Source organism: Danio rerio, chromosome 6 (genome assembly GCF_049306965.1).
Source record: "Danio rerio strain Tuebingen ecotype United States chromosome 6, GRCz12tu, whole genome shotgun sequence".
Lineage (NCBI taxonomy): Eukaryota > Metazoa > Chordata > Actinopteri > Cypriniformes > Danionidae > Danio > Danio rerio.
In genome coordinates, this window is record NC_133181.1 from 20,176,466 (window position 1) to 20,320,644 (window position 144,179).

The 144,179-nt window shown below is 36.6% G+C and overlaps 3 protein-coding genes across 15 annotated transcripts in view; 1 reads left to right on the plus strand and 2 right to left on the minus strand.

Moving 5' to 3' along the window:
- The first annotated feature begins 6,139 nt into the window (after positions 1-6,139).
- lhfpl4a (LHFPL tetraspan subfamily member 4a) lies at positions 6,140-61,279 on the plus strand. Of its 4 annotated transcripts, XM_021477084.3 has the most exons (5): positions 6,140-7,274; positions 20,635-20,871; positions 39,917-39,933; positions 40,490-40,528; positions 55,477-61,279. In XM_021477084.3, the coding sequence occupies exons 1-5, from the start codon at positions 6,869-6,871 to the stop codon at positions 55,528-55,530; spliced, it is 753 nt and encodes a 250-aa protein (XP_021332759.1). In that variant the 5' UTR covers positions 6,140-6,868; the 3' UTR covers positions 55,531-61,279. The 4 variants fall into 4 exon arrangements, with proteins under 4 accessions (XP_021332759.1, XP_005166296.1, XP_073810126.1 ...); XM_005166239.6 differs by lacking the exon at positions 40,490-40,528; XM_073954025.1 differs by lacking the exon at positions 39,917-39,933 and having other exon boundaries at positions 40,477-40,528.
- Positions 61,280-75,395: 14,116 nt separating this feature from the next.
- On the minus strand, positions 75,396-136,240 carry setd5 (SET domain containing 5). 8 transcript variants are annotated; one of them, XM_073954027.1, is made up of 25 exons: positions 135,868-136,240; positions 110,575-110,806; positions 103,301-103,403; positions 102,521-102,774; positions 101,718-101,776; positions 99,537-99,724; positions 99,389-99,427; positions 98,488-98,733; positions 96,921-97,069; positions 96,659-96,776; positions 94,949-95,058; positions 94,609-94,855; positions 94,407-94,487; positions 92,900-93,109; positions 92,474-92,815; positions 90,855-91,100; positions 89,561-89,684; positions 89,206-89,468; positions 89,045-89,101; positions 86,598-87,080; positions 83,854-83,946; positions 83,069-83,304; positions 81,365-81,510; positions 81,174-81,244; positions 75,396-77,756 (listed from the first exon to the last, which is right to left on the minus strand). In XM_073954027.1, exons 2-25 carry the CDS (start codon positions 110,643-110,645, stop codon positions 77,217-77,219), a joined length of 4,476 nt encoding a protein of 1,491 aa, XP_073810128.1. In that variant the 5' UTR covers positions 110,646-110,806; positions 135,868-136,240; the 3' UTR covers positions 75,396-77,216. The 8 variants fall into 8 exon arrangements, with proteins under 8 accessions (XP_073810128.1, XP_021332762.2, XP_021332761.2 ...); XM_021477087.3 differs by having other exon boundaries at positions 75,396-77,759; XM_021477086.3 differs by having other exon boundaries at positions 102,521-102,804.
- Positions 136,241-142,235: 5,995 nt separating this feature from the next.
- The window catches only part of si:dkey-19e4.5, an 11,928-nt gene continuing 9,984 nt past the window's right edge, over positions 142,236-144,179 (minus strand). For all 3 annotated transcript variants that reach the window (NM_001326568.1, NM_001326571.1, NM_001326569.1), the window contains 1 exon segment: positions 142,236-143,856. In NM_001326568.1, coding sequence (NP_001313497.1) covers positions 143,770-143,856 — 87 coding nt within the window. In that variant the 3' untranslated portion in view covers positions 142,236-143,769.

The following is a 144,179-nucleotide window of genomic DNA, read 5'->3' on the forward strand; positions in this document are numbered from 1 at the left end:
CAGCAATTTCAAGTTTTGTTGCACAAGTTATAATTTTGTTTCCACAATTACTTTAATTTAAATGTTTGGCTAAATCATTAAAAATTTTAATGACTTGACCCATAGAAAACACACTATTTTCTCTCTATATGCGCCACACACTTTCTTACAAACACTCCAGAAATCTATTGTGCAATTCTGAGTGTGCTTCACACAGGTGAGTAGGGTAAACAAACCCCTTGTAGAGAAACACTTTTCTCCATATTTACCAGACAATTTCTTTAACTCCATGTTACAAGGACTCAATAAAAAAATGTTTACCTCATAGCGCACCACAAATCTCATTGCAATACTTTAATCCTAAATAGTAATTTTGCACTCATACAATGCACAATATTATGTAAAGTACTTGTATAGCCTGTCTTAGGTTATATGCATAGTCAACTATTTATATTATACATGTAGATTACCACTCCAGTAATTCATTCTGTTTTTTAATTCCTCTTTTAACAAATCTGCATATTGTGTTGTGTAGTGTTGTGTTCATATTTATGTTTATTTTTGTAGCACCATGGTTCTGTGAGACAAGACATTTCCATCCATTGTATGTCCACACATATAACAAAAGGAATGAAAACAAAAAACATGTAGCAAAGTTTGTCAAAAAATTGACAAGGCACCTACATTTACATTACATTTACATTACATTTACATTTAGTCATTTAGCATACGCTTTTATCCAAAGCGACTTACAAATAAGGACAAGGAAGCAATTTACACAACTATAAGAGCAACAATGAATAAGTGCTGTTGGCAAGTTTCAGGTATGTAAAGTGTAAGAGGCAAAACATTCTGTTCTGATGCAGTTAGGGAGTTCATTCCACCAACTGGGCAGATTGAATGCGAGAGTTCAGGAAAGTGATTTCTTCCCTCTTTGGGATGGAACCACCAGACGACGTTCATTCACAGAACGCAAGTTTCTGGAGGGCACATGAATCTGCAGAAGTGAGAGCAGATAAGAAGGAACAAAGTTAGAAGTCGCTTTGTAAGCAAACATCAGAGCTTTGAATTTGATGCAAGCAGCAACTGGCAGCCAGTACAAACAGATGAGTAGCGGAGTGACATGTGCTTTTTTAGGTCCATTAAAGACAACTTGTGCTGCTGCATTCTGAAGCATCTGAAGAGGTTTGATAGAGTTAGCTGGAAGCCCGGCTAGTAGAGAGTTGCGATAGTCCAGTCTGGAGAGAACAAAAGCTTGAACAAGGAGTTGAGCTGCATGTTCAGATAGGAAGGGTCGGACCTTTCTCATGTTATAGAGTGTGAATCTGCAAGATCCAACAGTTCTAGAAATGTGGTCAGAGAAGTTTAGTTGGTTATCAATCATTACTCCACGGCTTTTCACCGTTTTGGATGCAGTAATGGTTGCCCCATCCATCTGGATTGAAAAGTTATGATGTAGAGTCGGGTTGGCAGAAACTTCAAGCATTTCCGTTTTTGTGAGGTTAAGCTGAAGATGATGATCTTTCATCCAGTGTGAAATGTCTGAAAGACAGGCTGAGATGCAAGCTGAAACCGAGGGATCATCAGGGTGAAAAGAGAGGTATAGCTGGGTATCATCAGCATAGCAGTGGTAGGAAAATCCATGTTTCTGGATGGCTGATCCTAAAGATGTTGTGTAGAATGGAGAAGAGAAGTGGCCCAAGAAAAGAGCCCTGTGGTACCCCAGTGTTTAGATGCTGTAGGTCGGACACCTCTCCCCTCCAAGACACCCTGAATGACCTGTCAAAGAGGTAAGATCTGAACCACTGAATAACAGTGCCTGCAAAGCCCAGTGACTCAAGCGTAGATGGCAGGATCTGGTGGTTTACAGTTTCAAAAGCAGCTGACAAATCCAGCAAGATGAGGACTGATGATTTAGAGTCTGCTTTAGCCAGTCTGAGATCCTCCACGACCGAGAGCAGGGCAGTCTCAGTTGCTTGTTGTCCATGAAGTTGTTTTGAGTAAGAAAGTCCAGGACTTGATTGAACACAACTTTCTCCAGAATCTTGGCCATGAATGAATAACGGGATAACAGTCTGTAGTTTTCAAGTAGCGTTTGATCCAGGTTGGGTTTCTTTAGCAGTGGGGTTACCCTAGCCCAGTCAAGAGATGTGTTAATTATGTGAGTCAGTGTTGGTATGACTGCAGGAGAAATGGCTTGCAAGAGATGAGAGGGAATGGGATCAAGCGGACAGGTAGTTACATGGCTAGAGAGCTGAGAAAAAGAGGTGAGTGTGTGTGGTGTTGGTGGTGTATCTTGCATGTTTGTTGTAGGTGCAACAAATTGAGTACTGCTTTTTGCAGTTTTGGTGCAAAAGAATGTAGCAAAGTCATCAGTAAGTGTGGAGGATGAGGGTGGAGGAGAAGGATAAAGGAGGAAGGAAAATGTTTTAAAGAGTAAGCGAGGATTGGTGATGTGTGTAGTGGAGTAACTAGTGTTTGATCAGCGAAGCAATGTCGAGTGTAAATAAGGTCTAGCTGATTACCTGATTTGTGAGTAGCAGAAGTAGGTGCTCTTTTGAGGTCAAAAGAGACAAGCAGAGTCTGGAAGTCAGTAGCTTGAGGTCTTTCAATGTGGATTCACCTGTGAAGTCACCTAGCACCAACAAGGGAGTTTCATAATCAGAAAAAGATGAGAGAAGAACATTCAGTTCATCTAATAAGTGACCTAATGTACCTGGTGGGCTGTAGATGACAACCACATTTACGTAGAAGTGGTGGATAATGGTGGCTGCATGGAATTCAAAGGAGCTGATCTTTGCCAGGGATGGTCTCTGAGTAAATTTCCATTCTTTGGAAATCAGTAGTCCTGTCCCACCCCCTCTCCCTGTTTGACGAGGAGTGTGGGAAAAAGAGAAATTAGCAGAAAAAGCTGCATGTGTAGCAGTGTCCTGTCTCAACCAGGTCTCAGTTAGAGCCATGAGATTATAGTCAGAATGTGTAGCTATTAAGGTAATAAAATCTGCCTTGTTAACAGCAGATTGACAATTCCAGAGGCCCACGGAGAGAGAGAGTTGTGAAATAGCAGATACATGTATTGAACGAAGGTTGTGAGGATTACGCCTGCAGCGTACCTCCCGTGATTTTCGAGTGTTAGTAACAACAGGAATTAGTAAACATAATAAAAGTGCAATGAAAACAATAATAAGTGCAAAGATAAAGTAAAATAAATAAGTAAAGTACTCAAGTGCTTTGTTGGTGTCTTTGCTCGGTGGAGTCGCGGAGGTAGAGTCGATAGTCTTTACACTCGTCAGTCGCGCAGGTAGAGTGGATGGTCTTTACACTCGTCAGTTGCGCAGGTATAGTCGATGGTCTTTACACTCGTCTGTCTTCACACAAGGCGGCCTTCACACGAGGCTGCCGTGACCGATGCTGCGGTGAGACTAGCTGCTTATATACACCTCTGAGCGCTTGCTGATTGAATTCAGCTGGACATGCCTCGAGAGTACCCACAATAAAACAACAGAAACTGAGGTGGGGGTCCGCGATACACACACAAGTTCTTACAGTAACCATTTCTTTGGTTACTGTAAGACCTTGTGTGTGTATCGTGGACGGTTTCGCGCCCCCACAGTGAGTAAACTTTTTAGCACCACAAACAAACAACTGAAAACAAGTCTAAATGTCCTAGAACCATACACAAACAACTGAAAAGAAGTCTAAATGTACTTACACGCTGCTGGTTTCAATGCTAAAGTACTTCTCCTACTAACTAAACCTAGTGCACTGAATATATACCCTTTACCTGGTGCTTGGACTTGCTCGAGAGTACCCTCAATAGAACAACAGAAACTGAGGCGGGGGGCGCAAAATCGTCCGCGATACACACACAAGCTCTTACAGTAACCAAGGAAACAGTGAGTAAACTTTCTAGCACCACACACAAACAACTGAAAAGAAGTCTACAGTGATTGTCCAAGAACCACACACAAACAACTGAAAACAAGTCTAAATGTCCTAGAACCATACACAAACAACTGAAAACAAGTCTAAATGTACTTACATGCTGCTGGTCTCGTTGCTAAAGTGCTTCTCCGGACTTTTGTAATGAGTAAGTTATTTAAGAGACTATATTTTAGCATTTTTAGGCAATTAAAGTGTCAGATAAACAAAAATAAAAGATTCTTAAAATTTGACATCTGGTTTAAAAGGACTACTAAATAAAGATTATCACATTTTTGGGCTTGATTAGGCTGCATTAATGTACAAAAATTATGTATAAATTACATATTTTGCAAGAGTGTAATTAATCAGGATTAAGTAAACAATTCCTTGCAGTTCAACCACTCATAAAAAACAATTCAGCAGTCCCACCAGGGACAGCACCTTGCAACGTTGCACACAAGAAGATATACCGTACCTCAAGCAGCCTTTTTAAGTCAAGACCAAGAAGATCGTTGATTCGAGCCTCGGTTGGGTCAGTTGGCATTTCATTGTGTGGAGTTTGCATGTTCTGCATATTATTATTATTAATATTATTATTATTATTATTCATTCATTTTCTTTTTGGCTTAGTCCCTTTATTAATCCGGGGTTGCCACAGCGGAATGAACCGCCAACTTATCCAGCACATGTTTTACGCAGCAGATGCTTTGATTCCCATCTCTGGGAAACATCCATACACACTCACTCACACTTATACACTACAGACAATTAAGCCTACCCCAATTCACCTGTACCGCATGTCTTTGGGCTGTGGGGGAAACCGTGGAGGATACCCACGCGAACGCAGGGAGAACATGCAAACTCCGCACAGAAACGCTTTATTATTATTACCTACTGCTTATTATTATTATTATTATTATTATTATTATTATTATTATTATTATTATTATTGGTGGTTCATTCCTCTGTGGTGACCCTGGATAAATAAAGGGACTAAGCCGAAAAGAAAATGAATGACTGAATGAAATATTATTATTAATATTATTATTATTGTTATAAGAAGAATCTTAGTATGAGTCATGTTTTGCCATTAGAGTTAGCAGTGCAAAATGCAAGGGTCTTATTGCCCATAGTAAATGTGCACCTCAATCTGTATGATATGTGGGCTTCAAACAACAGATTGCAATAAAATTAGCCAAAGCACTTCACTGACAACAAGGACTTAACAGATCATCCATCTAGTTAGGGATTATTCCACTTTTTTCAGAATTGAAATGAGGTCCGATAAGTAAAACTACAGCTTTTCTTGTATTTAGAAGCAAGATGTTACCAGATATTTAATTTTATTATTTTGAATAACAATATATTCTGTAAACTGTAATGTTTCATTGGGCCAAGGGGAAGTGTACAGTTTGATATGACCAGTGTTGCAGTGAAAACTAACTCTAACTTTGTTAATGATATATCCAGTATGCACAATTTAAATATACTGTAGAACCCTACGGTCACTTTTATCAAATGAAATGAGTGTAGTTATCTCAAAATTTACTGAAAGTTAATTCTACTCATTTGAAAAGAGTTTTGAACTCAATGTTGAAGGTAATGAGTTAATTAAATACCTCATTACTTCAACTTAAATTAAGTTCACAGTACTCATTTAGATTTTATTTTTTTATAACTCAAATGATTCGTTGTGATCGGTGTCCTCAAACGGTTTGAGTTGAACTTATTGAGTTTTACAGTATTGGTTTGAGTTCTCTTCATTTATTGAGTTTTACTGTGCTCAAATTGCTTCATTTGCTCAAATGAATTAAGTTTACAGTACTCATTATTAGCTTTTGAACTTAAATGGTTTGTTGCAACCGATTTCCTCAAATTGTTTGAGTTACCTTAACTTCATGGGTTTTACAGTGTAGCACCAGTCGGAGCACTAAGCCTTGTGTGACATTTCAGTGCTGAAAAACTGTTTAAATTCTCTAATTATTGAGATTTAAAGTCTAAAATTCCTCGTATAGCCTATATCATTTCCACGAATGAGCAGATTAGGCTTCCACATTCTCTAGTATTGATGAAAAAGATAAACGTGCCATCTCTTACGTTATACTAAAATAAAATCTGCACAGTGATCTGTAATGTAATGCGTTTCAAAAACAATTACATCTACTAATATGTATTGACGCATGTTAAAGGGGCGTGCACTTATCGAAATTTCTGCAATATCCCAAATCGTGTACGCGCATTCATCGGCAGCTCTGAACATCACCATAAGCGCGTGCGCGCAGAGAAGAAATAGCCTAACGGGACGTCGGAGACGCTTGCAACGAAAGACAAAAGCCACAAACCGCAAAACGAAGTGCCCTCCTGAATGAAATTCAGATGTTTATGGCGACGGACACATGCAGGTTATCATTACGACTACGTGCGACGCGTCTCGCCGATGTTCCAGATTTCGTTAAACCTGCTCTCGCTCGCCTGCGGAAGATCCATCATTGACATCTTGACAGCTTCGCCGCCGATGAGAGGAACACCGGATATACTATTTATGCCCAAACACACCGAGCAGCAATAATGCGTATTCTCGATTTTATCAGACACATTTATTTTGCCATGTAATCTCAGTTTCTGCACGGAGAACGGAGGAGGAAAGGAACAGAGCGTGATTTCTTGTTTCACCGAATGCATTATCATAACGTTTCCATCAATTATTTATTTGTTTCATGTTGATCAATTCTGATGTGACGAAAAGACTGATCGGTTCTGGTAGATAGCATCAAGGACGGACACCTCTCTCACATCTTCATTAGCCCACTTCAAATTAGACAGATCTTTATTCATCTCCATTTGAGGACTCGCGGCAGAGGCGCATTTCTGAGGGTGCCGGTGGGGTAGATAGGGGGAGATAGAGACGCCGGAAATAGCAGAAACAAATCACGGGAGGGTAGACGGTTGGGTGCAAGCGAGGAAAATGCTACCTTCACAAGAAGCCTCAAAGATTTACCATGACAACTATATGCGTAACTCTCGAGCCATTGGTGTCTTGTGGGCCATCTTCACCATCTGCTTCGCCACCATCAACGTGGTGGTCTTCATCCAGCCTTATTGGATCGGGGACAGCGTGAGTACACCACATGCCGGTTACTTCGGGCTGTTCCATTACTGTGTGGGCGACGGCAACTCGAACCGGGAGCTGATTTGCCAGGGAACATTTTCGGACTTCAGCTCCATCCCGTCCGGCGCGTTTAAGGCGGCCTCATTCTTCGTGCTGCTGTCCATGGTGCTCATTTTGAGCTGCATCGCCTGTATGGCGCTCTTCTTTTTCTGCAACACCGCCACCGTCTACAAAACCTGCGCTTGGATGCAGCTGCTTTGTGGTGAGTATATATATTAGATGTGGAATGATTACGCTTTTGTTTGCCATACTCCAGATTGATCTCTTACCCACCAAACCCTGGTAAACGGTGGATACAAGGACTGATGCTTGTTTACTTGTATGGATCTCGTTGTTGGTGCGTGTGTTTTCAAGGGGTTCAGTGAAGCTGTCAGTGATCATGCCTTTATTTGGCCTTGCGACTTGAAGTGTTATTGTAGATATTTATATAAGAAATTCGTTTATTTGAATGTACACACAGACACATGCAATATACACTGTTTTCTAAGTGCAGATTTTAAAAATGCATTTCTATTGCCTGTTTTTTTTTAACATAAAAACTGAATATGAATGGCTAAAAAATCTAAATATGTTTATTTAAATCTCTTTTTTTATATTTGCAGAATTCTATTTAATGCTTTCAATTGGAATTTCCATAGGACAGTTCCCTGTTTTTCACCATTACTATTATTACTATTCCCTGGAATTGGGAAATTTGTCTTCCTGAAAAAACATAAATGCTTGCCTGTGCAAAAAAAGACTGATTGTAGGTGGTTGCCTGGTTTTGCTGTGTGGTAGCTAAGGTGTAATGATGAAAAGACCCATTTCATGTGATGTTTAGAGGAAGAAAACACAATAAACTAGGTGAACCCGTCATCTTCTGGAAAGCACAAATAAAATATATAGGCTATCCATGCCAAATATTAGGCCATTTAATGACTCAATACTTGTCAAGTATTTATTAGTACATTTATTGTTACTGATTGTGATTTACATATTTGGTTAAAGTGTCATTTTCAATTATTCAATAATTTAATAATTTATTTAATAATGAATTAATAATATAAATTAATTGATTATTAATAATTATTAAAACTTGCTGAACATTTTGAGAAGAAATTATAGTTTTAGCATAAATAATTGAAGCATTAATTACATAAGTAATGCTGCATATCAGGTTAACAGAAAGGGTTTTGAGTTGGCTGTTTGGTTTATTGTAAACATTGTTCTTTGTATGTATATATATATATATATATATATATATATATATATATATATATATATATATATATATATATATATATATATATCTAGATATATATATAATAAAGTAATATGGAAAAAATATTTATAATATAGTATAATAAAGTATAAATACAAATATATTACATCATATATCAAAAAAGTTGCCTGTTGTCATTTATCAAACAAATAACAAACTGGCCAGGACATTCAGCTTTCCTCTATCAGAATTTGTCAGTTTGAATAAAAACAATTAAAACATAATAATAATAATAATAATAATAATAGAGCGTCATGATTTTATTTTGGCCTCTTCAGATAATTCATGGATAACAACAACAGCCTAATTAGTATCGAAATTAACTTCATATGGGGTGTTTTTGGTGCTTTAGACCTTTTCAATGGTCAATTTTTATTTAAAGAATAAGGTTTAAGATTTAGTATAAAAATTACTTGTAAAATGTTTTTGTCTATTTAACAACAGTAAGTCAACAGCAAAAGTTGACTTCCCCTGTCAAATTCTGCATGGTCTTAAAACCTTTGATGGGTTATTTCCACAATTTATGATGGAATAGCAGTAAAAACAGGACAAATGAGAAAATAGTGGCAAAATTCTGCACCAATGGCAAATTCTGGACCTTTGTCAGTGGGGCGTAGGTCTTTCGAACCACCCGAATTCCCCCCAATCACCCCCACCCCCCACCCCTGGCTACGGGCCTGAAGAGTCTGCTTCTATCCATGTTTTGTCTCCTTGTATTTTGTTCTTTTGAAGATCATAGTGCAATGCTGATTTGCATGGTGGATTTGACAGCTAATTTGTAACAACAAATACAGCTGTGCAGCCATATGCACATTTACACAGAGTTAAAAACACACAACAACTAAATCATTTCCCTAATTCCCACATTTAGGCTATAACCTTGTGCAGGGTTATGTACAATGTGTTTTCTGTTTGTCGTCATTTTTCTAGTGAGCCTAACAGTAGAAAACAGGCCTACATGGAGCTATAGTTTCTTGAGCTTACGGTACAGTGAAAACTTTGACCCCAGTTTCTGAACAAATCATAAGCATTGGGAATTGTGGTAGGGTGAGTTTGTTGGTTAAACAGGCACAGATATTTGGTTGATAGTTATCCAGAAAAACTCTCTAGAACCACATCTAAAGATTTGTCAAGAGTATTATGCTTGGCTCTACACAGAGCTAAAATGGGATTAAAACGTTGCTCAGAAAAAAAGATTCCCTTACATTGGCTAAGTAGCAATTTCACAGTCCTCAAGAATTGTGAAATAATATTGGCAAATAAATGGGGATTACCACTTTTTGTTTAACATTGATTGCCCCTGTTGCTGTATGTTTGATTTTGTTGTGGTTGATACTTAAATATAAACCTTGCCACTATTGAATGATCTTTCTGCTAAATCTGCATTGCGTTCTCCAAATTTTCCAAATTCTTAAAGTCAACATGAAGCAGAAGCTGCGATCGTTTTTATTTTTCCGTATTGTGACATTTATTAAGTATTTCATTCAATAAGATTGGAAAATGGGTTTTAAAAGAGTTATTACAACCTAATGGTTGGAAGGGCGTGGCTAAGTCAACACAAACACATCCTGAAAACATAGCCCTACAAACATTTCTGGAGATTTCGAATTATGTAGCCAGGAGTACGTATGATGCCATTCATTTTCATGCTTACCAGCTGACCGCTTACCTCCATATGGACAGCTTTCCCGGTGTTACCAGATTGTCCAGTTAGCTCACCATGTATGTCGGCAGAGAGGAGTTGACCACAACGACAGTATATCTGAGTCTGGCAAATAACGGTTCCACTGGGTAAGACAAAAATAGAAGCCAAGAGATAAAAATAAACAAGTAAATAACAGGGTGAGACTGTGGTAAAATCTGAAAACGTGGTAAAAATCAGGCAAGGGCTGTTTTTTTTTTGGATTGTTTTTTAAAACTGTCAGTTGGGTTTAGGAAAGTGGGTGAGTGGGTGGGTCAATCAGTGTTTTAAAAAACACTATTGCTTGGGTTTAGGGAAGGAGGAAGGAGGGTCAGTTGATTGGTCAGTCAGTCAGAGCGGCCTCTGGTAGATTTATGCAAGAACAGCAGACACGAATGGCACTCACGAGAGAAATTTGAGATCTCAAAAAGTTTGCACAGCGGCCTCTGGTGGATTCGAGAAAACAAAAACTGCAAAAAAACGTATGTATTTGGTGCAATGTATATAACGATACACTTTCAGAATGAAGCTTGTGTTAGGTGGAGTATGTTAACTACGCCCAATACCTCAAAATGTAATCTGAGAATTTAACTGAAAAAACACAGGAAGGCATTTTCACATTTTAATTTTAGACCACAAGGGTAAACATTTTGTTTTCTTAATGACATGAGAGATGAATTGTTCACCACAAAACTGCAATGTGAGCTAACAAAATGTTTAGTTTGGATTTAATATGTACTTTCCCTCATCTGTGATAAATTAAAGCAAGAGCAGAGTTATGTCAGTTTACAGCTGCATCCAAGCGTCTGTTTTGTACATTCAAAGGTTTTGGCTAAAAATCTTATTACATTTAAGTTCAGGAAATCAAAAACACTGTGAATGCAACTATAATCATAGATCTTAAAGTATACTATTTTATAACAAATTATTATAAATACACTGAGCCTTTTTTGAATAGCATTAAACTACTATTTACACTTAGTGCATAGATCATTTAATGATTGCATAGTTTAAAAAGCATCTCTACCTTAAAATAAAGCAGAAAATCATAACAAATACAAGGTGCCATATACTGCCTTGATTAAGATCAATTGTTCTCTGATATCTACATTGTAGGTATGTGGGTTAGGTAAGTTCAAAAATTCTCCAAAAATGGTTTTATATGCTCATTTATTATCCAATAAATACCCCTAGAATCAGATAGTCCTTATTGACCATATTTTGAGTGGTTATAAATATTAACAAGCTCCACTCTGATGTAGCTCTCTGTGCTCTCTCCACATACACATACACATATACATGCTCACTCACAAACACAGCATATTGTACCTTAAAATAAACATGCAAAATAATCATACAAACAAAAATTTTTAATGCCCTGTTAAATCTTTTTAACTTAAGTGGTGGAGAGGTTTATTTTAGCATGTGGTGAGTGAGTTATCTAACATAAACCACCAGACAGAGTAACCTAAAATAAAATATAGGCTAAAGTATAATTAAACTCAAGAAAAGAGAGGGACATAGATGTAATGGGTTTTATTTTGCTATAATGTAAATGTAAACACAGCCAGGATATGATATCAGTCTCTGCATAAATAGATAATTAAGTGTTTTATAAATTTAATAAAGTGTTTAATAAAGTGTTTTGCTATTCTTTCACTCCATAAAGAAAAATACAGTAAAAGCTGAGTGATAACACTCAATGCTTAAACGAGCATTAAACACAAGTCTCAGCAGTCTACATGTGTTTGTTTTCTTAAATAACAAACATGTCTGGCAAATTTCACAACAAACATAATGGGCCCTATCATACACTTGGCGCAATTTGGCGAAAGGCGCGGCGCAATAGTCTTTTGCTAGTTTCAGCTTGGCGCAAGAGTCGTTTTAAGGCGTTGCGCTACGCTGTTTAAATAGCAAATGCATTAGCGCTCATATGTGCACCCATAGGCGTTCTGGTCTAAAAAGAAAGGCATTCTGAGGCACACTGCTGGCGCGTTGCTAATTTGAGAAACTAAAATAGATTTTTCATTAGACCAAAACAAACCCGGTCTAAACTCCGGCGCAGAGTTGCGCCTCGCTTACACACTGCTTAATACACACAAGAGAGCAATAGGCAAATATCTTAACAAATGAAAAAAAAATAATATTAAGGATATATATATATAGGATATAATAAGAATAGATATAGGATTTAAGTATAAAGGATTAAAATATTAAAAAACATATTATTTTCTAGCCTACATAAATATGAAAAATCACTGCTTTTATGTCTTTATCTCTGGAGGCTTTTTCAGTTCATTCATAACAATTTTCTTTTGTATAATGTTATTATTATTAGCAGAATTATTTATTATATCCATATTTATATTTGTTTTATTAAAAACAAGCTTAGATTTGCCCACATGTCAGGTTTTAGACTATATTGGGCACAGCATGTGTTTTAAGATATAACTCAGGTTTATGAGCACACTTCGTTATTATTGTTCAGTTATTCGTTTGCTGGAAATTAGAACTGAATTTAGAAATAGTTTTGAAATGAATATTTGCGCTTAACAAACGCAATTAATTATTTATAGACTAATTGATGTCTGTGCGTAAAGTTTTCCCTATCCAAGAGCGAAGGTGAAAGTATTGTCTCTCATTCTCACGCAGTAGATGCTCTGTTTAACTGTTTTCTGTTAAAAAAAACTGTTAATTGTTAACTGTTTGCTAGTGAAATGTTCAGTTTTTTCACTTAGACTTACTTTGCTTGTAAATAGCGAATGCGATTATGGTGCAACGCAGCTGGCTCTTAAAGGGAATAGAAGATGAGACTCTAATTGGTTTATTCTCAAAACACACCTACAGTATAACTCATTAAGAAAATAAACTCAACCCTTTTAGACCATGCGCCACGGCGCAAAGCGGATTTTTCCGTCCTTAAATTAACAAAAATGCATTCTGACATGCCCTGAAAGCGTTTGCGCCCTGCGTTTTGCGCTCTGCGCATGGACCGTCAAAATAGAGCCCAATAAATTTACAAAAATACTATTACCTTATGCTCCTTTGGGGTGGCTCTGAATAAGTTTTGTAGTCTGTATATCCTGCAGTTTGCTCTCTGACGAGCTTTAAAGCCGTGACTGTGGGAGCCATTGCTTGGTAACACATATAAAACAAACTGGTGCATCTGGCTTCGACTTTTTGTGTGTCTTATTTTCAAAATAAAAGTCCCACATACATGCTTAGTTTTATGTAAACATTTTGATAAACATAAAAAATATGACTCCTTATGACGCAGCTGCTTGTCAGTTTTGGATGATCTAGAAGATGAGTACATTAAGTACTTGCAAATCATTTTTATTTAATTAATTTTAAGTTTAAATGTTAGAATGTTTTAATCGAATAGGGCATAGGGGATAACTGGTAATAGAAAACAACCAGGAACTATGTTTCTAACTACAGCTCCGGAGGTGTAATTGCAAGTGTACAAGTTTTCAATGCAGTTTGTGAATGTTCATTGGAGCGAGGGATTTTGAAAACGCCAAATAAACGAACTATGTTTGTAACGACCTAACTTGCGACATTAGTTGGCTAACAATGGTTTTCGGAAACGTACTTTTTAAATTTTTCATTAATCTTCAACTACAAATTAAAAGTGCCATGAAATAAAAATCTACGTAAATTATAAGAGTTCAGTGGCCATGAGCCTCAGGCACCGTTATTTCCTCATTCTTATAAGTGTGAAATCCCAGTCAAAGAGAGAGAGAGAGAGAGAGAGAGAGACACTCACATTTTTTATTCAATAAAACTTTTCTATAAATAAATTTAATTAAAAACAAACTATTTGTCTAAACAATATGTACTTTAACTACAAATGTGTGTTGAATAAAAAATACAGGCCACAACTGAACATGGAGGATGATCTGTGATTGACGTTCTCCAAAATTAAGCAAAGAATAGATTATAAGGATATTGGGGGTCACAAGTCATTGTTTTGGGTTGGGGTTCGCTGGCTGAAAAGTTTGGGAACCCCTGGCCTAAATTCCATGATCGGCTCACAAACACAAATTCATTTAGGACAAATTTTACTCTGTATTTCTTTGCAAAACACAAAAATAAATAAAGTTGAATAAATTATTTTTAAACAACTCAAGTACAAATACCACACTTTAATTACTCAATAAAAAATATAGGCTACTAAATTAATGTAGTGAAATGATAAAGAATGAATTACTTTGTTTTGAAAATACATGTGAATATGTTGTTGCATTTTAAGTAATGTTTTGTAGCATATTTAGTAATATTGTTGCACCTTTTGTCATTTCTAAGTTATTTTGCAGTGTTTGTAAGCTGTTTGCTCAGTTCTATCTAATAGCTGTAAAGACCAGTTATATTTACAAAATGAATGAATCATGTTTGTGTTGAACACTTGAGGCCAATAGCAAAACTTAGCTGCACAGAAACTCAAACTCAAGACAAAAAATCAAGTTATAAAATTCAAATGAAGAAATTCAAATTCAATTTAAGAAATTCAAATTCAAAACTAAATTAATAAAATTTAATTAATTAATTTAAGGGCAAAGCAGTGGCACAGTAGGTAGTGCTGTCGCCTTATAGCTAGAAGGTTGCTGGGTCGCTGGTTCGAGCCTCGGCTTAGTTGGTGTTTTTGTGTATAGTTTGCATGTTCTCCCTGCGTTAATGTGGGTTTCCTCCGGATGCTCCGGTTTCCCCCACAGTCCAAAGACATGCGGTACAGGTGAATTGGGTTGGCTAAATTGTCCGTAGTGTATGAGTGTTTGTGTGAATGTGTGTGTGGATGTTTCCCAGAGATGGGTTGCGGCTGGAAGGGCATCTGCTGCGTAAAAACTTCCTGGATAAGTTGGCGGTTCATTCCGCTGTGGAGACCACGAATTAATAAAAGGACTAAGCCGACAAGAAAATGAATGAATGAATAAATTAATTTAGTTATTAATTAAAATAGTCAATAATTAAATTGAACACAATTCAAATTCAGATTGTTTTGGCATATTATTAGCTACATAATGACATGTAATCTTCAACATAAAATATCTATCAAAAAAGCAGTGCATGTAGTCATGTCTTTAAAAACTCCCAGGCTTCACCCAGGACCATGCTTTCTATTCTTCTGGCTCCACCAGTGTGCTCTTTTATTTCATTTGTTAGGCTTAGCCTGGACTTTTTAGTTTCTCGCGATCATTCTCGTTTCTAAATTTTATTGGCTCCACCTAAATTTACAGTCCCTCTAGCTCCCAATGGAGCATTTCTGCCATGAAACAGGAATCCATCTCTCTTCTACAGCTCCTACTAATAGTCTCTGCCCACCTGCACTACTTATTTCTCTGTGGTTTTGCTAGGATAATTTGCATAGACAGGCAACATCTGCTTGGGCTCTGTATACTTTATGAATTGTGCATCAGAAATCCGGCCCCTTCAGAAAAAAAAAATGCTGGTGTCAGCTGGAATGATATTGACAAGTAAGCTCAACCATTCATTGATGTGTGGACCAACCCCAGAAGGTATTTCACTAAACAAAAAACATATGAAAAAAAATTGGACATTAAAAATATTTCTGTAAGTCAATAAGTTTTCCCTGAGATGGGTTGCAGCTGGAAGGGCATCCACTGCTTAAAACATGTGCTGGCAAAGTTGGCGGTTCATTCCGCTGTGGTGACCCCAGATTAATAAAGGGACTAAGCCGAAAAGAAAATGAATGAACGAATGAAGTCGATAAGTCAAAGCGTGTTTGTCTACACAGCAAGTGTAAAGGTCGGTATAAATGATTGTGTCAGTGTTAAAAAAAAAAAAAACTAAGCCCATCATGCACTGCATTATTTTCAGTGAAGTCTGACAGCTCTATGCTAAGATTTGAAGACTGGTGGCCACTCACACAATGACTTGCTTAGGCTGTGAATTAAAGCTAAAATCAAGACTAAAATTAGCCTAAAAGCATGCTGTGACATCTGAGAGGAACTATTATTACTAAGAAAGTAATAAAGAAACTTCAAGCAACCAAAAACTGGCAATGTGCCAAGCAAGAAAATGATGTAGGCCAGTGTAGCCAAATTTTAGAGAATTTGAAGAACACATTTCCCATCTTTAATAATACATTTTTGAAGTTAATGTATAATCTTGGCAACACAACCTACTTCTTGCTGTGAGGTGACAGTGCTACCCACTGCACCACCACTTACACTTTATATGCATAATAAATCTGGAACTATGTTTGGACAGTTTTGATGAATGAATGTTAATGTAATTTAATAACACGACAAGTGCCTTAAAAAAATTTTTCTGTAAAAGTAAGTACATACAGTAACTGAGTTGTCCTCTCTGGAGGAAAAATGTGTATAGCCATATTTAACAAAAGCTAGCTACTAGTATGTTTAATTTTAGAGAAATAACTAGTTGTTGGTATTTTACATAATATGTAATCCTAATACATCAGCTTGGAGAAATGATCATTTTAGGTCAACAAATTAATTAATGAATTCAATCAATCACCACCGTCTAAAGACATGCGCAGTAGGTGAATTAAATAAACTAAACTGGCCATAGTGTATGTGTGTGAATGAGTGTATATGGATGTTTCTTAGTGCTGGGGTGCAGCTGCACGGCATCTACTGTGTAAAACATATGCTGGATAAATTGGCGGTTCATTTTACTGTGGCAACCCCTGATAAATAAAAGGAGTCTATTTGGTTTAATTATATAATCTATTGTCAGTACTTTCATGTGATATTTTGTAAATTATAAATAATTTCAGTATTAACAAAGCAGAATAAAGGCTACAAATAAGCTGGTGTAAATATGCTCATATTATTAATGAATAAGGGGCTTGGGAATGTGAACAGTGATGTTTTGTGAGTTCAGGGTTTGAATATTAGTAGAATATTGCAGACATGAAATCTGACACTATTTTCCTCTTGCAGAGCAGGCTATGGATTGATGGCACCACTCTGTCTGGTGTTGAAGTGCGCATGCACACCATCAGTTATTTATAACTTGGTGCTTTCATAAAAATATGTGAATGTCAATAAAATGTATATTAAACATACAATTACAATATAAAGAAATAAACTGGACTGATCAGTTGCTTGAATTTATCCATTTATTTTCATTTTTGGCTTAGTCCCTTTATTCATCAGGGGTCGCCACAGCGGAATGAATCGCCAAATTATCAAGCATATGTTTTACGCAGCGGATTCTCTTCCATTCATAACCCATCACTGGAAAACACCCATACACTCTTGCATTTACACATACACCACAGCCAATTTAGCTTATTCAATTCACCTGTACCACATGTCTTTGGACTGCAGGAGAATTCGGAGCACCTGGAGGAAACCCACGTGAACACAGGGAGAACATGCAAACTCCACACAGAAATGCTAACTGACCCAGCAGAGGCTCGAACCAACAATCTTTTTGCTGTGAGGCGACAGCGATATCCACTACGCCACTGTGCCACCCCATAGTTGCTTGAATGTTTTTGGTTATTTTTTTTACAAATACATTTGAATTTACATTGACAGTATGATATTGTAGGTTTGCTTTGCCATGGATCAGTTTTATCATCACAGTTATGATGGCATTCTCAAATGCAATGTTTGGTTATTACTAGACAACCTATTTGTAACGATGATCAAGTGAAGTTCAAAAGTACTGTTGGTCCTGTCCTTTGTTGGACAAAGTTGTCTGTGATTCTTCCTGTTTTTTTAAGTCATGCAGTGTAAAAAACCCCTGTCGCTGATCCATCTCGCAGTCAGAGATGTATAAAGTACTAGAGACCCAGACTTGAGTAAAAGTACAAGTGCAAGTGGAGATGCTCTTGAAGCACCATACAAGTACTAAAGTATTCAACATTTTTTGTACTTAAGTCTTGCAAGTTGTTTATTTGAAAATGTACTACTTAAGTACTGAAAGTAAAAGTATTGATTAATGTATTTAATAAAGAAAGCAGTCAAAAGACATCATATTGTTTTCTTTATTTTTAATATAATTTGATTTGTGATTAAGCAGAACGCAAAAGAAACATGGCTTACGATACTGGTTTTCTCTTGCGCTTGAACCACAGATCTGAAAGATTATAACAGCTTTAACACACACCTTTCAAAGTTGTGTGTCACAAAAACACTCCGTAATCCACTCAAAACGCTATTGGAACCCATTTTCAGATCGCAAATTACCGGTTGTAAACAATGTAAACGGAAGTTCTAAACATTCTACCAAAAGACGCTGGTTGCTATGGCGCCCTCCATGCAGCAACCAAGAGAAAGGTCTATAATTGTAAGGAGAAGGGGTGTGAATGTACACTGGTCTCAAGGTTTGGTTCGGTTACAATTATCATGCCATCAATTCGGTTCAATTTGATTTCTCGGTGCATCTGGGTGCACTGACGATGCTTTCCATACATAGTTAGATTTTTTCTTTACAATATTTTTTTCATTAAAATCTATTAATATATATATATATATATATATTAAGTAATAAAATTTTGTTCTTTAATACAGCAGTAAGATATATGAACCTAAATTAAGATATATGTACCCTAATTTGACCTGCTCAAAGAAAACACTGTTTTTGATTGTATCAAACAAAACTCCAACACATGCACAGAAGACGGCATGAGCATTTATAGCAAATAAACTAATGTAAATATTATCCCGCTTGCTTTTTGAGCCCTGACAGGCGGTCTTACACCCCTATGATTGGTTATTGTCTTCATCTGCTCAATAGAAAGTGCTGCGATCAGCTTTAGAAATGCTGTTCACCGATGAGTGATGCGGGAAGAACTGTCGCGATAACAGTCTATATGTGGATAATACGCTGTTATCACAGATAATTTATAATAGACACAGTGGAGAAAACTTGCACCTCAGGCACGCTCGTGTCTGGATCCACAAGTATCGCTTTAACAGCCAAGAGGAGAGGAAATGTGTCCTTACAAACACGCCATTGGGTCAAATGTCCAAAGTGAGAGAGTGTGTTCTGTGCCGCCTTCATTGTAGTAAGAGCGTTATTTCTTCGCCCTCATCTCCTTCGCCATAGTATTCTACTGCAACATCGCGCGTAGAAGATAAATGACGTCAGTATGTAATAACCAGTTATGATCTATTTCTGAATCGATACCAATAATTTTGACACCCCTAGTAACGATGCAGCACATAAAAAATCTATCGGAGTAAAAGTATTAAACTAAAAATATGTACTGGAGTAAAGTGGAAGTCGGAGAAAAAACAAAACTCCAGTAGAGTACAGATACAGCCTTTTAGTACTTAAGTACAGTAGTGAAGTATTTCTACTTCATTACTATACATCTCTGCTCGCAGTATAAACACAGCACCAACAGAACGCAACCCCAGATTTCACACAGCCATGCAGTGTGAAAACATCCGTGACATGACTACTTTGAAAATCATGCAGTCTGAACTCGGCATAAGAGGATCTATGTCGTTTAAGCATTGTCTTACTTTTAATCTTTCTAAATTGTATCATGTTTATAATTACAACCTGTGTTGTAACAAAGATTTTTTATTCACTCTTTCCTAATGTTGGAATCAGAAGGAAGACAAAGCAATGATGTTTATGCTAAAAGAGTGTAAAACCTCTGTGAACAACAGGCCAATCAGAGCACAATACAGACTGTTGCGTTGCTCTTGAGGCACACCCTTAAGATTTGCTAATACGTCACATTCTACGTCATCCGGACCTGACGATTAGCCGAAGCCAAATTCATCAGAAACCAAAACACAGACTGATATGTTGCACATGGGATCATTAATATGTGCACCTCAGTCTGCTTTAACTTAATATGAACATGGGATTTTTATTTTGAAAATGGGGTTGCATAGGTTTCCTCCAGGTGCTCAGGGTTCCCCCAAAGACATGCAGTATAGGTGAATTGGTTAAACTAAAGTTAAACTAAATTGGCTGAAGTGAATGAATGTACTTGTGAAGGAGAGTGTATGGCTGTTTTCCAGCATTGGACTGTGGCTTGAAGGTCATTTGCCGCATAAAACATATGCCAGAGTAATTGGTGGTTTATTTTGCTGTGGCGGTCCTTGATAAATCAGGGACTAAGCCGAAGCATAGAGTGAATACATTAGCAGGTGTTTGTTGTATTTGTTATTTCAGATTAATTAAGCTTGCTATTACAGTATTAATTATTACCAGTCATTTAAAAGAAATATCAGTTTTTCAAATGTTTATACACAGACCTATACAAAAAAATTACATTTGTTGATTTAGTGATGGTTTAATGTCCATGTATATATTTATTTCTAATTCTCACTTCTGCACTCTCAGAAATAAAGGTACAGGAGCTGTCACTGGGGCAGTACCTTTTCAAAAGATACATATTTGGACCCACAGAGTCCACAATGGTATCGACAAGGTGCATTTTAGTACCCAAATGTACCTAAAAAGAACCTTTGATGTACCATTATGGACCCTTAAGGTACAAATATGTACCTTTTGAAAAGGTGCCTCCCCAGTGACAGCTCCTGTACCTTTATTTCTGAGAGTGTGCAGTTCTCTTTTTCTAAAGTATTTTGTTTTCTTACTTCATTTTTGTACTACTATCCTTGGTCTCAGTTTTCCTACCTTTCTTTCTTTTGTCAGCTGTGTGCCTGGTGCTGGGCTGTTTGATTTTCCCAGATGGCTGGGATGCAGAGGTCATCCGGGATATGTGTGGAGAGGAGACAGGAAAGTACACGCTGGGAAACTGTTCTGTTCGCTGGGCTTACATACTGGCCATCATCGGCATCCTAGATGCTCTCATCCTGTCCTTTCTTGCTTTTGTCCTCGGAAACCGCCAGAACGACTTTATGCACGATGAAATCAAGGCTGAAAATAAAGGTAAGAGGAAAATCAGCAGCCTTATAAATGAAGCTAACATCATTCATAATAATCCACAATATGTAGTATTTAAAGGTGCTGTGTGTTTTTGACTCTTCTAAAGCATACAAATACTATAATATGTTTACAAATATTTAAGAATTATGCCAAATGAAAATTCTTGTTTATCTGAAAAACAGTACTGATGTCAGATATTCTGCTTTAAAAATGTGTTTTCCGTGCCAGAATGCTGTGTTTCTTTTGGTTATTTTAACCCGCCCAATGGCAGTTTAGCCAATTATATTTTAGCACCATTGATGGAAAACCTTGTGTGGTTTATTCAGTCAGAAAGGCTCTCAGAGCATGTGTGTTCATGACTGAAATGCGACCTCTGGTGGACAGTGGTAGACTCCGAAATGAGACGCAGAATCCGAGTTTCACATGAGGTTATTAATTAGCAAATAATATAAATATTGCGAGTGTAAACATTAGATGGGCAGGTACATTGTAACCCTTTGTTACATTCTAACAACACGCTGACGAGATTTTTTGTGATAATCAGCCAAGTTTACACCAGACGAAACACGATAGAAATTTAAATACAGCCATTCAGAGTCACAGAATATTGCACTTACTCATAAAAATGGTACAGTTTATAATCTAATTAATACATATTAAACCTCTTTACCATTATTAAATGTAGATGCTGAATCACTGATGTGTTGGCTTGCACTGAGTCATAGTTAAGAAGTTCAATTTTAAACAGTTTATTTTATTTTCAAGATCTGAGGTGAACTATCTGCTGCTGCTTTCAGTAGTTTGGCAATAAATGTCATGTAAAATGGCATTCAAGCTCACATTATTAGCATTCAACACTGAATAAAGCACATGAGGTGTATCTGAGGTGATTTTGTTTTTCAGCTGCAATAAATAGATGCCTTTCTAAAATATTAATTCCAGGTGTTGGTTAGAACAAAAACTTCTTTTAATATGAAAATAATCCTTCCGTGTGCCGTTGCTTTTATCTAGAACACAATTTAAATTAGCCTTAAATCAGATGGCAAGCTAGATGGCACGCTCCTGAACCAGCTCAATCTGGCAACCTGCACATGCGTTTGTTTTGATCCAGGAATGCAATACCTAGTTCAACCACTGGGTGTTAAACTTACACACTGCACAATGCTGTGGATTATTAGGGGCCAAGCACCGTAGGTGCGTAGGCACCTATTGCTTTCGTTAGTGTTCTTATTATTAGGGGCCAAGCACCGTAGGTGCGTAGGCACCTATTGCTTTCGTTAGTGTTCTTATTATTAGGGGCCAAGCACCGTAGGTGCGTAGGCACCTATTGCTTTCGTTAGTGTTCTTATTATTATTATTATTATTATTCTTCTTCCGTTTCTTCCGCCGGATTTGAATGGCAGCCCATATAGGCGTATGCGGGAAAGTTGTATAATTTGGCACAATGATAGAGGCCAGTATTAACATTAATCAGACCAAATATGAAGTCTCAAAATCAAACTCTTTAGCGCCACCACTTGTCCAAACTTTCACAGATGTTTATCATCATAACTTTTGAACCGAATGGGCTACAATCAAAATTCTTTTTTCCTCTGATTCCTTGGCTCAGTCCGATTCAAACCCACCCTATGACGTCATTTTCCGTCATGAATTTTTTCGCGCTATTTTAAATTTTTCGAAAAACCTATTTGATCGAACTCGTCCTAGGCCGTGTCTCTGATTTTCACCAAAATTGAATCACATGATCTACAGACCATGCCAACCAAAAGTTATGGAATTCAAGTTGATTAGACCAACCGTTTTCGTTTAACTTGCGAACTAATTTAACGTAGAACTTGCGAAAATGGACTTGAGGCGATATCTCCCTAACGCATTCACCGATTCACACCAAACTTGGTATATGTTATGACAACTAGGGTCTAAGGTTAATTGCGGAGTTTCGGCGCACTGCCCCCTAGTGGTCCGGAGATACTAAAAACTTGCTTTTTGGCTTATAACGTCTCAACCTTTCGTCCGAGACTCATGAAACTGGTCTCATTACATCCGGCAGAGCATGCCGAGTCGAATGATGTCTGATTTTCACAGGTCAGCCATTTTGGGCGTCGCCCATTTCGATTTTTGGCCAAAAATGCTATATTTTACCAACACATTCACATATCATTACAAAACATGGTATGCATCTCTAACCCCATGCCCTGAAAGTACTCAAAAACGTCTGAAGCAGCGCCACCTTATGGCCAATAGTGCTTGGCCCCTTAATTGCTGCTTGCAGCTATATTTATTATTATTATTAGGGGCCAAGCACCGTAGGTGCGTAGGCACCTATTGCTTTCGTTAGTGTTCTTATTATTAGGGGCCAAGCACCGTAGGTGCGTAGGCACCTATTGCTTTCGTTAGTGTTCTTATTATTATTATTATTATTATTATTATTCTTCTTCTTCTTCTTCTTCTTCCGTTTCTTCCGCCGGATTTGAATGGCAGCCCATATAGGCGTATGCGGGAAAGTTGTATAATTTGGCACAATGATAGAGGCCAGTATTAACATTAATCAGGCCAAATATGAAGTCTCAAAATCAAACTCTCTAGCGCCACCACTTGTTTAAACTTTCACGTATGTTTATCATCATAACTTTTGAACCGAATGGGCTACAATCAAAATTCTTTTTTCCTCTGATTTCTTGGCTCAGTCCGATTCAAACGCACCCTATGACGTCATTTTCCGTCATGAAATTTTTCGCGCTATTTTAAATTTTTCGATAAACCTATTTGATCGAACTCGTCCTAGGCCGTGTCTCCGATTTTTACCAAAATTGAATCACATGATCTACAGACCATGCCAACCAAAAGTTATGGAATTCAAGTTGATTAGACCAACCGTTTTCGTTTAACTTGCGAACTAATTTAACGTAGAACTTGCGAAAATGGACTTGAGGCGATATCTCTTTAACGCATTCACCGATTCACACCAAACTTGGTGTGTGTTATGACAACTAGGGTCTAAGGTTAATTGCGGAGTTTCGGCGCACTGCCCCCTAGTGGTCCGGAGATACTAAAAACTTGCTTTTTGGCTTATAACGTCTCAACCTTTCGTCCGAAACTCATGAAACTGGTCTCATTACATCCGGCAGAGCATGCCGAGTCGAATGATGTCTGATTTTCACAGGTCAGCCATTTTGGGCGTCGCCCATTTCGTTTTTTGGCCAAAAATGCTATATTTTACCAACACATTCACATATCATTACAAAACATGGTATGCATCTTCAACCCCATGCCCTGAAAGTACTCAAAAACGTCTGGAGCAGCGCCACCTTATGGCCAATAGTGCTTGGCCCCTTAATTGCTGCTTGCAGCTATATTTATTATTATTATTATTCTTCTTCCGTTTCTTCCGCCGGATTTGAATGGCAGCCCATATAGGCGTATGCGGGAAAGTTGTATAATTTGGCACAATGATAGAGGCCAGTATTAACATTAATCAGGCCAAATATGAAGTCTCAAAATCAAACTCTCTAGCGCCACCACTTGTCCAAACTTTCACATACGTTTATCATCATAACTTTTGAACCGAATGGGCTACAATCAAAATTCTTTTTTCCTCTGATTCCTTGGCTCAGTCCAATTCAAACCCACCCTATGACGTCATTTTCCGTCATGAATTTTTTCGCGCTATTTTAAATTTTTCGAAAAACCTATTTGATCGAACTCGTCCTAGGCCGTGTCTCCGATTTTCACCCAAATTGAATCACATGATCTACAGACCATGCCAACCAAAAGTTATGGAATTCAAGTTAATTAGACCAACCGTTTTCGTTTAACTTGCGAACTAATTTAACGTAGAACTTGCGAAAATGGACTCGAGGCGATATCTCTGTAACGCATTCACCGATTCACACCAAACTTGGTGGGTGTTATGACAACTAGGGTCTAAGGTTAATTGCGGAGTTTCGGCGCACTGCCCCCTAGTGGTCCGGAGATACTAAAAACTTGCTTTTTGGCTTATAACGTCTCAACCTTTCGTCCGAAACTCATGAAACTGGTCTCATTACATCCGGCAGAGCATGCCGAGTCGAATGATGTCTGATTTTCACAGGTCAGCCATTTTGGGCGTCGCCCATTTTGATTTTTGGCCAAAAATGCTATATTTTACCAACACATTCACATATCATTGCAAAACATGGTATGCATCTTCAACCCCATGCCCTGAAAGTACTCAAAAACGTCTGGAGCAGCGCCACCTTATGGCCAATAGTGCTTGGCCCCTTAATTGCTGCTTGCAGCTATTTATTATTATTATTCTTCTTCCGTTTCTTCCGCCGGATTTGAATGGCAGCCCATATAGGCGTATGCGGGAAAGTTGTATAATTTGGCACAATGATAGAGGCCAGTATTAACATTAATCAGGCCAATTATGAAGTCTCAAAATCAAACTCTCTAGCGCCACCACTTGTCCAAACTTTCACGTATGTTTATCATCATAACTTTTGAACCGAATGGGCTACAATCAAAATTCTTTTTTCCTCTGATTCCTTGGCTCAGTCCGATTCAAACCCACCCTATGACGTCATTTTCCGTCATGAATTTTTTCGCGCTATTTTAAATTTTTCGAAAAACCTATTTGATCGAACTCGTCCTAGGCCGTGTCTCCGATTTTCACCCAAATTGAATCACATGATCTACAGACCATGCCAACCAAAAGTTATGGAATTCAAGTTGATTAGACCAACCGTTTTCGTTTAACTTGCGAACTAATTTAACAAAGAACTTGCGAAAATGGACTCGAGGCGATATCTCTGTAACGCATTCACCGATTCACACCAAACTTGGTGGGTGTTATGACAACTAGGGTCTAAGGTTAATTGCGGAGTTTCGGCGCACTGCCCCCTAGTGGTCCGGAGATACTAAAAACTTGCTTTTTGGCTTATAACGTCTCAACCTTTCGTCCGAAACTCATGAAACTGGTCTCATTACATCCGGCAGAGCATGCCGAGTCGAATGATGTCTGATTTTCACAGGTCAGCCATTTTGGGCGTCGCCCATTTTGATTTTTGGCCAAAAATGCTATATTTTACCAACACATTCACATATCATTACAAAACATGGTATGCATCTTCAACCCCATGCCCTGAAAGTACTCAAAAACGTCTGGAGAAGCGCCACCTTATGGCCAATAGTGCTTGGCCCCTTAATTGCTGCTTGCAGCTATATTTATTATTATTATTCTTCTTCTTCCGTTTCTTCCGCCGGATTTGAATGGCAGCCCATATAGGCGTATGCGGGAAAGTTGTATAATTTGGCACAATGATAGAGGCCAGTATTAACATTAATCAGGCCAATTATGAAGTCTCAAAATCAAACTCTCTAGCGCCACCACTTGTCCAAACTTTCACGTATGTTTATCATCATAACTTTTGAACCGAATGGGCTACAATCAAAATTCTTTTTTCCTCTGATTCCTTGGCTCAGTCCGATTCAAACGCACCCTATGACGTCATTTTCCGTCATGACTTTTTTCGCGCTATTTTAAATTTTTCGAAAAACCTATTTGATCGAACTCGTCCTAGGCCGTGTCTCCGATTTTCACCAAAATTGAATCACATGATCTACCGACCATGCCAACCAAAAGTTATGGAATTCACGTTGATTAGACCAACCGTTTTCGTTTAACTTGCGAACTAATTTAACGTAGAACTTGCGAAAATGGACTTGAGGCGATATCTCCCTAACGCATTCACCGATTCACACCAAACTTGGTGTGTGTTATGACAACTAGGGTCTAAGGTTAATTTCGGAGTTTCGGCGCACTGCCCCCTAGTGGTCCGGAGATACTAAAAACTTGCTTTTTGGATTATAACGTCTCAACCTTTCGTCCGAAACTCATGAAACTGGTCTCATTACATCCGGCAGAGCATGCCGAGTCGAATGATGTCTGATTTTCAAAGGTCAGCCATTTTGGGCGTCGCACATTTCGATTTTTGGCCAAAAATGCTATATTTTACCAACACATTCACATATCATTACAAAACATGGTATGCATCTTCAACCCCATGCCCTGAAAGTACTCAAAAACGTCTGAAGCAGCGCCACCTTATGGCCAAAAGTGCTTGGCCCCTTAATTGCTGCTTGCAGCTATATTTATTATTATTATTCTTCTTCTTCCGTTTCTTCCGCCGGATTTGAATGGCAGCCCATATAGGCGTATGCGGGAAAGTTGTATAATTTGGCACAATGATAGAGGCCAGTATTAACATTAATCAGGCCAATTATGAAGTCTCAAAATCAAACTCTCTAGCGCCACCACTTGTCCAAACTTTCACGTATGTTTATCATCATAACTTTTGAACCGAATGGGCTACAATCAAAATTCTTTTTTCCTCTGATTCCTTGGCTCAGTCCGATTCAAACCCACCCTATGACGTCATTTTCCGTCATGAATTTTTTCGCGCTATTTTAAATTTTTTGAAAAACCTATTTGATCGAACTCGTCCTAGGCCGTGTCTCCGATTTTCACTAAAATTGAATCACATGATCTACAGACCATGCCAACCAAAAGTTATGGAATTCAAGTTGATTAGACCAATCGTTTTCGTTTAACTTGCGAACTAATTTAACGTAGAACTTGCAAAAATGGACTTGAGGCGATATCTCTGTAACGCATTCACTGATTCACACCAAACTTGGTGTGTGTTATGACAACTAGGGTCTAAGGTTAATTGCGGAGTTTCGGCGCACTGCCCCCTAGTGGTCCGGAGATACTAAAAACTTGCTTTTTGGCTTATAACGTCTCAACCTTTCGTCCGAAACTCATGAAACTGGTCTCATTACATTCGGCAGAGCATGCCGAGTCGAATGATGTCTGATTTTCACAGGTCAGCCATTTTGGGCGTCGCCCATTTCGATTTTTGGCCAAAAATGCTATATTTTACCAACACATTCACATATCATTACAAAACATGGTATGCATCTTCAACCCCATGCCCTGAAAGTACTCAAAAACGTCTGGAGCAGCGCCACCTTATGGCCAATAGTGCTTGGCCCCTTAATTGCTGCTTGCAGCTATATTTATTATTATTATTATTATTATTATTCTTCTTCTTCTTCTTCTTCTTCTTCCGTTTCTTCCGCCGGATTTGAATGGCAGCCCATATAGGCGTATGCGGGAAAGTTGTATAATTTGGCACAATGATAGAGGCCAGTATTAACATTAATCAGGCCAAATATGAAGTCTCAAAGTCAAACTCTCTAGCGCCACCACTTGTCCAAACTTTCACGTATGTTTATCATGATAACTTTTGAACCGAATGGGCTACAATCAAAATTCTTTTTTCCTCTGATTCCTTGGCTCAGTCCGATTCAAACCCACCCTATGACGTCATTTTCCGTCATGAATTTTTTCGCGCTATTGTAAATTTTTCGAAAAACCTATTTGATCGAACTCGTCCTAGGCCGTGTCTCCGATTTTCACCAAAATTGAATCACATGATCTACAGACCATGCCAACCAAAAGTTATGGAATCCAAGTTGTTTAGACCAACCGTTTTCGTTTAACTTACGAACTAATTTAACATAGAACTTGCAAAAATGGACTTGAGGCGATATCTCCGTAACGCATTCACCGATTCACACCAAACTTGGTGTGTGTTATGACAACTATGGTCTAAGAATAATTGCGGAGTTTCGGCGCACTGCCCCCTACTGGTCCGGAGATACTAAAAACTTGCTTTTTGGCTTATAACGTCTCAACCTTTCATCCGAAACTCATGAAACTGGTCTCATTATATCCGGCAGAGCATGCCGAGTCGAATGATGTCTGATTTTCACAGGTCAGCCATTTTGGGCGTCGCCCATTTCGATTTTTGGCCAAAAATGCTATATTTTACCAACACATTCACATATCATTACAAAACATGGTATGCATCTTCAACCCCATGCCCTGAAAGTACTCAAAAACGTCTGGAGCAGCGCCACCTTATGGCCAATAGTGCTTGGCCCCTTAATTGCTGCTTGCAGCTATATTTATTATTATTATTATTATTATTCTTCTTCTTCTTCTTCTTCTTCTTCCGTTTCTTCCGCCGGATTTGAATGGCAGCCCATATAGGCGTATGCGGGAAAGTTGTATAATTTGGCACAATGATAGAGGCCAGTATTAACATTAATCAGGCCAATTATGAAGTCTCAAAATCAAACTCTCTAGCGCCACCACTTGTCCAAACTTTCACGTATGTTTATCATCATAACTTTTGAACCGAGTGGGCTACAATCAAAATTCTTTTTTCCTCTGATTCCTTGGCTCAGTCCGATTCAAACCCACCCTATGACGTCATTTTCCGTCATGACTTTTTTCGCGTTATTTTACATTTTTCGAAAAACCTATTTGATCGAACTCGTCCTAGGCCGTGTCTCCGATTTTCACCAAAATTGCATCACATGATCTACAGACGATGCCAACCAAAAGTTATGGAATTCAAGTTGATTACACCAACCGTTTTCGTTTAACTTGCGAACTAATTTAACGTAGAACTTGCAAAAATGGACTTGAGGCGATATCTCTGTAACGCATTCACCGATTCACACCAAACTTGGTGTGTGTTATGACAACTAGGGTCTAAGGTGAATTGCGGAGTTTCGGCGCACTGCCCCCTAGTGGTCCGGAGATACATAAAACTTGCTTTTTGGCTTATAACGTCTCAACCTTTCGTCCGAAACTCATGAAACTGGTCTCATTACATCCGGCAGAGCATGCCGAGTCGAATGATGTCTGATTTTCACAGGTCAGCCATTTTGGGCGTCGCCCATTTCAATTTTTGGCCAAAAATGCTATATTTTACCAACACATTCACATATCATTACAAAACTTGGTATGCATCTTCAACCCCATGCCCTGAAAGTACTCAAAAACGTCTGGAGCAGCGCCACCTTATGGCCAATAGTGCTTGGCCCCTTAATTGCTGCTTGCAGCTATATTTATTATTATTATTATTATTATTCTTCTTCTTCTTCTTCTTCTTCCGTTTCTTCCGCCGGATTTGAATGGCAGCCCATATAGGCGTATGCGGGAAAGTTGTATAATTTGGCACAATGATAGAGGCCAGTATTAACATTAATCAGGCCAATTATGAAGTCTCAAAATCAAACTCTCTAGCGCCACCACTTGTCCAAACTTTCACGTATGTTTATCATCATAACTTTTGAACCGAATGGGCTACAATCAAAATTCTTTTTTCCTCTGATTCCTTGGCTCAGTCCGATTCAAACCCACCCTATGACGTCATTTTCCGTCATGAATTTTTTCGCGCTATTTTAAATTTTTCGAAAAACCTATTTGATCGAACTCGTCCTAGGCCGTGTCTCCGATTTTCACCAAAATTGAATCACATGATGTACAGACCATGCCAACCAAAAGTTATGGAATTCAAGTTGATTAGACCAACTGTTTTCGTTTAATTTACGAACTAATTTAACGTAGAACTTGTGAAAATGGACTCGAGGCGATATCTCTGTAACGCATTCACCGATTCACACCAAACTTGGTGTGTGTTATGACAACTAGGGTCTAAGGTTAAATGCAGAGTTTCGGCGCACTGCCCCCTAGTGGTCCGGAGATACTTAAAACTTGCTTTTTGGCTTATAACGTCTCAACCTTTCGTCCGAAACTCATGAAACTGGTCTCATTACATCCGGCAGAGCATGCCGAGTCGAATGATGTCTGATTTTCACAGGTCAGCCATTTTGGGCGTCGCCCATTTCGATTTTTGCCCAAAAATGCTATATTTTACCAACATATTCACATATCATTACAAAACATGGTAAGCATCTGGCACAATGATAGAGGACAGTATTAACAATAATCAAACCAAATATGAAGTCTCAAAATCAAACTCTCTAGCGCCACCACTTGTACAAACGTTCATGTATGTTTATCATGATAACTTTTGAACCGAATGGGCTACATTCAAAATTCTTTTTTCCTCTGATTCCTTAGCTCAGTCCGATTCAAACCCACCCTATGACGTCATTTTCCGTCATGAAATTTTTCGCACTATATTAAATTTTTCGAAAAACCTATTTGATCGAACTCGTCCTAGGCCGTGTCTCCGATTTTCACCAAAATTGAATCACATGATCTACAGACCATGCCAACCAAAAGTTATGGAATTCAAGTTGATTAGACCAACCGTTTTTGTTTAACTTGCGAACTAATTTAACGTAGAACTTGCAAAAATGGACTTGAGGCGATATCTCTGTAATGCATTCACCGATTCACACCAAAGTTGGTGTGTGTCATGAGAACTAGGGTCTAAGGTTAATTGCTGAGTTTCGGCGCACTGCCCCCTAGTGGTCCGGAGATACAAAAAACTTGCTTTTTGGCTTATAACGTCTCAACCTTTCGTCCGAAACTCATGAAACTGGTCTCATTACATCCGGCAGAGCATGCAGAGTCGAATGATGTCTGATTTTCACAGGTCAGCCATTTTGGGCGTCGCCCATTTCGATTTTTGGCCAAAAATGCTATATTTTACCAACACATTCACATATCATTACAAAACATGGTATGCATCTTCAACCCCATGCCCTGAAAGTACTCAAAAACGTCTGGAGCAGCGCCACCTTATGGCCAATAGTGCTTGGCCCCTTAATTGCTGCTTGCAGCTATATTTATTATTATTATTATTATTATTATTCTTCTTCTTCTTCTTCTTCTTCCGTTTCTTCCGCCGGATTTGAATGGCAGCCCATATAGGCGTATGCGGGAAAGTTGTATAATTTGGCACAATGATAGAGGCCAGTATTAACATTAATCAGGCCAAATATGAAGTCTCAAAATCAAACTCTCTAGCGCCACCACTTGTCCAAACTTTCACATACATTTATCATCATAACTTTTGAACCGAATGGGCTACAATCAAAATTCTTTTTTCCTCTGATTCCTTGGCTCAGTCCGATTCAAACCCACCCTATGACGTCATTTTCCGTCATGAATTTTTTCGCGCTATTTTAAATTTTTTGAAAAACCTATTTGATCGAACTCGTCCTAGGCCGTGTCTCCGATTTTTACCAAAATTGAATCACTTGATCTACAGACCATGCCAACCAAAAGTTATGGAATTCAAGTTGATTAGACCAACCGTTTTCGTTTAACTTGCGAACTAATTTAACGTAGAACTTGCGAAAATGGACTTGAGGCGATATCTCCGTAACGCATTCACCGATTCACACCAAACTTGGTGTGTGTTATGACAACTAGGGTCTAAGGTTAATTGCATGGTTTCGGCGCACTGCCCCCTAGTGGTCCGGAGATACTAAAAACTTGCTTTTTGGCTTATAACGTCTTAACATTTCGTCCGAAACTCATGAAACTGGTCTCATTACATCCGGCAGAGCATGCCGAGTCGAATGATGTCTGATTTTCACAGGTCAGCCATTTTGGGCGTCGCCCATTTTGATTTTTGGCCAAAAATGCTATATTTTACCAACACATTCACATATCATTACAAAACATGGTATGCATCTTCAACCCCATGCCCTGAAAGTACTCAAAAACGTCTGGAGCAGCGCCACCTTATGGCCAATAGTGCTTGGCCCCTTAATTGCTGCTTGCAGCTATATTTAGGGGCCAAGCACCGTAGGTGCGTAGGCACCTATTGCTTTCGTTAGTGTTCTTATTAGGGGCCAAGCACCGTAGGTGCGTAGGCACCTATTGCTTTCGTTAGTGTTCTTATTATTATTATTATTATTATTATTATTATTCTTCTTCTTCTTCTTCTTCTTCTTCCGTTTCTTCCGCCAGATTTGAATGGCAGCCCATATAGGCGTATGCGGGAAAGTTGTATAATTTGGCACAATTATAGAGGCCAGCATTAACATTAATCAGGCCAATTATGAAGTCTCAAAACCAAACTCTCTAGCGCCACCACTTGTCCAAACTTTCACATACATTTATCATCATAACTTTTGAACCGAATGGGCTACAATCAAAATTCTTTTTTCCTTTGATTCCTTGGCTCAGTCCGATTCAAACGCACCCTATGACGTCATTTTCCGTCATTAAATTTTTCGCGCTATTTTAAATTTTTCGAAAAACCTATTTGATCGAACTCGTCCTAGGCCGTGTCTCCGATTTTTACCAAAATTGAATCACATGATCTACAGACCATGCCAACCAAAAGTTATGGAATTCAAGTTGATTAGACCAACCGTTTTCGTTTAACTTGCGAACTAATTTAACGTAGAACTTGCGAAAATGGACTTGAGGCGATATCTCTTTAACGCATTCACCGATTCACACCAAACTTGGTGTGTGTTATGACAACTAGGGTCTAAGGTTAATTGCGGAGTTTCGGCGCACTGCCCCCTAGTGGTCCGGAGATACTAAAAACTTGCTTTTTGGCTTATAACGTCTCAACCTTTCGTCCGAAACTCATGAAACTGGTCTCATTACATCCGGCAGAGCATGCCGAGTCGAATGATGTCTGATTTTCACAGGTCAGCCATTTTGGGCGTCGCCCATTTCGTTTTTTGGCCAAAAATGCTATATTTTACCAACACATTCACATATCATTACAAAACATGGTATGCATCTTCAACCCCATGCCCTGAAAGTACTCAAAAACGTCTGGAGCAGCGCCACCTTATGGCCAATAGTGCTTGGCCCCTTAATTGCTGCTTGCAGCTATATTTATTATTATTATTATTATTATTATTCTTCTTCTTCTTCTTCTTCTTCTTCCGTTTCTTCCGCCAGATTTGAATGGCAGCCCATATAGGCGTATGCGGGAAAGTTGTATAATTTGGCACAATTATAGAGGCCAGCATTAACATTAATCAGGCCAATTATGAAGTCTCAAAACCAAACTCTCTAGCGCCACCACTTGTCCAAACTTTCACATACATTTATCATCATAACTTTTGAACCGAATGGGCTACAATCAAAATTCTTTTTTCCTCTGATTCCTTGGCTCAGTCCGATTCAAACGCACCCTATGACGTCATTTTCCGTCATTAAATTTTTCGCGCTATTTTAAATTTTTCGAAAAACCTATTTGATCGAACTCGTCCTAGGCCGTGTCTCCGATTTTTACCAAAATTGAATCACATGATCTACAGACCATGCCAACCAAAAGTTATGGAATTCAAGTTGATTAGACCAACCGTTTTCGTTTAACTTGCGAACTAATTTAACGTAGAACTTGCGAAAATGGACTTGAGGCGATATCTCTTTAACGCATTCACCGATTCACACCAAACTTGGTGTGTGTTATGACAACTAGGGTCTAAGGTTAATTGCGGAGTTTCGGCGCACTGCCCCCTAGTGGTCCGGAGATACTAAAAACTTGCTTTTTGGCTTATAACGTCTCAACCTTTCGTCCGAAACTCATGAAACTGGTCTCATTACATCCGGCAGAGCATGCCGAGTCGAATGATGTCTGATTTTCACAGGTCAGCCATTTTGGGCGTCGCCCATTTCGTTTTTTGGCCAAAAATGCTATATTTTACCAACACATTCACATATCATTACAAAACATGGTATGCATCTTCAACCCCATGCCCTGAAAGTACTCAAAAACGTCTGGAGCAGCGCCACCTTATGGCCAATAGTGCTTGGCCCCTTAATTGCTGCTTGCAGCTATATTTAGGGGCCAAGCACCGTAGGTGCGTAGGCACCTATTGCTTTCGTTAGTGTTCTTATTAGGGGCCAAGCACCGTAGGTGCGTAGGCACCTATTGCTTTCGTTAGTGTTCTTATTAGGGGCCAAGCACCGTAGGTGCGTAGGCACCTATTGCTTTCGTTAGTGTTCTTATTATTATTATTATTATTATTCTTCTTCTTCCGTTTCTTCCGCCGGATTTGAATGGCAGCCCATATAGGCGTATGCGGGAAAGTTGTATAATTTGGCACAATGATAGAGGCCAGTATTAACATTAATCAGGCCAATTATGAAGTCTCAAAATCAAACTCTCTAGCGCCACCACTTGTCCAAACTTTCACGTATGTTTATCATGATAACTTTCGAACCGAATGGGCTACAATCAAAATTCTTTTTTCCTCTGATTCCTTGGCTCAGTCCGATTCAAACCCACCCTATGACGTCATTTTCCGTCATGAAATTTTTCGCGCTATTTTAAATTTTTCGAAAAACATATTTGATCGAACTCGTCCTAGGCCGTGTCTCCGATTTTCACCAAAATTGAATCACATGATCTACAGACCATGCCAACCAAAAGTTATGGAATTCAAGTTGATTACACCAACCGTTTTCGTTTAACTTGCGAACTAATTTAACGTAGAACTTGCAAAAATGGACTTGAGGCGATATCTCTGTAACGCATTCACCGATTCACACCAAACTTGGTGTGTGTTATGACAACTAGGGTCGAAGGTTAATTGCGGAGTTTCGGCGCACTGCCCCCTAGTGGTCCGGAGATACATAAAACTTGCTTTTTGGCTTATAACGTCTCAACCTTTCGTCCGAAACTCATGAAACTGGTCTCATTACATCAGGCAGAGCATGCCGAGTCGAATGATGTCTGATTTTCACAGGTCAGCCATTTTGGGCGTCGCCCATATCGATTTTTGGCCAAAAATGCTATATTTAACCAACACATTCACATATCATTACAAAACTTGGTATGCATCTTCAACCCCATGCCCTGAAAGTACTCAAAAACGTCTGGAGCAGCGCCACCTTATGGCCAATAGTGCTTGGCCCCTTAATTGCTGCTTGCAGCTATATTTATTATTATTATTATTATTATTTTTATATATGGGATAGCTTCAATGTGCCATCATCTAGTTTTGTTTGGTTGTCTTTGGGAAATGATATACGTCAGTAAGCTGGAGTGACTGCTGGTGATATTGACACTTGAACATCATAAGTATACAGACTTCAAAAGGCCAAATGTAAATGCTCTCCTGTCAAGTCTTGAGTCATTTAATTCAACTCTACATATGAAAAAGCATTCGCTTATTCATGCTACATATGCAGTTTTTACACCTTCTAAATAAGATTATGAAGACATACATGCTGGAAACCCCAAAACCCAACGTGAGTGAGCAATGGATGAGAGAAATGGAGCAACTGTGAAACTGAAACGCAAACTCAATCAAACTCAGGGAAGAGGGAAGGTACTGACTTCATATTTACACATACTGTAGTGCAGGAAGGGTAGAATAGATTTTCTGTATGACGGTTTTGCCGACACATATTTATGGAGATGCACCTAAATGAAACCTTCTCAACTGGACAGCAATTCTTCAAAGTCTTCAAAACTCTGCAAAGCTATACAGTAGGTTAATGAATATTTGATATCCTCAGGGACAGGGGACTTCATATTGTGTATTCCTAATCCTGCACAAGCTTTTACAACAATCAATAATTGGCAAGAAAATCAGAAATTCTGAGGAAAAAACATGCACAATTTCTTTTATAGCATTCCAAGTCAACTGGGGAAGTTGTCATGGTTACATGTCAGATTCCAGCAAGATAAGAGGATGCACTGCTCTCTCCCCAGCAACTTCGTACTCCACAGCTGTCATGGCACACACATGTTCTCCATCACCCTTGTTCTCTGCTAATTAACTAGGAATGTGGGTATATGAGCAATGACGACAGAAAGAAGAAAAGGATGTATGCACAGCGTCTGTCATATCTGGGCCATAGGTGCTGGAAATCAATAATAACCCAGAGGGAGGTTACCGAACCTCCCCCACCATTATCTTTAGTTTCCTCTGCCTTAAATTCAATCTTGCCTGCTCTACCATCTTATTTGAACCCCCCAAAAAATAAAAAATAATGATTCATTCTTGGACATGTTGCGGTGCACATATTTTGTTGGACAGGATTAATGTATACATGCTTTTAATATCATAGTAGTTAGAGCAAGATGTCTTATGCCCAGTGCAGGATACAAAACTTTCCCATTAACCATAAGGCTAGTATAAATGAGATTGACATCAAATGTCTGATTGGTTACTATGAACATTCAGTGCAAGTGGCATACATATGTCGGTTGAAGTAGGATGTATACAGGAACAAAAGCGATCTATTTGGTTTAATTCTGTGCTTTTACAGTGGAGTGCAGACCATGGATGAAGGACGGAAATGTAGAAAAGGCACATAGGAGCTGTGTCGCCTGAATGCTATGAGGAGGATATGAGAGTTATTCTTAAATGGGTCTCAAAGGCCATATTATGTTGTATGTATAATCCACTAAAATAGAGTTGGGTAGGAATGGCTTATATGTAATCTAAATTGTACACAGTAATAAATGCTGCGTTCCACACAATTAATTTGTGTTCACATAAAATAATTAAGTCAACTTATTCATTTTTGCAAATTTAAGTAACATAAAGCAATTCACTTGTCGCAAAAACATTCAAGGGTTGTGTTGTTTCAGCTAATTTTAAATAAGTAGTTTGAACAAACAGCAAACGTTACTTTATCAGCGTTTGACATTAACACCTTCAAATGCACTTCTAGTGTTTTTTTAGATGAAATATTTAAAGTAGCTGTGATATTGCTGTGAATGTCATGTTTTTTGTATTGGTATTAAACTTGCTGTTTTCTGAATGTACTTAATTTTAAGTAAATGATTTAAATCAAAAAGTGATTTGGTTTTAATCATCAGGGATACTATCAGCAAACACTATCAGCAAGGTGTATTAATGTTAGTATTTTGAAATAATAACTGTTCATACATTGCACTTTGATTAACAAAGCTTTTGAGGCTCTTTTTGTTTTAAGCTTTTTTTTACTCTTGTTATTTTTTTCAAAGCGTAACTGCTAATAAGAGCTATGCAATACTACAGCTACATTTTCAAAACAATAGGGAGCATTACAGAAATTAACAATGTTTATTGTGGAGGTTTGAATAAATTGTCTGGCACATCATGTATATCAGTGTGCAATTTTACTTGCATTGTCTGGATTGTGGTAAAGAATGTGTGCAATTTGTTTAAAAAAAGTTGTACTTTACAGTACATGTGAAAATGTTTTTCTCAATCGCTTCATTAAATATTTCAAATTGTTCAGTAAGCTGCAAGTTTGAGAGGCACACTTTGGATAGTACAACAAACCCTTTACAGCCATGTATTGTAATCTAATTCAAATTGTTCCCAGCAGGCACAGGACATAAACATGACATCAGATTAACGTTCTACCCAAACGTCATAGGACGTTGCATAAAATCGGGGCGACGCAGTGGCGCAGTAGGTAGTGCTGTCGCCTCACAGCAAGAAGGTCGCTGGGTCGCTGGTTCGATCCTCGGCTTAGTTGGTGTTTCTGTGTGGAGTTTGCATGTTCTCCCTGCATTCGCGTGGGTTTCCTCCGGGTGCTCCGGTTTCCCCCACAGTCTAAAGACATGCGGCACAGGTGAATTGGGTAAGCTAAATTGTCTGTAGTGTATAAGTGTGTGTGAATGTGTGTGTGGAAGTTTCCCAGAGATGGGTTGCGGCTGGAAGGGCATCCGCTGCGTAAAAATGTGCTGGATAAGTCTGCGGTTCATTCCGCTGTGGCGGATTAATAAAGGGACTAAGCCGACAAGAAAATTAATGAATGAATGAAAATCGGGTTGTCGTCAGAACACAATGTCAGGCCGAAGTCAATGTCTAATGTTGGACAGACGTTGCATTTTGGTTACTTTTCAACACAACCTAAAATCAACCAAATATCAACGTCCAATGATGTTACAGCTGTACGTTGTGTGGACATTACCAATATTATGTCGATCTGGCGTTGGATTTTGATTGCTATATAAATATATATATATATATATATATATATATATATATATATATATATATATATATATATATATATATATATATATATATATATATATATATACCTACCTGACGAATAAAGTATGATGTCAATATGACGTTGGTTTAAGATGTTGGTTGGACATTGGATTTTGGTCACTTTTCAAAGCAAACTAGAATCAACAAAATATTTCAAATCGTTATGGGACGTCAACATAACATTGTCCTTAGATGCTGGCGACGTAAATCCTAACTAATATTAACTTTTAATGACGTTGTGTGTCTGCTGGGTTGGTACATGTGAAAATATAGACATATCACTCTTCTTTGCCTACCAACCTGTATTCTCTGATTCAGATTTCAAAATCAGTTTCAAACTATCCTTTTTACAAAAAAATAGTAAGGAGAAAGCTTAAATTTCAGTCGAAATTGTGACTTTTCTGGTAAGATTTTCTATATTTAAATATAAATACAGTATAAATTGATTAGAATGTAGCAGCAGTGTTTTTGTAAACTGTTGTTAACAGTTTTGAAATGAGTTTGTTAGCATGTAAAAAATGTGCCAAAAATGAATGAAAGAAATGTTTGGGAATTTAAAATGTATTCAATGCATACACTTTGTGTGAAAGAAAGAAAAAAGGATTAGTAGTATGCTTTGCATAGACTTCTGTTTGGCATTTTGTGTCAGACTTGTGGCTTTGGTACTGCACAATAATAGTAGTAAAACTGTAAACTCTTGATAAATATTTTAACGAATGTATAGCATTAAGTGTAACTACATTTTCCTTTGGATCAACCATCAAATACACACAATTTTATTTTAAAGTGCACAAAAATCACACAATATATACAAATGTACATATGTGAAATAATATCTCCATCAGACATCAAAACAGGGCTTACTGAAATGGACAATAATTGTCTTTACTTTGTGCCTTGTAACTTTCTGATCTTTTTTCATGATCAAACTGCAACATTATGAATAAAGGGAAGCTAAAAGGGCTAAAACCTTTTAATGTACAACCCTCATTTATCCTAGTCACATTCTTATTCAGAGCATACTTTTTTTCTAACTGCTGTCAATTTAAACATATTACAAACAGCACAAAATGTGGTTTTAAATGCACCTAAAGTTTGACAGCTATAAACAGGCAAGCTTTTTAAGCTTGGAATGCTATATTAAACCACACACACACATACACACACACACACACACACACACACACACACACACACACACACACACACACACACATCTTACTAAACAATCACTTCTATTCTGTCTTCACAGATTTGGCAGTATCCAGGGTAAGTTGTTCCGCTGCTGTGAGTTTTGTGCTTGTGTGGTTCTGTGCAGTTGTTGTGGTACAAATTAGTATTGTATTCTTTCCCGGCTTTCTGTGATTTACTCTTGTGGTTGTCATGGTTAGCTTCTATTAGCATATTAGCTTCCTTTATGTAATCCCCATTTGCAGACATGCCCTTATTTACTAATAAAATCCATTAAACATAACAGGACTTTAATTGTTCAAAGCAAGTCAAAATCTGCATGAAAAAGTGCATGTGTCAAATATCTGTCCTGCTATCTGTACAAAATGAATATGATGACTTTTAAGACGACCATGTGCAAGACATTTTATATTACATTACAAAACCTTATAAATGCAAATTGAAGTGTAAATGAGTAAACTTTTATTCATGGTAGTTAAGACAGTATTTCTGTACAATAAATTTGGACAAAGAGGCATTCAGCACACTGACATATTCACACACAATAATTACACTGTTTTATTCCATGTATACCATGAAATGTTAGCAATCGCTGTGTTATCAAAATATGATTAACTGCAGTTTTCCTTTCCAGCATACTCTACGTGTAGGGTCTTCTCTGCGAGTTGATGGAGTAAGCTTAACTTTAGTACAGCTTAATTTGTTCCTGACCGATTGATCCACTCCCTAAAAAACTTTGCATGCAATCATAGCATGGGGATTTAATCCAATATTGCCAAGAAGCTTCACGTTTGGAATCATTTCTGATCTTGCTCAATCCAATGATGAAGAAATAGCGTTTTACACTTCCTTGTTTTTTCCTTTTGTGTGTACTGTAATTTCCTTGGCAGTGGCGTAACTATTGGCAATGATGACTAGGCCCTTTCCCATTGCATTATGTTCACATGCATTATTCAAAGACCTGGAAAAGGTTCCAGTTGTAAGTGCTAGTGTAGTCCTAAAAAAATGCAATTGACTACTACTCTTGCCAGCATTACCTACTAGGGCTGTCATGATTTCGTTCACAATTTGACTAAATTCCTAAAGCTGGGATAACCAACTTGATAATCTACTGTATATTGCAATCTGTGCTAAATCTGTTGTCAAACATTGTAGCATGAACTAATGACAATAAACCTTATAACATAAATAATTAGTGTAATTGTCAATCAAAAATACACTTTCTGACAAAAGTCTTGTCGTCAATCCCAGTTGTAAGAGCAACAAATAATAACTTGACTTCTGGTTGATCATTTGAAAAAGTGGCAGAAGGTAGATTTTTCAGATGAGTCATCTGTTGGACTGCATCTCAATCATCACAGCTACTGCAGAAGACCTATTGGAACCCACAAAGATGCAAGATTCTCACTGAAATCAGTCAAGTTTGGTAAAGAAAAATCATGGTTTGGTGGTACATTCAGTATGGGGGTAGGCGAGAGATCTGCAGAGTGGATGACAACATCAACAGCCTGAGATATCAAGACATTTGTGCTGCCCATTACCTTACAAACCACAGGAAAGGGAAAGTTCTTCAGCAGGATAGCGCTCCTTCTCTTACTTCAGCCTCCACATCAAATTCCTGAAAGCAAAGAAGGTCAAGGTTCTCCAGGATTGGCCAGCCCAATCACCAGACATAACCATTATTGAGCATGTCTAGGGTAAGATGACGGAGGAGGCATTGAAGATCTAAAGAATCCTGATAAACTCTGGGAGTCCTTCAAGATCGCTTTCTTTGCCATTCGACATGACTTTATTAATAAGTTATTTGAGTCATTGCAGAGATGTATGGACGCAGTCGTCCAAGCTCATGGGAGCCACACACAATATTAATTCTTTTTCCACTGCACCCTGACCTTATATTCTATTCTATACAAACTTATTTCTGTTAAGTGACAAGACTTTTGCCAAAGTAAAGTCAGACCTTACTGTCCTAATTAAATCTTTAAAAATCAGGGCATGATCATATTTTACTTTGGTAAAATAAGCATAATCTAAAGGCCTTTTCATTTCATATAAGCTACTTCTGATACCAAATGATTCACTAGAAGTCACGTTATTATTTGTTGTTCCTAAAACTTGGATAAGGCAACAAGACTTTTGTCAGGTAGTGTATGCCATTATTTACTTACTCTACTTATTTACTTACAAAATGAAATTGCCAAAATGACCCAAGTCTGCCCGTCTAGGCAAATCAATATAAATAAATATAATGACACAAGTTTGTATCTGTGCAATTTCGTGCTCCTGCAGAGTTTGGCTGCTTAAGAATTTCTGAACCAAAATTTGTGACTTAGTTAATAAAATGTTTAATTTTGCTGCTTTAACCTTTTAAAATGTTTAATTTTAGACTATGGGCATTAGGTTATGAGGCATTCCACCTCTAAGACGGAATGATGCAGCGTATTAAAACGTCTTTAAACAATATATTCAATTATATATAACAAAAGTGAGTTACTCAATCACATAATGTCTGTTTTGAGCTAAGGCCTATGCAATCCTAGTTACGCCACTGATTCCTACAATGCTTTCCTATTCTCCACTTTCTAAGCCTCATACTTCCAGCCGAAAGAATTATTGTTTTATAACTCAGATTACAAACTGAGGTGACACATGGTATGTTGTTAATAATAAAGGTATCAGAAAGAGTCTGTGTACTTCTAGCTTAACATATAACTATACTGATTAGAAACTCATCTTGATCAACATTTAACTGTAAGAAAAGATAACTCTCCTACATTTAAGTGCCAAGCCTAGTTACAATATAAAGGCTATAATTATGACTGTAAGTTTGACTCATTACTATTAAGTGTCATATGCAGATTATTAGTGGTTTTATCAAACATTATTACTTGTGTTGACAATTTATGTTTTTGTATTCCATCCTTCAATTACTGTAAATTGCATTCATTCCCAAACCCACAATGATTTTTAATGACTAATTTCATTTTTGTTAAATTGGCTGATGCTTCAACATGAGTCATCAAAAAGGGGTATTATTAAAACAGCAAGGAAGATGGTGAACCTCTTTAGAGACCCAGTGCAATAAATGTCTGTGGAATGCTTTGATGAAGTCATAGTGTATTTTTAATTTACTAAATGAAAAAGAACAATGAGTTGACATTTTACAATATAAAAAACAGGGTGTTAGTGTTAATTAGCGTAGTGGTTCTTAATCTCAGTCATGCAGAGCAGTGGGTCCCAGCACCAGAGTTGACACCCACAGTTTTAGAGTGGTTTTAATGATTGTGGTCATGAGGGATTATTGTTTTTTTAACATGGACAACTAATTTTGTGGGCAATTGGTCATCTCTATTGGATCTCTAGTGGTTTGTATTTCACTGCTTTCTGTATTTTTCCCCTGAATTTTGACAATGAGTTTTCCAACAGGTTTCCAGATCTTTGTTTTTTGTCTGCTTTGTTGTTTGGCACATACTGTATCCATTACCAGCTGTTTAACTGCTAGTGTTGTCCTGTTTGCTTTTTTTTTTGGATCATTTTTTTGCATAATTTTTCTGGATCATTTTCAGCCTGTAAAATGACCATCTGCTAGTGATTCCCCAGTCAACCATGTAATTACAATCTAGACAAAAGAATCAGAGGATGGCTGTCAGCGTAGTGTATACTTCCAATTGATACAGTTATTGTCAGTCAGTACCCCAAATTCAGTTACTTATACTTAACCACTGTAACTCTATTGTAGGCTCTGTTTTTTTAATCAGTTTTTTGTTAAATTTTCAATGTTGATAAATCTGTATCAGGGTATGGCAGGAAGCAATTCTTCTCAATTTACCAGAGGACTTTAATTTTAGACTTTAGCATTGAGTCTGCTTGGGAAGTCACAAATCTGTGTTCAGTGCCGTTGCCAGCGGCACAACACCACTGCTTTGAGGCATGTCAAATTTAGGGCAGAGCACACCTGTTTTTTTATAGCACTTTTCAAATGAACCAAGTGAAAGACCATTCGTTCAAACATTTATCAGATATCTATTGTTTAATGTGCAGTTTCTCAATCACGTTCCTGGAGGACCACCAGCTCTGCACACTCTCCAATGTCTCCCTAACCAAACACATCTGATTCAGATCATCAGGGGCCTTATGTATCAATGCTTTGCGTACGCCAGATTTCACGCTCATGTTTGGATTTACTAATGATGAAATGAACGTGAGAATGTGCGTTGGTCCACGCCAACTTCATGTCTGACGTACATGTATTTCTTGTGTGTGTTTGTTTTATTTAAATTGGCGACTCTTAAAGGCAATTGTGTTCATTTGCACACTACGAAGTATCTTTGAGCCGCATGTCATCATCCACATGTCTTGCAGGTATATAAGGTTTTCATACCATGCAGTTGACGAGTCAAACATTAAAGCGCAACTTGCAGCGATCGCCAGTTTTCCCAATATAATCAGAGCGATCGACTGCATACACATTGCTATAAAGGTGCCATCTGAAGACGAATTTGCATACGTGAATCGTAAACATTTCCATTCAATAAACGTGCAAATAATATGTGATGCTCAAATGTGCCTAACATATTACACACACTTATTAATGATTCCTACTCGTCTTCCTCGTGATGAAGAGTAGGCAAAATCTGATATGTAGTGGGGGAAAGAAGAATGAGTTCATCAGACGCTGGATTCGAACTGAGTTAATGATCGAATGTGTCAAAACATGGTGCCGTGCGCTTAACGAGTTACGCCACTCATGCTGCTGTGTGCCACTCTCTTCTTTGTCAATAAAACAGTGCTATTTGCACTTAGCCTAAATAGACACTACAAAATTTTACACCTTTACATCAGACCATTTCTTTTTAATTCACCCAAAGTGTGATGTTCAGACCCCACTGTTAACCGCGTCAGCTAAACTCTCCCATTTTATTTATTTTTTTATTTTGTTATTAATTCCGGAGGACAAACTTGCAAATAACATCATTTTTCTCTGGTCTACCTCCGAAAGGATCACCTCCAATTCACATTCTGTTCAAAGTTTCTCTTTTTGCTTGCTTTTTTCATTGCCTTTTCATTCAGTTTTGCCAAAGTAGAGTCATTACCATATTTAATAGAGGGAGGAGGCAGGGAGGGGTTTGTTGCACGTGCACGTGCGCTCAGTTTCACATTAAGTCGGATGTACAAAGAGAATATGCGTCGGATTCCGCGTACCCAGTGTTTCATACATCTGACTTTTTACTGCGTATACACACATTTACAGCTTTGTGCGTACGTAATATTTTAGTATGAATTCAACGCAAGTCTTCGTACATGAGGCCCCAGCTCATTAGCAGAGACTGAAATATCTATAATGCAGGGGTGTCCACACTTGGTCCTGGAGGGCCAGTGTCCTGGAGAGTTTAGGTCCAACTCTAATCAAACACATCTGAACCAGTTAATCAAGCTCTTACTAGATATAGTTGAAACTTCCAGGCAGGTGTGCTGTAGCAAGTTGAAGCTAAACTCGGTAGAACACCGGCCCTCCAGGACCGAGTTTGAACACCCTTGCTGTAATGTGTGAGACAGACAAAGAAGACCTCCAAACATGCACACTGATGTAATGGCTGCTTTGGTGAAAATATTAATCAATGCACACAGACACATAGATGTTTTGCTGATCACACTTTATTTTGATGGTCCGTTTGTTGAATTTAAGTTACATTGCATCTACATGCCAACTAATTCTCATTAGATTATAAGTAGACTGTTAGGTTGGGGTTGGGGTTAGTATAAGTTAACATGTACTTGCAAAGTTTCTTATAGTCAGTTAAATGTTTGTTAAATGTCTGTTTTAAGAGATATTAAGCAGACAGTCTACTAATACCTAATACTCAAATGGACAATCAAAATAAATTGTCAATGTTTTGTTCGTAGTAGACTCCATGAGTGATTTCAGTAAATTAATCCTGACTCAGAAACATACATCCACACTTGGAATTTTTCACTTCACATTTGTGACCTGACCTTAGACCAGTAATAAGTGTACATTTTTAATTAAGATGTATACTTTAGAATAAATAAGCTTTTCGCTGATGTATATCTTCTTAGAATTAGACAATATTTGGTCAAGTTACAACTATTTCAACACCTGGAATTTGAGGGATATATATATATATATATATATATATATATATATACACACACACACATACATACTGAGGAAAATGCTGCTAAATTGGTCCGAACTAAGTGATTAGCAATTTATATTACTAATCGAAAATTAAGTTTTAATATAACTCATTTAATAATTAATAATTGATTGATTTTGACCCATGCACTGTATTTTTGCCTGTTGCCAGAAACATGCCATTTTAACAAGACAAACCAAAAAATACCAAAGAAATAGCAACATTTTTGATGCTCTCGGCAACACTTTCTCCATGCTGCTTTCAAACCTATAATCCACTGCGTGAGCGTTGAAGCTAATCTTCCATATGAATGAATTGAAAACGCTCTCTCCACTGCGCTCGCAATGTGCCAGTTGAAATCCATTGTAAGGGATGAGATTTTCTTCCGTGGCAGACAAATAAGGGCTATCTGTTACTGAGTAAAGTTCCCCTCTGTTTGCCAGTACTCCTAATGACTGTGTCGCTTTAATCTCCTTGGGAACCACTACAGGGAGTGTTCTGCTTTTTTCCTAAAATCATGTTCAATTGCTGCACATCTTTGCCTTACTCAGCTCATGGAGAGCTCCAGGAGTTTAGTTCCAGCACACATACTTTAGTTTTTAAATAAAGCTGCAGTCACACTGGACTTTTCTCCCCATAGACTTTTATTCATACTCATGTGAATGCGTCAGACCGGAAATGCAAGGTCGTGCGGCAAGTTTCACAGTTTACTGTGTTGGAAAGTTCAAGCGTGGTGAACTCTGACCTGCGAAATCGCATCACATGATTGCATGAGACCAATCCAAGATCAAAACATGACCTCTCCGGACAGGAATTTAAAACATGGACAAATCACTTGCTTTTTTATGTCTAATCATCTTGTTTAATCCCCCTTATTTTCGCAGAGCCGTATAGCAGAATTTCGCACACACACAAATGGTAGTGTGACCGCAGCTTTCTTTTCTCCCCATAGACTTTCATTCATACGCACACGAATGCATCAGACCAGAAAAGTATGGTCATGCGTCAAGTTTTGCTTAAACGCTAGTGTGACCACAGCTTACACCTAAAGGACTTGATTAGCGAGTTCAGGTGGATATAATTAAGATTGAAGCTAATTTCTGCACACCTTTGGCCCTCGAGGAATTTTTTTCTATATAAGTGCTTCCTGAGTCAGGTGAAGTTGTTAGCTACTGATGCAAACAATTGCCTTAATCAGTATAAATGTGTACAATTAACACAGTAGCCCCCTGCACAATATTTTGTTGAATTATTCTTAAACACAGAAACATAAACACACACACTGATTCATTTACATGAGTTGTACAAAAAGAAAAAAAAATAGGAAAAAACATTTTAAAAGAGTGAAAGAATGAAACCCAAGATTCCGTGAAGTACATCATTTTTGAAAGCTGAATTAAACCCATTTAGAAATCTGATACATGGAAATATAGAGTTACTATATACCTATATACACTTGCCAGAAACTTTTTTAGGTACACCTTACTAGTAACCGGTTGGACTCTTTTGCCTTCACAACTGTCTTAATCCTTTGTGGCATAGATTTAACAAACTACTGGAAATATTCCTCAGAGATTTTGGTCTTAATTGACATAATAGCATCACGCAGTTGCTGAATATTTGTCATTTGCACATTCATGATACAAATCTTTCATTCAACCACATCCCAAAGGTGCTCTGTTGGATTGAGAACTGGTGACTGTAGAGGCCATTTAAGTACATGAACAGTCTGAGATGATTTGCACTTTATGGCATGGGGCATTATCCTGCTGGAAGTAGCCATCAGAAGATGGGTACACCATAGTAATAAAGGAATGGACATGATCAACAACAATACTCAGGTAGGCTGTGGCGTTGACACAATGCTCAATTGGTACTAATAGGTCCAATGTGTGCTAAGAAAAAATATCCCCCACACCATTACACCACCACCACCAGGCCGAACCATTTATGCAGAGCAGGATGGATCCTTTTAAGTTGTTGACCCTACCATCTAAATGTTGCAGCAGAAATCGAGACTCATCAGACCAGGCAACATTTTGGTGAGTCTGTGCTAATTGTAGCCTCAGTTTCCTGTTCTTTGCTGACAGGAGTGGCAACCGGTGTGGTGTTCTGCCGCTGTAGCCCACCCGCCTCAAGGTTGGATGTGTTGTGCTTTCAGAGATGCTCTTCTGCATACCTCAGTTGTAACGAGTGGTTATTTGACATACTGTTGCCTTTTTATCAGCTCAAATCAGTCTGGCCATTCTCCCCTGACCTCTGGCATCAACATGGCATTTGCACCCACTGAACTGCCGATCAATGAATATTTTTTCTTTTTCGGCCCATTCTCTGTAAACCCCAGAGATGGATGTGCATGAAAATTCCAGTTAATCAGCAGTTTCTTAAATACTCAGACCAGCCCGTCTGGCACCATGCCATCAACCTTGCCATGTTCAAAGTCACTTAAGTCATTCTTCATTCTGATGCTCAGTTTGAACAGCAGCAGATCATCTTGACCATGTCTACATGCTGCCATGTGATTGGCTGATTAGAAATTTACATTAACGAGCAGTTGGACAAGTGTACCTAATAAAGTGACCTGTGAGTGTACATATGACATGCAAAAAATGTAATATCATTTATGCAACATAGTTTGTTTTCCAGAGATGGGTTGCGGCTGGAAGGGCATCCACTGCGTAAAAACGTGCTGGATAAGTTGGCTGTTGATTCCGCTGTGGCGACCCCGGATTAATAAAGGGAGTAAGCCGACAAGAAAATGATTGAACATAGTTTGTACAGTAGAACTTTGGTATCCATAATCTTTGTTTTGAAATAGTTTGGATCATCACTGCCAGATTTCTGTAAAGGCCCTACATCATCTTGCCTAATTTCTCAGGTTTGACAACTTCTTATCAAGGTTTGTCCAGATGTGCAGTCAGATGCTTGAAGCCTTTAGTTGTCTAGTGTAGTTCTTCTCAGAGTGCCTTTAGCATGTTTGACATTCTAGGAGTGTATTACAGAAAGATCCTAATGTTAAAGTCATATCCTATGCGTTTGGTAACCATGGTCATTTCAGTTTTGACCACATTTAAAACAAAAGCTATTAAAAAACACCAAGTGTGATTGTAACAAGTCTGGGAACAACAGAGTTGAGGATCCAAGTGCAGTTTATCAAGAGACTCATCAAGCAGGCAAAAGGCAAAACAGGGACAGACAGAAGCATGCAGATAATCCAAAAGCATGGTCAAAGTACAGGGGAATGGTTAGGACAGGTGACAAAACAACATTCATTCATTCATTTTCTTTTCGGCTTAGTTCATTTATTAGTGGAATGAACTGGCAACTTATCCGGCACGTTTTTACGCAGTGGATGCCTTTCCAGCCGAAACCCATCTCTGGGAAACATCCACAGACACTCATTCACACACACACACTCATACACTACAGACAATTTAGCCTACCCAACTCACCTGTACCGCATGTCTTTGGACTGTGGGGGAAACAGGAGCATCTGGAAGAAAACCCACGCGAACGCAGCGAGACAAAACAACATAAACAGTCAAACAAAGCAAAGGTCAAACCACAACAAGACAAATCTCTTTGTAATGCTCACAGTTTACAAGACTCAGCAAAGATGTGTGTGCTGTGTTTTTAGTCTGGGTAATTAGTCCTCACAAGCTTTTTTGTTTGCAATCAAATGAGATCTGGGCCAGGTGTTTGAGTGCAGGGACTGATGGGATTTATAGTTCATTTCACTGGCAGAATTGTACTCTGGGTGCATGATTTCCAGCGATCTGCAAGGTCTAGATTGCTGTCGATTAGGACAGCTGTAGGTATAGTTCATCCAAAAATGAAAATGACCTCATCATTTACTCTCTCTCAAGAGGTTTTAAACCAATTAGCTTCTATAGTAGGAAAAAAAATTGCTCTGGAAGTCAAGGATACCAATTACAAACATTTTTAAAATATCTTCTTTTGTGTTCCACTGAACAAAGAATCAGATAAATAGGTTTAGAATGTAAAGGATAGGTAAATGATGGCAGATTTAATTTTTTTTGATGGACTACGCCTTAAACTTAAGATAGAAAGGTGATATTAGAAAAACATCCTAACTTGGCATATATCCTAAAAACTGTATTCACTATGGGCCAAACCAACAATTGTCCAACCTCCAAATTATTAGAGAGCTAACAGGAGAAAACACTTATAGGCATTACATTTATTGATGGTTGAAAATGAAGAACAAAGATGTTTTATGGTAGAAAGACTCTTGGAAGACTCTGAACTCTTCATTTCAATGACAAAACGCTTATATGTAATTACAGTTATTGAGCATTAGCATTTATAGCACTTAATGGTTTTGTTTATCCATTTTTTTTACTCATTAGCATCTGACAAAGTTTTGGTTGCTTGGTAACAGACTTAAGAGTGGATTGTCGAACTTGACACAATGTAAGATGTCCTCCTAGCTACAAGACGATTTTGTAAAATTCTACAAAAAATCAAGTTAGGATTTGCTTTTGTTACAGAGGCCAGCTAGTGAAGTGCTGTGTAGGTAAACCTCACTCCTCGGACCTCTAAATTGTGCTCTAGCGACTGACGCTAGAGGCCATCGTCTTTAGCCCCCTTGATAAAGCAACCAACTCTCATGTGGAAGGTTGGCGGTTCGAACCCAGCTCTGAGCAGGTTGGCTGGTGTAGGACTCAAGGGTTTTAACTTCTACAACACAAATTTGTATTAAGGATGACTTGTAACACAAATTTGTCACAAAAAAACCCAAATTTAACATAGCATACCTTAAGATATGGCATAAGATAAGAAAGTTTCTGTAATACACTCACCGTTTGTTGGGGAAGTGGACCTGACTGAGACTGAATTGGGGGAGTTTTCTCTTGAACACTAATACTTATGAATATACTTATTCCTCAGGTGAGGAACTACAATACTGGAAACTAGGAACTGCTAGCTGTTGCTTTTGGAAAAATACAAAAAAAATAAATAAATACTGGATGGAGCACTCAAAGGTTTTTTTTATGTGAACAAACAAAAAAATGCCATACATCCATTTAATCTCGCATTAGACCATTTACCTTTCCGTTAGTCATTTAGCAGATGCACCTTACAAGTGAGGATAAAAGAAGCACTTTAACTCATCAGAGAGTTGCATTGTATAAATGCTATTCCTAGTCTGTCACATTGTTTCCCTTCCGAGTTTGTGAAGAGAAGACTGTCCTATAAGTAGTTTGTCAAGCCCACTCACCCGTAAAGCACACTAAGAACTGTTGAACACTAAGTAGTGTTGATAAGAAAGTATCTGGTGCATACAGAGATGAGAGAATGTATCCTACAGGTGGTTTGTCAAGTCTACTCACCTGCAGAGTCGTTGTTTTTTTTAAGTATTGGCATCAGTCGATAAAACTTTCCCTGTGACTAATGTTTTCAATTTTCTGCAATAATGCTTCCTCTTAAAGATAAAAGCTGCGTCCCAAATGGCACACTATACACTATGCACTCATGCACTATGTACTTATGCACTTACACACTCAACAGGGTAGTATATGTATGTAGTGTTGTCCCAAATGGCGCACTAATGTTTTTTTTACTAAGCGGAAATTCAAACCGTTTCCCTGATGCCAAATCATTGAAGTAAACGGCCGAATTATCAAATAATACCTGCCTTGAGTGTTGCCGCAATCACTATCGGGAGGCGCTATAATCACTCTCGTAAAAGAATTTTGCTTTCACCATCCAAATTAAATAAAGTTATTCAACATGTGCGTCCGATAGCTCCGCCCCTTCCGCTACGTAAGCAAACCTGTGGTCGTTGAGTGCGTGAAGTGTCCATCATTACACACTTCATTTTAGCGGCTGAATGAGTGCATCATCCGGGTAATTAAAGTGCACTTATTATTTTTAGAGTTTTCAGTGTGAACGCACTACTTACACTATTTATAATACAAAATGGCGTAGAATAGTGCATAAGTATGCGATTTGGGACGCAGCTAGAGTTTGCTTTCACTTTTCCTATTCGTACTTCCTGAGACTTATTACTTCCTGTATTTGGTTTGGTCATATGGTTTTGTGTGACATCAAGATCTCGGTTTAGAGAGCTCTCAAGGCACTAGCAAATATGTCGATAACAGTAATTTTTCCTTGATGTGTACATCGTCATTTTTTGTTATTAAAGATTGAGTTCTGACTAGGGCTTGTGAAACTCAAACGCGATCATTTTTTTTCCAAATTGAACAATAAAGATAAGTTTAGATATAGGTGGTTCTTGCTTCCAGCTTTAAAAGTTATTATCCGTACAATAACTCTTGCTGCAAAAAAATAGAAAAAAATAAAAAAAACTACAAAACTTTTTTACAAAGATGTAAAAATATTGTCTATTAGCAAAAGCAGATTACACATTTGGCCTTAAATTAAAACAAACAGTAAAATAGATTTAATAAAGATTAATCTGGCAAAATGAGGTAAATGAAATGTGCAAGATATAAACAATAAAAATATACAGTACAACTGTCAACAAGTCCACACAAATTGTAAAATTTTCAGGGTTTTTTTGGGGGTGATTTTTTTAGGTGATTGAATATGTTGATTGTGTTGCCAGACTTGTTTTTCACAAACCATTGACATACTTTGCAGATCATTTTATTCTGCTCTTGTCACACTTCAGATAGAAAAACCACTTCCATATAATAGAATTCGTGCTGCCGTTTTTGTGAATAATTTCCAAAACCTCAAGGTTAATTTACTTTCGTCACTGTTTCCACTCATTATTTCTTTATTTTTGTCGTCTTGTCAAGTTTGTTAGCTAAATGTTTTTTTTTACTTCATGCTGATTGGTTGATCTTGTTGCAAATTGCTGCTATGTGATTGGCTCTTAGATTAATATCGAGTAAAATGTCCATCGTTATCGAAATACATTTTATCGCAATTCGATATGATATTGTTTATTGGCCCAGCCCTAGTTCTGAGCATTCTTTTTTTAAACAACTCATTAAATTTAAGAGGACCAGCCCTGCACTTGTATGGATGTTCGGGTGGCAGCAGTAATAATAGAACTGGAGTATTTGCATGCCTGGAGGAAAATAAAGTCAAAAGCCTGTTGTTTGCATTACCTTCACTGAGCAGAAACTGGCATTGAAATGAAGAAACATCTGCAAAGCAAAGCATCAGGCTGTATTTTGTACAAAGTCTACATTATAATCTAAGAGTTATAAGACTTAATGAAAGGAACACCACAACAGCGTAGGGTGCTATTTATTGCTCTCCCTCTAATCTTTATTTGTCTTAACAGAAGTAAATGTCATCCCACTATTACTGGCCACTAGTGGTCACTTTAGATCTATCTGCATTGACACAGTGACATATATCTTTGCAAAAAAAAGTACAACAACATATCCAAGGTAGCCCAGATTTGGCATAAATCTGGCACAGCAGGCACTCATCCGGCACTGGCATACAGCATGTGGGCCAAACATGGCCCTGGTTTGGCAGATGAGGCACCATTTTTAAGGTGGCACAGAATACTTGGGCTAGATGTAAAATGTATTATTTGGCCCAGATGTTAAAAATGATATGTGGGCCACATATGTTTGGCCTATCTTGACCCACATTTAAAATACATTTGTATTATTTTCAAATAAAGAAAAAAAATTGACTAATCAGGTCTCTCTGAGAAAAAGCATGGCCATAGCACGCCTAAAGTGCAATGATTCATAGGTTTTTGAATTTCACTGCAGCCCTGACACTACTATATCTGGCCTAGTTCAGGCTCAGTTATGGGCTATTAACTTGGCTGAGACTTGGCCCAGATATAGTCCATGTTTGGCCTTTGTCCAGAAGCTAGACTTTGTCCAATCATGTACTGTAATTCACTGCGGCATGTGGGCCAAAGCTGGGCCAGAGATATTTTGCTATGTGGTATGAATTCAAATACTTATAAGACCAAAGAGGATACAATATTCGTAAGCAGTAAAAAATGCTTAGAATGTTTAAGAATTTGAAAAATCCCAAAAGAAAAAGATCCATGATTTTTGAGAAACGGTATACATTAGATTAGACGACTATAATTTTTCCACGTTCACAGACATATTAGATGCATTTATTCAAATGAATTAAGTCTCACTTTGTTTGTGGTTTAGTAGTTACATTGCATCCGAAATATATTCATAGTGCTCCACTTTTTCAACATTTTTTATGTTTCAACCTTATTCCAAATGGATTAAATTCATTTATTTCCTCAACATTCTACACACCATACCCCATAATGACAATGTGAAAAAAAGATTTTTGAAATGGTTGCAAATTTATTAAAAATAAAACACCTGAAAAATCACATGTGCATACGTATTCACAGCCTTTGCTCAATACTTTGCTGATGCACCTACAGCTTTTACAGCAATTACAGCCTAAAGTCTTTTTGAATATTGCTGTACATCTCAAGCTCTACAGCCATTTTCAGATCTCTCCAGGGATGTTCAATAGGATTTAGGTCTGTGCTCTAGTTGGGCCACTCAAGGACATTCAGAGAGTTGTTGTGAAGCCACTCCATTGATGTTTTGGAAGGGTGCTTTGCGTCATTGTCGTGCTGGAAGATGAACCGTCGCCTCAGTCTGAGGTCAAGAGCACTCTGAAGCAGCTAGGTTTTCATTCAGGATGTCTCTGTACATTGCTGCATTCATCTTTCCCTCTATCATGACTAATCTTACACTTCATGCTGCTGAAAAAGATCCCCACCGCATCAAATTCCTTTGTTTTCATGGTTGATTTGTGCTTTGACATGCACTGTCAACCCTGGGACCTTATATAGACAGCTGTATGCTTTTTCAAATCATGTCCAATCTATTGAATTTACCACAGGATAACTCCAATTAAGCTGCTGAAACATCTAAAGAATGATCAGTGGAAACATCATGTAGCTGAGCTCAATTTAGAGCTTCATGGCAAAGGCTGTGAATACTTCTGTACATGTGATTTTTCAGGTTTTTTATTTATAATAAATTTGCAACAATTTCAACAAATCTTTTTTCACATTGTCATTATGGGGTATTGTGTGTAGAATTTTGAGGAAATAAATTATTTTAATCTATTTTGGAAATCTAGATCAAAGTCTAGATGCAAAATGAAAATCAAATTTGGTTAGGAGGTAAGAGGATGTGTTACCTATCTGAATCAAACCTTTCCTTTTCACTGTGAAGCTGTGCCAACCCAGAATATCCCAAACTATTCCTGTGTCATCAGTCCTTCCAAATGTTCTCCTTTGTTTGAATGTTTCCAGTGCATCAATATAGCGAACCTGTAATATAGTTTAAATGATGTATTTGGTATGAGCTGACTGATTGGCGCTGCTGAGGTTAGCACGTTTATCCTGTTGTGATTCCAGAGACTTTAATAATTGTGTGATGCAGATGTTGGATTAGTTTTGACTTTATTTTTGTTCTTGTTTGTTTCTCTCCTTCTTTCTTTTTTGTTTTAGATTGAGATCCGAGATACCAAGGACCCTCGATTCGGCGTCCAGCGGTTTCCGTGAGGAGACAGCATCCCCTTCTCTCCTTTTTTTTCTCTCTCCTTGTCCTCAGGCCTGTGTCTCTAAACTCAGTCAGGATGCTGCTAGTTCAGCTCTTTGTAATATAGAAAAAAAGACTGGAATAAACTTCAAGAAGAGAACATATTCAGCATACACCTATTTAAATACCATGAGAATTGAAAACCAATAAAAAGAAGAAAAGATCAGCTTTACATAAACCAACAACTCTGGGAAAGTAACAAGTTACGTATAATACTACTGTTATTTAATAATGCTTTGACGACAATTATGATGATAGTCACGATTATGCTTGCGGCAGCGATATTATGTTCAGACTTTCATATTTGATCTAAAACGGGGAACATATTTCTAGCTTTAAGGGAATATAATGAATCGATGCATATGTACAAGAGATTGGGTGCTACTCTGGACACGCAGATGACAAGGACAAACATCAAGCCAAAAATTTAAATAAACAGAAAAAAAAGAAACATTTTGTACAGCACAAGATGTAATTTTGAAGATCGTCTTTTTCTGACAAAATTTTGAATTCCCCTCTTTGTACATGTGGTCAGCAATCAGAGTTAATCGATTAGTTAATTTGTAAAAATCTATATTTCTATGGATACAGGGTACAGCCATTAAGCATTTATTCAACCGCATCGCAATCCTTCTGCAAACTGATTTATTATTTTATCACCCGAAGGTTCCGATGGTCATGCTGTGACTGTGCAGATTGACAGCAGGTATCTAATTTGGCATGTAAACCGCTTCTTACTTTGCTTATTTACAGAAACGTTCTCTCTTGATATTTCCTTTTTCGTTGAAGAGTGAAAGATTCATGATTAGTGAATAGTACATGTTTGCGCTCATTTTCTGCAGCTGTTTGTGGTCATGAGACCAAGGTGATTTTCATTCTCATTAGTCATTTGTCTGGAGGAAAAGCCCTGCATGCTGCATTTTACTCAGGCCCAACATGTTCTGATCTGCCATCTCCCATATCAAGTAGAGCACAGTGGAACAGCACAAAGTTAACCGGAACACATCTACTAAGTGACTACTGAGACTTGGTGTACAGTCATAAACATGACTACTTCTTTGTTTCCAAGGCAAGATGTGTAGCACAATAATTCACACACTTTCTCAGCATACACTCATCCTTACAAACAATGGACTGATGTGACTTAATTCCTCACGTATGCAAAGCGCAACAACCGAATCTTCAAACGATATCAACAGTACCACTTGCAAATGAGAAAAATCCTAATATTTTCTTATATACATCCAAACAAAATAGGAATCTTTGCACAGAACAAACACTTACACACATGAAACATTGGTCAAAGGAAAACATTTGTTGGTTTGGTTCATTTTAGCTGCATCTCTGTTCAATGGCATCATTTAGGGTCTGGAACTGATACAGACCTTCGAAGTGTGCTGGACAAGAACCTTTCACCGCCATTTAGGATCACTTCAAGAGGACAGTACATCAGGGGTATAAGTCTGACCCCTGCAGCCCTTTGAGCGGGAGTTTTTTGGAGGTGAAATGGAAAGGACTGAAAATGAAATGTGACGTACTCCACGGTGCTTAAACCCTCCTCGCCCTTAGATAAAGACTGATTGCTGATCCCCATCTACCTCAGTCTTGAACCCCTCCTACTCTGTTTACTTGATGTGCTCCGCTGGGAGATGACTACTGAGATCAGATGGAGAGCGGGGTGGTAGGAGCAGGAAGATCACACTGCATTGGACTTTTAGATTAACGGCTTTCTTTTAAAATGCATCTCCTTGCATCCCATCATTCATCCAGTCCTTTACATTACATTTGAAGTTCGAAAAAAGCAGAGACATTTTGTGTCCAATGTCGCATGTCATGATTTTGCCAAGTACGTTGTGATCCTGGACTAATGTCTATGTTCATCCGAAAACATAATTTTTGTTTGAAAATGTAATCCATACCTGTTCCCTACCCCTAAACCCAACCATAACTGTAAATTGGTCCAAAATCAGAGGAGAATAATAGTTGGATAACAATCATGCACAAGTGGAAAAACAGTAAGCCTAAACTGAACATAAATGGTAAACGTATCCCTTAGTTCTGATTGGCTGATTGAAATGTCATTCAACATAGATGTTAATCCAGGAACATGTCCTACTTGGTGAAATCATGTTGGCAGTTAAATGTCTGTTTACCCCAAAATCTGCCTTTTATAAAGAGGTCAATAAAAAAATCCAAATGAATTAGATGATTTAATCCAAATCTTTTGAAGGAACTTGATGTGTTATGTTCACACACAACTATTGATTAGTGAACAATGTTTACAGAGCTCAAGTTGGTTGATTCTTGTTGTGAGAACCAGTGAGCTCTCCTGTTTAATTTTTTTTTATGTATAAAGTGATCATGTCTTCTTAGAAGATGTGGATTAAACTGCTTGATTCATAGGGACGATTATTATAATTTATATAGTTTTTTTCAGACTTTTATTTTGTGGACTTGCAATGACTAGACATTTCATTAAAATTGAACAATTCAATAAATAGGGTGACACAGTTTAGCCTCAAAGTAAGAGGGTCACTGGTTCAAGTCCCGTCTGAGTCAGTTGGCATTTCTATATGGATTTTGCATGTTCTCCCAGTGTTTGTGCGGGTTTCCTACTGGTGCTCCGGTTTCCCGCACAGTCCAAAGGTATGCAGTATAGGTGAATTGAATAAACTAAATTGGCCGTGGTGTATGTGTGCGAATTATTGTGTTTGGGTGTTTACCAGTACTGGGTTGCAGCTGGATAGGCATCTGCTGTGTAAAATATATGCTGGATTAGGGTTGGGTCGATAAACGATGCCTTTGTCTATCGCCGATGGCCAATAGACATCACGATACTGAGCCGGCGTCGCAATCCTTCACCCCACCCCTGTCGCAGTAGCAACCCACTCAAAAAAAAATACACACAGCCCTGTTTACACTAATACGTCTTAAGGCCCCTGCACACCAGAACGCTTTTTGCTCTCGTTTTCCGTTTATGTTTACCGCCTCGTGACTAAATAAAGGGCGCCAATGTGATCATGCACACCAACATTGATAATTAACATGATATTTAATTAACCTTGTCTATCTAATGACTTCTGTCTTTTGAATCTATCAGGTACCATGTCACAGTGTCAGTACACTGCTTTAATCTTTCACTTTCATGCTTGTACTAATTTAGCGAAACCTCAGATACTGTTGGTTGTGCACGTTTTTTACCAAGTTTCTCAACACTATTATAATGACACAGATCACTTTGCCTGTTCATGCCAGAGTCCCGTGGAAAAAGTGATTGACGGGTGGTAATTTGTGTGTAACTTTTTAAAAATTTATTTATGATTTGATTATGGTTAAAACAGACCATGCTGGTCAGGTAGTTGAAACGGTAGGCTACAACTAATAAATTTGTTCTAACTTAATTAATTATTTTTAAATAATTTATTCACCGTCGCCTACAACGACAAAGCCATCATCCATCACGATGTTTCATATTAGACATCGTACAATGGCAAATTGGTCGACATCAATCAACCCTATGCTGGATAAGTTGGCGGTTCATTCTGCTGTGGCAACCCCTGATAAATAAAGTGACTAAGCCGAAGGAAAATAAAGTTAAATTCAATGAATAGACTTTTGGATAAACAGACATTCATTTTTGTTTTAACTGTGAGCAAATGTCTTATGCCTGTGAAACAGGAGTAAATGATAGCAATTTAGTGTATTTGGGGGGAACTTTCAGTTTAACTATTTACAATAATTTAACGTTTAACTGTTTTATTGTATTTTGACTTTAATTATGTGCTACATTGGTGACAAGAAAGATGAATATTTAGAAATATGCCATAGACAGGGTTTTACCTGGCTCAAAATGAGGTGGAGGTGGTATCCCGGTCATGGAATTTTTGCTACTTGAAACAAATTTTGTATTATTCTTGTAATCAGGTAAAAACTGATCTTATTTAAAAAAGGCTAACATGAAATGTAAATGCACATGACCAGTTCTTGGGCACCGCTTAGAGTCTTCCTGTCTTTTGTCAAGAGGCGAAAGTGATACAAAATTTGAAGGACTTGGCTGCCTAATTCTCAATGCAGGAAAAACCCTGTTAGAAATGTCTTTGCTTTCTTTCATTCATCATTCACGTTACTATTCAGCATCATGCACATACTGTATAGAAATTCCCAACCCAGTTAAACTTCAAACAAAAACACATTTAATAGTAATTTAGACCTGAGTGCACTGTGCTGGTCAGTCTACCCTCAATGACAACTATTTCTTTCAGAGAATTTGGCCACCTCAGGGGCAGTGTATTTCTGCACTATTGAATATAAATTCTTCTCAAAGCCATTCTTATTCAGTTTGTCTCAGTGCCTGTAGCCTGCACCGACAATGTTTACGGCTCGGTACCTAGACGTTATTCAAGAGGATATACTATTTTGTGATTTGAGGCAATCCACCTGGCTGGTTGCAAAAAAGTATCATTACCATTATCATTTCCGCCGTGTTTAAGATTTATGTAGTATTTTAATCTTGAGACATGCCAGCAGACACAGGACATCAACATGATGTCAGATTGACGTTGTACCCCAGCGTCGTGGGATTTTGCATTTTGTTTTAAAATAAATATCAGGTTGATGTCAATGTCTAACATGAAGCAGATGTTGCATTTTGGTTACTGTCCAACGCAACGTAAAAACAACAAAATATGATTGTCTTATGATGTTACAGCTTGACGTTGTGTGGACGTTACGAATATGGTAATCATACAAATATGTTGGATTTTGGTTGTTGTACCTGATGATTAAATCTGACGTCAATATGATGTTGGTTTAAAAGAATCAACAAAATATCAATGTCTAACGATGTTACAGCTTGATATTGGATTTTGGATTGGATTTTAGACATTGGATTTTGGTTGCCATTCCTGACGCTTAAATGTCAGTATCTGACGTCAATACGACGTTGATTTAAGATGTTGGCAATAGGACGTTGGATTTTGGTCATTTTCCAACACTATCTAAAATCAACAAAATATACAAGTCATTTCACGTCGTTATTGGACGTCAACTTAACATCGTCCTTTAATCTTACTTAATATTAACGTCTTATGAAGTTGTGTGTCTGCTGGGACATGAAGATGTAGAAAAAAGCATTTAAGTGAAATGTTCTGGACTGATCATATAGTGTAAATCTAATTTGCTAGTTTTGTTATTTTCCACGCAATGTTCATTTAGTTAATCACATGTGAACAGCATTGTCATCCAGTGTCCTGTCATCAACATTTACATATCAAATTCAAGCTTTGATAGGCTCATGTTGCTGAAGACTAGTGGTGTTTGTTTCATTGGGTTTTAACTTTTACTTTCTCTTTTTGTCTTACCGCATCGTTTTCTTGATCCACCTTGAAACAAAAAAAAAAGACTTAAGCGTGCCAAAACGAAAGAAAAAGAGTACTGTGGAAAGATATGACAAGTTTGATTTCTGAAGTTCACATTGTCTTTTCTTGTGCTTCACGTGTTTAATGCCTCTCTTTTGGAGATTATGCTTTTTGCTCTAGTTGTAATGTTTTCCCCCCTCTGACCTTTCTGGAATGCTGTATTCTCTAAATTAAACTAAAATGTATCAAATATTTCTGCAAGTCATAGGGGAGTGCGACATAACTGACATCGTCACCATCACTGAAACATTGTTGGTGTTGTTGTTTAAAATATTAAAAAACGAAAAACATCGAGTACTATGTTATGGGTTTATTTTGGGGAAAGGTACGTGTTTTATGTATCACATATGGCAAACAATCCTTTTAACATCTTGTAAACTACATTTCAATTTGTTTGATTCAGTGTGAGTTTGACTGAGTGTATGTATGTGTGTGTGTGTGTGTGTGTGTGTGTGTGTGTGTGTGTGTGTGTGTGTGTGTGTTTGCAAGTTATATTTAGCTGTATCCGAGCTAGAAAATATGCTGGAAGCCTGTTTGCACATTATATAACGATTATGAAAAAAATGCTGTCTGTGTGTCCAGTCTGGTGAATGTCGGCAGAAAGCCACTTCCTGTAGCGCTTATTAACAGCGCCATGCAGGAGAATGAAGGGTGAGATCAAAAGAGCGAGGGATGATGAAAGAGAAAGGCTGGGCCCTGGCCAACACAGACAGGATGGCCCTTGTCCAGAGGGGATGCCAGCATATCAGCAGGCATTAAACGGCATCTTTGGTATGGCCAGGTGCTGCAAGCTGTGTTATAGAGACAAACCCCTCCACCCTGAGAGTAATTACAAGTTGGCTTCACCGGAAATCCACAAATGCCGCACTGGGTCACAAAATTACACAATTTGTATTCTAATACACAGGACAACATTTTCATGTGTTATTGTTTAATAATTCGATTTTTGTACATAAAACTATGTGAACATGCAAATCATATACACTACCCGACAAAAGTCATGTCGCCTATACAAGTTTTAGGAACAAAAAATAGTAACTTGACTTCTAGTCGATTATTTGGTATCAGAAGTGGCTTATATGAAAGGCAAAGGCCTCTACATTACGCTTTTTTTACCAAAATAAAATTTGATCATGCCCTAATTTTTAATTATTTAATTAGAACAGAAAGGTTTGACTTTACATAGACAAAAGTCTTGTCACTTAACCGAAATAATGTACTGTATAAAATATAAAATCATGCTGCAGTGGAAAAAGAATTAATATTGTGTGTGACTCCCATGAGCTTGGAGGACTGCGTCCATACATCTCTGCAATGACTCAAATAACTTATTAATAAAGTCATCTGGAATGGCAAAGACAGCGTTCTTGCAGGACTCCCAGAGTTCATCAAGACTTTTTAAATTCATCCTCAACTTCCTTTATCTTACATATGCTTAATAATGTTAAACTGGTTACTGGGCTGGCCAATCCTGAAGCAATCTTTTCTTTTTCATTCTTTTATGGAATTCTTTTATTTCAATTCAATTCGTAATTATTTATATAGCACTTTTACGATGTAGATTGTGTAAAAGCAGCCTAACATGAAGGTTCTAGTAAAGCCCAGATTTCAGAGTTGATGTTTAGTTCAGTTCAGTGTGGTTTAAATTTAACTGGTAAAAATTCAGACAATGAAGAGCAAATCCATCGATACGCAGCTCCACAAGTCCCAATCTGAGCAAGCCAGTGGTGACTGGAGAGGAAAAAAACTTCATTAATTGACGAAGTAAAGGGAAAAGGCCTAGAGAGAAACCAGGCTCTGTTGGGCAAGATCATTTCTCTTCTGGTCAAACCTTCTGTGTGGAGCTGTGTAGGTGCTGGAGGCTGGAGAAGCTGGACGTCCACCATACAGGTGTGAGTAGGTCACCAGCGAGGGAACAGGCTGTCCCACAGGATTAATGCAGGGACTCGTTTGTCACTGTGGTCTTTCAGGGATCCGTCTCATGCACTCCATTCCTCCATCAGCTCAGGATATGGCCTGGTCCTATGGCATCAATGGCACTACATAATCTCTAGGGGCCTCAGGATGAGTATCTCAAGTGGAAAAAGAGAATAAAGAAAATAATTAGCGTAGCTGCTGTTCATTGTATATTTAAACGAGATACAAAAATGAAGTGTTATAAATGAAAATAATAGTTATTTAAACAAACCATCTGTTTTAATCTGTTTTCAAGGACTTTTATCATTTGTTTTTTACTTGACACTTTTATTCTTGTTTAAGTTAGCACTTTGAATTGCCACTGTGTATGACATGTGCTATATAAATAAACTTGCTTGCCACCTTGACCTTCTTTTCTTTTAGGAACACTAATGTGGAGGCTATGAGAAGGAGCGCTATACTGCTGAAGAATTTGCCCTCTCCTGTGGTTTGTAATGTAATGATCAACACAAATGTCTTGCTATCTCAGGCTATTGACATTACCATCCTCTCTGCAGATCTCTCATGTGCCCCCATACTGTAATGTAACCCTAAAACAGGATTTCCTATACCAAACTTGATGGATTTCTGTGAGAGTCTTGGGTCCATGCAGGTTTTAATACGTCTTCTGCAGTATTTGTTTGGATTGGGAGCAGTTCAACTAATGATTAATTGGAAAAATCTACCTTCTGCCACTTTTCCAAATGATCTACTAGAAGTCGACAAGACTTTTTTCTAGTATTGTTTAGTAAAAACAAATATTTTATCTACAGTACTCTACATTTGAAGTGAATCAGAAGTGTTTTATTGTCCTAGAACAACACCCATTATGTTTTTCACAGCGTAATACCAAAACAATTTTGATATTATATTTTTCATAAAAAAATGCAAAAATTCTAAATTTAACAAGAACCAATACATATAGGCTAATAGGCTAGTTTCACCTAGTGAGCTACTGGCAATACAAATTAAGTGTATAGTTTAAAAGGAGAGTTCATTCAAAAATCGACATTTATTTAGTATGCAAGTGGTTCCAAACCTTTATGAGTTTATGAGAGAGAAAAATTTAGGAAAAGCTAAAACATGCAACCATTAACTTCAGTTGTAGGAAAAACATTGTCCAGTGTATTATTATTGTGTTTAACAGAAGAAAGAAAAAAACAGGTTTGGATCGAGTGGGGAGAAGGTGAGTAAATGATGAGTTTTTATTTTTGTGTGAACTATCCCTTTAAGGTCATGCTTAGGGTTTGGTACCTACTTATGACTTAATTATCGTGACTACCATGTTAAGTATTGAAGGAATTTTTGATGGCTTTAAATTTGTCCTTTGCATTAATAGACTAATCCTTGCATTAATAATTTAATTCTGTTTTTATTTAACTACTACTCATGCTGGTGTGTTTATCCTCATATAACCTTATGTGCTTAAACTCATATAACCTAGCTCTGTAACAGCTGTGTCTTCTTGTGACTGATAACCGAGAACTTAACTCCTCTGTACTTATCACCATTGTTACAACCAACAATGTGTTAGTACATACCACAAATGATACAACTACTTTCAAAGGACAATAACAGACGGGAGAGGTGAAGGCTCAATCTCTTGCAGGCTCTGTTATGTGTATGTGTAACTTTTTCTGTGTAGATTAGCTTGTTCTGCCTAACAACTGATGATTGAACTGATCTGGATGGAGGATCTTTCTTACTGAAGCAACCCTGGGTGGGGCTGAAGAGACACACAACGATAAATATGGGGGGGAAGAGGGTGTGGTTGTGTGCTTAGCTGACACAGACTGCCTGTGATGCTGTTCTCTGACACCCGGAACTCTGTGATGCATTATTCATCTAATGAATTGAATTGATTAAACTTATTTAAAGCCTCTGACTGATGTTTTAACCGCGGAGAACAAGGAATAGTCCAACAGTATTTTAATGTACAAGTGGACTGTTCAATAAAGTAATAAACCTTTGAATGAAAAGGATGTTGATACTGTTTACACTATATTGTGATCTCAGTGTATCTTGCTGAAATAATCACCACAATATGAGTGCACTGAATGGACATGGTTAGCTACAGTATTGAGGTTTCCAGTTCTTGGTTAAAAATGGTGGCACCTTGTCTGTTCCTCTGCTGGTTCAACGACTTGATGTAATGTGAGAGATGCTCTTCTACAGACAGGTATCTTAGCTGTAACAAGTGTTTATTGAGTTACCATTGTGCTTTTCTGAGAGCTTGAATCGAGCTGGCCAAATGCCCAAAGAACTTGATCACTGGATATTTTCTCTTTCTCAGACCATTCTCTGTAAACCCTAGAGACGGATGTGCATGGAAATTCAATTAAACTTGTTGGGATGAATTTCAATCAGAATTAAAATGTGCCCTGTAAAACAAAAACAACTCTGGAATCTGGAGAAAAAGGCCCAGGATAGACTTTCACACTTTTGCCCTCTTTCCTGAACTCTCCTTCCCCTCCGGTATTAATAAATTTTTAGGTGTGACTGGTACGAGCTAAATATTTAAGTGTGACGAGGTTTTGATCACTATCTTTGATCAATTTTGATTAAATCCCAACAGATGGGTAAATCTGTAAGTCAGTGGTTAACTTTGACAAAATAACCATTCAGGGCGAGGCTGTGTCGCAGTAGGTAGGGTTTTCGCCTCACAGCAAGAAGGTTGCTGGTTCGAGCCTCGGCTCAGTTGGCTTTTCTGTGTGGGGTTTGCATGTTCTCCCTGCCTTCGTGTGGGTTTCCTCCGGGTGCTTCGGTTTTCCCCACAGTCCAAGGACATGCGGTACAGGTGAATTGGGTAGGCTAAATTGTCCATAGTGTATGAGTGTGTGTGTGTGTGTGGATAGAGATGGGTTGTGGCTGGAAGGGCATCTGCTGCGTAAAAACTTGCTAGATAAATTGGCGGTTCATTCTGCTGTGGGGACCTCTGATTAATAAAGGGACAAGAATATGAATGAAAATAACCATTCATTGTTTTTATAGGGTATTTAAAGAGAAGGGCTAAATGTGTCGGTGTCGCAAGTCTGTATCCAGACCAGCATGTAGTGAAGAGCTCAAAAGCTCAACACTATGTATACTTTGGACCTCCATCTATACTCTTAGTTTTATCTTTGAGTCATTGCTGTTGTGCATTTAATTCCGAATTGACTTTCATTGTATGATTCTGACTGGCATGATACACTTTTATCTGGAAAATAAATGTTAACCTTTTTAATTAATTCTGGAGTCTCCCAAATTCATTGTATCCAGTAAATAAAGTGGAGTCTGCGATTCCTTAGTTAGATTTGATTAAGAGACGTATTTGACTGTACAAAGCCGTTTTGGCACGACAGCATGAAGATCTTCATCTAATCACTGAAAGTAGCAAATTGCATGGAATTGGCTAAATCAACTATTCTTTTAGGATGAGTGAGCAGTTGGCAACCAGACTATTTGAGTTTCGTGCATCCTCTGACTAGCTTCAGGGTGTCAACATACTGTGCGTGAGAGGACATGCAAACCCGGGGTGTGAAACTCTGAGCGGCGTCTGGTCCCTAATGAACGTACAATTAAGAATATCGGACCCAAGAAAATATCAAAATATACATTGCATCACAACTAAAAATGTGATCAGCTAAAAACATAAATGGCAAAATTAGAATAATCAAAATTGGAGTCAGATTAAATTAGGATAAAGTCAGAAGCAAAATTGGTCAATAAAATTTAATAAAGTAAACTAACTGTTTCCAGAAGCGCCCGAAAAAGCATACACAGAGAATTCCTTTGATCACGGCACTGGATTCCATTCTTGGGTCTGTGGGTGGAATCTTACCAACTAATCTTTATTTCTATAGAACTGTTTACAATGGCAAGCAGAATCAAAAATAAAAATATAAAAAATATTTCAGATTGTGGAATATTCCAGCAAGTAAGGCAGGATTAAAGGCAATTCAGTTCAGTTTAATACAAACGTGACTGTTGAAGTTTAGTTCAGCTTCATACAGTTTAGTTTAATACTCAATAGATACTCAATGACCCATATCCCATTTGATCAGCAGATTCTGAAACCAGCCCTCCTTCTGCTAGCAACAAACACGCCACTTTCACATTCAACTTTCTTCCTCCTTTTTATGCTCTATTTGACATTCAGCAGATGATTTGCATAGCTGAATGCACGAGTTACCATGTGATTAATCCGCTGATTACCCAGCAAGCATGTTTTGTTTAAAAGGCATGTCCAAACTAACACAGATGTCTTGACTAAATTTGGGGTGTCAATGAAAATCTAATAGATGTCTAGATATTGTCCACAAGTAGAGTACAGTCGTCAAATAGACAGGAATGAAGGACTACACATGTGCAGTCTGTCTAATTTAACTAACAGTAGTATATTTGTGGACTAGTGTTAGACCTCCGGGTGCTCCGGTTTCCCCCACAGTCCAAAGACATGCACTATAGGGTAAGCTAAGCTAAATTGGCCATAGCGTATGTGTGTGAAAGAGAGTGTATGGCTATTTCCCAGTGTTGGGTTGCAGCTGGAAGGTCATTCGCTGTGTAAAACATATGGATAAGTTGGCATTCCGCTGTGGTGACCGCCGATTAATAAAGGGACTAAGCCGAAAAGAAAATGAATGAATCAATGTTTTTTATTTTCACACTTGATAAAAACAACCTGCAGAAACTCTTTTGACATTCTCCCTTTGTACATGTCATTAGGGGAAGAAAGCCCTGCCGATTAGTGATGATCTCTCCCTCATTAGCATAAACAGCCCTGAGTGAGAAGCACATTTTCGTTTTCTTTTTGTTTTTTTTTTACAAACATTAGTGCTGCTTTGAATCTGCTTCTGGTGATGCACAGGCATTTGTAGCCCCAACCCCTTTTGAAAAGAGCACAGTCTCATTTTAATTTAAAGCGATAAAAGGGCACGATTTAGATCAAAGCCGAAAAGAGGCAGTTTCAAAGAGTTTTGATTAATTATTTGTGTGGTATTTTGAGCTTAAACTTCACATACACACTCTAGGGCAGGGGTCACCAACATGATGCCCGCGAGGATCAGATGTGTTGCTCGCAGGCCTGTTCTAAAAATAGCTCACCATAGTGCCACTTACCAGTAAGCTTCATCTAATATAGAAGAAATCATTTAAAAATGTAATATTTGCAGAAATATATAAAAATAAAGTGTTGCACATTAATACATTAAATACAGGGTATTTCCTACACTGTTAAATCATTGTTGATAACTTTTGTGAGAATAATTAACATGATCAGTGTCTTCACATGGATAGTTATCATTAATTATTACCAAAAATATAAAGTATAATTAAAAGTTAATTGAGCAAATTTGTTATTTGAGAAGTGTTTATCAAACTGGTAGCCCTCCTCATTAATCGGTACCCAAGAAGTAGCTCTCAGTTTCATAAAGGTTGGTGACCCCTGCTCTAGGGACATCAGAGACCTAAAAGGGACAATAAATGTTGTCAGGAAAGCTTGTGTGCATGTGTGCATGTCTATTGTGCATGTAGTTGAAACCAGAAGTTTACACACACTCTAAAAAAAAAGGAACATAACCATTTTTTTTTAAATGTCTTATAGTAAATCATTCTAAAAGTTTACTATTTTAGGTCCGTTAGGATTACCTAAATGATTTACATTTGCTAAATGGCAGTATAATGAAACCATTTTTTAAATTTTTTTTTATTAATTTCTAGATAGTCAAACGTTTACATACGTTTCCTCTGTTTTGTTTTTTTTTTAGCTTTGCTTTTAAAATTGTATAACTTTGGTTGAAGCACATTTGAACTAATTTGGCAGTATGCTTAGGGTCATGGTCTGTTTGGAAGACCCATTTGTGGCCAAGTTTTAATTTCCTGGCTGATGTCTTGAGATGTTGCTTTAGTATTTCTACATAATGTTCTTTCTTCATGATGCCATCTCTGCTGTGAAGTGGCAAATGTAGGCAATTAGCCAATCAAAAACTTCCAGAACCTTGACATCATCATCCGAGCTTTTTCAGAGGCATAATAATCTTATTGTATGTAAATTTGATTTTCAAAAGTTATAACAATTTCTCAAAAAATATCTCTCTTATTATTCTGCTATTAAGCATAACAGCAACACATTTGATCATATTAACATATTAAAAGTTTAGTCACATTAACATCTGACTTTTTTTAAATGGTTATTTATTATAAAGACAAATTTTCAGGTAGAAAGAGTAAAAACATGAGTGATGTTTACAGTATAAATAGGTTTCCTATAGAAACATTGATGCCATGTAGTATATTCAGCCCACGGTTCTTTATAGAACATGTATTTATAGAAAAAAAAGTCTTCTGACTAAGCAGGAAATCTCATTTGAAAACAGATTTGAGTTCATTATATAGATAGCACAGGGTTACATGTACATAGTTCATTTTTTGACAACTGGATTTTCAATTTTATTTAAAAAGTTTATTTTACTTTAAGTATTATTTTGTAAATATAACGCATTTCCAAAAACCCAATCTCACATATGTGATGCAAAAATGTCCTGTTGTTATTTTTCATGTAACATTTCAGCAAATATGCAAGACACACTATGCACTGTAACTCTTCATTAGTCACTGACTTGAGCTGTGACTTCAGAGACTGGAGATTTGAATATGAGTTCATATCTGACTTAAAATAGTCACAGCAAAAACATCTGCTATATAATAAAAAACATGATTCATTGGCTGCTTACAAAAAGAGTCCTCAGAACAATACACAGCTTCTTTTGTCCCAAAAATGGTGTAGTTGCTTGATTTACAAGCAGGAATTTGTGATAGATGCTGTAACTACACCTTCATACCAAATTGTTATATCTTGACCTTGGTTCAGATTACAAAAGTAGAACAGATGGCACTGTTCAATTGTTAATGTGCTAAACTTTTTTTTTTTTTTTTTGGAAAGGATCGATTAATGTTTTAGCTGCACTAAACAAACCATTGCTTTTACATGCTCTCTCATGTAAACTGACATAGAGAAAATGACTGAATGTGTAAAAACCAGGATTTATTTTTATTTATTTTTCCCCCATCAGGATCAGCGTCTTGAGTTTGTTTCTAAATGAGGGTCTCAGTCAGCAAGATATTCAAGATGATCTCAAATGTGATTTGTGAACCAGCACGTCAGTGATCTTGTAGGTGGTGCCATCCTCAAAGACCATAATGAAAGGGTTCCACCGCAGGACCATCCTCTATGGAGAGAGGAACAGGTCAGTGATAAGGTTTCAATAAAGAGATGTGGAAAGAAGGATGGATCCTGTACTGGAAAGAAAGTTGGAGATGTTTGAATGTGACTGACTTTCCAGCCTGATCTCACGAGAAAACGTAAGTATTTTACGTTTTGGCAGTTTAGTGGCTAATTCGTACAAATTCGTACGAGTTCAGTCGTAAGAAAATGTACGATTTTAAAAAGGAGGCGTGGCACCTTACCCCACCCCTAAACCCAACCGTCATTGGGGGATACACAAATTGTACTAAAATGTACGAATTAGATCGTGCGAATTTGTACGAATTAGCCACTAAATGAAAAAGTTACGAATTGCCGTGAGATTGTGTTAGACTTTCGTATTATCTTGTAGTGGACAAAAATCTGGGAGTTAATTTGTGGTTGGTCTGTAGACAGTTGAAAAAATATATAGCTTAAAGGGGCTAATAATTGTGACCCTAAAATGTTTTTCAAAAAACTAAAACTGCTTTTATTCTGGCCGAAATAAAACAAATAAGACTTTCTCCAGAAGAAAAATTATTATCAGACATAATTTGAACATACTGTGAAAATTTCCTTGCTCATGGCCACATGTCAGTAAACGCTAATATGTGTGTGTGTGCAGGGATGGGCAGTATTTATGATCCATGTATTTCAAAAAGCTGTTGTTATCAAACATTGTTTACTTCACTTAGTTTAACAGTAAAGGCATTGATCGAAAATGCCAATGGATTGAAGATTTGTGAAGAAATGTCATGCTCCCTTGTAAAAGTATTTTGTAGTATTTTCAAAATACAGTGTTTAATTTTGATCCGTTTGTGGCTGCTGTATTTTGTAGTTTATTTTGATACATGTAAAATTGAAGTATTAAGCATTTTAAAATACTTGTCAATGTATCTTTGTCCTTCCCCGTGTGTGTGCTCTGCAAACGGCATTTGTGTGAGACTCATCATGTTAGAAAGGCTTGAATAAACTCCACCTCAAACACATGACATAAACTTACTTGGTATTTATGACTAATGAGCTGTGTTGCAGCTTCATCCGAGGCTGTCTCCGTCACTGTGCTGTTCATCTGACGTAATGCAAGACGAGAAGCAGAAACAGTGGGCGTGGAGAAGCCGCTCATTCGCATTTAAAACCACAGGATACAAAAACAGCTACAATCTACTCGGACACCAAAATGGTATATTCTGGAGGCTATAAGAAATAATCTGATGAGTATTTTGAACTGAAACTTTACAGAATCATTCTGGAGACACCAAAGGCTTATCTTAGATCTTGTAAAATGGGTAAAATAGGTGCCATTTAAAGAAGTAGTGTGAACGAACAACAAAGGTGATTTTTAGGTGTGACCAGTCTCAAACAGGGACAGGTAAAGAGAACAATTTGCCAGATGGTTCACCTGGTATAACTGAATGATCACTGGAAAGTTTTGTCACAGTTCTGGAGATCTTGGATGATGACTTGGAATGCAGATTGTGGATGACTAGAGAATGAACCTACTGCCAGTCAAGTAGCTGATGTCAAAGAAACACTAGCCGCATTTCCACTGTCGGGCTAGTGTGAGCAAGGGCTATTATCTGGCCGAGCCAATCGCCCGGGAGGTTGAGTAGTGAGGCCAAAATCATGTCGCGTTTGCACAGTTGGGCTAGTAGCTCACAACGTGTCATGCAAACCCTGCCCCAATAATTAAACGTCACACAATTGGCAAACTTCAGCGGGAATCTAGAGGAAAGTTTTACTGGAGGTCTTTGGTTGAGGATATAGACTGAAATAGAACCTGGCTGCTACCTGAGAAATATTGCATTTCCAACAAGGCAAAAGAAATACATTTTAAAATTGTACATAAAATCTACCCTATAAATTCTAGTATTTCCAAATTTTTGGACATCGACAGCTCCTGTTCCTTCTGCAAACAAGCAGAGGAGACACTTGTACATATGTTTTTTGATTGTCCAATATCCAAGCAATTGGTCACTCCTAAATTCTCCCATATCTGCTTCTGCCAATGCTGTGAATTGCTTTAGTCTAAAAGACATTGTTTTATTATAATAACCCAAAAGCTATTTTTTTTTTTATCTTATATGGCAAATTTTTTATTCACAAACAGAAATTCACAAATAATTACCCATCCTTTGCTCATTTTAGAATAGAATTTAACTCCTTCCTAAAATCACTTCATCTTATTAAGAATAAAACAAATCTAAGAGATATTAAGCAGATGCATTTAAAGAAGATTCTCCATTTTAGTTGCTTTCCTTAAGGTTATTTGTTTAAGTGTCATTGTAATTTCATTCATTTGTTCAATTTTTGTTTGTTTATTTAGTATTTTTAGTATTATTATTTTATTATTATTATTATTATTAATACTTTAATTCTAGTATTATTTTTTCCCTTTCTGTCGAATGGTATTATTAGTATTTGTATATGATTTTATACATTTTTGTTATGACTATGTAAATTGTTGACCTTTTAAAGATCTGTCTGTGATCCCCTGGACTTTGTTATGATGTTCTGGTATTATAATTGGCATTAAAAAAAACAAATGTAAAAAATCAGGCAGATAAAGCACACCATCACATCATCACGAAACAATTCAAATAAAGACAACCGAAACAAACAAATGACACGTTACTGTACAGCAGTACATTGTCTGTCTACACGCACAGGCCTGTGTATTTCCATTCATTATATTTGTTTACTCACCGACCAACTGTTAGCATTGAATGGTCTTCCCACTAACCGAGGCATGACCCAGCGCAGTGAGCGCAACATCAATAATATATAAAACAACAGAAATTCTCCAGTAATAACTGGCATGAAATGTGTTTTATAACATCCTCATTTTGATAGACGTCGTCAAACATTGAGCCCAAATGCTCCCGGGAGACCTAAAACATATTATTATTTCCCTTGGCTATATGACACCTAATAGGTAATTCCCCTTTATTTAGGGATGTTGCATATTATATCTTAAGTAAAGGAAAATGTTAAGTTTTTCAGCACATAAGAGCAAGTAATAAAATAGAGCCTATATTTCTTTGTGCTCAGCAGCAATCCACTAATACAGCTCTACATTTAACATTTCATTTTGAAATTTTACCACGTCATATAAAAACAAACACTTGTTTAAGGGCATGAAAATAGGTGTCTGTGGCTCTGTAGTCAACTATTATTATCCATTATTTCACTTATCATCATTACAACAGTCCATTGCTTGTGCTGTCAAGACTCACACATGCCCATGAGCTGAACCAGATCACATGTGCATTAGATCAACATTTTCAATAAAACAGTTTACAACATGATAATGGTAAAGCTTTCAAATCTGTGCACTTTGAAAAGGTCTTCATTTTCAGGCCCCCTTAACACCACCCTCACACCAATGTGCTGCTTTGCTTATTGTCACACTATGAAGGCACACTCCTAGAGTAAAGATGGACTACATGTAAGAATTTTACCATATTAATCACCAATGTGTGAAGCACTTGAAAAGAGCTCAAAAACAGATTTGTTTTTCCCTTATGTGAAGGATGTGTTGAATGCTTATGCTTTCCGAGAGCCTCTCTTCTGTTTAGTGAAGCATGGAATAAATTCTTATATAATATTCATGATAATGCTCACAGTTTTTCCTCTCTACTGTATGTGTTATGCAAAGAAAATGGATTGATTCAAGCTATAATGTCACAACGCCAAATATATAGTCTATACTTTATAATTAACCATCGCAATTGTTTTAAAAAGTCCACATGAAATCAAAACTAACTATATTGTTTTGTTAGCTCACATTGCTAGTTTTGTGGTGAACAATTCATCTGTGCATGTCATTAAGAAAAAAAAATAGTTTGCACTTCTGTTTTTTAATTACAAGTTAAAAATGCATTTCCTATTTTTATTTATTTATTTTTTTTTTCAGTTAAATTGTCAGATTACTTGTATCTTAAGAATTGGCCATGGCTAACAGATTTAACCATGCTGCTCCAACTTTTAACAAACAGAAATGTTGAGGAGGAGGTGTCTGTTAGGCTGTAACAACTCTCCCCAAACTCTTATCCAGATTTTTCTAAATGAAAAGCCTACTTTACTACATCCAATCAGCTTGCTGAAGAAAAAGACAAGCCACACCCACTGCATTCTCATTTAATATTGGGGTTCTCTAGGAACTGCCTAACAAATCAAAACCAATAACGGTTGCAGTGTCCGGTTCATGGAGACTTCAATGACTTTTGTCAAGATGAACTAAGAACTCTGTGACATCGTATCTGTATTGCTATGATCAGATGCTTTCTTTGCTGTTCTGTTTGTTTTGTTATTAAAAGTAAAATGCACAGCAGAGATTTACACGTTTCGAAATGTTAAATGTCCCTCTCAGCAGGATGTATAGTGGATGTTTGTTAACAGTATGTTCTATGTACTTCTAAACAAAGAACTTGGCCTTCCCTCCACTGTAAACCACTGACTGCACAAGTGTTTATATTGCAATGCAGTCTGGACACATGCAGTTTTTTTTTTCACTCAGAATGTAGTTAAAAGCAGACAAAAGTGCCCCTTAATACCTGTATTTAACATTGTCCATTGTGATTGGACCACTCAAAAGATCATAGAACTGTACTATATACAGCTGAAGTCAGAATTATTAGCCCATTTTGATTTTTTGTTCTTGTTTAAATTTTTCCTAAATGATGTTTATCAGAGCAAGGAAATTTTCACAGTTTGTCTGATAATATTTTTTCTCCTGGAGAAAGTCTTATTTGTTTAATTTTAACTAGAATAAAAGCAGTTTTTATTAAAAAAAATAAAAAATAAAAATTTAGGATCAAAATTATTAGCCCCTTTAAGCTATATATATTTTTTTTTTTTCTTTTTTGATTGTCTACAGAACAAACCATCTTTACAATAACTTGCCTAATTACCTTAACCTGCCTAGTTAACCTAAAAAATCTAGTTAAGCCTTTAAATGTCACTTTAAGCTGTATAGATGTGTTTTGAAAATTATCTAGTAAAATATTATTTGTTGTCATCATGACAAAGAGAAAATAAATCAGTTATTAGAAATAAGTTATTAAAACTATTATGTTTAGAAATGTGCTGAAAAACATCTCTCCATTAAACAGACAATGGGGAAAAAAACAAAAAGGGGGGTAATAATTCTGACTTCAACTGTTTGTTTCAACACCAGTGTCTAATGCAAATAACACTTTTCTCATACAGTAACATTCAGCAAATGCTTAAAATATTTTTTAAAAATGTTCACAAACATTTTATTTAAAAAGCAAAATGTGATGCATTTCATGTCATGAAAAGGGGAAGAGTTTTCAAATGAGGTTTAAAAAAAAATACAACAAAAATACGTCTGTGGATGCTCGAAAAGTGCCAAAAGTTTGTGGGTCAAGAGGTAAGTCCCAATCAAAAGCGTATCCCGTAAAGCCAACCCTCGACTGTTACAATGACACATTAAAGAAAAATCATGCAGCAAATTTGGTGAACCATATTTCTCCGAGAACAGAATGACACTTCACCCAAGTACACATGATCATGTAGTTAAGGTGCTGGTAAATTTCAGATCACATAATCCTTTTCTTCTTTTTTCTTCTAACAAATAAACATTCATATAAACCAGTGAGCTAAGGCTGACCACTTGAACCCGTCCTCATCTCTAGATCTTTTACATTAGGGTGAAACAAAAACAGATTTCATATCTTATATTGTTGGACCACGAATAAATCCATCAAGCAGACAAATATGATGCAAAACAGGGGCGTTGGTTTTTGTTATGAAATGCGGATTGACATCCCACCACTGTGGTCATCATGGCACATGAGTTGGAGACCTCTCGGTTTCTTAAAGGTGTCATAGAAGGGGGAACAGCACTATGCCTAATCTGTTTTTTTAAAAGGCTGTCCTGTGAGCAGCGTTTGTCATTAAAAAAAAAAAAAAAAAAAAACTGGAGATCACAGCAGCAGCACATTTGCTTTGTCTTTTTTTACTGATCAAACCATTTGGCCACAGCATTTCTTTCCTCTCTTCCTTTCTAGAACGGTGGTTGGAATGCAAGGACTGGTCGAAAGAGAAAATGAATGAAGGGAGAGAAACGAAGTACACATTTAACGGAGCATAAACAAAAACAGTTCTGCAGATGAATTCTTTTCTGCAATTTCTTGTGCTTACAGAGAAGCTCTTTTAACAATCATTGGTTTGTTTAAAAAAATAATAATAATCAAGTCGCGTGTTTTACCTAAAGAGGCGATCGTGATCGGGAAACAAAAACTATTCAAATGGACCAACTGAAGCACCGTAAGATCTGCTCGTCAAGTATTACACGTCAAGTGAGTAGTGATTTTATGACTATAACCTGCCGGACCCTAACAATAGCTAGACACTGGAATGATTCAGAGTGAGGAAATAACTCGTTGTTTACCAAGAACCGCTTTGAGGTGCATTCAAAAACACCTTGCTCTGAGCCAAGCGTGCCATTGATGAACACGCCACACGACAAAACCGAAGATCAAAGAATGTCGTCAAGCGTGCGAAGCATCTTTTAAAATAAAGAGTGTCGTTTCATACGGTCATAAAATCATCCATTAAACATGATCACTCATGTAAGATCAGCATGATCTCTTTTACTCTTAGACAAGTCTTAAAGGATGAGAACTATTTTAGAGAAAGCGGTTTCACCCTCGGTGTTTCCCTCTTAAACACTTGCACCTCGGTGTGAACGCGTCACTGTAGCATTTGGGTGAATTTTCAAAATACATTTAAATCTGGTTATATACTCCAAACTAGTTACTTTAACGTTCCATTGATTTGATTGTTATGAAGTCCACACTAAGTTACATGTAACTGCAGAAATTCAGTTTTCGGAAAAAGATCAAAAGAACTGGGAAAAGTAAAGACGAAAAAACAAAACAAAACAAAAAAAAATAGACCATCCATACAGAACTCAATACATCAGATTCCCTCAAACAACACAGTTTCTCCACAGGTAAATATGAGGAGGATGTCACACACTTCTCTTTCCGACACACACACACACACACACGCACACACACTGTGGGTCCTAAAAGCTGCCCGACTGTGTCCATACCCCTGAACCCTGTAGATTTCGCTGTGGATAGTGCTGTGCTCCAGGCGATGTGAGATGTCTGGAGTTAGCCTGATTAGCTCTGTCTGTTCTCTGGCTCTGCGTTCTGGACGTCTGAGCCAGTCTGGAGCCATGAGCACCTTGAGTTTGTGGAACTGAAGCGCTGTCCAGTTTAAGGTGTCCCCTGGCGGGCATACAGATGGCAGCTGAGAGGGTGCTGTCCAAGAGTTTAGCTTTAAGGCTTGAGGTGTCCATCGCACCTGCACTGCTGCTGTGAGCTGCATGTGGCGCACACACTGTTGAGTCCACCGACGAGATGGAGACTGTAGAGGAGGATGGGCTCCCTAGGGCAAGCGGGCTGTGTGTGGGCAGCTTTGAAGGGAAGTAAGCTGGTCCACCGGAGCTGGAGCGGGGAGGAGAGGGGCTTACAGAGGGACAGAAGGGAGAAGAGGAGCTCTGCTGGTCGTAAGCGGGGCTTTCCAAGTGCTGATGGGATTCTGGCTTGAGAGGCAGCATCTGCTGGATGTCCAATTAAAAGACAGATAAAAAAAAAAAAAAACATTCTCAAATGTCATTTATTCATGTGAAGCAAAAGATTAACATTGTGTTGTGCGATTCTTCAGAAACCATTGTAATATTTGACGATTTATCAGTCTAAAAATATTCATTATTAATACCAACTTTGCTGAACTTCTGATACTATCCCATTAAAAAATTGAGTGTTTAATAATTTATATTAAAATAAATAATAATACAATAGATTTTATTTCAGGAAGGATACATTAAACAGATTAAAAGAAAAGACATTTGAAAGAAGTCTAAAATCTGCGGTGGGGGAGTTGCTTTCAACAACCATAATTAGAGCCTGACCATCACTAATGATTAAGCTCCAATATCAAACAATGGACTGGAGCAAAGGCTTCAGAAATTTCAACTTGACCCCATTGGAATATGTAACATATTAAACTTTTAATAACATTACAATTACCCAAATTATTCACAATAATATAAATGAATAAAAATGCATATAAATAAATGCAGCACTGCCGAGCATGAGACCTCTCAGATGTTTTTTATCCCTTATATATTTTTAATTATTTTTTTAAAAATCATACATTTTTACCACAATGCAAAATGTAATTGTGTAATAATAGTTTATATACAAAAAATGCATATAAATAAATGCAGCATTAGTGAACATGAGACGTCACTATTTTTTCCCATATATATATATACATACATACATACACACACACACACACACACACTTTTTAGTAATTTGCAAAAAATATTATACATTTACCACAATGCAAAAATATTGTCATATATATTTTGAGTAAGAAACATTATGTAACATTAAAATACTCTACTTAAGGATTACAGTCTCACAACAAAATAGCTCCTAATGGAATTTTGTAAATGTTTAAATTAGCCACTATCCTTTTCAGCAAGAAGTGTTTTTTAGCAAATAAAATTTGACAAAATGTACAATTCAGAATATCAATGTAATTTTATTTATAGTTAAATACATCAGTTATGCTAAATTATGCAATGATTTGGTTTCCCACATCTTGCATAACTTTAAAATAAAAATTTCCAGGTCCAACACAAAATTCAAGCACTTAATGAAAAGAAAACCGTTGATCCATTTAGGCAGAAGTAACAATTTGCAAGCTTTAGGTGTTTTATCAGGTTTATATTCGCTAAATGTGAATTGTCACATTTAAAGCTCATAAGCTTATAAATATCCTTAAAGGCTGGGACACACCAAGCTAAATACCTAGCCAAACAACTAGCACAGACAAAACCCAACTGGTTTTTATCCTCATGTCTGGTTCCATATGGACCAAAAAGATGTGAGTGAACACACCAAACGGACGGCTGCCAACTGATTCAAGAGCGCGCATTCTGCGCCTGCATGCATGGGGGACATGTCTCTCTGGATCATCGGGAAAGAAGTAGTGTTTTATCTTGTTCAGAAGGGAAAACTGAAACTTCTGACGCACATGTACAAAGTGTAAACAAAGCAGCGTTCAGTACCACAGGGGTTAAATTGAAAAAAAAAATCCTGAGTCTGAACTTTTTATTCTGGGGGGTTTGGAGAGAAACCACAGAAGGACTTATGTCAAATATTGATGATTATAACAAAAATAAAGTAACAAGAGCTTAAAGTGCTTTAAAAACTGGTAAACTGAGGCTGAGATAGACTATTTTAAATGATTATGCTTTGCACCATTTCTTTAAAAGTACTATGTCAAATAAACTGTTTTCTTCTAAACAATAACAAGTGCTTAAAGTGCTTAAATAACAAGTGCTTAAAGTGCTAAATAACTGAACTACTACACTGAAGATTAGAAGTGGAATCAAGAACCCATTTTCTGGGTTCTAAGCAAAGTCCTGCAAACTCTTTCTTTTTAAGATATTTGGACCAGAAGATGGATCTGGTACTGTGGAGGAGACGGAGGGTCTGCTTTTTGTCCAATCATGTTTTTTTTATGGATTTAATTAATGTTCCGGTGGTATTTTTTTCACAAAACCTGTCAACATTTTTAATAAAAGTAATTAGATTAAAGATTATATTTATGATTATGACTGATTTCCTCCGTCTCACTCGCTGTTCATGTGTGCGCAAACTGTGTCAAACTGGGACCAGAAATGTCCTTCTTTCATTTTGTTTCTTTGGCAAAATACGTCTGCAGACGCAAGTTTGCACGTGTTACTGTCCCGCGAGTTAACAAATATTAGTTGCACATTTAGGGGCCGATCACAAAGAGCATGCCTTTCCATTCCAAAAGCACGAGGCTCTTTTGTATGTCACTAGGAAACGACTGAATCAGCTGACCCATATTGTGTGCAAGTCGTGTTGCTGTTGATGTTATAATTTTCATTTTTTATATTATTGTGATATTCAAGATCTGTAAAGTAATACAGCTCTGGATAACTTAAAACAGCGACCACTAGTCTCTCGTCCATCATTAAAAGTTCGCCATACTCGCCTTGACAACACAAACCCTGCTAACGTTTAATCGATTATTTTGAGCATCCTTAATTAAACCGCATGTGCAGGCTCTAAAATGTTTTTGTTCCCTCACAGCCGCACGCCGGAGATCCGACACGGTGCCAGAATACTTTAAGCCCTGGTATCATTTTCACAGAAATCATCACTCATCATGGAAGGATTCGCTCCTGCAAATATTTCTGATAATCTAATATTGCATACCATTTGCAAATATTTGAGAAATGTAGCAAAATTACAGTCGGCTTCATTGTGTTCCCATTTGTCTTGATATGTTTAATTGCTATGCCACTTCACTGTCACACGAGCGCTCTGGTTCACTGATGAATAACCAGTCAGAGCGCTCTCTTCAACTAATGGCTGACACTGATTTGACATGCTGACGAGAGGCGATGTTTGGAGCATGCCAAACCAACTAGCCGACCATCAGCTTGGTGTGTCCCGACCCTAAAACTAACATACAGATAATCTAAAAAAAAAAAAAAAAAAAAAAAAACTTTTTTTTGGGAACTTTAACGTAACACTTAAATGCATGCAACTAATGCAAATTAAGCAATCAAGTAAATACAGACCATGAAGTGGTGGTGAAATAACTTCTAGCACAAAATAAATTGAAGCCCTTTTAAGGTCCTGCATCTATGATTGTTTATTTTCAAAAAACTTTCCAGGATTTCAAGAACCCGTTGGACCCCAGTAAAGAGGGAACATTATTTTACCCATATTTTGACATTTGAATTTCAAAAATGTGCTGAAATAAAGGCAGACATCTTTACTGCCAAATAATATACATTCTATGCATCATTCTGATTTATTTAGATGTGGACACTAACATGGACCTTCCAAACTATTCAGACAAAGTAAGAATTTAACATTTTCTCAGCTCTTTTGTTCTGGGTTGTGTGGTGTGAATATTGTACCTGATGTGGGTGAACAGAAGGACTCTTTGTAGGTGAGGCCAGAGACGAGAGACGGTCCATCTCAACAACATCTGACAAAACACAAACAATTATTGAAACCTGGCAACCTCCAGGTCATACAATTCTGTTGTTAGATCAAAAATAAAATGAATAAACAGGCAAAGAAACAAATGTGCAGGGGAGATTCGTACCAGAGCTTTTGTCTTGACTGCTGATTTGATCATTGATCCCAGCATCTGCTCTTTTAAGGGCACGCTCGATGTTGAGATTGCCCCTCAAAACACGCTCCAGAGCACCCTGTCCCTCCCTCAGCCGCTCCACTGATGTAGGAACCATCCTAATACACACACACGCATAGAATCACAGTAATGACATCAATTAATGAGGGACCTGTGCAAGTTTATGTAGCACTTAAATTTAGAATTAAAACAAAACTATTAAATAGTTTTTATTTAAAATATAATCTCTGATAGAAAAATAAAGTGAAAATGAAGTGTATTGTCAACCAATACATGCACTCTCAACATGCTCTCTCTTGTTTAGACAACAACAGAGAACTTCCATTTGTTTCCCTTTAAAACCATAAATTTGTAAACGGGTATAAACATTAATGTTTTAAAAACATACATACTTGCTTTACAACTTTGCATACTTGATACATACATGCTTTTTTGCTTAACACTTATAAACAGGGCATATAATAATGTATAAATCAAGAGATGTCCAAACTAGGGCATGTGGGCCAAATTTGATTTAGCCAACCAATCAGATGGGGACAAATGATGGGGAAGGTTGGGGCGAATCCCTCAAACAGAGATCGTCATTTCTAATTTAACATAAACTTCTGTATGTTTGTTTGTTTGTTTAATTGCTGATCTACAAAAAAGTTAAACTGAAATAAAACGTATTTTATTTTATTTTTAAAGGATAATTTCAATATCTTTTTAAGACTTAAAATATTCTGTATTTCGCTCTATAGTTTCCCTACATGGGTAGAGCATCATATCACCTTTCTGCGTTTATCACAAATTTCGTGACATCACCCGGACGGAGGAGCTTGGCCGGATGCGCCCCGGCCTGAACCAATCGCGTGGATCGAGCATGTCCTTGTAAATATTAGGAGGAAAATAAATATATTTATGCCTTTTTGGAGTCGAACACTTAGGACAACGCTTGAACATTATTTAAGGGCATTAATTTTCTTATAATTGATTGATCAACTGTTAATACTTTTTAAGACACCCTGTTTTAAAGGGTCATGAAACCCTCAAACATATTTTTTAGATGTTGACAGATGTGTGGCACATTGCTAAAAACACTATCATAAAATATACTGTATATTTTATAACAGCGTAAAAATTTGTTATTTTTGTAGATAAAAAAAAGCATTGAACTCCATTGCGTTAGAAATAAGATAGTTTATGGTTTTATTGTGAGAAGTACAGTATAAAATAAATAAATATATAAAAAAATGAAGTATTTTTTCTATACATTTTTAAATATTATTAAATTAATAAGTTACCATGGCAACGTGTAATGTAATACAGTTTGGTATATTTAGCTTCAGCCCACCACCCTCAACCAAGTTTGGTTTTTGACCCCTCATAAGAAATTTTGAGCACCCCTGTTATAAATAAATAATATAGAGAAAGAACAAAAATAAAATAAAATATAATTAAATAAAAACAACAAAACTTTTCTGTATTTACATCAATATGCATTATGACCTCTCTTCTTAATCAAGCAAAATATTTCCGACTTCAACGCATTCTAAAGATCAACTGACAGATCCCCAAACTCAAAAACCTTGAATTTATCTCAAGGTATGGGTTATCTCAAATAAGCCTTAGATCAAAGTTTAAAAGAATAAAATGAAATAAGCATTGTTTTCTCACCAGTGGTTGGACTTTGTGTGGTTTCCAGACCTGACTGCAGGAGGACTGATCTCCTCTATCTGTGGGAAAGTCTGGCGCTCTGGTGAGAATGAGTGGTGCGGAGAGACTGCCGGCTGAAAGTGTGTTCGCAGCTGTCCTGGAGACTCTGTGCGAGGGCAGATGGAGCTGAGGTTTGTGACGAGGGGTGCTGGGTCCCGTGGCCCCTTTTTCCGTTCCCTGTACTCTAGTAGAGAGACCTACACGGAAAGATAAGATGGATTAAAACACCGTACAGATGCTCTATCCTTCAGTAGATTTTCTTTTCTGAGTACACACATGCGTCGCAACATTCACATGTTCACAAAAAGCAACACATGCATGATGTACTGTGACGCCGTCAATACTTTCAACGAGCATGAGAAAAATACAGCATGCATTATTACTCAAGTCTGCAAAAACACCACACTGAATGCCATCACATTAAATGTCTCTTTTCAATCAGAAGCTGTATAATACAAAAATGCATTTCATTTTTCAGTTTTATCTTTGCCAACCCATAGCCAGACCATGTGAAAAGTTAAGACTCTAGACTATAGCAAAAAAATACACCCACATAGACAACAGACAAATTGAACATGAGAAATGTTTTGAAAGCACCAGCTTGTCGGAATGGACACAACTTTCTGCAGCTGTGAACTTGTAGTTAAATCAATTTGCTCGATACAGATGAGGGACTACATCATCTGATGATGCAAATGTTATGGACATGCACACTTCTAGATGGAGGCCATTTGTTTTATATTCACCATGTTCTGCCCTGGCTTGAACTGGCCCCTTACAGCTAATGCCTGGTACCCAGACAAACCAGCCAGCTGACTAGCAGCACTCACCATGACCCTCTGCCTTGAGAAAAGGGTGAAAGAAAGATTTTGCAAGAGTTTGAAGAGCAAAGAGAAAAGAATTCCCTCAAAGGATCAAACATAGCTAAAATTAACCTGAAAAGCTTATAGGTAGGAGAGAAAAAAGTATAGGTAGGAGAGAAAAACAGGAAGCAAATCAATGACAGAGCCAACCGGTTTCATGTCCGACAGTAAACCACCAGTGTGTGGAAAATGCTACTTTCACCAACCTTTCTGGTGACTTCTTTTTTGAACAACTGGCTTGAGTTTAGAAAACGCTGTTAATTTAAATTACACTGAACATTTTCAAAGGTGGAATTATGTGAACAAATGTAAACAAGGTAAAATGCCCCAGTTTTGAGGTAAAATAGAGGCCATTGATTTTCATTTGTTAGCAAAAACTGGAAATGAAAGGTTTTTAGGACTGTTGATGGGGCAGATAATTATAAACACATTATTTACTTTGTAATAATAAATAATACACAAACCCACACTGACAATTAGGATAAAAGGCGTTAATATACAGTGGGGAAAATAAGCATTCAAAACGTCACCATTTTTCTCAAAAAACCTATATGTTGACTTGAAATATTCACCAGATGTTTGTAAATTCCAAATATGCAAAGAAACAAATCTTATTAGTTTAAAAATTAAGTTATGTGTAATAAAATCAAATGACACAAGAAAAAAGTTTTGAACACATGAAGAAAAAGAGCTGTAGAAAGGCAGTGAAAGCCCAGACAGCAGCTGAAATATCAGTAGTTATTTAGCAACACTCTGCCTTTCATCATTGTAAATTAATATTAGCTGCTTCAGTCCAACATCTAAATTACCCGGATCATGAAGATTAATCCAAGCTGGACATTTCAGCAAGACAATGATACAAAACACAGCTTTTGAAACTTTCACATTCAATCCTCTAAATATGACTTCAACCTATAAAAAAGTTTTCACATTTAATCCTAAACATTTTCTTAAAAATCATGTCTGATGATGTTTTTCCAGAAGCATCCAAACAAGATGTTTTCTTGAGTCTTGATTTGTCACTGGTGTGAATTCAAAATGTACAGCAGGTCGCACACCAGAAGCGCCACGCCGCGCAGCGCTACACAGCGCCATACATTTTAGAATTCTAAACATAGGTTTCTATCAGGGTACAAACAAGTCGGCGGCCAGGACGCAGTTCATTTTTCAGCCCCGCGACAGAGCGCCATCTGATTAGTTTCATGTTAAATGTTGAAACTGGTGTGCAATACTTTAAACTGTCATGTGCGCACTGTGTCGCGGCTCTTCTGGTGTGCGACCTGCTTAAGTCTATTTTGTCATTTTGTAGATAATGATAAGTTCATATTTACACACTCATAAAAAAGCAGCTGCTCATGTATTCTGATAAAAAAAAAACAATTTTGCTGTCAGTATAGGTCGTTTTCACAAGACGTCATTGATGACGTTCGAAATTCAGATGGAGGGCAGAAAGTAATTTTTCTACATGGGAATCGCTATCAGAACATCAACATGCTTCTGTTTTGTGTTGTTTATAACCGTTTAAATCAGCCAACAACAAAAAAAAACTTTTTTGAACAGCTTTTATAGACTTCCAATTTTTTTTTTGCTTATGAAGGGGGGAAAGTTCAAGAAACTGGCTGAAAAATGGAAGAAAAGACAGCATGTAATAAATATTTTTTTAAAGCATCCATTTGTTCAACTTTTTTTGTACACGATAATTCAATTATCAGCACCAATAAAGATTAAATACAGGCCTAACTATGTGTATAAACGGTAATGTGTTATTTAAATCAGATAAATAAAAACACCACACTAATACAAAATTCAGGCAAATATAAAAAACGTACCCTGCCATGTAATCACTGCAATAAAATATCAGTCTTGTTTTGAAACAATCTCAAAAAAAAAAAAAAACAATGGAACGTGAGCATCGAGATGCACAGCAGCGGTGAATGTTGGTTGATGTAAGTTTATTCCCCCTTACAAAAATAAATAAATAATGTAATGTAGACTATGCGTCCATGCTTTTGTATGCATTCATCTGTTATTTCATCATGTCAATAAGATATCCACATGGGAAAAAACGTTATAGTAATTTATAACAAACATGTTTATAAAACACAAAGTAATGTGTACAACTCTTTATTAATGAATGCTACAGAATACTGTAGTATATACCAATATATTTTGGGACAGGGGAGAAATTCTCACTCCAAGCTAACACCAAAAGTTGGCAGCCCTGCAAATAATTTTAGTGAAGTAGAAAACTCAGCCCTCTTCATGATATAAAGATCATGCTCAACATATGTGGTTATCTTCTATTTATATCTTCTTTGAAATATGGTAAAAATAGCAAAAATACAGACTTCAATGTCTCCCAATCAGTTTTTACTTCCTGCCCTCCATCTGAATTTTGTTGATCACCATACCACGTGATTGAAAACAACTTATATCAGTGCCTTAAGCTGGGGTCACATAACACCAGCAGTGGGGCAAAGGGGTCTCTCAATAATTTCAATGTAATGCATTAAAAATTAAATAAACATTCTTTTCATTTCTTGAAAAACATATCGAATGAGGCATTACCATCAATTAGTTAGTATGTGCTTAAAAAAATAAGAAACTGTTTTGGCCGTAGAACTTGCCTTCTTCTTCTGTGGTGGATTGCTAGGGTGAGGAGAAGTGCTGCTCTCGGAGTATCCTCCAAACTGCGTGTCCAGATACAGTGAGGGAGAGGCAGAGCCCACCTCCATCAGCAACCCCTGATTGCACACTGTGCTGAAGTCTGAATCAGCAATAGAAAAGCCTCCGTCTGCCTGTGAGAACTGTCTGTCACTTACGGGACCCGTAGGCAGATTGGCGTTGAGGGGCGAGCAGGTGTAAATAAGGTTAAACTCTGTCCTAAAGGCTTGTTCTCTGGTCTGTGTCTCACTGGCATGTGAAACCAATGCAGAGTCACATAGAGTGGACACAACAGCGGAGCTGCGGGGAGTCCCACCACCAGATCCGTTCAGAGAGTCTGGAGCAGGAAGGGAGAAGTCCTCTGACACAGGAGCTGGACTTTCCCGGCTTGTGGAGAAATCAGGGAAGGCAGGGACCCGCGAAGTGAAGTCTGATCGCAAACAGGGCTGAACAGAAAAATTAACTAGTTTCATTATTTCATTATGAAAAGACCTGTCTGTTACTAAAAAATAATGTGATAGTTAACTGTGAAATTTTACAACTAATACTATAATTTCTATCACTATGTTCTAAAATGGACTCTGACATCTATTGCAAAGCAGCTTGTATAGTACAATTAGCAAAAAATGAACACAGTGCACACGTTTGTGCTTAAGGTAAGTGAGCAAGCAATAACTTGGATTTCTCAAATAGAAGTAGTTTCAGCACAAGATTTAACTGGTCATCATGGCTCTCTGCTCTGCCCCCTTGTGACAATGACCATACCTTAGGCTGTTCTATGGAGAACATTGCAATGTTTTTTGAGTTTAAATAAAACACTTATTCAATTATAGTTAATTGTTGTGCTTATAGATTGCACTTAAAAGAATATTTGTGTTATTTCTTTTTATTTAAACTATTTATACATTTTTTGTGCAATTACTTGCCTGTCAATTGAGTCTGTGGGAAAACATTTAGCAGTTTTCATGTTTATTATAGGAGAATATAATTTATTAAAATACAAATTTCATTTCAGTATTCATTTATAATTACAAGTTGATTTCAAAAATAACTATTTGTCAATATACATTTTAATTGTGGATTTCTTTAAAGTAGTTCTTTAAAGGGTATATACAGGAATCAGAGATTAAAATTTAATACCTTTTAAGACCTTTTTTAAGACTCTTTGCATACATTTTGAGACCTCATCAGCCCTTTAAAACAGTAAAATTGCCGACATTTTAACCTGCAGTATATTTACTTAATATTGATTGCAAGAAACAAATCCTAAACTAAAAATGTAATTACATACTCAATAAAAAAGTTAACCCAGCAGGTGGCGCTTTTACAACAGCAGGAATAACAGTGTTTCCTTGGTTACTGCAGTAAACAAAAAAGCAAGATGTAAAATTTAGCAAGATTTGTTTGATTTCATAAACTACACAGCTTCCCACAATACAAAGATTAAATTTAGGCAAACATTAGCATGCTGATACAAAATGTATTGCCTTGTTAGGCCTGTCACAATAACCAATGTCGACTTATCGCACAACACATCGATATGACCTTAATCATTTTTGGTGATGCAATATATATACCCATACATAAAGAACAATTCTAGCAACATTTTTGCTGATTGCTCAACCTCTCGATCTCTATAGGAGGTGTCCAAAAAAAAAAAAAAAAACACTATAGTATTTACTATAAATTACTAAAGTATATTTTCATTTTTTTTTTTTTTTGAAAATAAAACTGGCAGCAGATATCACAGCCTTTGTTACATTTTATGTTGCACTTTTTTGTAAACATTTATTATTATTTATTTGTTAGGATAATGGTTTCACATTCTGATTCCAATGCCTAATTATTAAATTGTTAAAATGACTATAATTAAATAAAATATAATACAAATAAAATATTATGTGTTTTTTGGAGGAGTTTACTTGCATTATGATGCTATTATAGTGTAATTCTGGCATTATATAATGAGTGGAATAAAATGGTCTTAAAATGACAAGAATACCATTTATCGCAATATATTTGGGTGCAATTTATCGTTCAACAAAAATAGATGGGGATAATGGGATACGTGTATCATCACACTCCTAATAAACAACCTTTATAACAAACGTCAAGCAAGAACTGATTTCTTTTTATTCTTACATTTTCATAGTTGTGATTAATTGGAGTGTAAATAAATACTTTTATGTACAGTAGTGTATTTAATATTCTAATAATCTAAATATCTTTTATTTAACAGTTTTTACCAGTAATAATTAAAAATGACAAACATAGATGCATTTTATCAATGAAACTGTGATAAGCCACTTACATTTCATCACAACCTTTGCACACAAAAATAGAAAAGCTAGCTCTCTGAATAGGTTATATACTTAAAAATGTCAATCTATATGTGAGCACTGACACTTACATCGGGAGTCAGAGATTCTGATATGTGCACAGGAGAGGCCTCGGGAGATGAGATATTCTGTGGAAAAGAACCAAGTCACATAAACACAACAACTGACTTAAGCAAACATCATTATGCTGATTCAATGAGAGGTTATTGTGTGTGTGTGTGTGTGTGTTCACCTCAAACTGTAGAGGCGTATTGCAGCGGCTGGCAGGCCTTGATGTGAGAGGGGAATAGGAAAGCACGGTAGAATTCCGCTTCTCTACTTCCCCACCTAAATAAAGCGAGCAGGGGTTGAGGAGTGAAGGAAGAGGCGTAATGGGATATTCCGAGGGCAGAGGTGGGGTGATCGGGGACAATGGTCGCAACAAGAGTTCAGAGGGTGGAGCTGCCGTTTCTGATGAACACTTCAGTTTCCTTTTCTTAAATGGTCCTATCAGCTCTAAATGAGAGGCAACATAAAAAAAATGCTAGTTAAAACCCAATTGATTATACCAAAGCTTGTGATTGATAATCTGCAGGAGGAACCATTACCAGGTTTGAGAGGCACAGAGCTGCTGGTGCTGCTGGTGTTACTCTTGTGGGAAGAATTGGACTCAGTTCCGTCCTCCAGTAGGCCAGATAACATGCTCTCATCCAGGGCTTGTTTCATCCACCGCTGCTCAGACAGACAGACAAATTACCTTTCAGCACTAATTAAAAACTACAATTATATCTACAATTGAAACCAGAAGTTTACATACACTGTATAAAAAGGCACATAACTATTTTAAAAAAAGTCAGATGTTAATGCGACTTTTTCTCTTTTAGGTAAGTTAGAATTATCAAATTTGTTTCTGTTATGCTTAAAAGCAGAATATTGAGAGAGATATTTTTGAGAAATTGTTATAACTTTTCTTAAAAGTCAAGTTTACATACAATAAGATTATTATGCCTCTGAAAAAGCTCAGATGATGGTGTCAAGGTATTGGAAGTTTCTGATTGGCTAATTGACAACATTTTGTGTTAATTGGAGGCTGTGTCCTGTGGTCTGATGGAACTAAGATTGAACTGTTTGGCCATAATGACCAGTGTTACATTTGGAGAACAAAAGGGAAAGCTTACAAGCCTAGGAACACCATACACACTGTGAAGTATGGTGGCGGCAGCATCATGTTGTAGTGCTGTTTTGCTGCAGGAGAGACTGGTCCCCCTCACAGCAGAGATGGCATCATGAAGAAAGAACATTATGTAGAAATACTGAAGCAACATCTCAAGACATCAGCCAGGAAATTAAAACTTGGCCACAGATGGGTCTTCCAAACAGACCATGACCCTAAGCATACTGCCAAATTAGTTCAAATGTGCTTTAAGGAAAACAGAGTAGATGTTTTGGAGTGGCCATCCCAAAGCCCTGAACTTAATCCAATAGAAAATTTGTGGGCAGAATTGAAAAAGCTTGTGCGAGTAAGACAGCCAACAAATCTGACTCAGTTACACCAATTCTGTCATGAGGAATGGGCCAAAATTCTTTCAAACTATTGTGAGAAGCTTGTAGAAGGATATCCAAAACATTTGACTAAAGTTATACAATTTTAAAATTAAAGCTAAAAAAATACTAAGGAAATGTATGTAAACACTTTTGACTTTCAAAAAAAACTCTCTCATTATTCTGGCATTTAGCAAAGGTAAATAATTTAGGTAATCCTAACAGACCTAAAATAGTAAACGTTTAGTATGATTAACCATCAGACATTTTTTTTTAAATGGTTATGTTCCTAGTATGTATGTAAACTTTTGGTTTCAACTGTATGTAAGAGAATTCACTTGTTCAGGAACTCATTCTGACCTTCTTGCATGAACCATATGAAGGGTCAATCATACAAGGTCGCCGGCGTCTTTCAGGGTTAAAGGGTGAACCAAAACGAACATAGTGTTTGGGGGTAGTACAGATGAGGGGTGAGTGAGATAATCCTGGCAGCATGTTGAGTGTAGTGGCCAGAACTGTAGGGTCCGTGGTGATGCGTAGAGGACGTTCCACAGACTCCTCCACTCGCTCTGGAACCTTATCATTCAACCACTCTGTCACCAGGTACTAGAGAGAGAGAGGGAACAATGCTTTAAAAAAATGACTTCGCTCTAAAACAAAACTAATCACAGTATGAATGTAGAACTTTACAGACTGATACATACATGCCATTTGTATTATTACTATTTATTATTATTACATTACTACATCCCTACTCATCAGACACATGTCAAAGATCACACATCTTAATACATTTACAAATAAAAACTAATTCTGTACATCCACTTTCTCTTTCAGCAGTATATGTTTTCCTTTTGTGTGCAAGTACACTAATGTTAATAATACAAATATTTTTTTAGATGATAAAAAATTAATAAATAATAAAATGTAATATAATAAAATAAAATAGGAAGGGGGGGGGGCGGACAATACGTAAAAATAAATAAATAAATGAATAGGTATATACATACACATCAGCAACAAAACTTTGTACATTTGATGTGATTCTTCCGATTTTAGGTTATCAAAAAAGTTCAGGTCTATGAGATGTTGCATAATTGGTCCATTTTTCCCAGAATTAAATAAATAGTTCCATTTTCTGATTTACAAATGCAGTAATTTGCTCCATTTTATACATTTTTATAGTAATTTCCATCTATACATTTGGGTTGGACTTTCTTGTGACAACCAATTTTTGGTAATGCTCTTTTTGACAGCCACCATCACTTACTTATCCCTTATCCCTTATCATTATCCCTTTTTAACCATTCCTCAGGTAAATATACAAAAAATAATAATTTTACAATCAAAGGGTATCTTGATTCAAATATATTTTGTAAGGCATAGTGTATTTCTTTCCAATGTTTTTAAATAACCAAGCAGGAAATTTGATAGTGATTTGCCTTTTGATTTCCGCATTTTCTCCAGCATATAGACAAATTTCCAACATGGTATGATTTCTGAGTGAGTGTGATAAAAAAATCTTATTTAACTCTTCCAACCAAATTCCCTCCATTTCTGTGATTTACAACATTTCCATTGATACCTCCAAATTTTTGTCAATTCATCCTCAGTTATAACAATTCAACGATGAACAATAATCCCTCCATGAGAGGGGGTCTCTCATTAGACAACAGTAGTATTAGTATTAGCATACTATAATTAAACGGATTGACAAATTCCTGGTACATTTCATTTGAAATTGATTTCTTTAGTTTTAATGTTTAGAATAATGTTGTTTATACTGAATGACATCACATTTTCTGTTTGATTGCTCTAAAAATTGCTAAATGGAGAGGTTTTGTTGTTTTAGAGAAATACATGCAAATTAAAGTTTACTTGGTCACCAATATCGTTTACTTTGACCATGTGCTATTAAGGTGGGATTATTATTCAGAAAGTATGGAAACCCATGCAGGATTTTGCAAGCATGATCTTACCTTTTTGGTTTTCGGGTGTCTGACATGCGTCTTGTTACCCATCCCTGAAGAGGCAGCTCCATATAATTCTCCATCTTGGAGATGACCACAGTTTGGAGCTCCCTCTCCCTGGCCCTGTTCCTTGAGGCCTGCTGCTGCACTACCCTCTTCGCCACCCACCACAACTCCCTCAGCTGCTTGCTGGGACAGAGCCTGCCGCTGTCTCCGAGCTCGCTGGGCTGAAGTGGAGCGGTACCTGGAGATACGGCTCTTAGGACGTGGTTTGGAACTGCGGGCAGGCTGTGGTTTTGGGGCAGGACTGGGTGTAGCAGGGGGTTTCTCAGAATCAATGTCTGCTGTGTCCTAATGAAGAACCAGTAAAAGTGTGTCAATGCATGGCCATTTTGAGCTAAAGCCAAATCTGGCCAAAAAAAAAAAAGTGTCTACCAGAGTGACAAAGGAGGAGCGCCGAGTACAGACTCCTCCAGCTGCTGCCGCATTTGGTACACAGTTTCCAGCTGAGGGCACTTCTGCCTCCCCTGCTTCCAGTTTGGTTTCCTCTGCTGCAGCTTGCGCTGTAACCTGACCACGTTTCTTTCGCCTCTCAAGGTTTTCAAACATGTGCATTATGGCCTCTGCCTTGCGTTCTTCACGAGACTGGGGGGAATGGAGAGATCGAAAGGTTGGTAAGCTGAATAGGGGATTTCAAAACCTTTTTTCTTCATTTGTATTCAGTTTTATGATGATCTAAAATAAGTCCTAAAAAAATTAAAAGCATCTATCTATGATTATAGCTGAATATACTTCAGATAGAAATGTTTTGACAGAAGCGTTAAGAGTTTTTATAACGCTACAGAATAATTAGTAGTAGCCACGTTGGTTAAAAAAAATTGGTAAACATTTGGTGAAGCTATAATGCACATTTTGGATATAAATATGCTGTCATTCTGACAAATGATCATATCTTGATATTTTCTAATCTAAAAGCAGTTAACATTTTAATCGCTATGAAGTTTTGTTTTTCATATGCAATGATGTGACTTTGGCTACAATTATATTAACGTAATTTACAAATGATGAATGAATCAATTAATTTTTCAGGATTTCTCTATTCAGATATCACAAAACATCTTTATCGAGGACTATTTTGGTAACGATAATCATGTTGTGTTCAATTCTTGATTGTGCAATTTGATAAAGTAATTAGCTGACTTTAATTAAAAAGCGAGTAAACTGGCTGCTTTAAAATGATTAGATAAATGAAATGCGTATATAATTATATACATTAAGCCAACTTAACAGGTTCAAGCTAAAATGAGTTTACTCACTTTTAAATAAAGTCAACCTATTGCTTATAAGAGCTAGACAGAATCTGGGGACATGTTTTGCTATTTTGCTATACGTTTTTTAAAATAAAATCTGTGTATTTATGCGGAATGGTACCTAAAACCTAAAATATGAAATAAAAAAGTTATTAGTAACTTTTTATTTAAGGTTTACAATGCAAAACCAAGTTGAACAACTTCTTTGGTAAATAAAGTAAGTCCCTTATACAATATATCTGCTAAAAGACAGAAAATATCATTTTACAAACTATATCGTAAATAAATTATATAAACATTTGAATATAATTTGATAATCTTACTGAAATTAATATAATAATGGAATAAATGTATTTTTACATTATACATAAGTAAATAATCAATAATGGGCTAAAAAAATCTGCAGATTTCTGTGCGTGCAGATTTCGTGTGGGCCTAATAATAAAGGCAATGATTTACATACTTATTTTTAAGTAACTAATCCATTTTAAAGCAAAATTAACTAATTCATCTAAAAATTCAATTACATAACATCCAGTACATCATAACTAACTTGAGGTAAGACCGCTGACTGTTTGAATTAAGCATTAAAATCTGCTTTCTTTTAAAATGTCCCCCTAATGAAAGCTTACACGTCGGTTTGGTGTTAGTGCTCCATTCTCATCCAACTCCTCTTCTCCATTCTCCAGCTTTACTCTGTTCATAATAGCATCCTATAGCAAAAAAAATGTATGTATACTGAATATATGTAATGAAAGTATTCTTATAATCATTACATTTGCAATTAGCAATAAAGAATTTTTAAATTTTTTGTAAAATTCTCATGTCACAAACCTCTGTATCGCTAACTCCATGTGCTTCATTTCCATCTTCCAGCAGATGGTTACTCTCATCGGATATACCCGTTACGAGTTTGTCCCCTTCCAGCTCTCTGCGTCGCGCTCGTCTCCTCCGTGTCTCTGCTCCAGGCAGGGCAAATTGTGAAGGCTGAGGGGACAGCAGTTCGAGGGGACGGAGATTGTGTCTCTGCACAGGACAGTCTTGATTGCCCTTGTGACATGCACAATCCACTTTATAATTACTGTGGGGAGATTCAGAAGAAAACACTCAATATACAAAACTTCTGAAACAAAGAGCCAAACTAGATTTTAAGAAATGAATCTGAGTGACTAACCAGCAGCTGAACTCGTAGTCAAATCCAATAGTGACTTCAGAATCTTTTGAGATTTGAGCAACTGCATAAATACACAAGTGTATCATCCCTTCTGCTATCATGTGCCGCACCTGTGTGCAAGTAAGCAGAGGACAAAAAAGTGAGAGCTTGCCAGCTAACAAAAGGTCTAATCAAGATTAAAGTTGGACATAGTATTTAAGTTCCTTAAAAACACAACAGGCATGGAAAAACAGTAAAAGAAAAACAAATAAAAGACAAGCAAATTATAAAATTAGGCTGTGATCACACCGAACACATTTTTTGAGGTGAGAAGTGCCTTTTAAAAATGACTTTCTATTGGTAACAAGCATTTTGTGTTCATTTTATGGCCCCAGTATTTAGTGTCTGCTGCGCATTTTAATCGATTGCTCTGTGCATCTGCAGTTTAAAAAGTCAACACTGCACAATAAAATGTTTCCATTAATCTCATTTTGTGTGCATTTTAGATGTGTTCATAAAAAATGGTTGATGGAAAGCCAAGATGCGTATAAGTTTTGAAAATGCGCATAAAAAACATATGCATAACTGAGTACGATAATTTTACTATTCGATGGGAAAAGATGCGTATAAACTACGATGGAAACACTTTTACCGAGCAAATTCCAGTATGCGCATTAAAAAAGTCATGTGATTTTGTTAAAGGAGATCATGTGATGGTAAAAACGTGTGTGAATGGATAAACCCGCAGACTGAGCATAATGTAAAACATCTGAAATGTTGTTTTAGTCATTCTAAAACGCCTTAAGCATGTCAGTATTAGTGTTATTATATCATTAATTACCTGCAGAATTGCCACAAGCATCTGTGCTCTGCATCTCAAACGCCACCACAAGTTCATTGCGTGTCGGCATTGTCTTCTGAGGCGCAAGTTATTTATTAAATAAGGAAAAGATTTACGCAGCTTCTCCTACCGCAGCAAATTTAGTTTTTTCTTTTGATATTTAGTGCCAGTTAATCAGAAAGTGACCGTTTTGTTCTCTACTTGGATGGAAAGACTGCTTTATTCACATGTCTTTTATGCGATATTCCTGTTTTGCGCATAAATTTAATTTGCATATTTGGATGAAAACATAGCAAATGTATGTCACGTGCTCCAGCACCCGAGGCTCCTTAAAAACATAAAAAGTGCAGCACATTGCTCTTTTCAAAAGTCAACAAAAAGGGAGTGCAGTACACCTCATGTTTTCAGAGATGAAAAGCAAGTTCAGTGTGACTGGCCCCTTAAAAAGGCAAAACAGTAGCATTATTCATTATAAAATACTTACATGGTCTAATTTAGTTTCTGAAAAAAAAACTGTAAACAGGGACCCTGACTAATAATAACAACTCATAAACTTTAAGTTTTTACTTATGTTTTTAGTAAGGCTCCAAAAGATAAAAAAAAATGAGAATACAATATTCAGTTTTTCCACAATATACATGGCGATATGAACACAGCTAAATAAACTGAATATTGATAATTGGAATAAATTCACCATTTTTGAAAGATTGGGTTTATTGTGTAGGGATTAAATTTGCATAACATAAACTAAATACAAAAAGCATAGAAAAATAAATTAGAACAAAGTTAAAAGTGAAAAAATATGCTTGAAGATTTTCTGGGGAGTTTAAAATAATTCACAAAAGGACAAGGGTTTAAAATCCCCAAAAGCTTCAACATATTGGTCTCACCTCAGCATTGGGAGTGCATGATCTTCTGATAAACCGTGCATCATTGCCAAAGGTTCGGGCATCCACACACATCTCCACTTCATTGAACTTGGAGTAGAACAGGACAAATGGATATGGCCTATAGTCAAGGCGATAGCAGAATACAAAAAAAGACTCTTTATTACCAATACACACAATATTTTCCCCATTCATATATAGTAATTATAATGACATCAAACGGATGTTCAGTTATATGTTCAGTTATATACATGCACACACTTACTTTTTAAAGAAATGTCCGTTGACTTCAAACTGCTGTCTGAGCATGACTTTGCCTCTATACTCGATGATGAGTGTTTCAGGGTCTAAACTCCGTGCAGCTCTGAGAATCTTCCTATGTTTCTGCACACGTGTTACACGACCCAGCTGTAACTACACAAAGATTACATGCTTTTTAGTCATTCTAAACGTAGCTGAAAAATATGTGCATAAAATGTGCACTATATTCAGGTTCCACATACAAAATCATTTTAGCAAACAAAATTAATACCTTATTTTACAAAGAAAACAAATGAAACCACATGATACTGTGTTCTTCAGTTTACTTTAGATTATCACATATCAGCAGGCTTGGAACCCCACTTATTTTGGCTTTAATTGTCTTTATCAGTGCAAACAAAAACAAATAATACCAGCGTGTTTCTAGTTTTACATTTCTTATTTCTATAGCTTCTGAGAATCCAAATAGAGCCATATATTGATAATTAATATTATGATAGCGATTTAAACATTAAATCATTATTGTTACAGTAATGAAACACTTTGATAATAAGCAGGAAATGTTTATGAGCCAAATTACATGATCACATTGAAATGGTCTATATGCGAGTTTACAATACTTACTATTACATGTTCTCACACTAAATGTTTAATATTAAAAAGGTGGTGACTTATTTGTGGTCCTTGACTGTATGAGTGGCAATGCAGCAGTGTTGGCTGAAGTAACAGTCAAGTCAAGTCACCTTTATTTTTATTTTTACACTGTCAGGTCAGTCAGGTAGCCATTTTTCAGTGACTCTTTCAGCAGTTTACACCGACTCACCAGAAGGTGGTGACTATCTTTCTTCATAAAGGAATGTTGCTCTCTTGTAGGCTTTTATTCTACTGGTTTCATGGTGTATTTTTCAGTATTTACTTATTGTTTCCAACTGATTATACAGTAAATACAGAACACTTTTAAGAGGATGTCTAATGCTATTTCATTCATTCTAACTTTGTAAACGGCTTAAGAGATGTTAAACATAGAGATGTGATTTTTATTTTTTTATTTTTCCAGATTTTTGTCAGGGCAAGATTTAAATTTTAGAAAAACTGTTTAATATTTAGGGCATGTCATTAGTGAAGACATAAGTGGTATAATTATTTAATATATTGATATTTGTGGCATGATTTGTTGTGTAAAATGAATGTGTGCTGTTTAAAAACTTAGATAGTGCAGTGCAAGTGATTTATTTTGTTTAGGTAAGAGCTCGATCAATTTCTGCTTTGATAAAATTTGATCTTTAAGTTTATTTGATGACTGGAGAATTCTCACAATGGTATTTTAATGTAGATAAATCCTAGGCTTAATAAGGTGCGTTATCAGTCAAGTTTAATGAAGTATTGGCATAACTGTCTTTTTCAATGTACACTTTATGGGTCGTATTGTTCTGTTTGTCTTTTGTTGCTATTAGAACTAGTGTCTGGAAATAAAATAAATTAATCCAACTTGTCTTCCAATGTATTAACAACAGCTTAGACTTGATTCATCAACTGAAATACCTTAAGGTCTAGTGGAAACCCATCTGTACCTGCATTTGTGAGCCCAACACAGTGTTGTTGCAAGCCAGTTCTGTTCGGTTGATGGTGTCCATGGCGACAGTAGATGGTGAGGGGGAAGAGTTGCCATTGGCACAGTAGTGTTCGAGGAGGGTCTGTACATCAGCGCTGTACTGGTTAGCCAGAGCCTCCTCATACTGGTCCGTCCATTGCCGAATTCGTGTCTCCCACCCTTCGGTTGTGTTCTCATCCAGAACACTGGTCTCTGACGCAGAGTTCTGCAACAACACATTGTCATTTTCATGTAAAAAGTGCTCTATGTCTTACAGATTGAGAGCTTTTCACAAATATAAATATAAATATATACAATCAAGCCCCAAATTATTCATACCCCTGGCCAATTCTGACTTAAAAGTTACTTTTATTTAACCAGCAATTCTTTTTTTTTTGACCGGAAATGACAGAGGCTTCTCCTAAACATGATAAAACGGTGTACAAAAGGCATCATTGCATAAAAAATAGTTCTTATTTTTTATTTACATTTGAACAAAAACAAGTCAGAATTTGCCTGGGGTTTATATATATATATATTTTTTTTTTTTTTAATATATCTTTATGTTATTAAAATCATGTACATCTGCTGTAAAGCATCTACAAAAATACAACAACATCAATATTTAGCTCAGTGCTGAATTCACTGATTAAAATCTAAAAAAAAAAAAGCATCTCCACAGAAGAAAACAAAGTAATTGTTCATCTCTATCTGTTAATGTTGATTCAGTTCAATATAGGTCAATGTTTAAATAGACTGAGCTGTAAAGCTGTTCTACAGAAGATCAACCACATCATGTCTACACTGAACACCTTATATGCATGCAATGATACATCCGATATATACCCTAGATATAGAGAAGTGGATGTTTGAGGCCATACCTTCATCCTCATGGATTTCCTGGAGCCCTCTCTATAAGCCTGTAATCAGAATAGGACTTTTTGCATTATAATATGTCAAACAAACAGCACCAGTAACTTACCAATGATCTGATGTCTTTGTCATTTGAACGGGATTACGTTATCCTACCTTAACTTTCTTGGCTTTGGGAGTGGTACGAGTTTTCTCTGTGCTCTTCTTTCTCTTTTTGACTTTGTTGTGTTTGACTCTTTTGACAGTGAGAGTGATGCTAGTGGGTGTGTGTTGGGTGGCTGTGTATGACACAGCGGAGGCTGACATGTCCTCATCTCCACTCTCTGTAGCGCTGCTCTCACCCACTGTTGAAGAAGATGGAAATCAAACTCAACGGCAACACAATTAATGAAATAAAGGAGCACCAAGAAAGACATCAAACAAAATGACATCTGAAAGCAAACACTGCTTTGATCATGAAATTCAGGAGTCATGACTGAACATCTGTAAAAGTATTCTTATAGGATTAGTTCATGCAAAAAATATAGTCCTGCTAATAATTACTCATCCTCATGTTATTCCAAACCCCTGAGATGTTTGTTCATGTTCAGGAGACAAATGAAGATAGTTTAAATGCAATCAGAGGGCTTCCTCAATCTCCAAAGACTGCAACGTTCCTCAGAAAACCAAGGAACCAGACATTGTCAAATCATTCCACATTTCATTGGTTCAACATTAATCATACGATGCTCCAAGAACACTTTTGTGAAGCAAAAAAAAAAAACTGTAAATTTTGGCAAACAAGTGTTTTTAGAGCTTCACATGATGACAATTAAACCACTAAAATCACATGAAATATTTTAAAAAGTAAAAATGTTTTGTTTCATTTTCTAGTCTTTGAACATTGCAGACTATAGAGCAGAGATGCCCAAACAAGGGCCGGCGTCCCAAAAGTTGGCCCATGCTAACCTTAGACTTGGCCCACCATCCCATTTAAGAAGATAGGGAAAATGAAGGGGAGGTGGTTGAGGTGAATTTATTTGATAATTTAAAGTGATGTTTTGTACTTATTATTAAATAGTAGGAACTTACTCATGGAAACATTGATGTAATACAGTTTTGTATATTTACCTTCGGTCCACAGCCCTCATTCAAGTTAGATTTTTGGTCCTTCATAAAAAAAAAAGTTTGGGCACCCCTGCTATAGAGGGTCAGAGCATTACAATTAAAGGGACAGGAGGGATATATGGGTTGTAATTTGAGTGATGTCACAAATATACATAGGTGCCCATGTGTTGTATTATTTTACCATAAGTCAAGTGAGTAGACATTTTATTAACATTTAGAAACAGTCGTGTTATATTTTGTATAACAACATCAGTGCGTTGTACAATAGGCTTTTCAAAAAGTGTATTCAAATGTAATGTGGTATTTTGACACTGCAAAACAAACAAACAAAATCCAGGACTTAAAGGAACAGTTCACACAGAAATGCAATTTTACTCACTACTATCATCCTCTTATAAAGCTTTATGAGTTTCTTTCTTCCGATGAACACTAAAGAAGATATTTTGAAGGAAGCTGAAAACCTTCTATCATGGTATAAACAAATATTACGGAAGTCAATTGTTTCTGGTTTCCAAAATGTCTTCTTTTGAGTTCAAGATTTGGAAGAGGTGAAGGTTAGCAAATGATGACAGAATTTACATTTGTGGGTGACAGCTCTTTAAATGAAAAAAAAAATCATAATAAACTTTGTTCTGCTTTCAAAGTACATTATTCCAGTAGCTATACTTAAACTACAACCGCCATTTCAATATTTGCCCAATATTTAGGCTTCTTTCTAATGACAGAGAAAAACATTATTGATTATGCAAGAGCAATGGCATTGTTGTATATGTTGTCAGGGCCGTATGTGTACAGTAGTGCAGGTGCTGGGCGAAGGATGCTTGATTATTCATTTTAAATGGCAATCATGAGTGAGAAAGACAACATACACATGTAAAAAGAGATTTACTTTTTTACAAATTTGAAAAAATAAACCAAAAATGTAACTAATGAAGTTCTCATCTATAATAATGTTGTCAGGCAAAATCAGGTCTCATTGGTGAGGCGAGTCATGCCACTTGCCTGTCACAAGACTCCAACTCTGCACTGTGACTGTGGTTTGTGATGCATGGACCAACGCGAGCACTTCTTAACTGTAGAACTCATACTCCAACTGAACTAAAATAATTCTAGAGATGTCTTTCCACATTAGGCCATACCTATCTGCAGGGGCCGGGTTCAGCCTGCATGCTACCAACTGAATAGCACTGGTATATATTAATTCTCATCTAAGTGAGTGAAGATGGTTACCTGAAACATTCTCTGCTTTTCTGCGTTGCCCATCGACCCCTTTCTTCTTCTCCAACCCCCTGCAACAACAGCACTCCTTTAGTCACTATTCATAAGAGCAATAAGTAATGCCATAACTCACTGTGAAGCTATTGATCGCTGTTTATATGAAGTCAACTAACGCCAAGATGAATTATCCCATTACTATCACACAGAACTGATTGAAAGGCCTATGCCTCGGTCCAGACCGTTCCATTAAAAAATTTAAGATTTTAAATTAGCTCTTAACTTGTTTGCCTTGATCCTTTATCTGCTTGAAAATATAAAAAAAGCCTCACCAGACAATTAGCTATAAACTTAAGACAGGGGTGTCCAAACTCTGTCCTGGGTGAACAGTGTCCTGCTGAGTTTAGCTCCAACTTGCTTTAACACACCTGCCAGGAAGTTTCTAGTATATCTAGTGGAAGCTTGATTAGCTTGTTCAGGTGTGTTTGATTAGGGTTGAAGCTAAAATCTCCAGGAAACCAGCCCTCCAGGACCAAGTTTGGACACCCCTGACTTAAGGCAACATTGCAATTTTCCTAAAATTATGCTAGAAAATATATGTATTATTACATAACAAATTGGTTATTTTTTTAGTAAAAAAGTAGCCTAGTACTAAATCAAGTCAAATCAGATGGATTGTAAGCATACATTTTAATTTTAGTATGCTTTGGAGGACTTAACAATGCATCAATTCATATATTTCTAATGAAAAAATGCATGCCATTTATAAATAAATACCATTAAAGCATGGTGGTAAGTATCAAGTACATATCACCCACCTGCAGTTTTCACACTTAATAAGGAAGCCATCCTGATTTAAATGGCACGAACACCATGAAGGTGGAATAGCGCCCTCCACCACCTCCTCCTCCTCCGATGAGCTCTCACTGTCAGCAGAGTTGTCTGGTTCATTGGTGGAGAAACAGGGGCGCGATCGGCCCAGAGTGCCGTTGCGTTCCGCATGGGAGAAAACAGTCTGGGAGAGTGGGGAGGCAGGAGGGGTGGGAGGGGGTGGAGCTCCATAGTTATGATCCTGACAACACACAACGGAAGACTGTTGCATCTTCAAACAACGGTGTTCAGGCACAACAAAAGAGAAAAGGAAAGAGAGAGGGGGAAGAGAATGAAAGGTGGGGCACAGGGAAAAGGGGCAAGAAAGAAAGAAGAGGTGGGAATGAAAAACTAAAAACGTGGCATTCAAAAATAAACAATTTTTCATGTAGCTAAGAATGGTTGGGCTAAACTACAATCATAAAACAAATTACCTTAATTCATTTAACTTAAACTTCATTTCAATACAAAAAGAAAAAAAACAGCACAGAGAAAAAGTTTATGATTCGCAATAAAACAAACTAGCAAATAGAATTGTTCTTTGTGATTTTGTGCTTTTTAATAAATTCAATAATTGTTTTATTGTCCACCAATGCTGATTAAAGAACAATAACAAAACTATCATTATTATGCATTGACGAGGTGCTATTACACCACAAGCTGAATCTAAAAATCATTACAACACTTCAATCATGACAATCAGTAACATTAAAAACAAAGGAACTTACAGCATAGGGCAAGCCCCCATATCCATGACTCTGTGTGTTCCCACAGCTGCGACTTGAGTAATTCTTCTCATTTACTGCTGGGCTCGCTTCAACTGATTCAGGACTGAAAGAAAGAGATTTTTTGAGAAGCTTGGACATAAGATTACAACACATATAACTGTGGTTTTGTGTATTTAGATTACTGCCAAAGGCACTTCTAAGCTTTTTTGGATCATAAGCACTAATGTTTGACCCATATTAACATTCACAACGAATGCTTCTCAAATGAGACGTATTTATGGTCAACCACCACAGTGATCTGCAGAACTTGCCATAAGAAACTTCTTGGATGGTAACCAAATATGAGGCTGCAGCTCTAGAAGAACATGCAATTCCACCAGGTAAAGCCCACAAGCCATACTATAGCTTTTCTCTAGACTAGAGTAATCATCATTAAAAATCAATAAGACAGCTTGTGCTTTAACACAGCAGCACATTTATACAATCAGTGTAACAAAGTGTGCCACAGTAATTTCACCCTGCAGTCCAATACCAGTTACTCACTGAAGCTAAGCAGGGCTGAGCCTGGTCAGTACCTGGATGGGAGACCACATGGAAAAACTAAGTTGCTGTTGGAAGTGGTGATAGAGAGGCCAGCAGGGGGTGCTCAACCTGTGGTCTCTGTGAGTCCTAATGCCCCAGTAAAGTGAAGGGGACACTACACTGTCAGTGAGCGCCGTCTTTTGGAAGAGATGTTAAACCATGGTCCTGACTCTCTGTGGTCATTAAAAATCCCATGGCAGTACTTGTAAAAAGTAAGGGGGTAACCCTAGTGTGCTGGCCAAATTCCCTCCATTGGCCCTTGCCCATCATAGCCTCCCAATCTTCCCCATCCACCGAATTGGCTCTATCACTGTCTCTCCACTCCACCAATAGCAAGTGTGTGATGAGCACACTGGCGCCGTTGTCCTGTGGCTGCCATGGCATCATCTAAGTGGATGCTGCATACTGGTGGTGGTGTGGAGAGACCCCCTCTCATGATTGTGAAGCACTTTGGGTGTATGGCCATACATAATAAATGGCTTATATAAATACACATTACATTACATTACACACAGGACATAAGAGTTAAGTCCTTGCATAATAATCATCATCTCAATGCAAAGAAAAAAACAAAGTTTTTTTTCCCTTTCTTTTAAATTGTTTACTATTGACAGTGATTGTTTTCCATAATGTTTTTGCACCCCAGATTCGTCTTATTATAACTGCCAGCTGCGCCTCACATTTTTTGCTGGAGCGCCTCGTGTTCCTAAAGACGAAAAGTCACTCTGACTGGAAAAGCGCCTGACTTCATTCAAAGTTTACTTTTGGATTTAGTACAGTAAGCAACTTTTGGCACCGAAGTGACAAAGTAAATTAAAGCCATACAATTGAGCCGCCTTGACTTTTGTCTTTGTTTGTAATAAGCCAATATGAATGCTGATTTTTTTGTAAAGAATCTGCAACAAAGAAATTTATGAAATGGAAAGAATAACTTATTGCCTTAGACTCCAGATGAATATATTTGAAGCAAGATTGAACCCAATTCTAACAATTATACATGAGTAACTTTAAACATACAACATAGATTTACTAAACAGCTACATTACATACACGATAAGTATATGAGACATCTACCAATTGCCCCCCCCCCCTTTCTTTTATTTTCTTATTATTTGTATTTATTTATTTTTATATATTTTTATATATAACTTCAAAACAATATATATAGTTTTAAAATAAAACTGTGCAAATGTACTTTTTTTTTACTTTCTCCCACATCTTTTAAGTATTTATTTGTATCCTTACTGACTATTTCTGATGTATCTCTGATTTTGTGTTGTGTTCTAATAAAAAACTGTTTAAATAAATAAATAAACAAATAAACAAACAAATAAATAAATAAATAAATAAAATTCTGCCACAGATTACCCTGTAAATATTTCAGGAACAAGAGCAATCATAAAGTGGTAGGCCATGAATTTGCCTATTTTATTTGTGCAAGAAGATCATGTGTAATTTAAAGGGACAGTTCACTGAAAATGAAAATTGGCCTTTTTAATCACTCTCAAATGATTCCAAAACTTAATAATTTTATTTATTTTGTTGAACACAAAAGAAGATTTTTTCAAAGAAACCCCAAAACCTGTAACCATTGACTACATTTCAGTTCAAAAGAAAAAACTCAAACATGTTTGTAGCAAGTAAAGAGAGAGTAAATTAATGTTAATTTTTGGGTGAACTACCCTTTTAAATACGCACATGTGAAGGTAACTCAGAGTTGACCATTTGGCCTTCTCACTAAAACAAATATCTCGAGAAAGTACCTGATTGTCTAACACTGGTTGTCAGAAACTCCAACCATTTGCTCTATACCATTGCTCTATCAATACACAATTCAACCATGCTTTTGGTTGAGAAACATTAACGCAGCATTTAGCCACAGATAGTTTCTGCATGACTAGCATTGACTAGCCGTATAGAATACAAAATTGAACGAAGGCAGGCATGTTGTGTAAGCTGCAGCAGCATCAGATTAAGCAAGACATAGGGGAAAACTAAAAGGGCAGCAGTCGGTATCGCCATAAAATGCCGGTTACCCAGCAAGTAACAGAGTAGCAGACATTTTGACGAAACTCAGAGGTATGCCAGTAAATATAATAGATTTGAACCAGATGTACCTTTGTCTGTCGGACTGATTCTATATCAGATATCTATATAACATTTTAGTAGCCTGGATTTGTGGCATATGGGAGTTGGAAAAACATCATAACCACATGTACAATACAGTACTAAACAAAATGATTGTGAGCAGAAACTGCTTAGTAGCATAATAAAAAGTTCAATGAGTTTAGACAAAGGCAGTCAGTTCTGATGACAGTGTGCAGTGTTACTGCTTGAGAGGATGAATATTTGCTGATCTAAATCAAAGCTGCAATCAACAATACAGGAAAGCTCTAAAAAGTTGTGAAAGCAAAGGACAGCAAGTGCTAAGCTCCTGTGGCTTATAATCTTTGGCCTGTCACAGTGATGTTGTTGGCATATTCTATCTGGCAGGTGGCACAATGATCCACTAGTGCTTAGTTTTCGGCAGATAGTTTTTAAAAAGTGTCAATATTAATGGCCAAGTCTGAGCCAATCAGATTGTTAACCACTTAAACTCTGCTGCTATTTGGGGATTTCCACCTGGATTTTGCCTACCCAAATTTAAAAGTTTCCGAAATCCACATGCAGAGGTGTAAATGCAAAAATTTGGTATCATTTTAAAGAAAACCCTTTGAATTTTCATAAAACACTATTGAAAGTGTTTAAAATATCTGTATATGTCATCTGTGTTATAATAAACACCTAAAGGCGCTTTTTGTATTTTTTTTTTATAAACTCAAATTTGAAAGTGTACCTTTTAGGTTCTGTGTGGTCTAGCGTGCTGTAATTAATTTTGGTGGTTCCTGCACATGTCTGTAATCATAGGAAAAAAGAAAAAAGGTCTCTACCATAATAAATGCAAAAGTTATTGCATTCCAACTGATGGGAGGTGCTGTACAAGCCACAGAGACCGATCCTTGTTTACATATTTCACTATTCTTTTGTTTGATTAAACATAATTCACTGTGTTTGGACCACATCAGAAATATAAAAGGATTACTTATGCACATCAACTCAAAAACAGAGGAGAATGGCCCTGAAGGGCACAGCATAAGGTAAGAGATGACAGCTGTCTGTGCTATCTGGGGCTGCTTATTGATCATGAATGTATTGTTTACATTTCTGCGCCATGGAAACACCACAATTCATTCAACAACTGTTTGGCATATGAATATAATTCAGTAAAAAGAATGTTAGAACTGTATGAGCACCGGCAAGAGCTTTCATTTGAGCTATAACTTGTACATGTGTCATATAAAAAAATATGAAATTGAACCAATGTAAAATACCCAGTTCAAGTATCCAAAATACTGTGTATTTAAGTGTAAATAACTTTTATACAGTAGAATAAAAACCAAAATGATGCATATGTGCATAAAATATAGATTCTACACTTTCAAACGAAACCACTTACGGGGGTCTGGTGCAACGCTAGCCCTTAAAATCTGAAAGCGAAAGTCGATGACGTCACGGACGCGGTACCGGGTCCGCAGAGTTTAAGTGGTTAAAGTGTACTGTGAATTAAAAAAAGTGCTTCTGTTTGTTTTGGAACATTAGCCTGTCAGAAGTGATTTTACTTAGAAATGTCAATCAAAATGCTAGTTTAACTTAAAGTTTAAAAAAAGAAAAATCCTAGATATCAACTTAGGTAAAAATATTACAGTTTAAATAACAGTAGCAACACAAAATTAAAACAGAGACAAAGTACATGTTTTTTTTGTTTACCAGAGGGAAAAAACTGAAATATTGAATGTCATTACACTAAATAAGTCAGTTGTAATGGTTGTAATGAGTGGTTAAGACTATGTCTAAACTAATCCAGATAAATTTGAAAACAGAAAAGAAAACAGCGTTTCATGTCCGCACTACCATTTTCAATTCTTAAAATCATCCACACTAAAACATCTGATTGGCCTGAGATTGGTCATTTAATGAGAGTGAGGGATTTGGTATATTTTACCTGAATAACTTATACCCAGCTATGTGGGCTAACCTATAAGAGAAAACCATTAATAATAATATTTTTTTCTCCAATTTTTTTTTACTCTTATCAACATTTTTTTTTTTAAATAAACAACCCTCATTACTACTATTGCCAAAAAATGATGTGCATGCAGATGCCAGTCCGCATTAATGGCCAATGCTCAATCGGGCAAATTAAAGCCATTCTCAAAAAAGGCCCACGTTTTGTTCCAACCTGTTATGCAAGAGTCTAAAAACAAACATGGAGAGTTACACACGCTTTCGACACCCTAAGATTGTTACGAGTACGCTTCAGAAACTCACTAGCCGCTATATTAGGCAAGTTGAAGCCATTAAAATAGTGAAATGCCTTTATTCTTCATGGCAAAGATTCAACAAGGTGTTAAAAACTTTTCCTCTTAGATTTTAATTTACATTCACATTACCACATAATTGTGTTGCTGCAGATTTAGGAATTGCCCCATTGGATTGAGATCTGAAGACCATAGAGGCCATTTGAGCATAGTGTTCTCATTGTCATGCTCAAGAAAGCAGTTTGAGGCCAATTGAGCTTTTGTAACATGGCAAATTATCACTAGATTAGCACACTGTGGCCATGCTCAACTGGTACTAAGGGACACAAAGCATGCCAAAAATAACCCTGCAACGCAAAAAGGCCAAAAGAAAAATATGTATTTTTAAATGAAAACGTATTAGTGTGGACATGGACAAAGTAAGTTACGTTGGCCTTTGAATGAGCTCATTCTCATCTGACCCCTGATGTTAACAAGGTATTTTCATTAACACTTCCACACAAGTGTTTATGTTCTCTTTTTGGGTCATTTTCTGCAAACTTGTGGAGATAGATGTGTGCAGACATCTCAGTATATCACCTCTTTCCATCCCCATTCTGATGCTCAGTAGACTGTCCATGACTATATCTACATAAGTTCTGTCATGAGATTAGCATTAGTATATTAGACATTTCATTTTTGGAGCACTTGAACAGGTATACAAAAAGTGTTGGGGAAAAGTATTTATACATACAGATAAATGACATTACAACCCCGAATCAGTAAAAGTTGGGGAAATATAGAAAATGCATATAAAATAGTAGTGATTTCCGAATTTGCTTTGACTTGTATTTCATTACAGGCAATGTGAGGACAAAATATTTCATGTTTTATCTGGTCAACTTTATTTCCTTCCTTTCCTGTCATTCGGATGTGCAACACATTCCAAAAGAAGTTGGCACAGGAACAGTTTAAGTCTAGTAATCAGGTAAATTGGTTAAATAATAATGTGATGTTAACATGTGATTGTAATTAAGATTTGGTAAAAAAAAAAACTGCATCCAAGAAAGGTCTAGTGCTTTTGAACTATTGCAATGTTTAAAAACATTGTTCCTCATAGAAAAATATGAAGACATTCAGACATTTCACCTTCAACAGTGTAAAACATAAGTAAAAGCTACAGGGAATCTGGAGAAATTTCAGTGTGTAAAGGACAAGGGTGCACGCCTAAGCTGAATCGTCATTCATATATAAGTGATATCACCATATGGGCTAAGGACTACTTTGGCAAAGCTTTCAAGCACCACAATATGTAGTTACATCCATTAATGCTAGTTTAATCTGTACTGTACCAAAAGGAAGCCCTATATTAACAGTGTCCAGAAGCACCGTTGACTTCTCTGGGCTCGATGCATCTGGAATAGACCATCACACAGTGGAAATATGTACTGTGGTCAGATGAATTACCGTAGTATTTGTATTTGTATTGTATTAGGGAGAAATGTCCGCAATGTGCTCCGGAGCAAAGAAAATATCATCCAGACTATTACCAGCAACAAGCCCAAAAGCCAGGGCCTTTCATACCACGGGCTTATGTCAGTGTTAACTTGCACTTCTGTGATGGCACCATTAATGTTGAAAAGTAAATTTTGAAGCACAATATGCTGCCTTCAAGAAGGCTTCTTGTCCAGGGGCGCTCATGCATATTTCAACAAGACAATGCAAAAATCACCTTCTGCACAAATTACAAAGTTCTGGCCAAGGAGGGAGAGGACACAAGTACTTGACTGGCCTGCCTGTAGTCCCGACCTGTCTCCAATAAAGAATGTGTGGGGCATTTTCGAAGACCCTGTACCGTTGCCTACCTTAAGGCTTCTTTGCAGGAAGAATAGGACAAATTACACCAGAATCATTTCATCATTTGCTGCCTTCAGTCCCGAAACATCTTTTAAGTGTTGTGAAAAGAAATTACTTTACTGTTTCAACATTTTTGAAATGTGTTACAAAAACCAAAATTTGAATACTTCTTTATTTAAAAAATAAATAAATAACAATAACCCTGACAATAAATCATGAGGAACATATTAAAGAATGTTTGTTGTATTGTCTTCAATGAAATACAAGTCGAAGTAAACTTTCTTTCTTTTGTATTTGTGTTTTTTAGTCCCATCTTTTCCTGATTTGGGGTAGTACAGATAACACTAACGTTCCTGGTTTTTGGACAAGTAAGCTTTTTGAAATGAAAGGAGTAACCACATTTTCTGCCTTTTTTGTGGACCTACTGGTCCAGATTGAGAACAAGCAGGAAGCTGCACCAAAGAAGGTAGAAAAAGGGCTCATACTCAAGAAACTTACTCTGATCCAGCGGCCATATCGGTGTACGGTGTCTCTGGCGTGGTGACTCCCAGTGTGATTACTATGCTCATGACGTCCAGCGCAGCAATGCAGGGAAGGGGATGGGGGGTGGGGAGGGGGTGAGGGGGGAAAGGAGAGGGGAGGGAAGAGGAGAATCAAGGGCTCCTAATGGCAGCAGTTAAGCACTCCTTACATGGGGCGCTGCTATACCACATCACGAACATCAGGAGACCTAAATCGGAGACACAACCACAAAAACAGAGAAGAGAAATTTTAATACATTTCATGTCTGTAAACTCAAAACTTTAACTTTTTAATGAAGCAACATTAGCCACATTAACAGAGACCTGGCGATCGGCCAGTTTCCCTGCGGTTAGTAAGCAAAGTGTTTTATATAAACAAATGCATGGTGACTTAAACCCCAGTCAGGAAATCTGGTCCAGTTTTTTCCAGTTGTCATCGATGGAGCAACAAAGACAAATGCTGACCATCATTGGCTCGTTTTTTTTTCTACCATTTCTTTCCTCTGCCTTTGCGTGCCTTTCACTCGACATCCAGAAGAATTTAAAGCTATAAATTTTACTCCTTGTGGGGAGGAAGAAAATAAACTGTAATGAAAACCTTTTTAAATTACAAGCAAACGCAGCACATTGTGGCATCATATAATTATTTTATATAAGCAGTGGAGTTGCTTTTACAATAGAAACAGACAAGAGCGCCGGAGGGGGAGCAACCTAATTAAATCATCGAAAATCCATGGTCTAAAACAGACGTGGATTTTTGTTTTTAAATAATGTAAATGTGTCATGTTTTTTGTATCATTTACATTATTTTAAGACATGAGTTTTGACACACAGGGTTCCCTTTAACACAGAATAAGCCCTCCGGCATCTTTCACAGATGACATACAGCATTAATTGAATTGACAGTCTCAATATTGAGAAGTCTTGTGCAAACTAAGCATAGGACGATAACCGTTTTCAAGGTATATCGCGGTTTGGAATAGGTTTTAAAACAGTCAAAATTTTCTGCTATATCGTTTCTAATGTATGTCTATGATTATTTATTTACGTTTTTTTAGGACAACTGTATCTAAGGCAGAAAAGATTTCCAAAGATGCCCTTTTAAATTGTAAAAAAAATTGTGTCTATAAAAAAAATGAAGACAGCAGTAGTCAGTAATTGATTTGAATTATTTAGCCTGATATGTTTACTATTCCAAAAAATTTGAAATATTTCTTAAAATAAAATATATTGTGTTCAAAGGGGAAAAAGGTTTTTTGTTTTTTACCCAAACATTTAATAACAATATATTTTAGACCAGTAATCACATTACCGTGAAACCGCAATCATTTTATCCAAGGTTATTATACCGTCAGAATACCAGCCCATGCCTAGTGCAAGCTACTTGAATTCATAACGTTTCAATAATACAAACTTGTTTATTGTTGCAAAATGTCTGTGCATGAGCAAGTGGGACAAAGAGAAAATTTAATAAATGACAAGGTAAATGTCACTTAATTAAATTAATTAAAAAGTTTTAAAAAAAAACTTAAAAAGCCTGTTTTCGTTAGTTTGATCTATGACAAACATCAAATGGGTCCACATCTTCCAAATATATTTCTCCAGTCATTTGAATGAGTACATTTAATTTTTTTTTATGTGAACCATCCTTTTAACTCAGTGGTTCAGTATAGACAGCCTTTTAAATAAACTACTATCAGCTAATACTAAAATTTGTCTCATTACAACAAATGGTCAGCAGAGAGAGCACATTTTTAATAATACAGAATCAGCTATTTGTTGAAATTAATAAATTAAAAACAAAATTTAATCACTGATAAACAGGGAACCTTGCCTCCTGATTTCAGACACAGCATATTATCTCATTTGTGATTTTATACATATAACACATCAACAACTTACCATATGTGACCATATGCACAGAATTTAGTATATGATAAACTAAACATTTCATCCAAACCGTTTCTCATTTAATTAAATCATTTTTTTATTTATCTGAACACCTCCTGAACTGCTGGAACTAAAGAAGAAAATAAAATGATCCCACTAGGGCTGCACGATTCTAGCTAAAATGAGAATCAGGATTTTTAAATTTTTTTATGCTTAAAATCAAGATCAGGATTTTCCTCACGATTCTGTAGATGTAACAATAAAGGTTAATCTACAAGTAGGCTATTATTTTTGTTATTTCTCAAACATATGGTAAAACAACAATAATATTAAGTGTAGGTCTACTGTTGGTTGAAATGCTAAATTTTGAATAGAATTCAAGGTGAATAGACTTTAAATTTGTCCTGATCGTTAAAGCACAGTAAAGATCATCATAATACAACTATTCATAATGCTGAAGTTGAATCATTATGTTGAGAAATGCTTGCAAACTGTCATTGACAACATTATTAGGCCATTTTTTCAGTGGTAAAATCAGACATTTGTTTTTATTAGATTCCCTTTTGCATTATATTTAACATTAAGCTAGAGTAGTTATACTGACAGCGTTAAACATTCTCAAACACAACAAGAAAAACCTATCAATTGATTGTCGTAAACATATCCCTTTAATGTTATAGAATTATTTAAACAATGTGCACGCTTTTGGTTTCACTGTCGAGTGCGGCTCATCTCATGGCTGCAGTCACTTTAAGGACAAAAAAAAAAAGCATACATCCAAATCATACTGCACATGCGGCTCCCAAACGATTGCTCTGTGCAACAAACTGAATGTTATGACAATTTTATGACCTGTTCTTCACAGCCTATAGGTTCTATGCAGACCTATGCATCATTCGTGGCGTGCGAAAATCTGAACAATGAGGAACTCGCCAGAGAAGCAAGTCTAGGTAAAAATTAAAGAAAGATCTTTTTTTAACTGAAGTTTCACAAAAATAACAATAGCCTCCACAAGTTTGAATGAAAAAAGATTGGAATAGAGTTCCATCTCAAAAGTGAGAAATCAGGGGGTAAGGACTTGAGGCATAAGGCAAGATGCCAATTAACACAATGGTCATTGTGGTCCATAGATTGCTTGTACAGTCATCAGTGAAAGGCTTCACCAATATGGGTAGAGTAACCAGACAGTAATTAAAAGAACTAATATAATGATTGTATCAAAATTGAAACTGGCTTTTCTATTCTGTACAAGAGCTCTCTGTACATCTGCCTTACAATCTACACTTCTTTTACAGGACAACATTTGGACCCTTTCATTTGCCAAATCATTCTTAAAATCGTCTATCTATATTTTCACCAGGCTTTTAATTTTCAGGTTTATCTTGGCATCCTTAAGAGTGGTAACATTTGCATAAAAAGAGATCAGATCCCTTAATCTGTATTGTCAAATTGGTTGATGTTTATACCACTTATCCAGGTCTATACAAAAATGACGTCAAAAAGGTTGTGCAACGTGCCTGATATTAAAAGGAGTTTTCAGAATGAGCCATGAAAGAAATCTCAATCTGTCTGACTGTGTGTGTGTTTAAAGACGGAGCAGTACGCCCAATAAGCAAAGCATACTTGGGGCTTAACTTGGGTGTGTGCCTAAATGATCAAATACACATACAAAAATGTGCATATACCTCCCACACGTTTCAGCTGTGTTCAAACGATAAAATTTTTTAAAAATCTGTCTTTTTAATGTGAATTGTCCATTTTCAGATTTTTTGTTTTTTGTTTTTATTGAGGTATAGATAGTATTACTTGACAGTTTAGTCTTTGGTAAGTCTGAATCTTTTAAATCCTCCCCACTGTGTATATTAGATTTATGCAATATAATCGAAACAAAAAAAAAATTTCATAGCACTAAAGAAGAGGGCAGAAAAACAACGATAAATTTAACACTGGCTTTGATACAAAAGTTCAGTTACTCCTTATATTTAGAATCTGTCCATCTGATAATATGGAACCAAACCGTACCACGACACTTTTTCGGCACCCTTTCAAAAGGGTCCCAAACACAAGAAAGGATACCAAAAGGCGGAGCTAGACGCGCAGCTGAACGCTATTGGTTTACAGAGATACGTCATTCCCTTACGCAACAAGCCAGAATGTAAACAAAGGACCCACTATGTTTGAAATACACAGCGAGAGATTACTTGTGCTTGCCCCGCGTCTATATCTGAAATAACTAACTTCTTGAGCTGATGATAATAACGTGTGCTTGATTATTGACAAGCTTTGGAAACCTGATCCTGTGAGAAGCTGACAAACGCGATAATGACACATTCAGAAAGAAAAGGGCAAACGCGAGAGTGGAGCGCGAAAAAAATGGAAAGCCAAGGAGCACGTTATTTCTTCAGCAATCGTGAACACACTGCCTTGTTTTCATTTTTATCATCACTTTTTGGACTAATATGAACTGGGAATGATGGAATGACTTTCTAACGGAGGCTACATGTGCTGCTGAAGATTACAAACACATATGGGAGGTTTTCACTGACTGCAGCTATACTTTGTGTTGTTTTGAACCTAATTAAGGACGAAATGTATGCTGTGTGTACTTTTTCTGTAGTTAGTACCATATCGAGGACTGTAAGGGACTGTATGTGTTCATATATGTTCATTTATTTATTTAAAAATATTACAGACGTTACAGTAGGCTATTTTGCATTGTCATTGATCTGCAGTTATAATCAACTCATGTTCATAGAAAAGTTAGTAATAAACATTTATTCAGAAGTATTTATGTGTGCAAAGCGTCTGTTTTGTGAGAAGTGCTTTTCATATCATATGTGAGCAACCTGTGCAGCTTTATTGTAGACATTTTCTCGAGCGAGCATGACGTCGACTGAAACTTTGTCATACACCACGCCCACCAAAAGGGTACCATTGCTAGTGTAAACGCAAGCCTGCTAAAGGTGACCCATACCGACCCGAACCGTACTGTACCAGTCAGTGGAAACGAGCCAATAGGGTACCTAAAAGTCAACTGTATCATACAACTTTTTGGGTACCCTTTCAGAAGGGTACCTAGCACAACAAAAGGGTACCAAAAGGCGGAGTTAGACATGCAACTGAACGCAATTGGTTTACAGAGAAACGTCACCAGCACGTACACAAGCAGGAGAATGAAAAAGAAAATGTTGTTTTTTTTAATAGACAGCCAATACATTATACCGTAATATATACTAGGGGTGTAATGGATCACGGTTGATTCATGATCTATACGAATCAAAACCTACGGTTCAGAACGCACGTGATCCACGGATTAATAACTTTTTTGAATTCATAGGTAAAAATCCAACATTTATACCAATCACAGAGAGATCACCTCCCGCGTCATTTAAATCACATGTATGAAAGCATTTTGGCTTTCCTGTAAAATATATAGATGGAAAAAAAAGTTGTGGTGGGACCTACCTAAATGCTTTCTTAGGCTATTAATTAAAGGTGTTTTCTGTCACTGTTTGTTTAGCCTGCATTATATATGATAAATGATTTGCATGTTTATTAATGCTTCTGAGCGCTGCATTCAAATCTGTGTTTGATCAAGAAACATTTAGTTTTTACACTTTTTTCAGTTAGTTACAGTCAAATAACACAGAAGTACTGGGAGAACAGTTTATAGTTCAGACATAAACACTGATGTTGATGGTAAAGATTAAAATCACTGTTAAATGGAACTTGACGATGGTGAATTTTACATTGTGTAACCAACAGGTGGCGACAAACAGCCATCAAAATTATGTCACTGAATAGGTTTTCAAAAATAATCCACCTATAATTAAATTAAGTTTTATGTGTGAATTTTTTTAAACATTAATTGAAAATAAATATGATATTTACTACAAAATGTTTTTTCTACTTTTAGCATTATCAGCATCAGTAGCAAAGATCATTTTTCCTTTTGCATATTTTCCCTTTTTTCAGCTGCTTTTTAAAATTTTTTTATTACAAGTACAGGTCAGTGGCGTTGCGGGGGGGGGGCTTTGGGGGCTTAAGTCCCTGATGTATTGTCAAAAGCCCCTGATCTTTAGCAATATCTTGCACTTAAATAAAAATATGTTGTATAACATTTATTTTGTTATCCAAGTACTGAAAATTACCGCGTACATCACGCACATTCTACCTAACACAGTGTTTGCGTCGGGTCAGCTGTTCAGCAGTACCTGTATCTACCAGCAGGTGGAAGTGGCACTGTCGTCACATGATGTTTAAAACAATTCCGCCACAGCACTTCATTTATTCATTATTTTGAAGAGCTGAAGCTGATGAGGTAATAATACAACTATTTCGCGAAACTGAATAGTTCTAACTACTGATGAAACTTAACATTTGTTTCCGCAGTATAAAATGTGTGTAGTTTTGGTGAAATAAAATAACTGTAATCGATAAAATGTGCATCATATCAATGCATACATGCGAATTAGTCAGAAAAACGTAAATTGTTCTAGCTTTCTAGATATGATATAGATATCTAGGCATATTTATCTAGATATGATATAACCAGTCACATCTGTTTCTGTAATAGTTAAATCATAGTGAGTTCATGCATCCAGCATATTATTGTATAGCTACATTCTACTGTAACATGCTATGTCAGTTAGCAGCGGATTATAAATCAACTTTCTTATGAAAATACCCGAGATGGCTGGAAGAAGAATTATTAGCCCCCCTGTTAATTTTTTTTCCTAATTTCTGTCTTTTGCAGAGTAGATTTCTTCAACACATTTCTGCACATAATGGTTTTAATAGCTCATCTCTAATAACTAATAATTTATTTTATCTTTGCCATGATGACAGTAAATAATATATTTGACTAGACATTTTTCAAGACACTTCTATACAGCTTGAAGTCACATTTAAAGGCTTTAAAGGCAGGTTAGGGTAATTAGGCAAGTTATTGTGTAACGATGGTTTGTTCTGTAGACTATTAGAAAAAAAATTTGCTTAAAGGGGCTAATTTGACCCTAAAAGGGTTATTAAAAAATGTAAAATTGCTTTTATTCTAGCTGAAATAAAACAAATAAGAATTTCTTCAAAAGAAAAAATATTATCAGACATACAGTGGAAATTTCCTTGCTCTGTTAAACATCATTTGGGAAATATTTAAAAAAGAAAATAAAATTCAAATAGGAATAATAATTCTGTCTTCAACTGTATAAACATTTATTATCACAGCCATGCAAATGATCAGTTAAAGCTAGGGATGTAACGGTATTGTAAATACCGTCATACCGCAATATTAAATTTTTTCGATATTACCGAAGTCGCATGACTCGGTAAAACTATAGGTCTTCTGAGAAAATTTGCTCAGGCGAATGAAGCGAACGGGAGGTAGCTGAAACTTCATTTCCCATCAGCCCCGGCGTGGCCATAATCCTTTGCGGTCTGTTGTCGCTACAGATCCAGTAATGCGGAAATGGAGTGTGCTGCTACTAGCGGAGATGAAAAAAAGATGGAAATGATCGAACCTAACGCGGGTGTTGTCGCCGCGCGCGTGCTGAATAGCGGTGCTGTCGCGCGCGTTCTGATCAGCTGTGTTGTGGCGCGCGTATTGTAAAGCGCCGAGGGGGGGTTGAGCGCGCATACTCAAGAGAGGTGTTATCGCGCGCCTACTGAAGGGCTGGACTGGACGGAGGTTGTGTCGCGTCGCGGGGGCACTTTTGGTCGTTTTGGAAGGGCATTTTCTATCCAAGACTAAAAAGGGCATGTACACTGCACAGGTTGAGCCCTATGTGTGCACGTGCCTGCAAGTTGGGGAATACGACTAATAACAGTCATGGGGACTGCAGAAACACAGCACACTGTTCAGATTGATGCAGACATGAGATCTCTATCTTACTCATGGTTTGTCCTCTCAAGTGGGGGAAAGACAATGCACAACGTTACCCCACTGCTGTCAACATGGGCCAAGTCATATCTCTCTTGTCCCAGAATCCTCAGTCCCAAATGAGAGGGGTTTTTTTCTGTTGCAGGGGACATTGTAAATACCCAGAGATACCAGCTTTTACCAGATTATAGTTATATGATAATTTTCCTTTAAACCCATCTCTATCTAAGTGAGTGATTAAATGTTAAATGTGATGAGTTTTCAACAATACTAAATTGAAACTTTATTTTTTTTACATGGTTTAATAATTTTTTGTTATTAAAATTGAAGTTCCTGTTTCAAAGCTAACAGATAGATGGCTAATTTGTATGTCGTTGACACTTTTGGTACTTTTTTGGAGTATTTTCAAAAGTTTTTTTTTTTCCTGTAAATGATTCAATAAATACCGTACCGTGACATTCATACCGAGGTATTACCGTACCGTGACATTCTGATACCGTTACATCCCTAGTTAAAGCCTTTTTATGTTTATTCAGATCTTATTTTCATTCAACTACAGCAATAGCTGGATTCCTTCATCCATATTAAGGATTTCCTAGAACGTTCTACTACTTTTGTGCGGCATACATGGAATTTCTGCTAAAGTATGAATAAAACAGGCATTACATGCATTTAAAGTGCTACAATGCCCACATCACCTTATTTTGAGGAAAACTGAAAAAAAAAATCTCCCTTTAAAGAAATTTGAAGTAAACACATTTCTAGCATATAAATCTTTATTTTTATTTTTTGTACTATTTTTGATAAAATTGTTATTATGTCAAAAATAGTAGCCCATTGAATATCAATATTTTCCAAGGTATTGAATTTAGAAATTCTAGTATGTTGACAACACTACACCGCAGTTAATCACTCTGTCCAATGAACATGTTTGTAGCTTAGTATCACATTGGATAACAACTCACACTGTAAAATAAATCATATTTTCAGATTGAAGACATGCAGAAAATTACATTTTCAAAAAACAAACAGAAACTGCAAATCAGGAGAGGAGATAGGAGGCTCAAGAGGTATGATATGGCTAACCAATGGTTTTTGCAGTAATATTTTTGTATAAAAGAAAAGCAAATGACATTATCTCCTCCCCTTTTTGACCTAAAAACTGTAGTGTGGGCCGAACCATGAGATTTGTGATCCATTATACCACTAATAAATACATATAATAACGAGCCATGGACAACCGAGTTTAAACAAACCTTGACATCATCACAACAGCCAGAAAGCCAAGAAAAAGAGCAGAATCTACTAGGGGTGTCAAAATTAATTCTTTCTTCGGTGCACCGCGATGCAAATGCAGACAATTCAGTATCGGTTCAGTAAAAATCATAACCGGTTATTATGTACTGCCGTCATTTATCTCATCTGCGCCATGTTGCCGTAGCTTATGGCGAGGGACTTTTTTATGGCGTGGGACTTTTTATTTTATTTACAACACTCCAATTACTCAAAAACGCAAAAACTGTGCACAATTCACTGCGTGTGTTTTTGCTGGACAATCTTTCACTGACACTTACAGCAGAAGCCCTCATTTCACTTCAATTGAGAGAATGAAAGTAAACTCCATTCCTCTCTTTCACTCTCACTGTGGCCCATTTAACCTGCTGGCGTGACTTTTCCTCTCCTCTCGCATGTTACAGCTAAATTTCTGGATACAGACACGAGCGTGTGTCTGCAGATTTTTCTCCACTGTGTCTATCATGGATCAGCTGGGATCGCCGCTGCCATTTATCAGTCACTTATCTGTGAAGAGCGACAGCACGCAAGAACCAATCGCAGCACTTTCTGTTGTGCACGAGATCTTTATTTTTGTTCATTTGCTATAATTGCTTGTGTTTTTTTAAAAGTACAGTTTATATATCTGTTGTATGACTCTTTGTATTAAAAGATAAAATTGTATTACAAATAATTTATAAATGTCAATATATTTTTACATTTTAATACAAGATATGCTGTGCTGTGAAAAAAAAATATAAAACTGGGATGGGAAGATGGGAAGCATCGTTTTGCTTTATTGCGTGAGCTTGCCACGCATCTATATTTCTTAACTTCTTGAGCTGATGATAATAATGTGTGCATGATTACAAAAGTGCCTCTGACATCCGATCCTTTAAGAAAGAGAAACGCAAGAGTGAAGCACAAAAAACAAAAACAAAGGAGAAGCCCGACAAAAAGAAGCAAATCATTTTTTCAGCAACCTAAAAGATGAACAAACTGCCATGTTTAACTATTATCATCACCTTTTGGTCTATTATGAACTCAGAATGACAGAATTACTTTTTAACAAGAGGTTACATGTGCTGGTGAGGATTAAAATGCAGATGAGAGGTTTGCATTGACTGTGGACTACGTTGCGTGTTGTTTTTGTAACCAAATAAGCACTAAATGTAGGCTGTGTGTAGTTTTTTTGTAATTGGTAGCATATTGGAGAGTGTAAGGGTCTGTTTGTCATCATATATATTGCATTTATTTATTTATTTTATATAATGGCTGACATTACAGTAGGCTATTTCGCACTATCACTAGCTATTTTTCCATCCACCTATTTTAATGCGAATTTTGCATATGCACATAAAAAAAAAACAGTTGATGAAAACGACATGATGTGCATATATTTTGATAACACGCATAAAAAAACATATGCGCATAACTGAGTAGGATAAACTTTTTATTCGATAAGAGATGCGCTTAAACTAAGATCGAAACTCTTTTACCGCACAAATTTCAGTATGCGCATTAAAAAAGGTTGAGGGAGAAGTTAAAGGCGCTCATTTTCAGTTTATTTTGACCCAAGAAATAAAGGAAAAACCAAGTGGAGGTTTGACAGGAGCACCTGTGTCTGTTTGACGTTTCATACAGAAAGCTAAAAAAGAAAGTTGAGAAATTGCTAGTTTTCTTCAAACCCAGGTGAGCAAATATGTACATTTTCTACCCAATTAAAGGATTCTTTCTCGTTATGTAGTTAATAACAAAAGATATACTACGTGTTTTAGATTGTGAGACGTAGTTTGGACGAAGTTGTTGGTCTTCCTATTGTAAAGTCATGCAATGTGAAAGCCCCTGCCACCGATCCATCTTGCAGTGAAAACAAAGCAGCAACAAAACGCTAGCTCAGATAGTCATGCAGTGTGAAAACATCTGTGACACGACTGCTTTGAAAATCATGCAGTCTGAACTCCCCATTAGAGATAGAACAATTGATCGGCTGGCCAAATTATTAGGCAGATTTTTTTTTTTCCATTATTAACTGTCATTGGACATCTGTACTCCAAACTGACTTGTGCAGAAAACAGATGGCAATTTCACCAGCATAACACTGTGAAGTTCCCCCTTGCCTGGTCACTATCAAAGAAAAGGATTTTTGTCCTTTATTCTTATTCGTCTACTGGTTTATATAATACACTGGTCAAATATGATGCAGATTTTAAAGCGAGAATGAAATTTACATGGTAGCCTGCATTTTATAAACAATCTCAGACATGATCAATCCTGTTTTTAAAGCAGAAATTGAGTAACTAATGTACTACCTTCCTGCCTCAAGTGGATTTTATATCCAGGGGTGCTCATAATTTCTTTTGTTCTGGTTCTGAAAAGAGAACTTGGAGTTGTTGCTTGGTCCTCAGATTTTTGTACCTCAAAGCAGTATGCAGGACCAGACCACGTGATCGGATGATGGTTTTCCTTTTTTTCCCCACAAGAGTTTGAGGGGGATGGGGGTGTTGACTATGTTTGAGATGAAGACGAGATGATGGGTGGGAGATATATGAAATGAAACTAAAAGTGCTGGTCTGCAAAAGTGCTTTTCTAATGCCTTATATGGTCTGCAAATTTCATTTACATCTCACATGCAGGCCAACTCTCTTTATATCGTTTATCAGTACTGTTACTTCAATTTGATCACAACTGTGTTTTTGCCAATTCATCCGTTCTTGAGCAGGTAAACCCATGCAGCAAACAAACAGTTCTCCAGCAAACCTTGAGCTTCTGCTGATGTTTGTCTATATGACTGACATGGAGTTTTTCGAGCAGTTTTCACATTATGATGACAAAATGTGAGATGGTGCCGGGCCGTCTCCCGCTTGCCATTACCTATGTAAAATGTATTCAAATAAACATCTACACGCACGAAAAGTGACACTGTAAATTGCTTATAGATGCTGTTTCTGAGGTGGTCAATTTGTGTAATATTATAGTCCTAATGAATTATTAAGTGTTAAAATATAAAAGGTGGCTGTTTTTAATGGTGCTCAACATATCTTCTCAGAGATTAATACAATTTGATTCTAACTTCATGGTGTTAATCCAGTTCTATCCATGTTTTTACAACTTTTAAAATAATAAACATTAAAAATAATACTAAACATGACAATTAAAGTTAAACAAGTCAATGACACACCAGAGTTGGTAATAAACAGCATTTTAAGGTCAGTCCCCGGTCTACAGCTTTATTTCAGCCTATACATACAAAAATACAAACAATTTACATGCAAGTAACTGACAAACATTCAAACTGGAACTAAAATGAATAACGTGACAATGAAATGATATGAACTTAAAAAAGACTTAAGGACTTAATTGATCTAAAAGAAGAGGGAACATTATTCCAGTCAAATGAAGCTTTATATTGAAATGGCATAGGGCCAACTTCTGTGGTAACTCTTGAAACAAAGAAATACTGCTGCATAGGTCAAAGAAGAAGAGAACGTAAATGGAACAAAAAAAAAACTGTTAATAAGAGGGATTATTGAAATAAACGCATACAAAAAACAAAACAAATACAATGATAATGTTTTTAAAATTTAGTTGAAAATCTAGAGATTCATGTCATATTCTATGATGAGTTTTATAAGGACATCTTAAAACAAATCTACATAAAGAACTGAAATCAGCGTCAAATTAAAAGAAAAGAAAAAAATATATAAGCAAAAAATACTAAATGTATTCAATATAGCATAGATAATACTAAAATAAAATAAAATAAAAAAGATCAGTACATCCGGGCAGTTGCCTCTGAGTTTGTACTTGTACTCAGGACCCCTTTCTAAAAAAAAAAAAAAAAAAAAAAAAAAAAAAAAAGAGTTATAAATTAAAAACAGAATAACAATTAATCCCTTTATTAACAGTACTATTGCGGTATGGCATAAAGTTTTGAAGCACCTTAAAGAGGTTCCACAATTATAACAATTTACCTCTATCTAGAATAATACACATTTTTTAAAAATATCTTTTAATTATAAATTGTATTAATAAAACACAACATCAATCTCCCGATTTGCCAGATCTAGCTCCTTTAGAATACATTACTTAAAAACATTTTAATGGGGGTGGGCACATTTCTATGTTTTACAGATTAATTTCCATTAATTGCAAGGAAAGTACAGAAAATAAACGCCTGGCATGGTGTCAAGATATGAGACGGAATATCTGTCTGGAGGCACAAACACAGACAATTAATACACCATTCAAACTTCTGCAATATAAATGGAAAATGAGACTACACATAACTCCAGAATTTCTTCATTTAATTTATATATTCCTCATCATAAAATGCAATATAGAGATAGAAACTCAATACCATTGTTTATAGAAGTGTCGTTTAGTTAAAGATTTTTGTGAGAGAGTTCTAAACGTTTTTATAAACTGTATTAAAAATTGAATGTGGGAACAGTGTGTAGCACTTTTATTTTGATGAAACTTTGGTGTCAAAATAAAAGTACCACCAAAAACACATCAGCCAAACAAAAAATAAATGAAGAAAAAAATTAATAAAAAGACAGATATTGGCCAAAACATTGGGCTTGGCAATATTTTGGTCGATCGTTATTTCAAACTCAAAAAACGAGAAAAAACATCGTTAGCTCCTTTTGCTATCTATTTACATAAATAGCTAAGAGGAAGAGGGTGTCCATGGTTTGCTATAGGAAGCTGACAAAGAACAAGCTGGTTACATATAAAAGAGTAAGGGCTCGTTGGTATATTAAGTTCTGGGGATATATCGTTAAGATTCCCTAACGCAATGCGGGATTATCCAATATCTTTTAACATCAATATGGTTTGAGGCCACAAGTGCGGATTCTGCATGAAACAGATCACTTTAAGGTAGCACGCTAGCTCCACTTACACAAATGTGCACATGCGCAAATGAATGATTCACTCCCGAAGTCTTACAAAAGATTAGTTCAAAATGAACGAATCGTTCAAGAACGACCCATCACTGACAGGGAGGAACATGCTGGAACAGTTTCCTTATACTTCTCATATATATAGTCTACTCGTTTTCATCTTATTTTATATTTAGTTAGACAAGTTTAGTCAAAACTAAAGAAAAAGATTAGTTTAATTTTTAACATGTCATGGAGTAAAAAACGTATCTTTAGCACAATACATACATGTAAAAACAAAAAACATACAGCTGATTTAATTGTTGTTTATAAATCACACAACTGTGGCATACAGGATTATAACAACACTGTAATTGTGACATAAAATGCTGTGTGTTTCATATTTACATTCAATGTGGGTCTTTTCTATCAAACAATACTTTTTTGTGTTACTATTTGAGTGTGTTCCCTTTGCTCTGACAATGTAGTTATGTTTTCTATGGCTCTGTTTACTTTGTTATTTGCACAACAGCACAGTAAAGCTGTGTATAGCTTTAAGCAGGAAAACAAAACTGTACTGTATTTATTTATCAAAGGTTTTTCGAATAATTTGAAATGTTGTGAAACCTATGCAGGAGAAAAACCTGCACTGTATTTTATTTATCAAAGATTTTGTGCAGCTGTCATTTTTTGTGCAGCTGATTATTTGTTAACATGGAGAAAAAACTCCTGAGTTTGAATTATATTTTGATCAAATAATTTTAATAAAGGCTTTAACTCTCAAGTAACCATTTATGGGAAAATACCGGATATACAGTTGAAGTCAGAATTATTAGCCCCCCTGTTTATTTTTTTTCCCCAATTTCTGTATAACGAAGTGAAGATTTTTTTAACACATTTTTAAACAATAGTTTTAATAACTCACTTTTAATAACTGATTTATTTTATCTTTGCCATGATGACAGTAAATAATATTTCACTAGATATTTTTCAAGACACTTCTATATAGCTTAAAGTGACATTTAAAGGCTTAACTAGGTTAATGAGGTTAATTAGGCAGGTTAGGGTAATTAGGCAAGGTACTGTATAACGATGGTTTGTTCTGTAGACTATCAAAAATATATAGCTTAAAGTGACTAATAATTTGACTTTAAAATGTTTTTCAAAAAAATTAAAAACTGCTTTTATTCTAGCCGAAATAAAACAAATAAGACTTTCTCCAGAATAAAAAATATTATCAGACATACTGTGAAAATTTCCTTACTCTGATAAACATAATTTGGGAAATATTTAAAAAAAGAAAGAAAAAAAAATCAAAGGGGGGCTAATAATTCTGACTTCAACTGATTATTGTAAACTCCTTTAAAAAAAAATAAATAAAAAAAGCAAGCTGCATGTTGTCTTTTCAAATTGTCTGAGCTGGAAGATACAATAAAAAAACTAATTAAACACACAAGAAAATACAAAATTGAAAAATTCAACTGTAAAATCAACTGTCACATTTTAGTTTCTTGTACATGATTTGTTATTATTTATAAAATAAGTATAGATTCATACTATAACTAATAAAATAATAATAATAAAACATATTTAAAAAATGTTCCATCAAAACAAACATGGTATTAGTATTACAGTACTGTTGATACTAAAGTCCTCTAATTGAGGGTTGCACGGTTTACCGGTTTTATGGCAGTATCGCGATACTATGGCTCCAAATTACTGGCGGTGCCACTGTAGTTTGTAAACAGTAAAATCATCATTAATAGTCTATCAATAATAGATAATGTTGTATGTGGAAAAGTCACTAATATGCTCCCACATTTGTGCAACAATAGACCATTTTATTTGAATAGTCTGTAAACTCCTTTAAGGTTGCAAAACTATGTAGAATTTGGATTTTTATGGTAACCTATTGCACGTTTTCTAACGCTCTAGTTCGAACACACATCTGAATCGGTTCATTTGGGTTCCTGTAAATATGATTTTGTAGCTACAACCTTAAAAATCTCTTTAAAAGAACGACTCGGAGTGCAATTTTAAATTACTTTTGGATTGTTATGCGATAAGGCAGGAAAAAAAAAACAATTATTATAAAAACTAAAATGGCAACAGGAAACATTATAACAATTTTTGACCTCATATTGGCTAATTTTGTTGAAAAAATAAAATGCTCTTTTTGACCAAAATTTCATTTGGTATAATGTGTATCGTCATTTTAATGTATTTTTTTTTTGTTGGTCAGTTATCTACAAAATAAACAAAAACATGAATACATTTTAGGTGACATGCATTTTTTTTTCAATAATAAGGGAATTAGGAATTCAATTCAAGTAGGCCTATTACAACATAAAATATAGTATTTCTAACAATGTTCTTAATAATTTGAAAAAACACTAAACAGAACACTACATAATCCTATTTTTGTTCCATTTTGAACTGAGGACCGTATAGTCTCTGCTGATGTTTTACTCGTTATCCAGCTTGACAAGCACGACAAGTTAGCATTAGCTCGTTTACCTTTAGAGCGACAACTGAGAAAATCAAACTCTTAAGCCCCGTTTACACTAATGTATTTTCGTTTTAAAACGCATAAGTTTTGCCACGGTTACACCATCCATCCACACTACGCTGGAGTTTTTGATCACCGAAAACGGAGCGTTTTGAAAACGCTGGAGAGGCCGTTTTCATTCTAAAACGCTGCTGCTCCGTCTCCATGTGGATGAGGAAAAACGGAGACATCTAAAAACGGAGGTGGGGCTGCCTACATTCGCCTATTTGATTGGGGCATTTCCTCAATATTAAGTAGCCTAACACACACAGTTCCGTCCTGCATCCTATCCTTGCAAGTTCAGACTTCGCAAGTTTGATCAAGGCTGCAGTCTCCCCCTTCTCAGTTTGATATGGAAAACAGACTACAGAGGACACGGGTAAATCTTCAAAGGGAACAGTGTACATTATACCTTCATTCACATCACCCTGGCTACGTTGTTTCACTTTCTCAACAATAAAATGTAAACATGATTTAAGGAACTGCCTAATTTCATTTTAATATTAGCAACTTAACAGACAGCAGAAATGTTGAGGCGTCGTGCTGCATAATATGAGCGTCATCATCACTGTATGGATATTTATAACAAAACGGAGCCTATAACATCTGCCTCGAAACATACCCTCTCTTCACATCATCTCTCTCTCTTTTGCTGAATATCAGTTTTAATAATCGATAATGGCCATTATAAAAGTATAACATACAATAAGTTTATTCATTATAGGAAATAAATGCAAAAGATCTACAGAATGTAGGCTACACGTTTACAATAATCATTAACTTATCTTTGCGCTTAGCTAAAACACGTTTCCTGAGAACAAGTAATAGATTCCAAAGACCAAAGTCAGGGAATATGTCGTTAGATATAGACAACAAGATGAATGAAATATCAGGTTTAATAAATATAGTGAGATTAGATCCAGCGGGAGATGCTTGATGAGCAGTCCAACTAGCAGAGCTCTCATCTGGGTAGATAGGCTGCAGCGCTTGCCCGAGTGCGTGTGTGTGGTCACGTGATGTGCGTTTTCAGCGTTTTGGTGTGGATGGAGAGCTGTTCAGAAATGCTGGGTAAAACGCAAGTGTGGACGCGGATCGTTTTCATTCAAAAACGCCGTTTTAGAGCTAAAATGCACTAGTGTAAACGGGGCCTCAGTAAGGGACCATCAGAAAAGTGCTTTTTTTTCGAAAACAAAACCAACTTAACCCCGTTGAGAAAGACATGTCATATTATTACAATTACGTAGTGTTTTAACCGCCTAATGCTTAATTTATGTTTTAGACATGTAAATACACAAATAGTAGTAAAACAAAACATTTCTAAGAGTTTGTAAAACACAAGGATGCCTAACAATCCATTTAAATATAATTTTCAGATGTGTTTTATTTATATCAGATACACATTATGAAAGTAACTAAAAAAGTTGAATCTACTCTTCTCTAAGTTCACCAGCCACTTACATGCATGTCATTGGAGAGTAACTGGTGAATTTACATGCTGAATCCTGTGTGTTCTGCTCTTTATCAATGAGGCAAACGCACGGCCGCGTGTAAACATGACAACGACCATCTCACGTTATAGATCACGATCACTTACACGTTTATGTGAACTGGTAAAACTTCTGTTTGAGATTATATGCCGTCTGTGTGTCTTACTAGCCAAACGAGTGAGCACACTTTCATTCTGCCTAATCAGATTTGCGCAACCAAACTATGCGGAACACCCACAATAATAAACAAACAAACAGGAAATCACAAACAAGTAGGATGATGGCGTTTGCTGCTTCATAAGCATTAACAGGTGAATTCATATAAAAGAAAAACAGCATGTCGGTAATATGGAAATATTTAGGTTTTAAAGTCACAGACTTTAAACATAACCATGTAATTTGTAAGAGCTATCGCAGAATTGCTGCCACACCACGAGGAAATACAAAAACCAGCACCTAAAAAAGCACCACAGGCGGCTATAGGAGAATCATCTTCCAAAAAAGTAAATTAAAAGTATTGCCAATGACGCTTAATTTAGTAGCAAGCGGCGCATGATTTCAGAGTTGTTTGCTATACGTTTACATCTATTTTGTTTAGTTTATTTTGTTTTTGACAACACACGATTTAATATAGACCATGTTAAAATGTGTGTGTGTGTGTGTGTGTGTAACAATATATATAATAATATGCCTAAAAACAAAATCACCAAAGCATTACCAGAAAAGTTAAAAAGGCTTTTTTTAGCTAAACAGCTGACATACAGGTGAGTAGAAGATCACTTTCTGTTGCCTGGGACACATTAAGAAGCATTAGGGTTTACAAAACAAATAGGATTGTGGCGCTGGTAATTTCTGATGGCCCGTTTCCACTGAGTGGTACGGTAAGGTTCAGTAAGCTTTTATGGCCATTTCCACTGTCAAAAGGCAAACCGAACTGAACCGTACCACTTTTTCGGCACCCTTTTAAAAGCGTACCAAACACAAGAAAGGGTAAGGTGGAGCAATTTCGTGGAGCTAGACAGAATGAAAACAAAGGAACCCCCATGTTTTATAAACACAGCCGAGACATTCCACCGTTATACTATATTAGAGCTGGGCGATATGGCAAAAAAAATCACGATAATTTTTTTCATATCAGTCGATATCGATATTTATCATGATGAATGTAAAATCTTTATATCTATCAATTATATAAGATTTTCAGCATGCCAATGGCTTTGTGCAACTGATTTAACACATTCAGTTAAATGTTTTAGCTGTCTGACAATATAAATAATAAAATAATAAACAAAAGAACAATCTAAATTCAGCATTTACTTGTTCAAGTTTTCAACAACCAAAGACATTACCTACAAGTTATTGGATATCATTGTTCAACATCAAAAAAAAAATAAAATAAATAAATAAAACAAATCCAGTTTGGAACAAACTATTATGTGAGTTAATAGTCACAGAATTTTCAGTTTTGGATGAACTCTCCTTTTAACGGTATGGTGAATTTAGGGTGAAATATACTTTAATGTATTTTATTTAGGGATGCTAATGATTACTTGATCTATTAATTATCAATAACGATTTAATTGATAGACCTTATCGATGACTGATTAAGCATGGATATGTAAAGGTTTAGTTATGCTTTGCGCTGAGACGCATCCACGCATTACATAATCAAGTGTTTGTGCAGTTTACCTTACTTTTGCTGTCACCCTCTTGACATCCCATATTGCTGGTCACATAAAACCTTGTTACGCGCATATCTCCGATATATCTGCGCGTGTTTTAACCAAAAAACACTCTCATTTTACAAATCGCGCATCACAACGAAAACATGCGGGAAGCCAGCCGGGGAGCCTCTCCATTTACACAGCGAGCTTCTGAGCTCCATCCAAGTTTATTCTTCCAAGGTAACCCAATAAATCTGTCTGTGCTGCGAAAAGACGGTCCAGTTCATGCTGCTCAGACCGCGCTTAGTTAATGAATTAAAATGAAACCATGAAAATACTTTGAAGGATTGTTTTGGCGCTAAAGCACATAGCGGGCTTGTGTAAAGCGCTTCACCTCAGATGTTATTCGTTCCTCTTGTTTATGCTGTAGATATCTGACTAACAAAATATACATCAAAATTAAGTTATACATTACACAAAACGAAATTCGTTACAAAAAGATACATTTTCAAGGGAATATGTTTATATTTATTTAGTTCATGTCCGCCTTAAACAACTGTGGGTGGAGGATGCTTCGCTCTGTGGAAAAAAAGGATTTAATTAATGATCCACTGCTGTTGTAAACGTCTGTCATATATTTGCTGCATTTTTAATATGTCATTATTTTAAAGATTATGTCTTGAGCATCTAATTTCTCCTCTGTGATTATGTCCTTTAAATATATAAAGGCTGGTTCATTTACTGTCGATGAGAGACAATAGTGGTATTACAGATTTTAAAACAAATATTTGAATATTAAAAAGGAAACATAAGCTTGACATCAAACGATCTTATTATTGTCTTAACAAATATCCTTCAATGATGCAGGCTGTAGTTTACAGCAAGCATCAAATGTTCATTGAGATGTGATTGAGATTGTGTTCTGTCATGTCTTTCGTCTGTCTTTTCGGGGTTTTTTTCTCGTAAGGCACAGCTTTCGAAAATGATGACATGAGACTCTGCTGGGTAGCTGCGCTGGTTTGCCAACACTTATGTCCGTAATTTCTTAGCATTATAAGGGTGATCTTGTTTTATATGGTGAAACAGGTCATGGTGTTGGCTGCTTTTGATAACACGAGTCGTCTAAGCAGTTTGCGGTGCACGTTGCTCTGTTTTGTGTCGGATAGCAAAAAACTAAGTAGCTCATGAAGTCTAGTGACGTTTCTTGTCAACAATGTCTGTGACTCTGACCTTTTTTACCTTATTTCCTTCTTACTCTTTTCAGTGCAACTAACACTGTATGGCTGTAAACTTGTACGGCGTGCAGCATTCGGAAGGGCAGGCTGCAAAATGCTTGCGCAACTTTATGCATAGTTCGTAAAAATTATCGAGCAATTATCGAACTGTCATTATCATTTTATCGAAAAAAATTATATCGTGATAACTATCGATATCGAATTATCACCCAGCCCTATACTATATGCATATAATAACGACCCATGGATGACCTAAGCTCAAAGAAACCTTGTCGTTGTCTTAATGTGCAGCCACAAAGCAAAGAAGAACAAAATCTGCCATGTCCTGTTGTTGTTTTATGAGGCCGTCTAACAGTGAGAGTGGTTTTCGCTTTCTCCAGGGAGCTTGCGATCACATCTGTGTTTGATATAACGAATTTCTTGAGCTGATGATAATAACAACATGCGTGTGCTTATTGAAGTGTCTTCGACGTCTGATCCTTTCAGAAAAGGACAAACGCGAGAGTGAAACGCAAAAAATAGAAGCCCGACAAAACACAGGAGCAAATTGTTTCAGCAACCTGAATCACAAACAAACTGCCATGTTTATCTTCACCTTTTGGTACCAAGGTAGTGGCTATTCTTCCTGGGGTCCATCGAACAACACAAAATTGCATTAATACACAACAACAAAGACCAATAAAAACATTAAAATACAAAATTCATACATAACATCCAGATCAACAATCCACTTAATAGTGTTCCATTAAATATTTCTTAAATGATTTTTTAAACCTCATTTTACTTATTAGAAAGCATGTAAAATGTCTGATGGCAATTCATTTCATGTTTTCGTGACGGTAACATATTAGAGACTGTAAGAGACTGTGTGTCTTCATATATGTTGCATTTATATATTTATTGTATATAAATGCAGATGTTACAGTAGGCTATTCATATTTGTCATTGATCTGCAGTTATAATCAAATTATGTTCATAGAAAAGTTAGTAATAAACATTTGTACACAAGAATTTATGTGTATAAAACATCTCTTTTGTGAGAAGTGCTTCTCATATGATTTGTGAACGACCTCTACAGCTTTACTGTAGACATTTATTAGAGAGAGAATTTTGTACATAACACCCACCAAAAGGGTACTCTTAGTAGTGGAAATGCAAGCCTGATAAAGATGACCCATACTGACATGTACCATACCATACCAGTCAATGAAAACGGGCCATGACTGACACTTTTGGACGATTCAGTTTCAAATATATGGACAAAACAGACAAATCTACAAACATTGTTCATCATTTCTGACAGCACCACCAAATGTGGTGTTTTATTTGAACTGAATTACCCTTGCAATTTTTTTTTTTAAGATGACTGTCTGACCCACCCTTTCCAAATACCTGGAAATATTGTTCAGGAGGTAAAATGGCTGCACAGGGAGGATGCAAACGTGGGCCTATAGCCTCAGACTGACAGACTGAATGGAGATACTGCATTATGCTCGGCTATAAGAAACCATTCTTTAGGCAGCTAAAAGCCATTTTAAGACTGCTAGCTGTTCCAAAGCACTGGTTAGGTAGGGTTGAGTGAGAAAAACTGTAGCAAGAGAACAAGCAAGAAAGCTAGAGAGAGAGAGAGAGAGAGAGAGAGAGAGAGAGAGAGAGAGAGAGAGAGAGAGAGAGAGAGAGAGAGAGAGAGAGTGCAGGCGAGCTAGAAAGAGAGAGAGAGAAACTAACAACACTCAAACGCATGTGATTGGATGATGTCCTCTGAAAACCATCCAATCTTGAAGCAGAAGAGGAGCAAGCGTCTCAGCAACTATTTTTTGTCCCATTACATAGAACAAGACGAGCTGAAAGCTCTCCAAAAGCACACATACACACACACACAAACCCTGAGTCTACAACCTCCCTCTCTCTCTCTCCCTCTCTACAATTTTTTATCAAAATGAAAATTAGTTAAACAGTTAAAGGTAGAAATCACGTCTAACATGACAGAACACAGAGCTTAGCAATCAACCAAACATTTATTCAGGAGAACAGAAATGCCTACATCATAGGTAAAGTATACCTAAAATCAAAATAGTAATTTGTATTTTTTTACAGGTGCAGATACATAGAATTCTATACTGTGAAAAATCCTCACAACAGCAAACCGCATCATTTTCCCTCTCAAACACAACGTCAAAAGCACAAAGACATAAAGCTTTTAGGAACATGTAGAAATATTAATTTGGTCAAAAATGTTTAAACGGCACAAGAACAAAACTAAATGTCACATGAATTTTAAAAAGGACAGAGCAGATGCATTTACACACACACACACACATTCCACATAATTATGTCTATATTAGTGAAACAGTTTCTCTATTGATACATTTGGTTAAATTGTAACCAATTCAGTCTTTTTATTTTATTTTGAAACCTGCTGAACATGTAACAGTTTTGATTCTCCAAGCTTGTCCTTTGTCTCTGTACAAAGACACACGTTGACTTTAGATAACGAGTCGGGTGAGTCACAGATAGATCAGGTTTCACATAGTTCAAGGCGGACGAAAATAAAACCTGAAAACATACTGGGAAAATGTCGGACAGGCCCAATCATATCCCTTAAGTTGCCAGCAAGCTCTTCAAGAACTACAAAAAACATCTCATTTACAGCTGACCCAATCCACATATTTACAACAGTTTGATTTTGAAAAAAATATTTTAAAAGACATAGGCAGTTAATATTTTTACTTAGGATATCAGGCTACGTCGATTTGACCAGCAACATGTTCACTAGTTTCACTTCAAACACCACCTTATACTTTAACAGCTGAATGTACAATTACAATCTTTTTCCTGGTCTAGTCAATGCAAACAAGAGGCACCATTTCAACAGTGCTTCAAATCTATCAGGCACGATTATAAACACCCTCTGTTTAGGGTCCTTTTGACTATATCACATTTAACAGTGAACGACATAGTGGAAAGCATAATGCAAGAGGGCCGCTAAAGTAATGTAATGTGGGTATATGTAAAAATAACCCTGAGCATGGTGGAGGCCCTGCCAAACAACAGGCGTTTCCCTATAGTTCATTTTACAAACAAATGCTACTTTTTGCAGTTTAGTAGCTCGTGTATATGTGTTTATATATATATATATATATATATATATATATATATATATATATATATATATATATATATATATATATATATAGTGAGGAAATGTGCTCTGCACATTTGTGTCTGCTCTCACTCTCGATCGCCTTCTCTTCCTCGTCGTTTCCACTCACTTGTTGTTGAAATAAAAATGGAGGCTAAAAAAGGAAAGGCGAGTTCCCCTTAGAAATACCACCCATTTCTCATGGATGGAGTTGGGGGTTGGTTGATGGGGGAGGCGGAGGTGAAGAATGAGGAAAAAAGGCAAGTCACGGTTCTCGGGGTTCGCATTATTTTTGTTTCCTAAATAAAACACAGGTCGGATCAGGGAATTATAAATTCATCAAAAAGTTTTCTCATAGTCAGCATAATGGACGAATATCAAAAAACAGAAATGATACACATCAAAGCAGAGAGCAGTGTTCAACATGATCTGCTTATCCCGACATCTAACTATCTTCCATTGGAAAAGACAGAAAATAAATCCACTCTATGCTGCAAAAGTAACAGAGTGCCCAAGTTATAGAAAGCCAAGTAATACCTTCATACTATGAGCATGTGAATACGGCGTTCGCAGAAAATTTAATCTCATCAAATTCTATTCTGACAAGCACGAATGTTGTAAATACAAACTCTGCCATGTCTGTTTTCACATAGGAACTTGATTAACGTTACCACAGGAGCAAGTCAACTAACGCAGAGTCCAGTGGATGCCACGAAGCCTTGATAATCGTTTCTCCTCTTATTTACAAATAAGGTCAATGGTAAAGCAAGATTTTGTCCACTTCTGTGCTTTTAAATCGCAGTAGCTTCAGACAGACACTCTCGGCTAAGCTAACGGCTAACAAAAATGATACCTTTGCTCACTTTGATAGAGAATTCATTATGTTGAGTGGCAAGAACGCTCTGGACGCGATAAAGATGCAAAACATAAAACAGGCAACATAAAAGCAAACCGAACACTGAATGTTTACACCAAAAAGCAGTTCTTAGCACGAGGTTCTTGGCAAAGTGTGATTGTGATTATGGCTACAGCAAGCTAACATCCACATCCAACCAACACGGTGTTTCATCATTGAAATTATTTGATTCGATTCCTTAACGTGACAGCAGATACAGTCAACCAAGAAGAGATGAAAGAGAAAAGCTACAATGCGTGTTGATAAACAAGAGCTGATAAACTGAGCTCCCAACTTCAACAACTTTAACCAGTTCATAAAAAACACAAGCCATTGCTATCAAAACCTTGGTGGAAATAACAAAATAGCTTACCTAATAGCGTCCTCCCAGTGTAATTGAAACTGGAAAGCCTATTAAAGGTGTTTAGTGTTGTTTAAAAAAATCCAACATCAATGCGAGGCAGACCAGGAGGCCTTCTCTTGCAACCTCGGTGTTTCCTGTGAAGTGTAAACCGCGAGGCTCTCAGGCTATCTTCCAAACTTCTCAGTGTCCCTTACGCAAGAGTTGAAAGTTTCACATTTTCTCCCATTTAAGACATTGTGAGGTCTCCAAATGTTCACGTTTAGTTGCCAAAGGATTCATTAACACACAATGTTATTTTACAAAATTATAGTCGATATTTATATGGGTATGTGCAGCACTTAGTGATCCAAGGCTGTGATTCAATCTCATGTCCTTTACATTTGCAGTATTGCCCATCCCCCTCTCTACACCGGCATCGACCGCGGCTCCCAGCGAAGCCTACACACAACCATAATACAGGGTTTCCTCCACATAGGTGCAGGGGTACAGGACAAGGCGGACTTTCGGCCTCAGCTCGCGCCCTCTGAAACGCTATAGGGCAGAAATGTGTCAATCGACAGATGCCCAAACGCCGTTGGATCATCGTGGAGCTCGTGTTGTCGTAGACGGAAAAGAGGCAGAACCTTGTTTTTTTCGAGGCGCCTCACTTCTCTAGTCAGCAGTTTGCAGCGTGAGATGGCGACGAGAAGGTTGCAAAGGAGCCTTAGGTTTCGAAGACCAACAGCTAGTTAAAATGGATTCTCTCGAAAGAAGTGACCGAGGATTTTGGGGAGATATGTTGTGTTACAAATACACAAGCTCTGGAGTTCGGTTTTCTTTCATATAAGGGATTATTGTTTTTCTTTTATCCGCGTTAAAAGGAATAACAGTGTTTTGTTATACAGCCGTAGCAGCACGGGGTTTCCTGAGCGCTACAGCAGGGAGCGCGATACTAGAGCGTCAGCAATACTGTCTGAGAGGAATGTATATAAGGGATCCGGATCGGACTGGACGCCTGATTTTGTGCAGGATTTCATTCTTATTCGAAATATTAACCCAGCGGTGAACTGAGGTCCACCGTTATAAAAAAAAGAGGAGTACGTGAGGGACCGAACGTGGGCCAAAATAATAAGTGACGCGTAGAAGACTGACAAAGCTATTAAATCACTCCCACTGTAATCGCTTTGTGTGCGAATATTCGCCGTGCCACAATCCTGGATGAGGAACCGTTAATTTTAGGAAATAGTTGACGACTTACTGAAAACTGCACGCTTAAGGTACTAATAATTACAGTATAGTTCAAATTTAATCGTTCCCTGATTAGGTATTGAACAGAGACAAGTGTGCGCCACTGTCCTCGACAGAGTTGGACGGTCTATACAAAAGCCTAACGTTAGTTGTACGATTATACGCATTGCTTTGAGAAAATGCATGTAAAATAGCAAGGACAACGACGCAAGCGTCAACGAAATGTGTCTGCTTAATCCAGGGCCTTTGTGTTTCAAAGACAATAAATGACTAACGTAAACGTCGTCATTACCGTTTTCAATAGTATCTGGAGATCAGTTCGAAATAAACGACACACAATAGTAAAGCACGTCCGGCTTTAGATTAAAATTATTTTTTTAACTAGATATCATATATTTAATACTACGATGGATGAATGTCATTTAACATCATGCGCCTCCGGCGGGATTGCGCGCGCAACTGCTGCTGTGATGAGGGCGTGCATTGTGGACGTTCATCATGCTTCATATTTTTAAAACAAGTATGAAGGATTATTTTTGCTATAGTAAGATTTAAAATAATTACAGGTTTGACATTTTAATAATATTGAGGGATTTTTTTGTGTGTGACAAAAAGTTGAAAGAATTCAGTGTATCAAAGTACTTTATACGTGTTTAAATAAGTATAACACCTTTATATGTATTATATATAATAATATAAATTTGATTGTTAATCGAAATTGGAAAGTAATTTAATGAACAAAGCTTGTCGATTTACAAAGTAAAGGGTCACAAAATCAAAATTTTAAGAATGTTTCCCCATTTTTGATCAAATAGTGTCAATTCTGAATTCAAACAGGTATTAAAACTATTATGTCTGTGGCCAGTAGTTATTTCTATTACATTAGTTGATTGTAACTTTTCCTAAATGAATTATTTGAATCTATATTCTTTGTCAAGACTTCAAATAAAAAGAAATGGTTAAAAAAATAAAAGTTGTGAAAACAAGCACAAACTCATACAGTTGAAGTCAGAATTATTAGCCTTCCTGTTTATTTTTTTTTCTCAGTTTCTGTTTAACGGAGAGATTTTTTCCAATACATTTCTAAACACTCATTTTAGTAACTCAATTCTAATAACTTATTTATTTTACCTTTGCTATGATTACAGTAAATAATATTTGACTAGATGTTTTTTCAAGACACTTCTATACAGCTTAAAGTGACATTTAAAGGCTTAACTAGATTAATTAGGTAGGTTAGGGTAATTCGGCAAGTTATTGTAAAATGATGGTTTGTCCTGGAGACAATCAAAAATAGCTTCAAGGGGCTAATAAATGTTTTTTTTTTTTAAATAAAAATGTTTAAAATGAAATTAAATACATGACTTTCTCCAGAAGAAAAAATATTATCAATCATACTATGAAACTTTCCTTGCTTTGTTAAATATCATTTGGCAAATATTTAAAAAAATAAAATAAAATTCAAAGAGGGGCTAATAATTCTGACTTCAACTGTAATTACAAATTCACATAGTTAAAAAGACTGTGACAACAAATCAAGAATTTCCACTTTTATAAGTGTCTTGTCTTATAACAGAACCAGTTGTTATAGTCATCTGATGGTGTTGTGTTACAGTCATGTACCATAAGGTAGATAAAAAGGACTCTTGAGGTGAAGTGATGTCGTCGTTTACGAGTAGGGCTCAACTGTAATGCCAAATGCCTTACTTTGAAAGTAGATGAGAATAAGCAGCTGCAGTCAGGAGAGTAAAAAAAAAACCCTGTCAACCCAGACAACTCTCATTTATCATAGCAGACCAACAGGAAATTGTAGTAGTACTGCAGTGTACTTTGTTGCCAGTAAATGGAACCATTTAAAAAAACAGACTCAGTGTTTTAAATTATCACATTAAGGGGTGCCAGAAAACCCCATTAATGTTGGTCGTCTATGCAACACATTTGTGTATCATGATTAAAATTACATGTCACTGTGGGGGAGGGGGGGTGTTCAGGAGTATAGGAAATGGCCAATGTGTGACCTAAAACTTCTTACAACAGTGCAACAGAAAGTTACTCCCTGTATCTGAATGAGGCCTACTTCCGTAGCAATATGTGTAACATGAATAGCATGTCCAAATTCACAGTGTTCACAAACAGAAGAACGCACTACCAGGATAACCTACTACGTCTCTCAATGTTCAAAAGAGGACACTTTTCATCATGGAACAGGACCGTATTTTTAAAATGACAAAGATCTTATACCGCTGACATGAAAACATGGTGAATGTTTTACAGTCCACTTAAAATGAGATGAATACATTGCAGATTTGGATTTTAAAGGATTAATTCTCCCAAAAGTAAAGATTTAGTTCTTAACCCAACCTCATGCTGTTCCATTCCCGTCTGACCTATTGGGTTAAGGTATTTTAGAAGAAATCCAGGAGTTCTCTCATCCTCTGTAGACAGCAACCGTCCTGAGAAGTTCGGAAAAGGAATCGAAAATGGCCAAAACATTTCATTGTACAAAGCTCCTCTAACACTTTTGTGTTGTAAAATACTATAAAAACAACTTTGTTCACCAATGTTTTCTCTTCCTCATTAAGTCATCAGGGTACACGCTTTTCCAAGCAGTACAACATGTAGCCATTAGTGTCAGAAATGCAACACATATTCTTGGAGCTTTGTATGACTACAGTTGGACAACTTAAGTCACATGAAATGTTTTGACCATGTATTTGGCTCCTTTTCTGAACTTTGAAAATCTTGGGACCTTTGTGGTCTATAGAGTATCAGGAGCTCAAGGACATCATCTGAAATATCTTAAGTTGTGTTCCAAAGATGAACGAGTGTATTTGGATTGGAACAAAATGAGTAAGAGTAATTAATAACAGAATTTTCATTTGTGGGTGAACTAAACCTTTATTAAAACCGATTTTATACTTGAATGAGATGTTAGTGCATCAATTGAAGCAGTAAACTCTTCAGTTATTCAATTTTCAACAAGAAACCTCATGATTGATCAGCAGTTGTGGAAGACTGTAACTTAATTTCATAAACTTTTTATTTGTACAGAACTCACAAATAAATGGACTAAATAAGACACAGTATAAAAAGAAAATGAAAGGAAATGAGCAATGTAATTTAACTAATTAAATGCACAAAATAGGGGTTTTCCCACAGGAAAATTTTGATTGAATAAAAAAATTACAAAGTAGTCGTGCTCCTAAATTCTGGTGTGCTGGAACTGAGGATGTGTTCCGCTCCGGATCAAAGATTCTTGGATTGCTTATAAAAAGTTTAATAGATACAAAACAGTTCCAGCAATTTCTGTATGGATCAGGGCTGTGCGAGTCTTACTAGCCAATTGAGTGAGCACACATTTGTTCTGCCCAATCAGAATTGCGCAACCAAACTATGCCGGACACCCACAATAAAAAAAAAAACAAACAGACGGACGAGTGGAATGACGGAATTAGCTGCTTCAGAAATATTAATAGACAAATTAATATCAAAGAAAAACAGGAAATTGGGAATATTTTTGGTTTTAAAGTCAGAGACACCAAACAAAAACAGGTCATTTGTAAGAATTGTTGCAACAGCATGAGGAAATACAACCACAAGCATCTAAAAAAGCACCATAGGCAGCTATATGAAGTGTCTTGATAAAAAGTCAACTGAAAGTATTGCCAGTGACAATCTAGTAGCAGGCAACAGCAAATACAATTTCAGAGTTGTTTCAGCAATGTTAGTTTGCTAAGTGTTTTGTATTTTTATAATTATTATTTTTTTGTTTTTATAAGCTACATTACCCCTCTAATTTGAAATCAACTTGTTTAAAGAAAGATCATTTCATTTGTGTTTAGTTTTCATTTCTGAATATTAAAAACAAATTTGAATAAATGTTGGAGTAAGTTAATATCTTAAAGTTCCTTCTTTAATTAACACTATGATACAGATTATGGAGCTAAGGCTTGACTACAAAATTAAATCACAAATCAAATTGCAATATGTGTCAAAGCCTTTGTATGCATGTAGATCTGCTGTAAACCGTTTCTGATTCATGTATTGAATTATGATTAAACTGTAATTGTAATCACAAAGAGAAGAAAAAAAGATGCATGTTTGAGCGTTCTGTCCAGTTTATGGTCGCATCTGTTCTTGGTTTGTTAGAAATCTTTGGTCCATGTTAGACAAGCAATAGTCAAAATTGCAGAGTTTACAGGGTTTCTGCAGGTTTCACCAAGTTCAATTGAAGACATTTTTAAGACCATTATGAATTACATTTTAGACTCATAAAGAGCTAAACACTAAGGAATTTTTCTAATGGCCCAGATGGAAACGAGTTTTATTTGCCCAATAAAAAAATATTATAATTGAATATAACTAATAATGCAATTATATATTAATAATAAAAAATATTTTGATATTTCTAAGCAAAATATTTTAAATATTGTGTAAGAACAAGTAAGCTCTACTAGTATCTATACATTTTTTTTTCTAACAAACTTTCTTTAAAAAATATATGTGTATATATATTTTTAAATGTTTTAAAAGTTTGAAAATTTATAATAAACTAAATCTACGCATAACAATCTGTCCAGGTCGATGTCCTCAGCAGTAAATACATGGAGCACTGTTAAACAAATATTATTGTAAGGAAAATAATTAAATCATTATAATAAATAATTATGATAAAATTACCTTTTAAATAAAGAGTTATTGAGATGGATTGGTGGTAATTGTATGGGTTTTGGCCAGATCAGGTAACAATACATAAAAGAAAAAGAACATCTGTTTAAAAAAGACTTAAGACATAAAAACAATCTTTCAGTAAATTTAAGACTTTTTAAAGGTCTCAAATTTTTATGTTGAGATTTAAGGCATTTTAAGACTTAAGACCCCGCAGAAACCCTAAGTTTAGAAAAGAACACAGAAATGGGTGAGCATACAGTGTGAGGCAGATGACAATTCAGTAAGTCTTTTGTAATAAGAATTTGCACAGTAGCCACTGCTCATATTCATACTCTTATTAGTCATTGGTGTATCAGTCAGTGATTTACGGTGTGCAAAAATACAGGAAAGCTATTTGATTAAGATACATTATGTTAAATACAAATACATACAGCAATTGGCGAGCCAAGTGTTTGAGATAAAAGCAACACACGGGCAGATTTTATCATCACAAAGGGATTGGGTACGTTTAATTGTAAACAATACAAAATAATATATTCACACAATAAAAAAAGAACAAAAGTTATACATTTTACTTTGACAATGGCTATTTGATTTCACAATCATCAAAACATTTGGGTTCTACAGGCACATTAAGCATAACACTTACATGTGATTATAATTCATTATACATTTTATACACCGCTATTTCACTGTCAGCTCCCTCTAAGAGAACGTTTTTTAAACCTCTAAATTCAGGGATCTTTTGATCATTTCAGTCGTTTTTTTTTTCTTCTTTCTTTAAACTAATTAGGAGAATTAAAAATGCAAGGTTTTCAACACGTCTGTTTGTTAAACTAAGCAGGCGTTTCAAGGTTCACTCAGTAATTCCTTCCAGTTCAGAAAAAAAAATTCATCTGGATATTGAAAACGTAAGTTTAAATCACAATAGCACTTGAATACTACTCAGGTTTATGCGAGTAATGCACATTCCACCCTGTGTTTTACTTGAGAAATAAATAAATAACGGATTACTGTGCGTTTCTACATTTAAAATTGAAAGGGGTGGGCAATCAAAGCAAGAATATAACAGAACAATGTCCACATCAATATACATCACAATATACATTTTTTTTTAAATGAAAATAGAAGGTAATGCTTGATCACAATTTGATCAATACAGGTTATGACTTCTCGTTTTTTTATGTTAAGCTATAAAGTAACATTTTCAGTCATGGGTAAGTGTTGTATAAGTACGGTGTTTTTGTTCAGAAGCCTTTTCTCCATTTTACATGTTTTGATAACATTTCATGACAATACTGAAACCTTTTTGGAGTCCACATCCACAATTATAAGACATGATTTAGTTTAATCCAAATGATTTTTATTCCTAAAGTAATTCACTCTGTTTGATCGTGCAGGGATTGGAAACAACTTACACGAGTTTCTCCCAAACAAAACGGTCACTCTTGATTGATTTGGATGAATATTTATCAAATGGACAGGCGTATTCGAGTCATCTGTTAGTCAACTCTAATATAATCACAGGTTATGTTGAGTTTGTAAAGCAGATGGTTAAAGAAAAACCAATAAAAAGATCTTTTCCATGCCATTATTTTGCAATACACAGCCGTTTCACGTCACGTTAAATAAAACTTGCAAACTCACATTCACGAGTGGGGTAAAACATGGTTTCTTATGTTGTGATGCTGGAGAGTGAGCACTGCAGGAAACATTGGCATAATCACAATAGAAAGGAAACTTCAATAGTAATAAGGGGTGACAAATTGCTAGCAGTATACTAATGTATGCAGTATATTGCCCACTCCTTGGTATTAGTAACAGAAAACACTTGCCTTTGCATAAAAATGCATCCATGTCACAAGGTGTCAGTATGAGTCATCAAAATGGAAAGAAAAATTACTGAGTGCACCTTTTGCGGCGAACCATGCTGCTGTGGGCAATCTCGGACCCCTGCTCTTTCTGTGGTACATCTGAGTTTTTTTTTTCCCCGTCAGCGTTGCAGCAGTTCCCTCAAAGCAGTTTCAGACTTCCTGTGACATTATTCACCATCTCCTCTTCACCTATGATGGCCAGCACAGTGCATGAGCCTGGCTCCACCTGCACACACGAACATGATCTCAAATCAGTGTCAGGATTTATTAATGTCTTAACACAAAACCGCATCACATATCTAGCATTTTCCTCCCCTTATATAGATTTTTGTTTGTCAAAAATATTTACAAATGAGCAAAATGCAACCCATAAACAAATATTTATAAGAGGTTCCTATTCCATCCCCAAAGTCAAATTTAAGCACTTTATACGCATGTTCCAGATCACAAATGACAGATATACATACAGTTTAAATCAGAATTATTAGGCCCCCCTTAGAATTCTTTTCTTTTTTAAATATTTCCCAAATTATGTTTTAAAGAGCAAGG

Bases quoted from the DNA above. Each gene is read 5' to 3' on its own strand.
- setd5 (XM_021477085.3), bottom strand. From the start codon at position 110,645: ATGAGCATAGTAATCACACTGGGAGTCACCACGCCAGAGACACCGTAC. The intron at 102,805-103,300 runs GTAAGTTCCTTT...CGTTGTTTGAAG, and splicing joins ATGGGGGCTTGCCCTATGCT to ATGCAACAGTCTTCCGTTGT. The intron at 81,511-83,068 runs GTGAGAAAACAA...TGTGTGTATTAG, and splicing joins CACACAAAGTCCAACCACTG to GATGGTTCCTACATCAGTGG.
- lhfpl4a (XM_021477084.3), top strand. From the start codon at position 6,869: ATGCTACCTTCACAAGAAGCCTCAAAGATTTACCATGACAACTATATG. The intron at 7,275-20,634 runs GTGAGTATATAT...TTCTTTTGTCAG, and splicing joins TTGGATGCAGCTGCTTTGTG to CTGTGTGCCTGGTGCTGGGC. The intron at 40,529-55,476 runs GTAAGCTTAACT...TTTTTGTTTTAG, and splicing joins CTTCTCTGCGAGTTGATGGA to ATTGAGATCCGAGATACCAA.